General features: G+C 42.1%; 1 protein-coding gene across 1 annotated transcript; it reads right to left on the bottom strand.

Moving 5' to 3' along the window:
• Window positions 1-25735: 25735 nt before the first annotated feature.
• On the bottom strand, window positions 25736-111043 carry large1 (LARGE xylosyl- and glucuronyltransferase 1). Its single transcript, XM_070853662.1, has 15 exons — window positions 110469-111043; window positions 89906-90092; window positions 77635-77933; window positions 73477-73559; window positions 70017-70140; window positions 69529-69700; window positions 51034-51138; window positions 49380-49492; window positions 46013-46138; window positions 43692-43847; window positions 37728-37891; window positions 33728-34006; window positions 33410-33556; window positions 30486-30681; window positions 25736-26493 (listed from the first exon to the last, which is right to left on the bottom strand). Exons 2-15 carry the CDS (start codon window positions 90009-90011, stop codon window positions 26296-26298), a joined length of 2268 nt encoding a protein of 755 aa, XP_070709763.1. The 5' UTR covers window positions 90012-90092; window positions 110469-111043; the 3' UTR covers window positions 25736-26295.
• Between the last annotated feature and the right edge of the window lie 28121 nt (window positions 111044-139164).

The raw sequence follows: 139164 nt of genomic DNA, 5'->3' as shown, positions 1-139164 counted from the left end.
AGTTGCAAATTCCCAGCTGTAAACAGCTACACTGGTTAGAATTTGAAATATGAACTCTCAATAATTTGTGAAATGCCTCTTTTGGTCCAAATCTGCCCTGTGCTCATTCATTGGTCGGTTTCGGATCCTGGACCTACCAAACTGCTGTCTAACGATGGCCATAACAGAGGGACACCAGTAGATTTGTCTGATTAAATATTTAGATATATTTAGAGATTGTTAGGTAGAAATCTGAGAATTTACTTAACAGGAAGAGGAAGATCGAGACTATTCTGACTCATCATCTTGGCTGACCTCAGAGTTATACCGATAAACTCACAATATGCCGCACCCTCTTGTGCCTCTGAGGCCATCTGCAGAGGTTAGTCCAGGAACACGTAGTGAATGGCTTCAGGTCATGCGAAGGCTTGTTCATTGCACTTGCACCAAACTCAGGGAACATGATGCACCTCATTCAGCCTGAAAAGAGTAAACAACCAAAATAGAGAGAGACTGATTCATATCATATCGTTTTGACTGAGAGAAAGGATCTCACATATTAGATCAAAGGTTAGAGTTAAAGGGATTCTTCAATTCTAAGAAATGAGGTGGTGTTACATTTAACTCAGCGTCACATGAGAAGATACATATCAATTCCTTCTGGGTATCCAGTACAGAGATTAGACTGGGGTTAGTGTAAGCCTATCTCAGCACAAAGACTGGAAGCAGGGGGGAGAGTACTAACGTATGTTGGCAGAATGGACCATTCCATCATACTTCTGTGTTCCTCCTTTGTACTGACAACAGATCACTCTGGTTTAATTTGCTGACTCAACTTAGTTAAAGGATAACTGATATTCTAACTTGACATATTTTGGGTTTGAAATGACTAATAGGTAAAAAAAATCTTTCTTTGAATTGGTCCAGTAGATCTCCTCTGCCAGCAGCTGCAAAACGGGTAGCAACGGTTGTAACATGGTAGAAGTACACCGGATCACAGCAGGTCCACTAAGAGTGCTCGTTTCAGCCACTGACAGGCTCAGAGTGGCTCAGACTGAAGCGTCTGACGGCGTTATGGAGCGGATCCCCACAGAGAGAGACCTGTCAGATCATTTTTGAAAGAATATTGATCTCTTTTAAGCCACCAGACTGCATTGAAAAAAAACATTCTATCATTTGAGCTAGGAGAACACGGGAGTTGCGGGTCTAACGCTGCATCCATCGATTCGTTTCTTTGTGTTATTTCATTTTACGTTTAACTGTCGTGTTGGATCCAACTGATCCTTTAAACACGACAGTCACACAGTAGCACAGGTGATGTACTGGACCAGTTCAAAACCCTTTTGTACCTACTAGTAACTAAATTAAAAACCCAGGATTAAACACTGAAGTCAACCTTTAGTGATTGATTTTTTGAGATTAAACTTTCAGTGATAGGAGCAGCCATCTTTGCCCCTGTGTTCACCCCTTATTTAGGTCTTTCTGCCAAATGGGAAACGTAGTAGCTGTGAGAAAAACCTGATATTTTTGATTCAGAAATGAAACAACAGAAGATGGCTGTCGTGAATGGTTTCTATTTGAACAATACAGATTAGTATTATCCACAATCCTGCATATACACCTTCCAGGATCCGTTTTGTTCACCCATCATATGTGGTTAGCAAGCAAACTGGCCACCAGCACTTACCCCCCTCACACCTGTACTAGACTCACCCTCGATGCTGATCTTCTCGTCTGACCTGAGTTGACAGCCAACTATTTTCTTGAAATGTTTTTGATGTACTTCTATCAGCTGGCTGACATGATATCTGAGATCCTACCAGTTCAGCACACATGATGCCGTACTCCCTGTGTCTGTGTGTGCCTTACAAAGCGTATTATACACAGTGTAGCCTAATAACAAATGCCTGGAAAACAAAACCTTTTTTTAATGTGCTTCCTGTTTTGTTTTTCTGTTTTTTTCATTTCCACACTTGTACCTCGGGCTAAAATGCTGGGTTTTGTATGTAATTGTGTTTTTGGTTTCGATTGCTTTCAGAAGGGTGGATAATGACTGGGTGAAGTTAGAGAATACTTGTAGCTGTCGGTAGATACTTTTGTCCAGAATGCAGACTTGGCCGATACTTGCCCGTGTCCCCTTTTCCCCTTTTCTACAATATATACCCCTCCCACCCCCCACCCCAACCTTTAACCACCACTTTTCTTCTTTCTTTCCCATCTAGTAATTCAGACTATCACTCTTCTCTGTTGTCTCTTTACTTTTGTCTAATACTGTAAATGTAAACGACAATACACAAGTTTTTCAATATGCAACATGGGGCAAAAACTCATTTGACAGGCGTCTTTATGTTCCAGCTCTTTGATTTGGCTCCCTTTTTCCACGACGGGCCCTCATCTTACCTGTATTTTCTTCTACCTTAAACAACTGAAGCACTACGTCTATTATCTGATTTGTAAGGAGCAAACGGCATTTCAATCAATCAATCAATCAATCTTTATTTATATAGCGCCAAATCACAACAGCGTTATCTCAAGACGCTTTCCATGAAGAGCAGGTCTAGACCAAACTCTTTAATTAGAGAGAGACCCAACGAAAGCATCAGATGTTACATTGAGCATCAGTGGCAGGAAGAACTCCCCTTTAACGGGAAGAAACCTCGAACAGACCCAGGCTCAATGTGGGCGGCTTCTGTAGGGGTCAGCGTTGGTTTGAGAAGGCGCCTCTTTACTTTTTCTGTATGTTAGCACTCAATCAATGATTTCATTGTGAAGAATATTTAGACACGCGGCGTTGGGTTGGATGTTCACATTGCACACTAAAGCTGATCCGTGTCTTTGAAGCCTGGCCTCTATGTCTAATTGTAATCAGATAGTTAGCAGCAAATTTACTTTCTTCACTGTGTTTTTTTAGTACAGATCATGTACTGCCTATCATTTTCTTAAGAACGCTGTATGAGTTCAGATTTTTTTGTGTTTCCTTCCTCTCAACTGCTGGTTTCCATTTATCTCCGTGGTGTGAAAGTCAAACATGCAGTTACTTGAAACCCACTGCAGAACTGTCACACCAGATAAAATGGTTCTGCATCTCCGTCTGCCAGAACTTGGCCATCTCAGCCACTGAACGGCTCAATATAAACCCCGTAGAATCACGTGTGACTTTACACTCCCTTTTATGTATCACAAAGAGTGGCTCAATGGTGAATTCATCCTCCCGTTACAAATGTTGTGGAGCTGCTCAGTGGCTGAAATGACTACGATCCAGGAAGTGGTGATACAAAACACAGTCAGCAACGCTCTTACTTTGTAGTAAAGCGAAGCAATTGGAGGTGATTATAACACGTGAATGAACAGAAACATAATGGCCACTTGGGAAGTAGGAAAAACATCTAAAACAACCAATATGTGAAACAACACAGAGAAATCTTGAAAATTGCCCCCACTAATGTTGATGCCTTTTAAAAATGCCCCCCATAATGACCACTAATAACACCCGCTCAGCCATGTGGAATTGGTTTAGGGGTCAGTGCTTTATAAAAAGGCGTATCCGATGTTAGCTTGAGATATTTTCGATCCGATTGAAATTACTTTCAGTACATATGTTAGCGTAGTGTTGTCACTGTGTCAGCGGCACTGCAGGATTATCATTCGGGTAATATTTGCTCATTTATTCCATTATGGTCACATGGGCATCCAAGATTTGATTCGCTGAAGAAAAGTTGAGGTGATTCAAAAGTGGACTCCAATCGAATGTACTCGTAGCATCTTGTAGCATCTTGTGTGGGTGTAGCCTGTTTCTTGGCTGAGGTAAAAGAAGGAAACCAGTGTGCTCTCCTCTCTGTGATACCCTTGCTCGTCACACACACACACACACACACACATGCACACACACACCTCCCTACTCTCCAATTTGACCAGTGAGAGACAACCTGGAGTCTGTCAAATGTTGTTTTCTGCCCCATGGTACACGTACCGGTACACCAGCTGTGTACTGTTATGTTATAATCTCTTAGATGGGACCCAAAGGAAAAGATTTCATGCAACAAACATGTAAAGCTGATAGCTTTGCCAGCCTGGATGCAGCTTGAAAAAAAAAAAAGGGTCGGAGAGAAATATTACAGTGTAAAAAAAGTATTTGTTCAGTCTGATATTGAAGCACTTTCTCTACAATATTACATTAGTGCTTTTAAGCAACCTCTCACTTCTTAGGAGTTATGGCTTTGTTACAGTCACATGGAAGTGGAGTTTTTGCATACAGACATTTCATTAAGCAACAGAGCCGACCTTCACATATTACCGATTGGTTGGACCTTAGTGGTGCAGAGTCAAAGATCTGCAGAGTGAAACATAACGGGTGGTACTCAGTAGTCAAGGTGAAGGCCTGATGAAAACGTGCGACGAATTTCTCTTCCTTAGTTCGTGACAGGTAAGTATCTCAGAGGAGCTTCAGGCTGCAATCTTTGAAAGCCATCTAGACTAACTAGTTAAGAAAAAAACCTTTGGACATCAAGGTTGTCGTACGCAGGGGGAATCAAATGTGTTCACGCTACCGTACGTATTTGCATCCTCTCAAAGTTGGTCGGTCGACAGAAGAAACGGAGGCGGCCATTGCTCGAGAAAGGTCTAGACATTAACAAATCTTGCAAATATGTATGAATGCAGTGGAAATAAGTACGGCCAAGATTGTTCCCACCATTGACAGTGGATCTCTTAAGCAGCAAAGTGACACTGACGGTCTGCAAAAATTGCAGAAACTAGCCAGAGTAACTGGATTTTTAAAATATCCCATCCATGTAACCACACATCACGTTTTATGAATGTCCAGGTCACCATCAGCGTGTTTATTTAACAGATAGCCTGTCTTGCAATGCCTGGAGCACAGCACAGCTTCGGGAACCCTTACACTCCCTATCTGGAGGCACCAGCCAACCACAAACAACCAGACAGCCAAACTGTGCTTCCAAGACAGATTCAGGCCTTTTCAACCTTCAGGTCACAGTTCGGTCTGAAGGTGACCCCCCCCCCTGACCCGACTGTGCCCCAGGGAAGTTCACGTGACCAGATTCCAAAAATTCCTATAGACAAATCAATTTTCTAATCAGCATAGCAGCCGGACCAGCAGGAATAAACCCGATCCACTGAGCCGTCATCATCCTGTCAGTGCTGAGATCATCTGCAGTGGAACATTTGTCAGTGTGTGTAATATTAGAGGTTTTCTGCATCACCAGCTAGAGATTATGTCACTGTAACTGCATGACTTCACATGGTGACAGTGCTGTAGTGTATGGCTCACACAGTAGGCTGTAACGTGGTTCTTCAGCTGAGAATCGTTGCTTTTACAATATTTTAGCTTTTTACGGCCAATTTCACTCTGAACGTACTTTGGTCTGGACCAGGTTGGGTTTGCAGCACAAGTTACCACACTAACCGACTAATCTTGCTTCGTAGTACACCCCTAAGGGGGCCTAAGTTGTACTAAAAAAGTTAAGTAGAAGCACATTAATCAAATAGAGCTGCAAACAGAGATCCCTGTCATATTCACTGAATTCAAACTATACATTTTTCCAAACTAACATCAAGAGAACTTACTAATTGACTCCACGGTTGTTTAGTTTGTGGGGACATATCACATTACCATGATTGCTCTTGCAGAGTAAAGTCAAGTATAATCAGAAACAAGTAAGTTTCTGTTAAAACAGCTCCATAAAGTTGACAGTTGTTTACCATTTTTTTCTAATGCTCTGGCCTTTGTTCAGTGTCATAACACAATGGAACTGCTAATTTTGGGTAATTCCCTCAGGCAAAGTCAGCAGAAATGCAGACGAAAGGAAAGTGTGTGCTCAGGGCTCCAAATATCTATGGAACACCCTAATGCCCTCGAGGGTTTAACAGTGGGACAGTCCACAGTCCAAACTGTGGGACTCAGCGGGAACGCACCTCAAACTGTGGGACTTTGTGAGTGTGAACATTGGGATCGGTAAATCTGTATTTGTACAGCTCCTTTCTAGTCATTTCCACTACTCTTAGCACTTTTACATCACATCCTCATTCAAAAGTCATTCATTCAGGAGGAATCTAAGCTGGAGGAGATTGTTCTTTCACACACTGAAGCTGCTTCAGGAGCAGGTTGGGGTTCGGCGTCTTGCCCAAAGATACTTCGACGTGCTGACTTAGAGGAGCCGAGGATCAAACCGCCGACTTTCTGATTAATGGATGACCCACTCGGTTGGGCCGGTAGTCAGGGGCTGAGGCAGTGCCTCCTGGCTTTCTGTTGCAGATGTAAGAAAAGCTCTATGAAAATCCCACAATTGACTGATTTCAAAATCCAGCCCTTCAACTTGCTGTAACCTTGCTCAACAATACAGACTGTAGACAATAGTGTCCACCTCTTTAAAATACAGTGTAGAATTATTGTTTCATCATTCCCTTCAAGCCCTTTTCGTCTGAGTGCTGGTCTTGGATGATGACACAGTTTATAGTTATACCTGCCGTGTGGGTCAAATGTTATTGCAGTCACATACGTTAACTTGCGACTACACATGTTAAACTTATTCAAAAGGGCCCATGAAGCTTGTAGCTGCAATAAAAGGTTGTACTGAGCAACAGAAGTGAAGCTCTCTGTTGATACAGGTAGTCACTATAACTATAATTCACTCTCACCCAGCAACAGGAACAGCAGGGTTGGAGAAGCTCCAAATGTAAGTTGTTTGAAATGTGAAGACTTAAGCCTTGACTGGAATACGTCGGGAATCATTAAATACACGATTCATGATGATAACATGATAATGATGACATTATTGGAGCAACACTGAGTCCCACCTACCAAAGGAAAATAAACCAAACTGGGGTTCCTCCTCTTTCCATTGCCTCTTCAGACCTGCTAAGTCAGACAAAAGCGTTTTTTTGGCTCCAAACCCTGTAAAAAAAAAAAAAAAAAAATGTCTGTCTAGCTAAAACTCCTCTTCCTGTCACAGCATCATCTTATTACAGAATTTATTTTACTGTGAGCAAACCCTTCTTGGTGGGCAGACTGTAAGCAGCACCTCTGAGCTAGCGTTAGTCCAAACATCCAGACTGTTAAATATCATCCCACTAAATGTGTCCGATGCCTGTTTGCTTTCTGACCACTTTCTGCGCGTGTGTATATACCAAGTATTTTCAAGCTTTAACTGTACAGTGTTATGTTAATACATACTGTAAACGTCTATGAATGAATACTTTGTGTTTCGCATTTTTGTGATTGGGTGATTGCTCATCATTCTGCTCTATTATTCCTCACGTGGGATAATTTATTTCCATCATTTCCATTTGAAGAGTTCCTTTGCAAACACCACTTTCAGAATAATCCCCCCTGGAGTGCGCGCACAAAAAGCAAAAAAAGGATTTGGGATGATAATAATAATAAAAGGAACCTCTAATTTATATAAGCTCAAGTTCATACGGTCGCACAACAGAAGTGAAAAGAAAGAAGAGCTTAACGTCACTTTCCGTGAAAAGTACTAAATCTAATCTACCCATAACTTCACTGATGTGGGTAAGTGCCGAGGCCCTTGCTTTGGACAAGCCTTTTATCACCCTTCGTGTCTAAATCTGAAAAACATACGGTGCATATTGGTGTTGTGTGTCTATCTAACAGTGTTAGTCTCTTGCAGATCGTCAGTAGCCTTCTGCCACAGTGCCGTTCCTCGTACCCTCCCCACAGCTGAGGCCTCAACCCTCACAGGTAAAAGCAACATCACAGTCACACCAGCTACCAGCAGACTCTAGCCAAAGTCTTTCACTGACCCCCCCACCCCCACCCCCTTACTAAGGGAATGATATTTGGGCACCATGGCAGCAATCATCCATTATTTGTTACTCTAGTTATACCAATGCTTGAGGCATGGCAGTCTGTCGGTCGGTCTGTCCACCACTATTGGATGGATTGCCATAAACGTTTCGTACAAGCATGCATGATCTCCAGAGGATGTGTCCTGCTGACTTTGGTGACTCTCTGACTTTTCCTTAAGCGCCGCCGTGAGGTTCACATGTGTCTTCTTCACCACTTTTCTGTACGCATCCATCCTTTATGATTAAGTTGCTGACTAGTCAAAGATGAAGGCAGCGAGTGGGCGGAACTTTAGATACTATGAACAGCACATGGAATGAATGGTGTACCTATATAGCTATTATTGCAATAAAGCTATAAAGAGTTTGTGTGAGGTAATTACTTCAAAAGAACACGTCTTACATGTATCTACACCCATTAGTGGAAGTACAGTGTTGACTATTGAGTAACATTTTAAATGTACTTGTAATGGAGTATTATTTAGACTGTTCTTTATTTAAGTAAAGGATTTAAGTACTTTGTCTACATGAAACCTGGCCTGTTACCGGGCGGGTGGCTACGAGGCATTATGGTCTACGTTAAAAACCACGTGGACAGCTATGTTTCACCTTGTCGCCCAACAATGACCTCTTCTCATTCTCAGCAGCAGCGTGTCGACCCTCTTGGATCACTCGGCAGACATCCACCACGTGTGCCTCCTGCCTGGCCTCCTCTGGGTCCTCTACCTTTGTAGACCACCACACCTGGCCCCTCACCTGTTTGCCCAGAAGACTCACCCACAACACTTTGTCCTGAAAAGGGAGCGGCTGGCTCACACTCACGTTGCTTCGGAGAGGCAGAGGCACAGCGCTCGCCAGAACTGCATTACCTATTTACTCATGTATCTAGCCACTCAAGCCATCTCATTTTTGTGTCGCCCACAGTCGTTATGGTGTGTGTTAGCATTAACATTTGGTTGAAAAGTGTATATCTCTGTATCGCCACAACAACACGGCACCATACAAGTACGTTAACCCCTGTGTGTGCTTCGTGACGCATGTCCAGCTGCTTCTTTTGAGTCCATATGTAAAAGCACTACACCGCGTTTCTTCTTTTACTCATACAAACATGAAAAGTCTGCCTCTTCATTAAGAAATAATGTAGGATAAGCACAAACCGAAGTAATGCATTCCAAAAATGTGTCGTGCGTGACTGTTGGCACCACATGGGGAGCTCCAAAAGGCTGACAGTGCATCAGTATTCAACGTGTCCTCTTCGTTTTAGTTGACAGAGTGATAACGGTCCGTCTGACTTTATCTGATCCACTTGCAGCTCCCACTCCACTTTGCGGCACTCATTCCACTGCCAAACGCTGAAGCCAGCAGGACCCAACTTCACACGAGCTGGAGTGCGGCAACAGAAATGACGTGTATCATTTGGAACTATTTTATCTCGCAAAAAAGGCGGACGACGAGTTGGACGCAGTTTACTCACTTTGTGACGGCTGAAACGTCAAAGTATCACATCCTGCAAGTTTAGCTGCATTCAGCCAGCCTGAATACTGCGACACTTCACAAAGAAACGGGATTAATTTGTATGAATTAATCACGGATTATGTTTTTATAGGACTGTGCTGTGCTGTCAGGATATTACTGTGATGTACTTAACACAACATGGGCCTGTGAGGAAGAGATTAATCAGTATTGATAAGCAATATTGTTGCAATATGTTTGTCTCCCACCTAAAAGCAGCAAATCAGAAATAAATAACTTTCTTTTTCCTCTCTACCTGCAGAACAACATGTACATTGGTAATTCATCAATGGCTTTTTTGAATGGACATGTAAAAGACTTGGTTTGCTTGTTGATGATGATCCAATTTTTTGGCAAAGGTGAGAAAGGAAGTATTAGCAGGCAGCAGATGTAATGCCTGAATGATGACTGACACAACCGTCCATCTGCTAAACTCCCCAAAGGATGGGTGTGTTTGAGTTCCAACATCTCCTTAAAGGAAGAGAGATCCTCAAAGCTACGACTAGTACACTAATTAGAAGATGAGATTTTAGTTATCTTGGCCCGAATCTATGGAAACAAGACTAAAAGTCTCTAGTCTGACCATGCATCCCCCATGGCGCTGTCCGTGGTGCTGAAGGGACAAAGCCCCACCTCTCTGTCAGCTTTGATGCATATGTTATTCCCATAATATAACCCCTTGTTAAAGATTAAGATACCACACTGACTCAGCCCGTCACCTAAGAAGCTTTAAAATGCAACTTCAGATTTCATGGCCTTCCAGCACAATAGCATGATTCTGATCAGTGCAATGATTTCTGTCAGTTGGATGGTGGAAGATGCCAGAACTGTTCTGTAATTATTACAATGTGTTTCTTTGTGCAACACACATACGTGTTTCTTACACTTGTGTTTTATTTACATGCCGCCTTTTTTTTCCTCTAAATTTGATGCATGTGTCAAAGTGATGGTGATTTCCTCGTGTGTATGAGATGATTTGCTGCGTGTGGTGGGTTTGCAAGTTACATTTCCTGGAATTTCTAAATAGTTCTGATTCGGAGAGGTTCTTATAAATGAAGGATATTCTGGTGATTAGGTACAGTAATGTGTCAGCTGATACGTTTGCCACTCTGTGATATGATATGTGGATATCTTAGAGCCAGAGCCAGAGAAGGTGAGGTGATGTGAGGAATAAACAAAATGAATTGACTGACTCACACTCGAGGCTCATCTAGATGTTTCCCCGTCATGCACTTCTCTGGGGGGGTGTCCAAGAGCCTGAGTTTCAATCTGTCAGTGGGTTTAATCTTTTAACCACTAGAGGACGCAAATGCACAAGGATCAGTGACTCACTGCTTGTAGATGTGAAGTCCAAACCTCTTTCCAGAGGACTTTCCAGTGTCTCTATTAATTCCCTGACTTTAACCCAGTAACCATTGCAAATGAAGCCAGCAGCATTGTATCTTTGTATCGCTTATCTAGATAATGAACTTTCATACTTCCCACTTTGTGCAGCCTCTTGAGGGGCACAGCTGCTCAGGCTTTAGCTGGAAAGAATATAATAGGACGAAACTTGAGATGTGAACCATCTCACTTCTACTTCTCGACACATATGGACAGATATACGGGCTGTTAGTGGGAGGAATCAAGTGGTATTTGGTGATCTTGTATTACTTTGGTCTGGAGCATGTGTCCCACACTTCACATTGTTTTCTTGTAAATTTGACGCCGTTATCTTATATTTAAAGGTGCAATGTGTACAATTTAGTGGCATTTAATGGTAAAGTTGCAGATTGCGACCAACTGAATATCCCCAGGTTCAACGCTCCCTTTCCTTGTTCTAAATACTAAATACAATCCTCCATTTGTCCAAATTTGGGTTCTCGGCCTTTTCACAACACAAAATGGTATTCCCCTAATTGGTCTTTCAACCGATACGCTCGTGCCACCAAATTCAAACTGCCACTTCAGTGTAAATATGCAAAAAAAACCCTGTTTGTCCGCTTTGGACTGCTGTAGAAACATGGAAGAGGACCGCTTCCCGTGTGGACATAAAGAGCTCATTCTAAGCTTTATTTCAGGTGATATACTACTGAAATATGAATATACTGAACATTATAGCCCATTTCTGCCCCTAAATCCTACATCATATCCTCCCTGGAATGTTCAAGGGTCCCTGTCTGTCCTCATCAGTACTACTGCTGCCTGTGATTCTGCAATCGGGAAGGATCATTTCTATTTGTGACAAAGAGAAGGCTTGTGCTAACAGGAAGTGACTCCGTCTTCAGAAAGCTTTGGCTTACGTTGTCTAAGGAGTGACATTTTCCTACCATTTTTATTTTTTGTGAATTATTGCAACCTGTTACTTCATTGTTTTGTCTAAACCCAACATAAAGCGATCACGCAGACCCAGTCACATCTGCCACATTCTTATTGTTATTTCCTCATGTCGGGATGGATGTGAGGGTGTGAAGCGATTGGTGGTGCAGTGCTGCTCTCCATCCCCGTTGTTTGAGGCTCTGTGGAGTCTGAAGCTGGTTGTCAAGACAAGCAGCAGGGTTATTACTTGTCACCCAAGGGGAGAACTTTGAAGAAACTCTGTAATGAATGATATTGTAAATAAAATGAGTGAGTAACTGTATCGTGGCCCTGTGAATGATTTAAACGAGCTGAGAGTGGCTTTTTGAAATGTCTGTAGAATATGTGGAACATGACCTGCAGAGTTGACCGATCATGATTGCAACAAGCAAAAGCTGTTTAAATCTAAATGAGGAATCAGCAAAGCAGCTTTTGTGGGAATCTAAGGAGAGATAAAGCAACTACAATGGTCAGTATTGATTCCTCCCTGAGTTGCAGAGGTGTGTTCTATGTGTGTGTTTGCATGCAATCAAGTCACTATAAATCCTTTAGTGTGTGTGTGTGTGTGTGTGTGTGCTGTGCAGCCCAGTTAAAAGGACGTGTGTCTGCAGGAGCAACAGCCTCAGGAGCAACAGCCTCAGGTCGGGTAGCACCACTTCCTGGCAATTTTGATGAAGTTTGTTTTTCAAAAATAAAAAGACATCATTAATAATCATATGTAACACATATATAATATTATATGTATAGTCCACTTCTTTAAAACAGAAGAAAAGAGCCAATTTAACTCATTCAGTCTCAGCACATTTAAAAAAACAAGACTGTCAATGTGCAAACTAGGATTGCAAATAATTTAGTCATTTAAAAAAAACTTGACAGTTGAGACCATTTTGGGAGAAATTTGAATTCCTCTTGTAAACAGTCTAACGTCGACTCTACCGTCCTTCCAATCTTTTCTATGTAAGATACTGGAAAAGCAGTGTTCAACCAACTAGATGCATTCTTAATTAATAATGAATCAACGGCCTTTTTAGTGAGTGTAAATTAAAAAAAATTAACTTCTTCCCTTTTAAGGACTGGTAACAAACTAACTGGACATATATAGCACAGCATCACTGTATACATGGCTAAACAATGGTTTAACCTTGTTAATGTGTTGGTTCTGATTTGCTTTAATGATCATAGAGTTTGATTATTGTGATGTGTTGTAGTTTACTGTGCAGCCATAAAGTTAAGCTGATGTTAGTTTGCTCACACAGACACAGAGTCTACAGACTAACCATCCTCTCCTAACCTGGTACCTTTATCCTACACACTCACACACACAGGTTTACAAATAGGCCTCGACTGAGAGACAAAGCTAACAGCTACAGCACGCAGCTTTCCTTTGTCTGCTTCTCCCACCTTTTTGTAGTCCTCCATGCTACATTCCTTTGCATATTCACATGCACACACACCTCTACTCTGTCAAGAACTCCTTCAACTAGCTGTCAATATGGTCATTTTGGTTGTTAATTGTTGAGTTAATTATTTAACATAATACCAAGTTTATAGTATTTTATGAGACTGAATCAGTTAAATTGGCTCTTTTTCCTCGTTTATCGAGGTGGTGCCCCAATCGAGATGGACCCACTAATCAATATAATTATTAATTATCTTTAATAATTATTGATTATTTCTGCCAAATTGCCTCAGAAATGGTGCACACCCAGCACTTATTGGTGCCCCAGAGCACTGAGCACGACACTTCCTAACCACCGTGAATATTGGACTGGCCGTTCAGGAGCACCTTTGAACTGCTTTGATACTTACGTCTCTGGCAGAAGATCTTTTGTTAACCTTTTGTGACTATATTTCACCAAAGCGAACGACTTTTTGGTATTCCTCTGGGTTCTATTGTGTATTGTTCTGATTACACATGCCAGCACTGGCACTCAAATTATTAGTGATTTCAACTCAGTTACATTCCACATAAGCGCTAGATGATACTGATGCACTAAATCCTATGATAACTTTCCTCTTCAGCATTGAACCATGGATGAGCAAGAATTGTATTAAGCTAAATGAAGCGAAAACAGAAATTCCAGTAACTGGACAAATAAACAAAGAGAAAAACATTAACTTGAAAAATATACGACTGTAGTAAAAACTTGTGATTCTTGACTCTGGGTTCGATTTTAACTTGCACATAAACGGCCTTTTATCATTTCAGAAATGTTTGTGAAATGCTTTCGTGTTTTCTCACCTGGATTATTATAATGCACTGAGCACTGGATTGCTGATTGCTAGGTTGCCGTGTGTGAAGAACCAGGAACAGAGAACCACATCACACCAGTTGTAGCATTATTACACTGGCTGCCTCTGAGGATTGATTTCACTTGTCTTTAAGGCCCTCAAGTTTCAGCACATTCACACCTCTCTGATTAGTTATCCGAGTGTGTTCCAAACCTTTCCGTTCGGTCGTGTGGTGCTGGCCTGCTAAATGTAATCAAAATGAACTACAAAAAGCTGAAGCAGTCTTCTGTTAATAGTTTTCTGAAGCAGCTCAAGACTTATTTTGAAAACATAATTGTATATATTATATTTTTTCTTATATATTGGCACATTTTGCTTCTTATGTCTTTATTTCTTTTTCTATTATTATCATTATTATTATCATTGACAATTGTTATATACTAATAATGATTAATGTTAATGTATTAATATAAATGTATAAGCACATACTACTACTACTACTAATAATACATAGTAATCTATGCAGGATGTGCTGGTATCTGTCGGCATGGTGATGCATGAAATGCCTCAAGTATGTTTCTAGTAAAGACTTCCTGAGATTTTTTTCTCCCCAGGCAGGTAAATGATTTTGTAGTCTGGAGGTGAACATGGCACAACAGTATTTACAAATCTGTTCTAGCAGAACCATTTAACATGGTCATGTGGCATGGCGATGTGAATGCTAATGGTGTCTGGTTGAATTATTTCGCGAGGCCAACAAATTCATGGAAGCAGAATACTGGATCGCTGTAGTCATCTTTTACCCATCTAGACCGTCCTTCCAAGATGACCAATGGAGAGAAAACAAATCATACAGTTAAAACAACCCATATTTATCTTCACGATCAGAAAGAGGAAGTTGGGTGACGTCACAGTACAAATCATCAGCCATTAACACCAGAGCCTGCTGGTCATTTCCCATTTCCACGTTCTTTAAAGCGTGACCATGACCATTAGCTGGTGGGCTGATGAGCTTCAGAGCTCTAAACTAACACAAAGCTGTATCTAAGTCTTTAAAAGTGTAGTGGATTGTGCGTATAAGGTTCTTTGATAAGGCTCTTAACTGACTGACTGATTTGAATTTCAGGTCTGAGCCTTTAAGTGATGTTGCTTCCAGGCGATAATATTTATCCATATATCTCTGATTTTAATGACTTGCTCCTGAGCTCCATGAACGGCAGAAATTGAGAATTTTCCCTTGTTTTGTGAATCAGGTTCCAAAATCAACAACCAAAAAAAAGCCTCTGAACACTGAACGCTGTCCATAAAATGCCAAAGCAGTTTCTCAGTCTCATTTCAACAGTTGGCCCTGTGATTGACGGGCGACCACTCCAGGGCCTCTCACCCAATGTCAGCTGGGATTGGCTCCAGCTCCCCCCCCTGCAACCCTTAAGGATAAGCAGCATAGACGATGGGTGGGTGGATGGATTTCTCTTAATATGTTCTGATGAATGTCTGCAAATGTCTGCAAGCTGATTTTCTTTGTTCAAACTTTGCCAACTGTAAAAACCTAGCCTGACATCACCGGACGAATTCGCGAAACCAAATAGTCCGGAACATCTCACTTAATTCTTGAATGCCAAGGGGTGAGATCAAATGGTGCGGACCAAAATTCAAAAGTTGGAAATATGGCAAAGACATCTTTATCAACAAAAGCTTCAGGTGCAGTTGTTTGAGAAAATATACCACACAGCTCATTACCACTGGTGTGACAGCAGATTCAACACATTACACATTAACAGCACCCACATTGGTTAGTCGATGAAATTGCCTCAATAGCGTATTAAATCAAACCTGCCCCATGTTAGATAAACGGCCGTGACTGGCTCGGGTACCGGACCCATCTGCCGGAGCAAATGAAACATGAATTCACGGTTTTGCATGGTTCCAAGGCTAGTAAAAACCCATATGGAATTAAAATCACACGTAGTCTCAGTTATTTCAAAGTAGTGCATCAGGAAGAAATGGTGATCAGTATTCAGTAGTGATTTGGTAATAAACTGTACGCATGTGACTGGTACCTGTGCTGTCCACGAGGGGAAAGCCTGCCGACGGTGATTGATAGCCTCAATCGACCCACTCCAGACAGTCTCCATCATGGTTCTACGTGAGAAGACTGCACTCAGCGCTCTGGGAGACGGCGCTCGCAGTCATGCTGCCATCGCCCTACCTACCTCTCATGGCCATCTGTAAACATTCATCAAGTGAGGGGCGGAGAGGGTGGTGGTGGTGGAGCCCGCTGGTGCTGAACCCTCAGCTGCTGTTAGCAGAACGGCTGGATGTCTGCTGTTCATCATGTTCTCTGCTCTCCTTCAGCGGCTCTTTCTCGCTCCGAAGCAGCTTCCTCCCTCTTAAAACAGATGTTAAATTCCAAGTCCCCTGAAATATTTTGTTTCCTCACCTCCTCCTTTCCTCACGCCGACTCCATTCGTGCATTCTTACCAGACTAAGAAGCACATCCCATCATTTAAGTAGAATAAATCTACATGTTCTCTCCCAATCATTGCTTCTAGATCTCGTAACTATGACCTTGAACCTCACATGGGTCATTGCACACATGCTTAAAAGAATCTTAGACAAAATAATTTGACAAATTTTCAATGTGGAAGTAGTTTGCCGAATAAATCAGGTTTACTAAGTCTGTCATGTCGTCTCTATGAGAACTTGGCAAACTGGGAGAACTTCTGTTCAAAGATGGTTTCTGCTGTGAGAGGCTTTGGTCTGGTGTTTGCAGACAGCTGCTGTCTGTTCATGGTGTTTGCTCACTCACTTGTCCAGGGTCCTTGCTGTTTGAATAGAGACGGGGTTTCCGTTGCACCCCCCGCCATGACCAATTGTTATCATGAGACTGCAATTCCATACTGATGTCACATGGAGATATCTGGGCCACCCTCTGCACACTGATGAAGACCATGAGCTGTGGATGAAAGTGGAGAAAGTAGTAATTTGACCTTGACTCATGGCTGTTTGGTCAAACTACTGCTCACAAGAATGCATTTTTACGCTCAAACTTGAAACTTTCATTGCTCTGCCCATCATTCAGGGCAGCACAGAGGTGCGATGGCTAGCACTGTTGCCGCACAGCAATAAAGTTTGTGATTCGTGATCTGTCTGCGCATCAGCCCTGTGATTGACTGGCCACCAGACCAGAGTGCAGCCAGCCTCTCACCCAATGTCATCTGGGTTTCTGTTAAGGTCTTATGATGTGCTTTTGTTGACTGTGTGAAGAGTTTTCAGACATGCTTTTGCTGTTTTGCAAGGATTTGTGTTGGTCTGTTTAATAAAACCGATTCTGCTACCGCGCTAGAACTGTGGTTTGTAATGTAAGTTCAACTTCAGAAATATGATGAAAGAATGCACTAAAAAAACCCACTAGATGTCAGTATGGAATCATGATTCACCATAAGACCAAACAGCCTCTGGAGAGCTTAGAGGCAGTCCGCCATTTTCCAATTGAAGACTTAAAAGACATTAATTGCAACATATAAAGCATATTATCAATCAGACCACCTTTCTGAGAGAAGGTGATGGAGAGTGTCTAAGTGAGAAACGTCCTGCTGTGGATCTTTAAGTCACAGTATCGTACGACTCTCCACAGCTGAGTGTCCCTGTTGCAGAGCTGGCCTGGCAGCCACCTGAGAGACCACCGCCTCAGACATTTCATGTCCTTTCAGATTGTGGATTTAAGTATTAACAGCAGCTACAATGAGTTTTTAAGTGATTAATGAAACAGTCTCAATTTAATCTGAAGGCCCCTACATAACGTTACGTAAGCAAACAAGACCATCAGTCCCTGGCTATTTCCTTTTTGTTATTCTAAATGCCTGTCCTCAAAATGACTTATGGTAGGCAGACTGGACAGGTGGAGAACTTTCTCTTTGACATGATATTTTGTGATGGGCAAGATCAGCAAAAACAAAAAGAAAATAATTTCCTGAAGAAAAAAAGAATGAATAAAAGGAACAGTGGTGGAGCACAGGCAGACCACCTTGTCACCTTGGTTGGTCATCGGAGAATCATCTTTCCAACAACTGGAGAGAATTGCAGGATTTGAAAAGATCCTAAACTGAACCTGAATTGACCTTCTTCCTCCTAGATAGGTATGTAATATGTAAATGTTATGTTTGAAATGCAATGCAAGACATGGTGTTACGTCAAAATACACTGCTCACAGAAAGTTAGGGATATTCGACTTTCAGGTGAAATATATGGAAAATGTAAAAAGTGAATGCTACAGTGATATTATATCATCAAAGTAGGGCATTTAAGTAGAAGCATGCAATGGTAGTTTCTTCATCTTAAACAATTTATTTGAAGAAAATCTACCAACAGTGGTAGGTATACCACAACAAAACATTTTCAGTGTCTCAATAAATTGGGATGTGGCCAAAGGACGTCCACTCCTCTCCTTTCTGTGACTCTTCCAGTCTCTGTATCACTGTTCCAACCTCCTGATGACACTCTGTGACCCTCTAAGCTCAGTGAACACCTCCGTCTGAGGACTTCCTGTTTGAAGCCTCCAGTGTTGAGGTGCTGCTGATCAACTGTTAGGTGTCGTCTTGGTCTCATGATGTCAGAATGTGAACAGCAGGATGAGGAGGACTGTTTAAATACCAATTCTAACTGAAGCAGGAAATGTATTGGTGGATTCATGGATCAAACCTGTTGTGAATGTTGCTGTTAAGCTTCTTGTTAGAGAACAGCAGCTGGTGCAGAAAGTACTGAGACACTGAACAGTTGGACATGTGGATTCAAAGGTTTAGAGAAGGTCACATTAAGTTCACCTGGAAAGGTTACAATGCATTTTAGGTTCATCCTGAAATTTCACCTGAAAGCTGAATATCCCTAACTTTTAGTGAGTAGTGTATGAATTTATGTTAGTACCAAAACACAGCAAGCTAACACTCTGGCTAACACCACAATCGATGCCATGCCATCGTCCCAACTGGCCATTTTCCTGAAACCACAATATTCCAAAAATGTGCTAATGCTTCAGATGCTGTGAACCCAGGACCACAGCGGACTAAGCAAGACAACATGGAGACTCTATGTTTATGTGGCAGAGGCCCGCCACACAAGCAGATCCGGGAACCTGCAACCCCGCAATGGACTCCATGGTGGGACGTCCAGGGCAGATGGGGTGTCGCGGTTTTGCTACCAAGCAGTCAGCCAGGTAGGAGCATGGGAGAAAGGTCCAATGGGGCCTTTTTTGTACTATTAGGATTTCAAATTAATGGGCTATCCGAACTCCTCGTAGTTGCTTTAAGTAACATTACATGATTTGTACTATTGTGTAAGACATTAGTTTTATGAAGGGGGAAATACTGATCCAGAACCTGTGCTGATTGTATCTGACAACTTACACTGTAGCCAAAGATGCTGCAGAGAAATGCTGGAGAATGGATGACTGTTGTCTGACCAGAAACACTTGTGTGTAATGATGTGTAATGATGTGTAACTGCCCCTAAAAACACAAATTGGGGTTCTACATTTCTCTTTGTATACAGATTAAACAAATGAGCCACGGCATGCTGGTCAGTGAGCATTAGTGGTGCTGGTAGATGTATTATTTTTTTATAAGGCTTGCTGTTTCCCCCTGCCTCCAAGTCTTTCTGCCAACCCAGGCTCCTCCTGATTGACAAGCACAAGACTGATATCAATCTTCTCATGTAACTCTCAGTAAGGAAGCGAATAACTCATTTCCAAAATTCAAGTATTCCTTTGACTTTGGAACGAAATGAAAAATTGATTTGAATTGATGTGAGCGCTTGCGAGACATTTGTTTAAAAGAGCACGGACACATCTTCACTGCTATGTTTAAATCTTTGTGTGAAAGGTTTACATTAGTACAGAAGGACCCTTGGCCTTCTTTCAATGCTCCAATCCAATCAATAGCTTGCAGTGTTCCACTAAACAATCAGCTGTAGGTGAAGCTACACCCAATCTCCCCTTGTGGCATCAGTGCTCAGAGCACATCAGTGCAAGGCTGACTTTCTCCAGTCCTCTGAATTTATTATCTAAAATTCAGCTGAAATTCATGCATTAAATTTTAAATTTAATTAATGAGCTGGTTCACTAAAACTTTTAATAGCCTGTCCGATAAGAGAAATGGTGCCGTGGGACCTTTATTAAAAGGAAGTTAAGGGATGGCTCCAACGGGGACAGTCAGACTCCAGGGAGCTGATAAACTGGGTGCTCCATTCTCCCTGCTTTCATTGCATTCAGAGTGGGGTCAGCCCACCGTCCATTCAGCCTCAATTATCCCATCAATAGGACTACAGGCTGAAAGCAATAGTGGAGCCCCATAAACTTTGCATCGGAGAAAACGTTCAGTGGTTATCAAAGGTAAATGAAATTGGATCAGAAGGTAGTGCACAGGTTCACTTGAGGAGACCACCATGAGGAGAATCAGTTCAAACTCTTAAAGGTGCAACACGTAGAAAATGGCCTCCTGCTCCAAAATGAAACAGGGGGCAGATTTTCACTTGCTCCTCCCCTTGAGCAATATCCTCAAAAATGTATAGTCATTGCCTCATCTCTCATTTGTCATTAATTTGCACTACAAAAATACATTTGAGGCCCCTTTATGCTGCACATAGAACATACTGTATATACAGATAATTACATTTAAACAGCATCAAATATAGAATATAAACAATATATATATATGTGGAGTTTCTTTGAGGCCATCAGTTGTGTTGTGCACAGGTAGAGCTGGTACACAGCTCTATACAGTGAACAGCCCTATTAGACCAATGTTCTAATCTACAGTATAGCAAGAACCACTCAACTAAGTAAAGAGAAACCACAGTCCATCATTACTTTAACACATGAGGGCCAATTTCAAGATTTCTTAAACTTTAAATGTTTCCTCAAGTGCAGTCGCAAAAAACCATCAAACGCTCCGATGAAACTGGCTCTCATGAGGACCGCCCAGGAAAGGAAGATCAAGAGTTACCTCTGCTGCAGAGGATAAGCTCATTAGAGTTTCCAGCCTCAGAGACCACAAATTAGCAGCACCTCATATTAGAGCCACATAAGTGCTTCACAGTTCAAGTCGCAGACACATCTCAACATCAAATGTTCAGAGCAGACTGAGGGAATCAGGGCGTCACGGTGGAGTTGCTGGAATTGAAGCCACCACTGGTGAAGAAGAAGAAGAGAAGTGCTTGGGCCAAGAAACACAAGGAATGGACATTAGACCAGTGGAGATCTGTAATCTGGTCTGAAGGGTCCAAATCTCAGATTTTTTGATGACTTCAATATTAACCTACAATGTAGATAATAATGAAAATAAAGACCCAAACTTGACAGGTACCAGGAGATATTTCTGTAGTACATTTTTTGAATTTACATCAGGACAGGAGCAACACAATAGTGATGATACTGCTGTCTTTGTCTTCACATTTAAAATCTGACAGCTGTGACTGTGTTTGAGCACCAAGTATCATTGCTGGAAAACAAAATCTGTCCTTACCAGAGTATTCCACTCCTTCTGCTCAGAGTGCAGTCCACCTGTCCAGAGCAGTAGCTTGATCTGGGTGATCTGGGTTAAAAAAACATGTAGCAACATTTGAAGGGGCTACAGCCACTGCATCTTGATCTTCATCTTGTTTTTCAGTACAGTTTGTGTCATTAGCTGCCCTAAATATTCAACATTATCTGAGGTAGCGCTATTTCTTCTTCGTCTTGTATAACATCTGATGCTGCTCATGTGGGGGTTCTTGAATCCTTAATTTTGAATTCCTGAATCGTTGGCTCTCTCTCTAATTAAAGAGTTTGGTCTAGACCTGCTCTTCATGGAAAGAGTCTTGAGATAACGCTGTTATGAATTAGATTTGACTTAAAGTTGCACTCAAAATGATTCAACCTCCACTGCAAATTAAGTGTACTGGAAAAATGTACAAACTTTCAGTTGTGTTCAATTAACAACTAAAACGAGAAAAATTGAATAGCTGAACACAACTAATATCACAGGCTTGTTTCTCCAAATTCAACACAGAATGTCACATTTAATGACGACTGCAGTCTCCAGATGATTCAACCCCCCCTGAACAGAATCCCTCATAAGAGCACTCATTTGTAAATCAGGTGTTGTCTCAAGTTCACCTGATGCAGCTAATCAAGGGTGTCATTAGTTTCATCAGGTGTGTGTGAGATAGAATATACCCAGACTGGTCAGGGGTTTGGTTGCATGCTATAAATATTGGAAAGTCAAGAGAATTGTCCAAAATGTTAAGAAAGGAGATCATTGCCTGCACAAACAAGGAAAAGGATACAGAAAGACAGCAAAGGCACTGAATGTTCCTAAAGATGCTGTTGGAAGCACAGTTCACAAGTTCAAAGCTAAAGGAGCACTGGCACCAGATTTCTGAGGAGGCAGGAGGCTGCAAAAGACCTGCAGCAAGACTTGGTGGCAGCAGACACTGAGGCTTCAGCTTCTACAGGAAGACATAGACCACTACTGACCCAAAAGCACAAGACAAGTCGGCTCTAATAAACGTGAAACCAGATAAATAAGCCACAGAAGGTTTGGGATTCTGTTCTGTGGAGCGATGAAACAAAACTGGATCAGCAGTATGTCTGGAGGAGGAAGAATGAGGCAGACACTGAAAAGAACACCCTGCCTACAGTGAAGCATGGTGGTACCTCGATGATGCTCTGGGGCTGCTTTGCTTCTTCTGGCTCTGGAAACCTGCAGCGTTTGGAGGACAACATGGATTCAATCAGTATCAAGAAATCTGAGGAGAAAACATCATGCTGTCTGTGAGGAAGCTGAAGTTTGGGTGTTATTGGACCTTCCAACAGGACAATGATCCCAAACATACCTCAAAGTCCACCAAGGTTTGGCTTCAGAAAAAGTCCTGGAAGATACCAGAGTGGCCGTCACAGTCACCTGACTAGAAAATCTCTGGTGGGATGTGAAGAATGCAGTTGCAGCCACTATTGCAAACCCAAGAACATCAGAGAGCTGGAGACTGTTGGCCATGAGGAATGGGTTAACATTCCTCAGGAACGCTGTCAGAACCTGGTCATAACAGCAAAGGGTGCTCTGCTGAGTACTGAAGATGGTTCTCAAGAAGGAGTTGAATAATTTTGAGACGGCAGTAGTGTTTATTGTGTTTATTTAGGAGAAACCACTTGTAATATCAGCTGTGTTGAGCTACATCAATTGCTCTGTTTAAATTCTTCATTGAACGTGAATTTTTGCCAATACACCTCATTTGCACTGCGGGTTCAATCATTCTGAGTGCAATATACATGTTTTTATTGGCTGAGCAGTACAGTCTTTGATGGATGTGTAAAAATGGCAGAGTGCCCCTTTAACTCAGAGACAAAAGGTAAATTCTTGGGAATTCCTACAAGTATAAATACATACAGGTGTGTGTGTGTGTGTGTGAGATGTAACAGTGAGTCCCTCTTTACTTTGAGTTCACAGGGCTAAATTGATATTCATGAAAACAGAAATGATGAAACACAGTATCAGAAGAGTGTTTGACTCTTTGCTTTTATTCAGGTAGCAGCATCAGTCAGACCTGTCCTACTTACACACTGCAGCTCCTCCCAGCCCTGCAAAGCCACGAACACATTCAGAGCAGAGTCAAACTTCACACACACACACACGCACACACACACACACACACACACACACACACACACACACGAACATACATGTTCAATCACACACTGTGCATTCACACGCCTGCATAACTGCACTGAGCTCTTCTGCAGCTTTCCTGTATACATATATATATATAGAGAGAGAGAGAGTGAGAGAGAGAGTGAGAGAGAGAGACAGATACAGAGAGAGAAACAAAGAAAAAGAGTGAGATATTGAGAGAGAGAGAGAGAGAGAGAGAAGGAGAAAAAGGGAGAAGCTCCTTGTTTAACAACAGTATATATTGGCGGAACGACCAGACTGAAATGTCAGCTGCTGGTATCATTACATGATGAAGTGTCACATTTCATCAGCCTCCACACAAACTACATCAACTGTCTCTGAGGTTCTTGTCAGAAATCACACGCTACAATAACAAAGAAACACCCCCTACACTCTCAAAGTGCTACACTTAACTAATAAAAAAAAAAAAAAAAACAATTCACGTGAAATGTCTTGACAAAAGAATTCGGAGTAGTGTTGCCATCATAACATCTGATCTGTATCAGCAGTTTGCTCCTCGGTTGTCACGGAGGAGAGTTTGTTGACATGCAAGCTTTTAGGACTCCTCATCCATGCTGGCTTCAGGGACGAAAGCTCGTACTTAACCTTGGAAACAGAACTTCGGCAAAGCAATCGCAACTCAAGGTCTACTTGTTTGGTTTTTTTTTTTTCTCCAGAGTTTTCCATTGTATCACCCTGCTTGCGTGTGAAATGTTTTCTCGGCCACGAAAGTGAGAGGAGACGTGCCTGAACTGACGTCTGAACGTTCGAACCACTTCTGGAAAAAGGTCGTTGAGATGCACTATAGCCACACTGTCTGTCCCTCTGGTTTTTTTTTTTTTTCCTCCTCCCCAGTGTAACTACGTCAGGAAGCAATCTGTGGAAGTGGACTTCACCTGGGATAACAGCGTCTCAAGATACGCAGCCATCTCTCCCTCCCAGCACATTAAAGCGAAAGGAAAGAAAGTGATTCCAGCCCCTGAATAAGACTCCTTGATCTCTTCCTTGTAATCCATAAATGCAATTATCCATGAGTTTGTGTTTGTTTAATTCGGAGAGTTTCTCCTGAATTCCATCTTTTTTTCCCCCCCTTCTCTCTGTTCTACATTGTGAACTACTCCATCCAGAGTTATAGATCACACTGAAGTCGTTACAGCACCGTTTAATTTGGTTTGTAAACTTGTACTATTTCAGTTTGCTGCTTCCTTGCTGTATCTTTATTTTATCTATTTATAGATTTTCTTATTTTGGGAGGGGGTGTGTTCTGTTTCATCACATGCACATCAGGATTGCCACAACCGGCGACGATGTGCGGCAACGCAAACAGAAGGCACACAGCTGCACCATTATAATGTTGTTAAACTTAGAGGCCAGAGTGAGAAAGAAAGACTGAGAGATAGATAGAGTGTCTGCTACTCGCTTCCTACCGCAAGTGGTTGATTTTCACAGACTTTCAGAGTGGAAGCTCCTCTTCCTGCCCTCCTCAGATCCCTCCTGAGCCCTCCCTGCTCCACACACCAGGACTGTAAGCCCGCCGATAAATAATACTGATTGTTGGGAGGAAAAGCAAACAGTGAGCTCGGTGATTGGGGCTTGGCCTCACGCTGCTCAGTCTGGTGGGGCGGCAGCTTCACAAACCGACAGCGAGACTTCCCCAGGTGTTTGCGCAGACCGCACTGACCTCAATTTAACATACAGACGCACACACGAAAAAAAAAAAAAAACCCACATTGCTCTGGCTGCCGTTAAGATTATGGAGTTGTAACAAAACACTGGAAACAATCTCTAGCAGCACGCTCAGGCTGATATGGAGATACCCTGAATATCAACAGCTCGGACGACCTCCATCCTTGCACTTAACTTCCCTCGTCATAGGAGGAGGAGGAGGATTTATTCTGATCTGTATCAGCTATCAAACAAATTAAGCAGCAGCAGATGGTTGGCTGGCTCTCTGCTCGCCTCAGTATCGGAGTGTGTGTGTCACTCGTCACAATGAGATGTTCGAAATCTGTGTGGACATGTTTACTGCTTTGTCTTATCTTGCCGCCGGGTGATGATTTGCATTTCAGTTGGGGAATACCGTCAGTCAAACTGCTGCTGCTTTTTGTTGGCACTTGGAAGGCGTGCAAACACAATGCAAGCCCACGACGTTTCACATTTTCAACTCTCCTTAAGCTTTTCGCTAAGCGCCATCCTGGAGAAACACACACACACACACACACACACACCATCATCCTTTTGATCTACCTGCATGTACACACACACACACATATAGACACCCACACACACACACACAAATGTTACACGCAGCCCACAATTCTGTCACTGGTCTTACGAATACAGTAAGTCTTGAATGTCTGCTTTTCTGTGCCTGCTGTCTGTTAGATTTCAGGGCCAGAGCTGAGGGCCCACATAGCTGGGGCCGGGCCCTCACAGTCACTCATGTCTTCTTTCACAGCTTTTACATCCTGGCAGAAGTGATCTCCTTTCGGATTATCTCCTCCGTCCACAGTAGAGGACAAAATATGGATATACAGACCCTTGTAGCGCCACACTGAGGGTCAGTCATTCTAACAAGGTCTGAGGGACTTGAGTCTCAAAGTATCCAAATGGCCCCGCATGGACTGTCTGTTTCCCGTGCCCCCCTCCTCCCTGGGCCCCAGAGTGTGTCAGTAGTTCGGAGCTGCAGGTGTGAGGGTCAGCAGTGGTGGCTAGCTGTTATTCTCAGCTGTCATGTATTTTAGGGCGGCGAAGCCGTAGCGTCGCGACATGTTCTGCTGGAACTCCTCCTTCAGCGTCTTGAGGCAGACCCGGTACTGCTTGTTGGAGCGGAACTTTGTGATGTCGAAGCTGGGTGCGTGAGGCATGTGGATCATGTAGGCGTTGGGCAGTACCACAAACTCATACTCCTGTAGAGAGAGGACAGAAAGAAGTTTGAGTCTGGGCAGCTCACTACTAAACCACCTCACAACACCTCATAAAAAGTTGCTTTGGTTGTTTTTGTAGCTAAAAAAAAAATCTGTTAACACATGTGATATATTATCCACACATCCAGCGGACACAGAGTAGCTACTTTTATGTCTGCCAACTCCTGAGAAAAACATCAGCAGCCGGTTGAGGCCGGCTGTTTTATTTGACTGTAAAGCTAACTTTAACTTCTATATTATAACCACTTTGTTTCAAATGAAACTATGTACTTATCAAGAGACCTGGGAGCAGTGCCACATTCATTCCTATGAAAGTGGCACATAAAGCAAAAAAGTAATAAAATTCCCTGGATCTTCTGCATATGTGGGGCCCACAGAGCTAGCACACTAGCATCCTAGCATTTCTGTTAACCCCACCTACCAACCCTTTGGTCTTGGGCTCGTTCACATGAGCAGCACTCCATTACGCCTAAGAAAATAACTCTAGATTTGGCTATGAGGGAATTTTACAAACACTTGTGGGATATTTGAGTCGTTGTACTGGGAAGTTGATGTACCTCAAAAAAAAAAACATATACACTGTTTTAAAGACATTTCTCTCACAATGCAAGTCTAGGGAAGGAAGTCTTTTTGGGCCCAATGGCGTCACATGGTGGCGCTTGAAGTTGTAAGTCCATAGTTTGGACACATGTTTGCTCCAAAGCTCAGCAAAGTTCCTGTATCCAGTTCTCCTTATACATGCATACAACTCACCATTTTGTTTAGTTGCACTGCTTGTGTTTATGCCACATCGACACGTTGTAAAAGAGTGATGTTTCATTCAGTTAAAACGTGACACTAATACTAATAGCAGAAACTGAGACCTTCCATAGACCGCTTTAATAAAAAGAGAACAGAATGCTATCATGTATGAACATACGACAAAACACAGTTTTCCATTCAAACATCGCCATATTACTAAATACTGCAACAATCATTGAACAGTTGCTTCCATGGTACCCTTCTTTTTTTTTTCTCTATGGCAAACGGCAAGCAAAGATGGCTGCAGCACACAAACTATGGTCATGTGAAATGTGACAGAACTTTTATGCTCTCATCATTTGCAAACAATGGCAATTATACAACAAGGAACTGACTGTCAGTGTAATCAGAAATGTGCTAAAACAGTTCATACTGATATTTTACTGCTACACTGTAACTATCCTGAAGGGTACAACCCGTTTCTACAAATGTTCTAGAAATGGCAATGTTGGTTGGGCCACTTGGTCCAATACTGAAACATCTGAGCTGTAATGGGGTGTTCGCAGGACCCAAGAGCAGCACAGGTGATGAAAGAGCAGATGACTTTCTGATGGCTGGGTAGATGGGAGGAAACAGAACCAACCTACTGCTGAACCTTAAATAGGCAGGTGATTGCAAGTGAGTGCGGCTGGGGAACCAGGTGAGGGTGACTGCCACTGATTGGAAGGCGTGGCCAGGTAAGTAGGTCAGAGAGTGGAAGATTACCAGCAGCAGCAGACTGTGACATGAGCAACTATTAGATGGCTGGCCTTCTTAATGTGTTTCAGACCATCAGTTGTGGTGTGCAGAAGTAAGGTTGGTAAACAGCCCTATTCAACATTGTTCTAATCCTTATTATGGCAAGAACCACTCAACTAAGTAAAGAGAAATGACAGTCCATCATTATCTTAAGACACGAAGGCCAGTCAATCCGGAAAATCTCAAGAACTTTGAATGTTTCCTTAAGTGCAGTCACGAAAACCATCAAACGCTCTGATGAAACTGGCTCTCATAGAGCTTCACAGAGTTCAAGTAGCAGACACATGTCAGCGTCAGCTGTTCAGAGGAGACTGTGGGAATCAGGCCTTCATGGTCGAAAGAAGCAACAAGAAGAAGAGAATTGCTTGAAACCATCTGGTTTGCACTTAGTGGGACCATCATTTGTTCTTCAACAGGACAATGAGCCCAAACACTCCTCCAGACTGTGAAGGACTATTTAACAAAGAGGGAGAGTGATGGAGGGCTGCGTCAGATGACCTGGCCTCCACTATCACCTGACCTAAACCCAATTAAGATGGAATGAGTTGGACAGCAGAGTGAACGAAAAGCAGCCAACAAGTGCTCAGCACCTCTGAGGACTCCTTCAAGACTGCTGGAAAACCATCCAGGTGACGACCTCATGACGCTGACTGAGAGAACGCCAAGAGTGAGCGAAGCTGTTGCTACTGTGAAGAATCTACAATATAAAATATATTCTGATTTGTTTAAAGAGCAACTTGCAGGTTGATTTTTTTCTTTACCTTCATACTTTAACCTTGTCTTTGGATTTAATATGCTTTACAAGATATAAAGGCAGAAATTCAGAAGCTTCCGCGAAGCTCCTAAAACACTCTTTTTTCCAACAACGCTTCATATGACCGCTGGTAGTCGTGGTAGTGAGTCTGAGCGGTTGTGTTACAGTGAGTTGCTGTGTTTTCAGTAGGTCTTTATTGCATTTCACCATATATAACATTATGGTAAATGATTGTGGAGTCCATACTTTTCCTATAGCAGGAAAAAGAAAACTGCCAGCTTTCTTGCCTGGGTGCGTTCTGTGCAGGAGATAATTTGTGGCGCTCATTCAGGACCGGAGAATTACCCTCTCGACGACATAACGGAGTTTAGGAGGAGATTTGGAAACAGAGATCATGTAAGACTGAAAGCTGCTGCTTCAGCACACACAGCAGCTTCTCCGGGAGCAGCAGCTTCTGGTTCTGCCGCCGCACCAGGAGGTGATCACGGAACCGTCAGAGACTCAGTTCAGCCAAAATGTGCACTGTTCACTGAAAGTCTGGTTTTCTAACTTTTGCTTACTTCCAAATTTGTCAGCACAATGATTCAGTAATGAGAAGCAACACGTGACTAACTGTAGGAACTGTGGTCAGGCAGCGATCTCTCCCTTCTCTCCCTCCCCTCTGGAGTTATAGCACGCAGAGGATATATATAGATAGACATATCCAGGCTGCGTTATTGATCTATAATCTAATTCTGATCATCATCCAGACGCCTGTCCAGTCCCCCACTGGATCTCCTCATACCACAACTCAGTGTCTCCTCTCTGAGCGTCAGTCCTTCTAACCCTCATCTGTTCCTGATCTCTTGGACGCCCCACAGGCTCAGAATTACACAGCTTTTGTTCATCGTAGTTATATGAATAAACACTCAGATCTATCTGTCAGAATTAGCTTCAGATCTATTGTTTGAATCTACTGTTTTTTCAGACGCAGAAGTAAAATTCTCTCACAACGACGACTCCAAGAGTCACTTTAGGGACTATGAATATATTCTTGTGAAAATCTAGTTCCTAGATCATTTCCCTACACAGTGATTGGATGGAGTCTCTAACCTGCGAGCTGCTCTTAAACACTTTTTGTTTACTCCATAATTCCATATGTGCTCCTTCATAGTTTCGATGTCTTCAATATTAATCTACAACGTCAAAGAGTAATAAAAACAAAGAAAAAACCATTGAATGAGAAGGTGTGTCCAAACTTTTGACTGGTACATTTGATTATACGAAACATTTTCCATCAGTCATCTTTATTGTAGAACCAACAGAAATCAGGAGCCAAGGCTGCCAGCAATAACAATTTACTTTGACATGATTAGTGAGGCTGTTTCTATCGAGGGCTTTTTCATTATAAGTTGGCATTTCATTGAATAGGTTCTTGCAAAGATAGACACTGTGTGCTTCATCCAAACCTGACCTAAGACAGCTTAATTAAGCCTTAATAATAAAGCCTAATCATAGCTAGATTAGATGGATTGCCGTATAGCTGTACAACAGCAATACAAGTGTGATGCACAGAACTGATTTCTTGATTTCAAAAATGCGGCCACGATGAAGTACTATACAGAGCACTAAGATATTAAGGAGACAGTGTAGACGGGGAGAGAGAAAGTCAAATTAGAGCAAGTACATGTGGATACGTTACCTGTGCGTCTAGCTCCATGATGTGGGCAACCTTGTTCCAACCGAAGCCCACAAAGCGGCGGTCATACTCAGGACTGTCTCTTCGCACCATGACGTAGGGCTCAAAGTCAGCTTCCCACTGCACCCTGTAGGGCGTGGTGGCTGTCCGCCATTTGGCAAAGTTAGTTGGCGCATGGCCTTTAGTCCATACATGGTACCTGGCAGGAGAGAACGAAAGGTTTTATCAGACTGTTGTAGACAGGAGTGTGAACTATGTTCCTACATCCAGTCTGTCTGAAAGGAAAGGCGATTTATAGTTTCTAAAATACTGGGAGGCGTTTTGATTGCGACCTCTGTCTGTATAGTAGAAGGTCTTAAAAGTCTAGACTTTATTTATAGAGTGTTTGTTTACCTCACACTGTAGACCAAATCATCATTTTCTTTCTGTGCCATCTTCTTTTCCCCACCAACCGCCAAGATAAAAGAGGTATTTACTGACTGCAAATTCTAAGCAGGCGAAGCAAAGTCAATGTGACTGAAGGAAGCAGGACTGCTGCAAGGGCTGCACACAGGAGGAAAATAAACATCTCTGCTCTCCAGCCGTACAGAACAATGTTACCGGCATGTTGCTGCCTCAACTCCACAGTGGGTGGTATGAGTGGGCCTGTCTGTTATCTGCCACTGTGATACTGACGCCAATAAAAAACCACAGCTTTTAATTGAGATATGTAGCTAGAATGGGTATTGATTCCCCCTATTTGTATTGAGATACAGTAAAACTCATATTAAAGGGTCATTTCACCAAAAAAAACAACATTTTTTTTACTTCATTCAATAGGTGGTGCCCGTGGCAGCTCTGAATCACTACTGCTAATTATGCGTGACGTGTGTCGACTAAACCCTGTTCCTTTGTGCATAGGAACTAGTGGTGTGACGGATTGTAGTTGATAAGTAATCCATATCTTTCCCTAAACAACAATTCCCTAAATCTCTCTGCAGAGTTGCAGTGTGAAAAGATACTGAGAAGACACATGCATGCTATGTTTTACTCTAAAGTGCAATTGCGTGATTTGACTGAGAAAAACACACATTAGTGAATTCATGAGAAACACAGTCAGCCCAGTCACAATCACACCTCTACTGATCAGCCAAACGGGACAGCACTGAGTGCACGGCTGCGCTGTGCAATGAGGAAACGGTGAGTCCGTCCGATAGGAGCAAAAAAATTGGCGTCAGTTTTCTTTGTTCCACGTTCCAAGTTTGCCTTTCACACAGTGACGGTATCGGGTAGCTCTCCTGCTGTAAACGCCAGGCAGATTATCATATGATGGAGGTTCCTGCCTCAGCGCTGTAGGCAGACTCTGTCCAGACTGGACTCTGGTAAAAATCTGTGAGAAACATATTTCAGTTTCCTTATTTGTTTCTTTCACTTCCTTCAGTTTTTCTTTTTGAATTGAACTGCTTTGGTTTTGCAAATATACTGAACTCATTGATTCTCTGCCTTCAACTGAAGTGAAAAGAAGATTTTTCTTTTTGTTTTTTGTTTTATTTTGCTTTGGGAAGGAAAAACCTGACTGGACTTTTGAAGTTCATGGGGAGGAACTGTCTTTTTATGTCTTGTGTTCGCCTTGAATGAATCAAATCACATTTGATTGCATTGAAAATACTGCTGTAGTGGTGTTCAAAGTTCAAGTTAATGAGCTGGGGTTTTTTTTTATGGTGCACTTCTTGAGTCCTGTGTAGCGTTTGACCATCTAAACTAAAAAATACTGACTCACAAACCTTGACGAAGTATTGTTAGTGTAACAGGGTTGAAATTGTACAGGTTTACAGGTTTTGTGACCTGTTAATACCTGTACTGTCACTTTAATAGGTCGCTCTCTCTTTGACGCCAATGCAGCGACACTCAGTCTGCGCTGCCCTAACTGAGAGGAGGTTTGGATTCTTTTTCTTGTCACAGTTGTAACATTTATATTGTTGTGGGACGACGCAAATGAAGCAGTATGCAATTATGAATGTTAGTCTTAAGATTCACTGTGAGCATGCGGCTGTGTCATTTGAATATAACCCTTGGACACGTTTCCCAGTGTGCTACAGGGTTTCCCGTATGGATGACCCCACGTGTATGGAAGAGACTGTTCTATTCTGTCTGTTCACTGTTCACCTAAATATTTATGCTTTTTACATTTAGCTTGTGTAATGTGTAATCGAATGCATTGAGAATTTATGCACGATTTAAAACATTTTCATGCTGTTATACTAAACACTCTCTCTTAATATGAGCTACAGTATACTAGTCATGTACTGTATGCAAAAAGTAAATGAATACACGTTACATGAGGCTCTGCCCTAACTGGCAGCCCAAGCTTCTGGTCACACCGTTACAAACGGATCAATCCAGGATGATCAAATTGCAAATGGCAACTTATCTATGGTTTAGCTCAGGTCTGCTTTGCTTTCTTTCTTCTTTCACTTTTATTGGTGACGTGGAAACAGGCATTTTCCTTTTAAAATTGTATTTAAACACTGGATATCTTGAATGTTGTTTTCATTTAAGACCACAGTTGAGAAGTAATTACGACGATGATTTAGTGTTTCACTAAAAAATGATAAAATGGCAATTCAGTCAGATTATAGCATGAGTTCCTTTTGCGCTGTTTAAAATATAGCTTTGTTTTAATTAGTGATAACAACATTATTTTAAATGCTGATTGTCTTTTAGTGTTTTATCCTTTGCAAGTGAGCCTCTCTCAGTGAGCCTCTCTGTGGAATAAGTAAAGATCTGGGCTAATGAATACAAAAATAGATGAATCGATATAATTGCTTTAGTTTAGACAACTTCTGTCACGGACAAGGAAATTGAAAGAGCTGCTGTCGCGTTTTGCTGAAGGAAAATCTAAAGACTTTTGGAACATTGCTCGTTATAGAAACCTAAAGGTTGTTTACCTGAAAGTGAAGAGAGTGCCCATGTCTAGCTGAGAGAGCAGCTCAGCCTTGGACTTTGGGTAAGACAGACGATACCTCAGTGTCTCAAAGGCTGGAACCACAAGAGCTTTCTTGGTGTTGGCCATGTCCAGCTGCACCACTGACTTTCTACAAACAAATACAGATTATATCTGATTACATACTGCATATTACTACATGCATGCATGTACGATAGTTTATATAAGAAAAGAAATTCTGATATAAAGATACAAGTAGCCTAAGATACCAGAAACACTGCCAACTTAGCAGGTTTCCATCAGAATTTTTTTCTCCTCTTACCTGAGGTACTCATAGAGGCCGTACATGGGCAGGAAGTCGATGTCTGATAGGAACATGTAGGGTGTGTTGACATGTCGCATGGCCACATTTCGTAGCAGGTTGACAGGATAAAACTGCCCCTCTTTGTAGACTATGTGGTAACCGACGTTCCCACGGCTCATCAGCACCTCGGAGCCCTGAGCGTAGCGCAGGAACTGCTGGGCCTCGGCATCGGACAGGTAAAGGGCCAGGCTGATGGGGCCTTCCCAGTGCTTACAGATGGCCTCCAACATCTGGAGCCTGCAGAGAGCGGGACGCAGGGTTGGGTGACATAAGAAAAATGTATTACTGCACGACGCTATACATTGGAACAAAGGCCCCCCAAGATGCGAGATAAGTTTAAAAATTAATAACTTTGTTGAACATGATAACAACTACATGACAGTTACCATTATCGTAATATGTGCAAACAAAATGGTAACTTCAGTGAACAAGATAATTTGTGTGAATAAGATAATAACTCCTGGGGAAAAGATAATGATTGTGGGACCATGATGATAACTTAGATTCCATGCCAACGTTAGTTAACTTAAAATTTTTGGATACACAAAAATATAGATATGTCAGTTAGCATTAAAAAAAAAAGGTATTGAGGTTCAACAACAGTCCAACCAATAGCTGTCCAGAAACATTCGAATATTAAATATCCCATGCAGTGTGGGTTTGCCACATTATGAAGCAGGGTGTCCTTCTAAGACGTGATGGTTATGTTCTAGTAACTGCTATCTAATTCATCTTGCAGAATCTGGACGATTTTTAGCAAAGTATTGAGCCCCTGCAGCTGTTTGCAACCGATTTGGTTTGTCTGTGACTTTAAAAAGTGAGACATGATGCAACATAACTATTACAATTAGCCACTGTTGTCCAGAATTTAAATAGCTTTTTGTGAAGATATGGAATAATGAGTTACTCAACCTTGGACTTGAGATGCACATGGTGTACTGATGTTTTATATTTGTTACATTAAGAAAAGATTGAGACAGACAGCCTTAGCAGGAGACTTGGCTTTGCTTTGAGGAGTTGAACTTAGAAATCATGTTGGTCAGGCTGGCCTCTGCTCAGTGTCACTTACTCTGAATATACAGCAGACATGTGCTTTAAAGTGGTGTCTTTCACTTTACTGTGCTTGATATCTTTCAGTTTATTTCAAGTACTGAGTTCAATTCTTGATTTGTAACACCAAGGTTTGTCAGTCTCCCCCTTCCAGTTCCTCTGCACTTCCCACTACGGTAATTCTATAATTCATATCGCATTCTATCTGAAGGTGAGGTTGTGCTATTTGCTGCATGTCTGACACAATTTTTGGACCTGGAATACGCCTACACTTCCCTCCACAGAGCCACCATGGGCCTCATTAAAACAAGCCAAATTCTGAAGCAAACTAGCAGCCCTAAGAGAGGGCGATGTTTTTTCCACACATGCTCCACACTAATAATATATTGCTGAACATAAGACATAACATACTGACAGTGTTAAAACAGGACTAGAATGTTGTTTGTCCTGAGGGTGATGACTTCAAAAACGGCTGTGTACAACCCCTTTAAAAAAGAAAGAAACCTTGGCTGGATCCTACCCTCCCTCATAGTTACAGAACTATTTTTAAGCTACCTTTTATCTCTTAAGTTTTTAGAAAAATACACGGCCAAGAAATTCCTTTCAACAGCGGGAAACAACATTTCTGAAAAATTTCTATCCGGCTTTCAAAAGCATCACAACACCGTCCTACTCAGGGTTACTAATGACCTTTGACACAATCAGTCACAGCATTCTGTTAGACAGGTTGAAGCACTAGGTAGAAATATCTGGCTCAGCTTATATATAGTTCTCTTCACACCTGTTAAACAAGAAGTTCTGTGTCCCCGTATAGCTATATTTCATCTTTTGTTATTGTCAAGTATGGCGTCCCTCTCGTCAGTTTTGGGACCACTCTTATTTTCACTACATGTTCCCCTGGGGACGCATTATGCTATACGAATGGTGTTTCCTTTTGTTGTTATGCTGATGACAAGCAGCTCTACCTGCCCATTAGAGGCAGTGATCCTGGCACGCTGAGTTCACTAGATGACTGCCTAGAGTATGTGATGTAAAAAACTTGTCACAAATTTTTCTGCAGCTTAAGTCAAGCAAAACAGAAATCGTTGTAATTAGCTCCTGGCACATAAGAAAACAAATCCTGCCATCTGTTGGCTCCCTGAGCCTGTTGAAGAAGAATCTTGGCATTTAATTTGACAGTGATTTAAGCTTTGAGCAGCACACAACAAAACTTGTTTTCATCTTAACAGAGATATTTTTAAAATACGATCTATTTTATGTTTCAAGAACAAGCAGACCATTTTACATGCCTTCATCTCATCGCACCTCGATATTGCAGCAGCCGCTTCACCTGCCTCAACCAAACTCTATTAATCACCTCCAGACTTACAGAACTCAGCCGCCAAGATTTTAAAAGGATCCAAGATAGCTGACAACATCACGCCTCTGTCAGACTCCTTGCATTGGCTCCTGGCATGTTTTAGAACTTATTTTAAGATTTTACACTGTTGACTTTTAAGGCTCTTAATGGGCTCTCTCCATACTATATATCTGACCTCTCAGTCACATCTGAGCCTGTCCCCTCTCCACTGCACCACTTTCATTTGCACCAAAACAGGTGAAATTGATTCACAATCGCTTATGCTTCCTAACTGGACAGATTGATATCCCTGAAGTTTAATTGACTTGGTGTTACTGTGCACTGTGATCACTAAGTGTTCCCTTCATCCAATGTTAAGGTTGGGGTATGTTTGAAAGTAGTTAATATAAAATGTTGTCTAGCTGTTTCAAACAGGAACCACAGTTAAGTAGAATATTGAACAGGACTTGTACAGTAGCACCTTACTCAAGTGAAGGTGCTACTGGTTAAAGCAACAAAATAAAGAAAACAAGCATATTTGAAAATAAATTGGAACTTGTTCTTAGCAGTGAGAACATTAAATAAAAGTATCCCATTGAGGAGTAGAGGATACATAAAACTACTGACTACATGTAATGTTTAAATCTAGGAGGAAATGGATGTTGAATTTGCTTATAATCACCTTGCTCACTATTAATAATCAAACAAAACACCCACATTAGCATATAAATGGCAGATTAATTGTTTGAAGGTAAAATCCTTGAATAATATTTGTATCCGTCAATATTCCCCATTGTGTCTCAGCAGGGTGTTGACAGAACACCGACAACCATTCATTCTGCTTCGTATCTTCTAAATAACCCTTGTCACATGAAATATAAACCTGATTAGTTGTCCATGTACACTCCAGCATTCACGTGTGTGCTTGTATGAAAAAGACCTTGGATAGGAACAGTGTCTGCGCAGAGAAATTCAACATAAGTAACAGCAGCACCATGAAGAGCATTTTGGTTCCAATTGAACTACACCACTTCCTCTCTGCGCTCCATACGCTCCCCAGTAATAGCAATATGATGAGGCTTACTATTGGGGATGAAAACATGCACAGTTTCTCCTCAAAACTATTTATGGTGAGCGGCTCATCTACTTCAAAGGTCGTGAGGTATTTATGTCATGAATGACAGAAAACAAACACAGGAGTCTCCTGCGTAACTATCATTATATCAGTATAATAATTCAATCATTTCGTCAGTTAGAATTATCCATTAGCTATGATAGATGGATCTAAATGAGACAATACCAATGTGCAAATTTGTAAACAACTGTGACCAAATCCTGCACCATAGTTGCTAAATTCACCCAAAAGTGACCAAAACTGTTTTTGGCTTCAGCTCACTTCAGCAGTGGAAAGGCTCTGAGACTGGATGTTTCTTAATAAAAAGTTCCTTGGGAGTCATAGGTAAGTTCATTACGTTGTTTTTATCTCCACATGCATGTGCCTTTTGATGTTTTCTCAAGAACCAGGCGTGCCGCAGACTGAGCTTTGTTGATCTGGGTGTGGACCAGTACCTGTCCATTGAGAGCTGGGCCACTAGAGTGACGTCAGTGTTGTCAGAGCTGGGTTCGTGCTCGTAATGGAGGAAGTAGAGGTGTGTTCGGTGGACGGTGAATCGCTCTCGACGAAACTCGTAGCAAGGATCATCTTCATCTAGCTCAGACAAAGTCTTCTGCAGCTGCAGGGAGAGAGGAGATGGAAACCAACAGTAAGACATTTTATGGACCAGAAAGTTAAGCACTGAAAGTTATGCTGCATCAGAGTCTGCAAGTGACTTTCTGTCTGGAAGACTTCCCTCTGCACCTTGATCAAAAAAGGTTTGAAACAAACATATTGCAAATGATTAAGATATACCAGTGTACCAAGTAAATGGTCTGGATCTGTGCAGAGCTTTTATCCAAAGCACTTTTCTGGCTCATACCGGCTTAACCATCAGGAGCAATTTGGTGTCCTCAAGGACACATGTTGGAAGATCTAAGTGTAAATGCAAAAATGCCAAAATCCATCCATCTTCGCTCATCTGGGGCTGGGTTCCAGTGGCAGCGGGCTAAACGAGGAATCGCAAACTTCCCTCTCCCTAGCAACATTTTCCAGCTTCTCCTGTGGGATCCTGAGGCATTCGAAGTTCTAAGCCAGGATCTCCTCCCGGTTGGACGTGCCCAGGAAACAAACCGCATGGCCTATAAACTAAATGACAAAATATGTTTTCTAATACTGTGCCACTACACTATTACATAAGTGATTAACTGCTCCTGGCTGATCTACGGTCAGAGGAAAATGGAATGGACAAAATGTGACGGTGGCCGGCCAAGCAAAATTAGAGACTGTTGTGCCCAAATCTTTACAGAGATCTGCTTCCATCACAACATTCCAGATCAAGCAATTGCTTTGGACCGGTGGACCATGTTTTGAGCCAACGCAATGCAAGGCGCAGGTGGGACGAGTGGAGGAGGACTCTGTAATTAACTCAATGAGGCTTGGTGTTTAAATGCAGTTAATGTTGATGGACAATATTTTGACCGTGGGCAGTGTTTCCCAAACTTTTAATATGAAGATGAAGACCAAATTATCAACACTGTCTTGTAGCTGCCGTTTACATTCTTCCAGGTGCAAATAAAAAAAAAATGCACTACAGACTTACTCCCTGAGTGCATACGTCTATATGTGTGCATGTACATAAATAACTGTATGCTTTATGTTTTATTTAATTTCTTATTTTAGCACTACATACCACACACCTAGGCCTCTAATCCTATATAAGTTAATGTAGCCCCAAGCTGTTACAATTTCATGCAAATAAAAAGCACTTTTCCAGTTAATTCTCCCTGATAAATTCTAGTCAGCTTTGTAGTGAGATGTCACACGCAAACGGTTATACTGGATTTGCTTAGTGCAAAACTGGAGCCTTCTGCACTGTGTGTGCATACTGTAAAAGTGATGTGTAAGTAAATAGAGCAACACAACAATGAAAGTATGAATGGATGTCAGCATTCTATCCTCAGGTCTCTGTAATTTGATTTTCTATTCAAGTGAAGATGGAAATGCTGAAGTTTAACAAAGCAATCATTTTGCTTTGGGGAGCAGCAGAAAGACGTAGCAGAAGGGCTGTCAGCACAGGAATGTGCTGTTTGTGGTGCCGGTTTGCTTCAAACCGTGTGATTAGTAGAGCTGCAGTGAGTGACTGGGCTGCAGTGGCACTGTGGCCCTGAAGTAGCTCGATCTGCAATGTGCCGCTGGAGCCGATCCCTCAGTGACTTCATTAGTCTAATCATCACTTTAATGGGATTAAAATCGCTGCTCAAACTCTGAAAAATTGAGTGAGCAAACTATTTCCTGAGTTAAGGACACATTAGAATTGAGTGCTGGAGAAAAGGTCTGGCACACCATGATGGAAAATTATGATGTGATTGACTGACCACAGAGCTGACACTTAAGTAATTCCACAGGCACATAGTGGCTGGTCCTGTAAAAAACTCCTGACTGTGATGACCTTCAGCAGGTTGAAGGCTCAGGGGATGCGAAGCATCAGCCGTCTGAATGATACAACACCAAAAGTGGGTCTATGCAGTGTGCTGGAGACGTACAGTTGTGTGTCACAACCTTGCTAAACTTCAAATGAACGAGGTGATACAACACATGACCCGAGCAAGTCTTAAGTCAGAGTGTTTCCACCTGTTCTGAATGGACACACTGGAGGGCAGACTGGAGTAAGTAAGTTAAGTCGTAGCCTTCCACTGACTCCATTCCAGTGCATACCCAATCCCTCTCTAGAAATGTGTGATTAGTTTTCATGGTGTTACACTTAGTTGTACATTGGAGTGTGTGTCTCTAATATGGGTATATTTGAACTAACCCTAAATTTGCCTCAAGTGCACATGTGCTACTGAAGCATCCATCCATTCAGTCCACAATTGTCTGACTGACACTAATTATGCTGTTACTGTCCTCAGAACCAGATATTCTTTCAGCTGCTCAGCTCCTGAGCTAAAAAACTGTGGCCAGACAAACTGTTACAATGTCGATGGGGAAAAAAGTTTTTCAAGCAGACTCGAAGGGGAAAAGAAGCAAACAGAAAGCTTTTTAGTCACGCTAGTACAGCAGCTCTAGGGAAGGCAGTGGTGGTCTATTGGTTGGTTGACTACTTATGTCGAGAGTGAAATACTGTGACAATTATTGAATGATTTTCCATGAAATTTTGAATCACAATTATGATCCTAAGAGAACGAATCCTTCAAATTTTTAAGGCGCAAGATAAAAGCCAGAGTATTGCCAAATTCTGAATTTCTTTAATACTTTGACCAATTATCTGCAGAACTAATGACATTCTTATTAGCATCAGCTGCACCTTGTTTTTAGTGTTAATTAGCAAATATCATTATGGCTGTAGGTGACAAAAGAAAATCTTGGTCGACTGAAATTCTACCTATGTTTCAACCGACTGATTGTTCAATGAGGAGGATTATTCCACTGCTTTGCTAATTCACTCATCGCACTGTCAATACACACGTTTTCTTCTTCTACTTCATGTTCCTTTTCTTGAGCTGGCTTCGTTGGGGTACAAACGGACAAGTGGACAATTATTCCACCACTATGTTAATTCATTCACTGCACAGAGAAGACAGAATGTGTATTTTGACAGTGCAGTAAATGAAGAAGTGTATCAGTGGAATAATCGTCTGTCCGTCTCTAGCAAGACAATGAACACAGGAAGACATGCAGAAGATTTATTCTACAGCTAGGCTAAGAAATCATTTGTGTGTTTTCTTCTTCTGGTGTGTGTTCCTCTAACGAAAGCTTGCCAGCCAATGAGAATTTTATTCAGACAGGGGCATGTTGACTAACTAAGTGACCAACCTACCAGAACACATAGGCCCTAATCATCATGCTGACATGCTAAACTAAAATTGGGTTTATGCTTCTTACCAGGGGCAAACAGCAGCCTGGTCCTCGATATCAATGGCTTAAGTTCTGAGTTGTAGTTCAGCACTGGTTTTCAATAGTCTTCAGAAACAATCTACACTAACATTGGAAGGCAACCGCAGGTCATTTCTCCCATCAGCCATCAGACTCTTCAACAGCAGCATCACTGGCTGATGTTAATACACTGAGGAACAGTCCATAGTCACTACATGGTTGCTAATTGGCACTGTTTTTCGCTCATCATCTCATACACCCCTCCATACTGAACAGTTATGTTCATAGTGTAAATATTTATTTATTCTCATTACAATATATATTTATTTACTGTTGCTTATTTTCTACGGTTGTTTTCTTTATTTCTTTTTTCTATTACTGCTTGTCTTGCCCCTGCCTGTGTTGCTGCTGTAACATGTAAATTTCCCCCTATGGGGGATCAATAAAGTAAAAGTCTAAGTCAATGTCCGCATTAAATACATACATTAAAATGAGTAAGGGATAAGTGGATGTCTAGAAATGCTTCAAAAAACCACTGGTGGAATGGATTAGTGCTTTCAACCACTGGAGTGTACTATCCATACTGGAACACAAAATAGGCAATCACAGGTAGACCCAAAGGTGACAAAACAGAGCAGTACCCACTAAGATCGAAAAAAGGCTGTTTTCATCAAAAATTGTTAACCCAACTGCATTTCTCATAGATAATGGCAGCAAAGAACAATTGTTGTTGTTTGACAATTGCCCTACAAGGAAACAACAAAGCCATTTTTCTGCTGCTTTGGGATTTCCCTGTGCATGGTAAACTACAAGGTCATGCTTTTGTGAGATCAGGTGTCGTCTTAAAGGTCTATGGTGGGCAGGCAGTGTGCGTATATTGTTCCCCTTGTTATCTAGGTCCCTTCAAAGTGTTGTTTCCACCAAGATGGAAAACGAAGCATCATACTCACAGACAGACACTCGCAGACTTGGACGTGGAGTCTAAATTTACTGCAGTACCCGCAACTAATCATGACAGTTTTACACATTTAAGTTCTTTGTAAAGAGAATGGTAGAGTTGTTAAAACACACACAACATGTGAAGCAGCAGTTTAAGTACAGTTAAAAACAGGTCCATACTCTAGACTCAGTTGGCTTTTGTTTGGGACAAATGTCATTCCAAGTAGGATGTACAAGAAAGAATTGACAGTTCTCTCCTCAGAAAACATGGACTCATTCTACATCTAACGAGACAAACAATCCAAACCTACCAAAATCTTTGTCTTGGTAATTCACAGAGATACACAGTGAAGCTGTAGATTCATGCTTAATTTTATAGCTGTGATGCCTGCTTTAAACAGTTATGGGGACTGGGGGGATTCATTAAGCTGTGAGTGTCTGCCATGATTTGCTGACTGGTTCTGCTTCCAGCTGCATTCTCAGTTGATAACTGATTTTGTAAGAAAACACCAACAACAGAGTGCATACTAGTATACAGAGATTTCCCTGATCTCAGAATCAGGTCAAATCTCATGTGCTTCACCGAGATGTAGTTGAACAAACTTTTCCCGGACTCGCGCGCAACCCTGGATTGTTTTCATTTTATCCGGGCCGACAGGAAAACTAGACAATAAAACTTTGGATTTACTGTATGCTAACATCGAGGATGCATGCACCTCACTAACCCTCCCCCCGCTCGGTCAATCAGATCACAACCTCGTCCACCTTCTTCCAGACTACACCCCCTTGGTGAATAAACAACAACCTGTGACGGCACTGAGTTGGTTGGATTGGATACAGATACAACTGATACAATAACAGGTCTAGACAGAGAAGGAGACAGTTAAAGATGGAAACTAATGACATTGGTTGCCAGTGGTTACAGCCAAAGTTAGCTAAACTCCTAGTTTAACTCATGTGCTATTGACAGGACGGCCAGACTGACAACACGCATTGTTGCCGACCCGCTCCACCTGTACTGCTGCTCGGTGCCCACGCCATGTCGGCTCAAAAGCATCAGTCTAACCCATTTTTATGAAGCTGATAATTTATTTAGTGTTTAGATTTGGGGGGGGTTATTTTACTGGAAAAATACTGAGGAAGAGTGTGTGAGTTGCAATAAAAGGTGGGAGATTGGTTTAGAGGAAGGTCAGTTCCATGTTTTTATTTTATAACTTGCAGAAGTTTAGGCACGCACAAAAGCCCTCGGCAACAGAAGCAATCTGACTTATCGCGGTTTCAAGAGGTTGTTCACCAGCGCAAGAAGGCAATGACGTCACCCCAAAACTGGTGGCTCGCTAGTAAGATAGCGTGGTAGAAGTCCCGAAAATCAATTTGTCATATCTGTTGTTTTAAAATCGAGGTGGTTCTGCTAATATGTACGGACGCTACCGGTGCCAAAACACACGCATTTCATTTCCTCTTTAAAACATCATATAGTGTACGTTGTGTATACTATTAACTAACCTAGAGTATGGTTTTATTGCAGATATCAAACTTTTCAAATACCCAGCCCATTTCATTTTTCCAACACATTTCATGTCTTCAGACACCACAACCAGATAAATGGCAGCAGCTCCACTTACGTTCTCACTGTTGTGGTCGGCCTCACTGGGACAGCCGAATAGCTCTCGTCGGAGCAGGTTGCCATCGTACTCCAGAAAGGTGAGATAGAGGTTCCGAAAAAACTCCACGTGCTTGTTCTTTACTCGCAGCTTCTTGGGGGAATTCCAGTGGATCACCTGTGCAGATCAGCCACAGAGAGAGGAGCAGTGCAAGTTTTTATCAGGTCACTGCTGTTATTGTTCTTCTTTCAGCTCTTACAGTGACGGTGCCTGCTACCCTACTGCCACTGAAACGCCTCTCAGTACTTCACCTTCAGCATTTCAAACGTTTCTTTCGTACATGTTCTTCAGCAAAATCGGCCATTTCTGGTTTATTTAAATTGACCTTGGGTTTGACGAGCTCTTATCAACAAAAAAAGGTTCTCGTCAAAACAGATCAGTTTTCACTGAAAGAAAGTTTCTGTTGGCGGAAAAACCTTCCTGTGGCAACCTGACACAGAATAAAAGTCAATATTTGGAGTCTTTGATTTGATTACTTGATATTGTAGCTTCTATAGCCTATAATCTACATTTTATAGTCAGATCAGAGGGTCTGGGGAAATGACTGGCATGCTGCCCCTATTGTCTATCTAGGAGATATTTGAAATGACAGTGAAGAGAGAGGGCTTTAAAACCACCAGTGTCCTGAAACACATCCTTCACACAGAGTATTAGCTGACGGAAGTACATCTTAACAAACGTTAAGTTGAACAGATATGAATTCTCTTTAGGTCCTCTATCAATCAAACTACTAAACAGTAACAGGCAAAGTGTGTGTGTGTGTGTGTGTGTGTGTTCTTGTGCATGCTTTTGTTTGTTGTGGTGCGACTGGTTGAATAGTATTGCTCCTTTTAGGTGCAGTTTTTTTTTTAAGTGCAGTATCTTAGTGTAGGGGTATCTGTGCAATCCTTTGGTGTAGCTGGGGTAAAGGCATCGATGCAATATTTTGCATTTTGTGTGTGTGTGTGTGTGGGGGGGGGGGGGGGGGGGGGGGCATTATGGCTTTTATAGAAGGGCATGCTGACTGTAGTTTGATTGTATGAGTATATGTTCATGTATATAATATTTATACATGAGAAGCCGTTTGCTGCTATGTTCTGTAAAATGCCGAAGACAAATGTCTCAATGGAGACAATAAAGTAATCTGGTCAAATCCTGGACTGAAGGCCTGATCTGATCTAGTTATTGTAACACAGGAAAACAAAAAGGAAATAGCTCGATGTGACCTGTCAAACATCAGATTCAGCCGTTGAAGCTGAACCTATTCGACCCGTTGAGCTGAAACGAACAAAACTAAACTAAACGCTCATATGCTTTTCTAATCAGCTTCAGAGCGCCTAAAGTGCATTTAGTGCTGTGTGCTGTGCGTATCGTCAAGTGAGATAATTTATTTGTTCTTTAGAAGACGTCTTCCTGCATTAAATGTGCACTGTTTAATTTGGCTGTTGGTTTGCTCTCACTGTGAGTCATGTCTGCTTGGGCAGAGGATTATCCATCCATAACCACTTAGCTGTTAATATTTTCACATCAACTCATTTGAAAGATATCGTAATTTATCTCGGAGCAATAATATTAAATGAGTTATGACACTGACAGAGCCGTGAGAATACATCTACAGACATTATTGATCATTAGGGGTGTTGGAGCTTTGAGGTGCAGAAAGACTAAACTAAATCTGTACAGATGGCTGCCTGTCGTGGAGCCGAATCACTTGCCTTGCTGGAAAAGCAGCGGAAATTGTAATAAAAAGGAAAAGCCTTGTGTCACCCAATAATGTAATAATTCCTGGAAAATGTAATAACAGCTGAAAATGTAATAAGATTCACACTTAATTTGACCAAAAATGTAATAAAACCCAATAATGTAATAACTTCACCAATCTGGGTTCTTTTTTTTTTTTTACATCTTTAGTATTGAAAAGAAAGGCAAAAATGTTATTACAGTATATTATCATCTGATATTTTATTATACTGTTGGTCAAGTTATTAGAAATATTATGTTTAATCAAGTTGCAAATGCAAATTTTATTAAATTTTACTGCATTTTCAGGAAATTCCCACATTACTGGGCACTACAAGCCTGACGACAACACATGCTGTTTCATTGTCCGACTACTGCGAGGCACGGACAGCTCTGCCCGTCTCTTGAAACCTGGAAGATGTGGCACTTTTTCATGGTTTACAAAATCCATAATTCTTTTACTCTGCCTACAGTAGAACCAAATGTGTGTCACTTTGAGCGTGGGGCTGCCTGGAGACTCTTGATTAGTGCAGGTCGGGTCTGGTGCGTCTGATGTGACTCACCTTGAGGTCTGACACGTCTTTGTAGCACTTCTCAGAGCGGGTGTGGTCAGACAGCTGGACGTTCCAGAAGCAAGGCAGCTGGTGAACCAGGAACGGGTTCTGTTTGATCACAGCGTTAAAAATGTCCTGTTGACACACACACACACACACACACACACACACAAGCACACAGAGCGTTATGCTTTGCTTTACGCTCCATCACAGTGCTAGTGGTTTAAGTGACTAATCCATATCAAACCTTATCCTACTTATTGCATGGGTTTTAACCTAAAGACCAATTTAACGAGCACAATAAAACAATTGAACACATAACACAATTAAAAACATTCTAACACACGCATTCTCAAATGTACACAGTATGTCAACATACATCCTTCATACATTACTGTCATTTTTTAATCATTGTGATCATTAAATGATTGTTTTGATATGGTGTTGTGCTCTCGCTTATTCAGCAGAAGTAGCAGGGTCTGACTCCACTGATGTGAACACGCCTGGGAGTCACCAGGAAAGCAACCATGGAGATTTGGGTTCCTTCCCAATTCCCCTTGATTATATCCGCATGTCCCCTAACTTGTAACGCTCCACTGACTGATGGTTTGAACAGGGAAACCAGTTCCTTTTAAAGGGTGAAGGAAAGGAATGTGATGCACTGTTGGTGTTTTCAATTTTAAGACATGTTCATGATTTGAAAGGCCTTAATTTTATATTTTGATACTTCAACATTGAGATTTCCCTTTCATTTAACTCTTAGTAGTAGTAGGCGTGGAAATATTCGGTCTCGTGCAAAGTGAAACCTGACAGATCTGGTAAACTTTGAGATCTTTACCAGCACATGAAAATACATTTCTAGAGACGGCTACACAGTACAAATTTGTTCTGTGAGGTTTAAGAGACCATTAAAAGAACTTTGAAAACATGAATAATGAATAATAATCACCACTCGCAGTAGAGGCGGGAAGAATTACTGTAACACATTCTCTCCAGATGTTACTGCCATGGGGCCGGTGTGCTGACTCGTCTGTCTTGTTCGTGTTTTGTTCTTCTCCAGATGTTCGCCCTTTAATTCCTGATGTAAATGCGCAATCGGACTCATAAAAGCTGAATACTCCAAATTGCTTTCAGGAAATGTACTTTGGTTACATCTGGGAGACTTTTTTTGACTGAGATCTTTGGGGGTCCACAAGAGTCTCAGTGACAGACTCTAGCATCCTAATGGGAGCCATAAAAACTCTATAGCCACATAATAAATGCTGCGATAAAGAGGGCTGACAGTCGACTGGAGGAGCTTATACAGCAAGAGGCAGATGGAATGCTCAAATGATTTCCGCAGCCCCATTCATTTTCTTAACTGCATACCTTGCAGGAATTTACTTAATGAAGGTTTAATTAAAACCTCATAAATGCACCTCTCATCTAGATGAGCTCGGAATAGCTCTGAGATAACGGAGAGACCTTTCACCAAGGTCTTGTCTCTGCCCTAGAACACTACACCACTCAAGATAACACCTACCTATGACCTTCGGGGTACACGTATGATCACGCGGGATGAAAGAGGTGCCCGAAATGAAACCTTTGTACGACTTTGTATCCTGAGAATCCTGTATTCTCATTATCCTGGTAATCAGGCCTATATTGGATGGCGCCGTAGATTTATGCCCATTGCCAACGTTCATTGTCAATGCACCCCTACGTAGGGTGTGGAGGTAAGAGTGGTGGATGGGCGCCAAGTGTGTCACATCACAAAAAAGCATTAATAGCTGTTCCAAATGGTCATACTTGAAGGTGGGTGATCATCATAGGGAGATGATAACAGAGGCAAATATGAGGTTAACAGTCAGGCGGTCGTTCAAGCTCAGAAAAAGTTACAGAAAAAGTTGTGAATGAGTTGTGAAGAACGAAAAAGGAGAGCTTGAGGGAGAAGTTCAACCACGCTCACTATCTCAGCCCTGCACAATTGGACAATTAAGTGGGTGTGAATGTTGGATTGTCGGTGTGGGGTGAGAAGGTTTCCGAGGCTATTGGACTACACAGAAAGCAGCTTACTGGCAGCTTAAGTGTAGCCGTGGCCTTTTCCATAACCTTACCATAGCTTAACCAATATTTATTTACCATAACTACACTACTGCTTCTACTACAACCAATACTACTACTACTACTACTACTAATAATAATAATCCTTTCCTTTATTTACGATATCATAGCTGCCATGCCCAGCTGTTGCTCAAAGTTAGAACTAAAAACCTTGGTCACTGACTGCAATCAGTCACGGTGTGAAATAACTTTGCTACACACCATGTTCAAACAGCACTGTTAGACACTCATTTGATTTGGACAAGGTAACATTAAGCAGTCTGCATGCTTCCATCAAAGTGCTTGCCACATTGTTGGACACTGTGGGAAACCTCCTGTCCCCATTCAGGTTGGGGGGCTGCTTCTGTGATTTTCCAAAATTGCCAATCCGGCAAGCACACCCACTTCTACACAGTGATTGATCAGGTGCATGGGGGTCAGAACATATTCAGGGTTTTGAATTGGTCTCTAAAACTCTATTTTTTTTTATTCTTCACACAGTTTTCATGTGTACACGTGCAACAACAGGAATCCCTTTGAGGAGAGAATGCGCCGTTATCCCGATTTATGTGATTTCAAAGACAACAAAGACACACAAAAGATAGAGTTCTCAGAGAGAGATAAGGCAGACAGCGGGATGCAGGCTGAAGGTTTTCACCCAGCCTCCAAGTATGGCCATTCAGAAGTGCCTGAAACACCCTACTTCAGATGTAGTCACATGGCACACTGGATGGGAGACATTTGTTCACTTCTTTGGTTGAAAAAAATAAAAATAAAAAAATCGGACATTTTATTAGGTGGCCCTGCCAATACATGGGGTCCATTCTTCCAGTTTGTACTATACTTGTTGTAGCTTCAGTGATATTCTGTACTGAAAATAACTGGTTTAACTGAACTGAACTGGTTTACAAGGTCATGCAATTTTAGTTTTCTTAATCTTTGTAAATTGTTCCTTTTTTATGTTGTCCTTTTATAGAGGACTAATGTATACCTTTTTACTTTTTATAAATACCCTGATGACAATTGTATACTCTTGCAAAACCCAATAACAACAAAAGACGTGGCCAGGTGACATGTTTGTTTGACGCATACAGAACCATTTACTGCAGCAACATTTCAGATAGCAGTGATGGCAAACTGCAGGGCTTGCCACAGTTTCTAAAATGTGTGGTCAAGCTGGCTCCCGCAGCCAGCAAAAGTGTTTTTGTGATTAGTCCAAGGGAAATGGCAAATTTGAACAGAGGTTCTGATGTATGATGTCGTGTACGTGTATGTTTGTGTGTGTGTGTTTTACCTGGTCTGCCAGGGAGGTGGACAGCATACTCATTAGTTCCCTCTCTGCAGTCAACCTCCACATCTGCTCCCATCTCAACTTTCGGAGACGATCCAGAAGAAGCAAAATCACCCCTGGAAAGCACACACACACACACGTACAGAGATATGGTAGCTTTAGAAACAGAGAGATTAGTATCTAGCTGCCTGGTAAAGGTGATAAAGTCCCATCATGACGCTCTAAATCACAACCGTGTGTTTTTAGAGATAAAGCGGTAGACTTTAAGCTGAAAGACAGACCGGTGCTGGATGGAGAAAACATGCTAAAATCCTCCTGGAACTACAAATCATTCCGAGAAGCTCGTCATTTTTTTCTCCTGCTAACGTTCTTCCCCAACAAACGTGGAAATTCAAAAACAAAGACATTCTTCTCAGTTCCCCGCTAATAAAAGAAATATTGCTGGCTGCTACAAATAAAATCAAGCAGCCAATTTTCAGAGGGAGACATGGTGAATACTTTTTTTTGGACTGGAACAAACAAACCATCTTTCACACCCCGCTGTGCTCCATCTGTTGCCACGGCCACCGCCACAAAGCCGACCAGCCAGGGCTGAACTGGAGACTTTCTGTCAAATTGCTGTTCTGTGTAAGTGCAACACATGCCTTTTATTTCTCAGATCTGCTGTTCAGTCACACGGACAGGACGTTTAAGAGCAGAACGCTGAACCTTTACAACGTGGACGTGTTTCGGTGAGCTTTACGCCGTTCCCGGTGAAATGCGCCCGCTGTGAAATTCACAGAGCTGCAGCGGGTCGTTCTGTTTGTGTTGGGCTGTAGTCAACAGAATGATTATCCACCAAACAGCACAGAGAGAGAGAGCTATAAGTCTCCTGAAGGAAAACACCTGCTAATTTGATGAAGAGAATAAAATATAGGCAGTGAAAAATAATAACAAGGTGTAATGGAATCAAATGAATTCCACTATCAGCTGCTCTGAGGCTCTGTGACATTATAGCCCACGCCTTTTGAGAAAATATTTTTCAATTCAGTTTTTAACAAGCCAGGTGAATGCCAGCACATTCCATCTATGCCTGGGCAAATGCACTAGATTCTTGTGAGGAAAAAAAGAAAAAAAAAAAACAACTTCCTCTTTTCACTGGCTTTTAATTGTGAAGTTCTTCAGAAGAAAAAAGCAAACCATAAAATAAAAATATCTGGACAGCAATCAAATGTTTTGATTGGTGGTGGTAAAAGTTTTGCTTTGTGCATTCAAAGTCACAGTCAATAACAAATAAAAGGTATCATTAAATATTAATTACACATCAGTTGTCAATAACTAACAGCATTTCTATGAATTGCCAAGTGAATTTTAAACAAACTGATCTGGCAAAAATAGATCTAGCGAGTAAAGATCCATTTGTACGCTGGTGTGTATAGTGGACAATAACATAGAGTGTTATGGCAGTAAAGTGACTTCGGGACATAGCCAGACGCAACGAAACCACATTGGAGGTTTCCTGTGACCTTCCTAGTCTACTTCCATCCAGATATGTATTTCCCACAACGAGCACCCTCACAAATCAAGTGCATGCATATAGAATTCATTCACATGATGCATTGTTTTGATCGTAGCCCCACCATGCTGACGTGCTATGATCGCGTCTTCCTGCACTCACCGGTGTTGAAGCCTCTGCCCAGAGCGGGCCAGGGACGATGGTTCTTCCACAGGTTCCCTAGGTACCAGTCACTCTGGTTCTCCACCAGACCCAGGACCTGCTGACCTGAAGACAGCAAACACAACGTCATTACAGCTTCTCACACTTTCGCTTCATCCATGCACACACTTTCATTTATTTGACTGTAATTCATTTTGGCATTATCATTATCCACTACCTCGTATTTATTGTTTTGTAGTGGTGTATTTATTGTGTCCTTGTGTCACTGGCTTACTGTTGTTGGAATTATCTGTGCTACGCTGGCTTACGTGGTACATTTAGGATAATGTACATCTCCACAGCACTAATTCCATCAACAACAAAGTCACGTCTACTCTGAGTTTGTTCTCTTTTAAGGGAAATACTATTTGCTAGACCTAGACCTCCGTGTAATATGGAAATATTATAATTTGTTCAAGACCACTAACGAGCACAACGTTTTTTTCCTCAACTGTTAAATGTCATGCTAATGCAATACCTTGGTTACTTTAAAAAAAAACAAACAAACACAAAGTTAAAAAGTTATGTTATATGTTTATATGTGAGCAACAAATATTGGCTGATATCATCTGAAAGAACAGATATTACTGTTGGTATCAGCCTCCAAAATCTAGCTTTGCTGAACGTTGCAGAAAACGGGAAATAATAAACCTTTTGAGCCACTGGAAGGTTTTCAATGTAAAATGCTTTGCAGGAAGTGTTGAGTTTGAGCCTCATCTATTTCATCTCCTTCATCTCTAGATAAGGAGATAACCGAGTCACTATCTCTAGCTAACTTGGCCGTTCTTGGCTTCTGTACGGTTTGGATTGTGTGCAGACAGAAATAGAGGTTGGCGGGGATCAGCGGCAGACACTTCAGGGTCAACTGCTTCAAGACAGAGCCGGCGGAAACATAATCCCTTCATAAAGTGGGCTTTCGTGTCTGAGTCAACGACAAACTGGGAGGGAACTTTAACTGCCCACTCACAAACGACACACTGCTGTCAATTCAATACTCGGCTCACATGAATTTGAAGTTTCTGGGCAACTAGACAGAAGGTATAAAGACGACGGGAAGGGAGGCGGAATAAAATAAAGAGGAGAGATCCGGGAGATGAAGGGCCGAGAGGGGTAGTGAATATATACGGGCCTTAGGGTGAGCGATTATGAAAGGCAAGCTGGGCAGAGATAAAGGTCGAGGAGATAGGCGTTAGGGAGGAGATAGGAGTGTGGAGAGCGGGTATGGGTGTAGCAGTGGCAGCTTTAATGAAGGCTGTAAGGAAGATTAATGAGAGCTTATTGGAGCAGGCAGCAGAGAGCAGGCAGCCACTTCAGAAAGGGCTGCAAAACAAAGAACACAGATCTGCCACCAAGGTGACGACTGAGCGGAACAATTAGAGCTCGGGAACAAAGCGCTGCTTCTCTTACTGGGACAGACTTCACAGGTGATTCTGCTTTGCTCTGGGTTCATCAAATAGTGCCTGTTTAGCTTAATGTCATCGTCAGCGGTCGTAAGAACAAAATTCTTTTTGCAAATCCCTTCTGTTTATATTCCACTGCATAGTGTTATTAAGGTTAAACAACTTTGTTTGCAATCAGGCAACAACCCTGTGCGATTGCGTAACATTTTAATTATGTTGAATGTCCTTGAAAAACACACACTGGCACTGTATTTAACACCAGCCCTATGAGCTCAGAATCATTATTTCTTAATTACTCAATTACTGCTCTTCCCATGTTGAATATTTTAGAAAACTACTCATTTTTCCGCACAGTTTATATTTCTATTATATTTCTTTTTTCACATGCTGCCTTCTAAATTGCCTTTTATTTATTTTTATCTTTTTACTATTTACACTTAAATTGTTTGGCATTCATTGCGGACAGCAATGAAAGAATTCCATAGTACACGGAAACCTGTTTCCTTACTTACTGTGCATATGATAATAAACACTTTGAATCTTGAATATTAAAAAAAATCAACTCGTGTTGATTGCTGCCAATCTGGGAAAATGGTGACAGTGCTACAACATGTGGTCAACACATATTCAAACAAACCAACAGATCTAAACTTGTTTCATTTAGGAAGGAAGTACAGTGGGTCACAGCTGCTTGAAAGCCAGTCGATAACTTTATCTGTCTGCTGTTTGGTGCTGGGCAGGTAGCATTAAGTGGGTTTAGCAGAGATTCTTTCAGAAATAATCACCAGTTGCGATAGGTGGTCTCTGCATTTGTTTTATATGTCTGCCCACGAGACTGTGTTACAAATCAATCACTCAATCTTTATTTGTACAGCGCCAATTCATAACAGTGTTATCTCCAGACTCTTTCCATAAAGAGCAGGTCTAGACCAAACTCTTTAATTAGAGAGAGACCCAACGATTCAGGAATTCAACATTAAGGATTCAAGAATCCCCACATGAGCAGCATCAGATATTATATTATGTGCAAGATGCAGTCATGAAACTTTACAGGTGTGTAGTTGAGATCAAAATGAAGGTGGAGTTTGAAAATGGGTGTGGTCCAAGTGAGGAAGTCAGGAAGGAGCCATTGCCCCCCTACACTTTATGCCCCTGGCCCACATTTGTTTTAAGCTGCAGATCACACTTTCAACCATTTCCACCCAACCGATCCAGCACAATCTAGATGACATTCAACCTTCATTATCAACGGTTTAGTTCAACAACTAACAGCAGCAACTATAACATGATGCATCTTACACTGGGGAGGCGGAGGCATAGCAAAGCCCCAAGAGGCTCGACCCACTCACTTTCAACTCTGATGTCAACCCACTGGGCCGGTCACATGAAGCATGCTCCGCAGCCAGCTCACACATCAGCCCATCCACTACATTTATCAGAAATAGAATCACTGCCTTTGTGATTTAGATTTTTGATTTAGACACTTACAGCACATATTTGTCAGTTGTGTCCAAGCAGAGAGCGAGAGAGAAGGACGAAGGGTAAACACACAAATTCTATATAAAGACTTATTAGGTCGTGGTGAGCCAAGGAACTTGTACACCTGAATGACAGGATCTCACTCGCCTTACCTCACAAAAGAAGAAGGGAAGGAATGTCTCTGGTTTAGAATATCATCCCAGTAAAACAAGGGAATTCTTCATTCTGCTCTCTACATTCAAACAAAGCTATCAGCCACAGTCACTGCATCAGCTTTTTATTTTTTTTTTATCTCCACAACAGATTAATTCACATTACACTGTTTAGCTACTATTGATCTTGTGATATACTGACTGGCTATCTGGTCTGTGAGCCCCTGAGGGATTAAAGCCAATGCTTGCTATTTAGTGGTTTACAGTCTGGTTCGGAGGTATTACTGAGCGGGACATAATTCCATGTATACATGTCCCACAAAGACACACCTAGCAAACCCCAGACCGTCCATAATCTGTATCCCAGCATGCAGACGGCTAAGTGAGGTTGCGAGTGAGCAGTTCTTAAATTAGCTGTGGAGAGGTACCAGGAGATCAGTGGGAGTTTTTACTGCTGACTCAGTGGTGCTGATACAAGTAACGATGAATGCCAAGGTCAGCCGGCCCAACCTACTCTCCTCACTCCACCATTTCATCCCCCAGATTCCTGCACCTCACATGGAGTATTGATTATAAAAAAAAAAGTAAGGAGATACATTCAACCAATGAGAACTCTCTTAAAGTGATTATGTAACGACTCGTTCGTGTTGAGGCTGGCCATGAGTGGAGTTGTATTGTGATGATATCGTGTTCTTGTTTATCAAGTGATACATAACGGTGGGATGTAGCTCACTGTCGGAAACATTCTTTTGATTATTCTATATGTGACTTTGCATACAGTGATATACTGTATACACTGCATGGAGCCTAATACAATACAATCATTTATCTGGAATTACCAAATTTCCAAAAATAAGGCTTGTACTGTATTTAAGAACAGTATATATGTATAACATCAACAACCTTACTATTGCTAAGCAAGCAAGTTTCTTCAAGTGTGTTTATAGTGTCTTTTAGTCATCTTTTCGTTCGCTTTAGTCAAGTATTAGTCTACAGTTTCTGGTGGCTTGTATAACGTGTTTTGCTGTCAAAGGTGTCTTCCAACATCTTAACTGCAGAAACAGGCTGAAGATTGAGTTACCACAGTTTTATCCTTGACCCAATAGTATTTAAGCAGAGATTTCTCAACACAACTAGTCTGAAAGCATACTTTTTCCAAAGAAAAGGAGCAGTACAAGTGATTATTTTATAACCAGGCTCATCTTATATTCAGGGCAATACAGTATATCGATGTCAGACAAATATGTTATTAATATGGTGATATTGAATGCGAAATTGATCCAGCATTCAATAAAAATGTTGTTTAACCTTCACTGACATGGTTTTTTCTTTCGATCTTTTTTATTTATTACTTCTCTCTACTGTACATATTACACTGCTCGAAGGACACACCACTTCATGTAATAGCACTGGATGTGAAGCAAGCATTGAAGATTGGCAAACATGAATGGACATGAAGGGACCCTGAACATACGGGGTAAATCAAGTTGACAAGGTCATTTACTTGTTAACACAGTGTTCGTTCATCCTACACACACAATATACAGACAAGGCAAGTTGTCATTTGCAATTTTAGGCTCTATAAGAAATAGACTTGACTGTACTTGAATTACTGTGTGTGAGGTTTTGTGTAATGGGAGGGTAGATGGGCGTGAGTGCCAATGGTAGTGTTGGGCTACATGTTTCATTGTGTTTTGACCAAAGGGCTCCCTCTCTGAACTCAATTTCCCAGAGTCCTTTAGTTTCACACGTGTGCTAAACAGCCCTTGACCCAGCTATCCAGCCACCATCGGTCAAAGTGTGGCACATGACCCTACAATCTTAGGTCAACAAAACCAGAGCTCCCCCACAGCTTTTTCTCTCTCTCACTTCTCGTCTGGCCCCCTGAGGGTCTAGCTCCCCAGTCCCACCTCAGCTCTCTTCCCCCTGGGTTCTGGAGCACACTGACGCTGGTGACGAACTCTAACTGGGCATATACAACCCCAATTCACAATGATTTGCAGAGTTCATACACCCATATTCTATTCACAATAGAACATAGCAGATGTTGAAAGTGAGACATTTTACCATTTGATGAAAAATATTAGCTCATTTTGAATTTGATGGCAGCAAGGCATCTTGCAAAATGCTGGAAAAGTAAGTGGTGCTAATAAAAAAAACAGCTGGAGAAGTATTTTGCAACTAATTAGGTTAAATGGCAACAGGTCAGTAACACGAGAGTCTTTCAGAAGAAAAGATGGGCAGAGGTTCACCAATCCCCAGCAAATGGTCTCCTCACTTCCCAGACATTTACACATTGTGCTTTCTGGCTTCTAACATGAGCAAACCAAGGACGGGCTGATTTGTTAGCAGTGATGTGCATTTGCATTTTTCTTTTCTTTATTTGATAGTTGATGGTGTAGGTGTAGTATTTGCACATGCCAAATGGAAGTCAACCATCATCTATTTAATAATGTGTTTTTCATGCAGCATTATATTGTGACGTGTCAAAATGTCTGCTGTGGGAAAGGGTGAATTAAGTTTTGTCAACACACAAATAAAGAACTCCAACAGCCCCAAAAAAAAGGCTAGTTAGGGAGAGTTAGGGAGAGGTAAGTCCCTGTGTCTGTCACTGTGTCCTTGAACGCCAAGTGATCAGCTAAAAAGCATTTCTGTCAAATGAGGTTTGAACTGTTGAAAAATGGAGAAATGATGTTGCATGCATTTAGAAAACTGCAATACACTTAAGTGTTCCTAATTCAAGGACAGGTAGTTGGTAGGTTACACTGCCAGAGCATAATCTGCTGTCAGTTCTGTTGATTGCAGAAGGTGGGGGACTGAGGGAAGGTATGATGTCATAATGTAGTGCAGGGCGTTGTCAGGGCGACCCACTTCTGTCATTTTGAACGCATTCTGAACGCATTTTGCATACTAAGGAGCAGGACGGGTTTGACTTGAGTTCATTTTCTAATTCTTTTTTTTTTTTAAATGGAAATTCTCCCAGCAGATTTGGCCAATTTAGGGAGTAAACATCTGAAAGATCTAAAAGATGTATGATTTGTTTTTAATATCCACAGAATTGAAGGATAGGTTTCACCGGGGAAGCAGCTGAGGAGACAATATTTATAATTCAACATTTCTTAGATTCCTAAGGCCCTGCTGATACCCCAGAGACAATCTACAGAGCTAACTCTCATCTGCAAAGCCTCCCATCATCAATCACCAGCGCAATCACACACGGTTTTTTCCCCTCTTTCCACAGTCTTGGAGCTCACCTGTTTGTAACATTTAAAAAAGCCAACATCAACCAGAGGACTAAGACATGGCCAACAGGCTACTGACTAAATGAGTAAATACGCTATGTATGCCATGGTTTGAATAGAAAGTGGGTTTTTGGAAAAGCCATGGAAGCAGAGATACTTCAGTGCTGCAGCACCACACAGCTGTTACTTAACGGTACCTTTGTGCCAATAGTCTTTAGTGGCATTTTCACTGAACAGCCCAGTGGTTGGCTTGTGGTTAATCAACCATGTCTGTGCAAGCAGAGTAAAGAAAAGGGAGCCTGCAGGGGTGCTAACTCTGTCTCAATAAACCCTTGCAACGTTACCTGGAAACTGGTCAGAACACCGTCTAAAGGACTAGTACAAACACAGATATCAGCACTTTCATTTTTATATTCATTGATTTATCAATACTAATTGAAAATAAAACTATTTCTTAATCCTACAGAGGCTGCAGTGTTCATCACACTACACGATATGAAAGTATTGGACAATCATACTGACAATGTATAGTTTATAGTTTGGGTTCGGAGGGCAGACACCCTCTCTACATTTAAGAGTAGACTAAAAACCTTCCTTTGTGATAAAGCCTATAGTTTAGGGCTGGATCAGGCCTTAGACCAGCCCCTAGTTATGCTGCTATAGGCTCAGACTGCCGGGGGACTCCCATGATGCACTGAGCTCCTCTATTCTCTCTCCTCCTCTTCCTCTCCATCATTATGTCTCATGTCCGCCTAATGTCTGCCACTAACTTGCTATCTTCCCTGGAGCCTTTCTGTGCTTTCTCATCTCTCTGGTTCCTGTGGATCCTGGTCCTGGTCCTGGTCCTGCTGATGTGGTTCTCTGGCTTCATGAATCACTGCTGTGGATCGTCGGCCACTCGTCATGTTTTTCAATAATATCATACTGCTAATCTGTTAGTCACACTCCTATTGTTAGTGCTATAGTCACTGCTAGTACGTTGGTTGCTGTTTGTGTTGTCTGTCTCTCTCTCCAACCTCCACCCAACGCTGACCCCTACAGAAGCCGCCCACATTGAGCCTGGTTCTGTTCGAGCTTTCTTCCCGTTAAAGGGGAGTTCTTCCTGCCACTGTTGCTCAATATAATATCTGATGCTGCTCATGTGGGGATTCTTGAATCCTTCATGTTGAATTCCTGAATCGTTGGGTCTCTCTCTAATTAAAGAGTTTGGTCTAGACCTGCTCTTTATGGAAAGAGTCTTGAGATAACGCTGTTATGAATTGACGCCCTAACCCTAACCCTAAGGTCATGGAGTGTCTGAAATGGAAAGGGATCACATTTTGTGGAGAATGACAATCTTGCCATCACATTTGAATATCTCTCCACAGCGTAGGTGACAGAAAAAGTTCTTTGTAATTGCTTATGGTGCATATGTCGTGGCAAAGTGTGGAGAGCTGTAAAACTATCTCAGTCCGTAAATCACATGCACACGTATGAATGTGTGCAAGAAACTGCAAATGTGGACAAAGATTTATAATTTACCAGAATCTGTAAATTATTCAGCTCTACCTCAAACACACCTCTCAACTGGCTTTCTTTTTACGTGCTACTCTCCTGAAATGCCTTGGATATGTATATTAGTGGGTGTTCTGTTTGCTGCTCAAGTTTCACTTTGGCCGAAAAAGGGTTCTGAATTTCCAAGACAAACTCAACTCAACAACAACTCAACTTGCTACACGAACTCCAAAAGTGTGAAAATGTAAAATCTAAAAACACTATCCAGCTCCACGGAACAAGGATGGTTTAATGGCTAATTCAACAATTTCATCAGATCCAAACTTAAATTTGTGTTTGGCTCTTGCTTTGATATATATATTTATCCTTTAAATTGAGGCTCAGACATTTGATTTTATTATCTCTTCACTTTCATCACTACCTCTCAATTCCAAACTTTCCATCTCAGTTTTATGCTGTTCTTTACACTACAAGATTTACTACTGATTTACTGCTGATCATCTAAGACAGTACCTAGTTTAACAAATGCTATACTCTAGTTGCAGTATGTATGACTTCTGCTTGAACAAGGAGTAGGTCCTCAGTTAAAGCTATGCAGGGGCACTGACAGCTTATTTAGTAGATGGCAGGATACAGCACTATATCTAGGTGACCACTCTCGAATGAGTTTTGCCACCAGGGAAAGATAAGTGAAGGAAAAGGTCCTGTTTGCGGGAGCGTTAGGCCCGTGGCTGCAGGATGCTAGATGGGTTACAATCCCAGTGTCAGTGTACAGGGCTCGTTCCAGCTCACCAGGTTTGTGGAAAGACTCCATCACACCAGTGATGGGCAATTACTGCTTACGTCAATCAAAATGATATCAAGCCAAGGCCCTCTTCACTGATAACGTTCTGTTTCCCTTTGCCCGACTACAACTCTACTCTCCCTGCCTCCAATTCTGCTGTCTCTCACATCAAAACAGATTTTTAGGGGTAAATGGTAGACAACAAAGATAAAACAAGGAAAGTAGAATCTGTAAGATAAGCTGCAAAATGGGTTTCTTTGACGCCATTGTCAAAGCGTCATTATGTCTTTAAGAATTATTTTAACTGTGTGATCACACCAGAAGATTTGAGGAAAAGCAGTGGCAAGCAGCCTTTCAGTTCAATGAGCCTTGGTGACAAGAACCAGAGGCAGTCGCCATGGCAGCAGGAAGGACTGAATTGCCACTACCCAGACTGATGACTTGACTGAGGTTTTATTTAATTATCCACAACATACTGATGCGGCAACCAATTTCACTTGTGGATTACACTCTCTGATAAGACGACAACTGTCTGTGACACAATCTGAAGCAACATGAAATGGATTAAAAGCTGGATCTTCCGGATAGTTCTTGTGAATTGACCTTTGAAAATGACATCCTGGCTTAACCCGGTGCAGCTCATACAAAAGCCTCTTCTCAACGTGACGGTAATTGCAGGGAATCAACCACTTGGTGACGACTGATTACTTTCATTTTGATTCACTAAGAAAACAAAAGCACAGAGTTCTTCTCGACTCAACTGCGTAACAGTTCTTTAAACAAAATGGATGAAAAACCGATCGTAGAGTCAACACCTTCCCGGCTCTCTATGACAGAACTTTAACAAGCTGCCTGAACTTTAATAAGAGAAACCATGCGTGAAATCACGTTGCTTGAAAATGAACAACTTCAGCAGCAGGTAGTAGACTGGCAGAAAGTAATTGCCCTATCAGAGTTAAGTTGGTAAATTACGTGCTCAACTGTCACATCATTTATCACAACCCACAAGCTTCAAGCTTGTGAGAAAGCAGGAGACAGACTGCCACTTTGCATCCAAAATGACACAGAGTGTAAACTCAGTCCGTGCCATTTTTGTGTATAGCTATTGTAACCCCCAGTAGTTTCCATCTTATTAAAACGCACATACCATCCTAGCATAGCAGTATAAAGGAATTGCCAACAAATTGTATTTCCTGCTCCTTACACTACCACATCAGTCTAGTACTAAGGTAAAATGCCAAAGAGAGACTGTAATCTCCAGACTTTCCTAGTGTGGGTAAAGGTGCTACATGTTTGCATGATGCTTTGGGTGGTAAAAGACTTCTCTGGTGCTGTGGTGCTGAGTGAAGGTGACAGCAAATTCATGATTCATTCATTCACGGCGGCAGCAGGCGTGGTGTTGTCCCCCACCAATGATTTATAAAACAAAGAAAAGAATGTGTCTTTATGTCTAATTTATGTCTTTGTCGTGAGAGGGTTGGGCTGAACAAACAGATTTCCAGGACTGCCTTTTTCCATCTACGTAATGTTGCTAAAATCAGATTTGATACATTTTAACTATGAATGATGCAGAAAAATTAGTCCACTCATTTGGTGGACACTAGGTTGGACTATTGTAACTCCTTATCATCAGGCTGCTCCAATAAGTCCTTAAAGACTCTCCAGCTGGTCCAGAACGCTGCTGCTCGTGTTCTGACGAGAACTAAGAGAAGAGACCACATTTCTCCTGTACTGGCTTCTCTTCACTGGCTTCCAGTAAAATCTAGAATAGAGTTTAAAATCCTTCTCCTTACCTACAAGGTTCTTAATGTTCAGGCTCCTTCATATCTTAAAGAGCTCATAGTACCGTACTACCCCACTAGAGCACTGTGCTCCCAGACTGCAGGTCTACTGGTGGTTCCTAAAGTCCTCTAAAGTAGTGATGGAGCCAGAGCTTTCAGCTATCAGGCTCCTCTCCTGTGGAATCTCCTTCCAGTTTGGGTTCCCATGATGCACTGGGCTCCCCTCTCCTCCTCTTCCTCTCCATCCTTCTGCTTCATGTCTCAATGTCTTTAATGTCTGTTACTAACTTGCTATCTTCCCCGGAGCCTTTCTGTGCTTTTCTCATCCCTCAGGTTCCTGTGGATCCTGGTCCTGGTTCTCCTGCTGTGGTTCTCTGGTTCCTGTGGATCCTGGTCCTGGTTCTCCTGCTGTGGTTCTCTGGTTCCTGTGGATCCTGGTCCTGGTTCTCCTGCTGTGGTTCTCTGGCTTCATGAATCACTGCTGAGGATCATCAGCTACCGACACTTTTTACTGATATTAGTCCTGTTATTATTATTCAGATATTAACTATTGTCAGGTTTTTCACTGTTACCATATTGCTCATTATTGGTCATATTCCTACTTCTTGAATTCTTAATGTTGAATTCCTGAATCGTTGGGTCTCTCTCCTAATTAAAGAGTTTGGTCTAGACCTGCTCTTTATGGAAAGCGTCTTGAGATAACACTGTTATGAACTGACCCTATATAAATAAAGATTGATTGATTGACTGATTAAAATGTATTCATTAGTCTGTCAGAGTAGTTGTACAAAGATATTGACAAAAACACAGAGGGAGTGAATGCATGGTAAATCCTATCCACGAGTGTTTGGCTCTCACTCAGTAGTGGCGCACCCCCACTGCAGAATTATCAGCACCACTGCTAAATCCTCCCTCACCCCATTCTTCAAACGACATCTACGTAGTGTGGCGAGTGAAAGGTTAAGCGAGAGCAAGAAAAGTGACAGTGAATGTGAGTGAAGCAGAGGAAAAAAGATTAGCAGTAAGCATTTAATCAGGCTACAGCGTGTCAGCTAATGAATGCTGCCGCTTCTCAAGACCAAGAGAAGTCTGCAGTTTCGATAACTGCTGGAAAAAGAGAAGAGGTTTATCCTTGCAGACATCTCCCCTGTGCTTCCAACCTGTTGGTCTGTTGTCTGAGCAGATGCAGCCAGTTTCGTTGGTGGAAGAGTTGCAGCAGCCAACAGCCAACGGCCAATTTACACTACATGTTCAGTGTAGCCTGCCTGTAACAGTAAAGTTAAGTTTTTTTTTAGCTGCAATGTAATGTCAGCTAATTTTATTGGAAGGAATGATAATAAATCCCCTTAGATACATGGTATTACTACCTTCTTGTTCAGCGTACAGAAGAGATGCAAACTACACACTTTGTAAGCTTTTTGTGTGTGTGAGAGTCACAAAAAGACCAATACCAACAATTAATTGATCAGAATAAGTATAGTGTTGCCTGTGGAACTAAAGCGCAGATCTGCCCTGCTCATTACTGTGCACAAATCAACTGCGTGTACATCAATCTGCCCCCACAAGGGAAGATTTTTAAATGTATTTTTTGTTTATTTCTATTTCTAGTTCTAATTGTGAAAGATGGATTTTACTGTGAGTGGCCCCTTCCTATTCCCTTCTGAAGCAGGCAAGCAACTTTCAACCACATCTCAGTGTTCACCAGTGAATAGTGTTTGCTCAGTTTTCATGGAAATACCTCAGATGTGTCAGTCGGTCTTGGGTTTGGATTTTAACTTAAAGAGCAGTGTTTCATTCATAATGGCATCTGAGGTGCTCCCATGCAAAATCCTTAACTTCTTAACATCCACCATTTTCCTGGAATTTTCTCACCCTTATTTTGTTAAGCATGTGGCTAAGACAGAACCCAAACTAGTCGGTTAAAACATGGCTCAAAAAAGGTATTTCTGGTTCTCACCTGCAAGGCATATTTGAAAAACAGAAAATACAAAATTCCAGACACCCAGGCCTAGATGTCTGGTGGTGGATTTTAAGAGGTTAAGGCCTTGGGATGCTCCATGCTTGTTTACTACCCAGTGCAACACAATGAATGTTTTCAAGTAAAGACGTAGTTATTTTTCACCATGCTGAGACTACAAACACACACTCACATGAGAAAAGAGAAATACAAGAAATAAGTGGCCTCAAGCTGCATGCTGTATTGTACTTGGTGCACACTGCACACTGGCCTCAAATTTGTCAATGTGGCAAAGGTCATGGACTGTACTCTGCCAAGGGCATGGTATATGGGAATGAGGCTCAAATGAAATATGAGGTCTTGGGTGAAGCTCTAATTTCCCAGGGGCTCCACACCTAACCCCAGAATTTCTGCTGATTAGAATTGGAGGGTTAAGTCTAATTCCAGACGGGCACCAGTGATTTCTGAAAATGGATAGATAAATCGCATACATCATCATTACTGGGTGGCCACGGAGCCCATCAGAAAAACATATGATCAGCAGTGAGGGAGTAGAAGTGGCAGACATTCGACATTTCACTTTGCCGAGTGCTGCCAGGGTCGGACGGAGAACACAGGAGAGAAGCTGAAAGAAAGGGCCTGCGGGCAAGCAAGGAAAATAATCCATAAAATAGACATAACAATTAATTGACAATGTGACCAAACCAGCTGTGAAATATGGGTCCACTCTGCCAACGATTACACTAGATTGGACAAACATGTCCTGCATGCAAAGTTCTGTGGGACCAAATCTCCTGAGAACAAAGCCAAACAATTCGTACATGTTAAGATTGATGTACACTGAAAATCCACATCCAAAGACTTAATTCATGGAAGTGTCGAAGTGTCTTAGAGACGCACTAAGATGTGAGGCTCTTTAAACCTGGACTTTCACTGTGAGAATGTTTGTTATAGTGCAAACCCAAGTTCACCTTGCCAGAGAGACAGATGACAAAAAAACATACAGGAAAGTTCAAAAATGATTTACAAATACAAAACAAATTCCTATCAGAGTTAAAGTAAAAATACAAAATACTGGCATTTATTTGCTTCAACTACAGTGAGATCCAGGTTTTAAAAGCTCATCTTATAATAATAAGCCTCCCTTTTTTCTAGTCCTGTTTTGCTATTAATGCAAACTCAAGACTTCCTCCACGTTTGCCTATTGTCATGATAAAGTCAGTATTTGCACAGCACTGACTTCATCAGTACAACAACAGTGTCATGTCATACCCACCATTCTGCTGCTCCCATTTCTTTCAACACACATACTGATTACTATACTAATTTTTTCCTTTTGCTTCATTGGTTCTCTTTTCTGATTGCTGTTAAGCTACTAAAAATAGCAAATGTAATGAAATAAGCAATAAGCAAATTAAATAAAAAAATGTCATCGCGAATTAGAACGGCATTTCTCACAAAAGAAAGTCCGAGAGCAGCACAGTGGTGGGTATGACATCCCTACTGATGTGCTGTCTAGATGTACATTTTAATCAATTTACCATACATACAATGACATTTTGAATCATTGTATACACACAGATAAGGACAATAAATTGCCAAATTGGATTTAAAAAGGACTCCAGACCCGCTTTCACACTGATGTTCAATAACGGCTGGTGGGGTGGTAATGGTGTGACCAGTGAGTGAACCAGCCCCAAGATACTTAACGTAGCACTGACTGAGAGAACGCTGATGGTTCAGAGGCCCGGCTACCTACGGTTATGAAATCTTGGAATGCTTCATTACTCTTGATTTGTGTTGATGCTAGTTAGAGAATGAGAAAGGTGAAAAGGTAAAGGGCAAATTATACTTTCCTCACCTGCAATCATAAAAAGTCCACGTGATAAAAAAGCTGTGAACGATTGTACACAAGACAAACTTTTGGCAGTGTGGGCTGCCATAAATGCAACACCTGTGCTCCACCAACGGCACATGTGCTGGATAAGCATAATGGAAAATTGTAAATTTACTGTAAATTTGTGGAAAGCCTCTGAAAAGAACTGCATGTGCGGATACCCCTGCTGTCTGTTTGGGAGCTAATTAGTTCATTATCAGTCAACTAAAAAATGTACACAAGGTAAAAAGGAGAGACTGTTTGGGAATTACAACAAGAACTGGAGTTTCTGGTCTCAGATCAGTCAACGGGCCTTTACAGCTCTGTTGAATAAGAACATTGACTATATTTACTATGAGTGGATGATGAGAATCCCACCCCAATTGGCTGCTGGACTGTCAGAACGTCTAAATCAGAATCTTCAAGTCACAAGGAGGGAGCACTTACTACAAACCATTCAACACCTTAACGTCTCTGCCGGTTCACCCTAAAGACGGGACTCCCCCCTGAGAAGAGGACACGTCGTCATGACGTCACATGTGACGGCTGTAGGGAACACTATCTGTGATACAACATGGACCCTGGACAGACATCAGCTGGTCAAAGGTCACTGCGCAGGAGTCGGTGGAAAGACCAAGGAGGAAGAAAGATGAAGGGCATTCAGAGACAGGTGTTACCTTCCTCGCCCATATACAGCATAACCATTTACTACAGAATGTAAAGAACCATCTTCATGACAAGACCCCATGGATGAAGACTGTGAGCTGTAGTGGGAGGCTCCAGAAAAACCTAGGTTTAAACCTAGCAGAGTTTGAATAGAATCAAAGCAAAAAGTTTGAGTGGGACGACGCAGCCAATAGATGATGAGAAGTTGAGGGAGCAGTGTTGGTACATAAAAGACAAAGCGAGCGAGGAAAAGCGAGATTAGGTTCCTGTAGGAGACTGCTACAGTAGCACAATTACCTGAGCAGGAGAGATCAACACAGACTGCTGACTGGAGACAATGCCAATATTTGACTGATAAAGAATCCCACTGCCACTCAGACATACACAGCAGCGTGTTAAATAAAGATAATATATAATGGAACTTCATCCTTATTTACAGGGAGCTGATAGAAGTAACAGTGTGCTAGAGGTATCTGAGCTGTTGCAGGGACCACACCCTACAAAAGACACGTGGGAATCTGTCACTGTGTTGATTTGGAAGTAAATGTCGGCCAAATCCACTGTTGATACACCTCCTTCACCTCCTTCACCTCCATCACCTCCTGCTGCGACTCTGTTGTAGCTTCTTTTCTTAACCACTGCACCTGCATTACCTATCAGACACTACTCAAAGTGCTTTCCCCCCCCTTATTCACCCTTTCACACCCCATTCATACAGGAGCAAGTGTCTTGCCCGAGGAAACTTCAACATGCAGACTTGGAGGCGCTGGGGTGCCGAACCGCCGATCTTCAGAGTGACAGACAACCCACACTACTTCTGAGCCACAGCCACCGCCACTCCACTTCTAAGTGATCGGAATTGATGAACAGAGAAGACAAAAGACAGTGGGAGTAGCTAAGTTGTATGACGTGACTGCTGTACTGATGGAATGAGCGCTGTGGAAATATACACAATGCTGAATTTACCATGCGTGCCATTACAGGTAAGGACCCAATGGTTGCTCTGGCCTTTACTCAGAGCTGACTGTTAATATTGGCCACTATTATTTGAGAGTAGGTGACCATTTATATACTGTGGATCCTGGTCCTGGTCCTGGCCCTGCTGATGTGGTTCTCTGGCTTCATGAATCACTGCTGCGGATCGTCGGCCACTCGTCATGTTTTTCAATGCTACCATACTGCTAATTTATTAGTCACACTCCTATTGTTAGTGCTATAGTCACTGCTAGTACGTTGGTTGCTGTTTGTGTTTGTCTCTCTCTCTCTCTCGCTCTGTCCAACCTCCACCCAACACAGACCCCTACAGAAGCTGCCCACATTGAGCCTGGTTCTGTTTGAGGTTTCTTCCTGTTAAAGGGGAGTTCTTCCTCCACTGTTTCCTAATCTAATATCTGATGCTGCTCATGTGGGGATTCTTGAATCCTTAATGTTGAATTCCTGAATCGTTGGGTCTCTCTCTAACTAAAGAGTTTGGTCTAGACCTGCTTTTTATGGAAAGAGTCTTGAGATAACGCTGTTATGAATTGGCGCTGTATAAATAAAGATTGATTGATTGATTGATATACCAGCTTTTATTTCAGAACTTACAATCATTTCTACCAAAGACAGTACCCCTTGATCAAACTGACAAAGATGCTGAAATGTATCAATAAACGCCCTCTTTAAATAATTCAACGTCTTATCATTACTTGTATGCTACATACATACATACATGAACTTGTTTCAGTCAATGACTGGATAAAATAAGAGCTGAGTGACTAAATCATGCTACTGCATCATGCCTTTATAAGCTTGCGTATTGGAGAGTACCCGAGAGTAACTTTTATTGAGTGCGTCTTAGTGGACTGCCGTAATGCCTTAAACATTATAGGGGTTTAACAGTGCAGCCAGACTGGACAGCAAAGAGAGTGGGTGGCAGAGTTGCTGCATTGAAGTCAACTGCTAATTAAGATTGATCCAAACCCATGCTGGCTGTGCTGCACTATAGGACAGCACTACCCATAAATCTTTGAAGTGACTCACCACTGCCTGCTTCCCTCCTCCTGCCTGCCTGCCTGCCTGCCTTACTCAATCTTTACACTCCCTACCGCCCAGGATTATACTCACAAGACCGTGTGTCCTTTCACGTTCACACTTCCTGTCTGTCCTCTCTCGGACTATTAAGGTCCGTCTATGCTCAAAAGGAGTGCGTGTCTGATTGTCTGAACAGCGTCTGAAACCCCTTTGTCATTGGCAGGATTGGGCAGAGATGTGCCCGGCAATATCTGTGTGAGTCAGGTAATGCTAGAGCAGAAGTAGTTGGCACTTGTCGCGCTGTGTTTGAAGTGTTTAAAGACGTTTAAATCAGCCACTCCGGAAGAAGGAATGAACAGGCATCTGTCATATTGTTTAAACCACAGTTTACGTATGATCTGACAAGAAGTTCTAATGACGCATACTGGCATCTTAATCTACCAATCATGTCCGCTTTATGCACTGAACTGTGACTGTCCTTCAATTTTCACCGCGAGCCCCTCGTGCATGCGTCATGTTCGCTCATCACGACAAGGAGACATGAAACGACATGTCATAGAGGCCTTTGGAGGGACCTCCACATCGCTGCGACAGCGCTCTCTACCGTACCCTGTGACTCCACGGCACTTTCTAGGCCGTCTGTGAACGGATCGTAAATATTGAACATTCACGCACAGACACAGAGTGAATTAAAGGGAAAACCTGAATGAAAGAGTGGAGAAACACATCAAAGGCAGATGCTTCCGTGCTACTGTGCTCACTGAATGGTTTGGTGAGTGTAAAAAACGATGTGAATAAAATGTTAGTCACCAGATCTCAATCCAGCTATGGATGGTTCCCATCTCCATAATATCCCCTTTAAATCTAGTTAGTGATGTCTATGTCTTATTGTATCTGATGCAATATGTTCTTTTGTTATGTCTTGCTATGTTTTTTTTCTTATTGTCTGTTATAGTCAGGACTCTCCTACAAAAGAGAGCTTTATCTCCTCCTTGTTAAGGAATAGAGGAACGGTGTTCGTCCCTCCAACAGAGTTCAACAGACTTGACAAGGAGCTCTGAAGCTATTCAGGAGGCTCGTTGTGCTCCGACTCCACGCTAAGACACCTCCTTTAGTGTGTCATGATTCTTGGGAGCATTCGTCAGCGCAGTAACTTTAAAAGAAGGTACAGATTGAAAAAGAAACTCGCTAACTTTTTAAGAGCTAGAAGATTGGTAACATTTCACTTTAGTGCTGTTACCTTGGCACATGGCACCTTTTTGGCAGTTTCAAACACATTTGTACAGCACACACACACACTGTAGTTCATGAAAAGATGGAGAGCCTCCAGGCACCTCCTGTAAAATACATTGCTTCTATCCAGATGATCCCAACCACATACTGACTCAACAGTACGGACGTTCCTATGTGGTAATTCAAGACACAGAGTGGTAATCAGCTATTGTGAATCAGCTAATCAGCTAAAACGTGTAAGGGGATGAGAAAAGATATGCAGGCCTGCCTCTGGACAAATGTCTAATACGAACGATCTTTAGCGTAACTTCAGCTATCACTGGGCAACGATGGGAGAGTAAATATTCACATGCATGATTTAAAATAGGAACTTCGTTACCTTTGAACTTGTGGAAGACGGCCCAGAGTTCAGCAATGTCGGTGGCGAACGTGATGTCCGTGTCCAAAACGATGACTCTCTGCAGGTCGGACGGCAGCGTCTTAGTGAGCACCAGCTTCATCAAGCCGTAGATCCCGGAGTAATGTTTGTTGGGGATCCATGATACTTCAGACTGAAACATCACACCAAAGCAGAGTTTGGATCAGCATTTGATTCTATCAATCATCCACTTATCCTCAAGGGACCTTAAGGGGCGGGATACACCCTGGACAGTCAATCACAGGGCCAACACACAGAGACAGACAGCCATTTAGAGGTAATTTAGAGTCAACATGTATGTCTCTAAAACAGCATCTTTAAAGATGGTTTACAGAGAATTCAAAAAGGTGGGTCACTAAGCACTACAAGATAGTGAGTGAAGTTAAATGCAGCTTTGAGTATTTCTAAGGAAAGCTGGGAGTTAGTGGAGAGGAGTCTGCGTTATTCACCTTCAGCTCATCTGCATCGTAGAAGTCGACCCTGACGGCAGGAACCATCCAGGTATGGAACAGAGAGGACAGGATCTGCTGAGCAATGGAATCTGTGATGAAATGGAAATGTAGAGGGTTCCGCCTGTGGACACACACACACACACTTGAATAAGTTCAATGCTCTTTCACAGTGACCTAAGTTCACACTAGGAGTTCTTTACTACAACCTGCCCAGGACTCGTACAATTTATCTGATGTTAATTGATCTAGGATTCAAGGATTCAAAGTGCTTATTATCATATGCACAGTAAGGAAACAGGTTTCTATGTACAATGAAATTCTTTCATCGTTGTCCACAATGAATTTCCACGACAATATCACAGATCGGACTGGCATTAAATACCTGGTTAGACTTGTCATCCAATAATAAAACCCAAAATATTGCCAGTTTTATATGGTAAATGGACTCAGATTAAACCATTCACACAGCATTCATACACTGATGGGTTGCCAGTCAGGAGCTTCAGGAGCAACTGGGGGTTCAGTCTTGCCCAAGGTCAACCCGCTCTACCTCTGAGCCACAGTCGCCGCTATGCTGACTTAGCCGTGTTCAAGACAAAGTTTAACTTCAGCTTCTTTAAAAGAGAAGGGTAGCAAAAAAATCATTTACATTCCCCAAAGTATGGGTATCAATAATGTGCATCACTTCTGAACCTCAGGTATCTTATTGGCCATAACAATGAAAATGTTTGACTGAAAAAACTGGTGGACATCTACACTTCTATCTGCTTATAAAGTGCCTTTTATGTGAGGACTCGGTCTTGAGTAGAAACTGTTTAGTCAACAAGTATATCGTTTTAAGACTCTGGGTCTGTATGGGACCGGTTAAAGCAGACACACTAAATTAAGGAGCCGATTCATCAGACTGGATGACCAAAGCTTCATCCACTCTGTCTCTTACATCAACTCATGCACATAGAAGAGGAGTGTGGCAAAATAGGTGCTTCCAAATGAGGTTAAGAGACAGCGATACTGAGCTGAGGATGTGAGCACCACGGGGTATTGTGGTGAATGACTTTAGGAATGAATGTGTCAGCTGCACTTGCTCAATCAGAACTGGGGGGCTGGAAGCTGTCAAAATGTATCGGAACTCCACACGAGCTGTCAGCAGCAGCAGCAGAAAGGGTCTTTGCATCCTCTGGACAAATGGCGATAGGCCTTTCTCTTGGCTGCTTGGGATCACGCCAATAAGGAAGCAAATGTGTCAAGTGCATCCTGATCATCAGAGCCGTGCCTGTGATAATTGAATCATCTAATATAATATCAATATCTTGTTCCAGTACAGACGTTCAGAGGGGATGCAGACTCTAAACTCTGTATCGCCGTCTGCTCACAAATGAGTGAAACGTACATTTTTAGTAGTATTGATTACCTCTGAATAGTGATGCCAACATATTCAGTTGGACGGATTTCCTGAGAAGCACATGCAGGAATTGATGAGTTATTACCAGCGGTAGCTTCACAGACAAACCTCAGACAAACAAAAACAATACCAATACCATCTGTGGCACTAAAATTTGAGTCGGCAGCCCAAATTGACTAAATGAATGTGGCCAAAAGTGACAGCAAAATTGTCTATTTTTTTTTAATTTTTAAAAAGATGCACAAAATCCCCAGACGTTCCACGACCTTGTGTTCTGTCTCACATTATAGTGCAGAAAGGGAAAACAGCACTTGGATATTTACGTATGACTGTCAGAGAAACGGTCAGGTAATTCCCCATAGCAGCAACACTGAGAAGCAGCTCTTCCTGTAAAGACTTATGCAGCATGTCCCTGATCGCGTGCAACGTCTCCAACTTCTGACAGAGAACGGTTATCATTCGCTTTTAAAAACCGACAATAAGTGCTGCAGTTTTTCTGGATCATCCTGACAGGAAACGCACAGGTGCTGTTGGCCACTTCACAATGATAAGAACTCCCTGTGTCTGACTGACACAGGTGGGGGCAGCATCGGTCACACGGTGACAGCGATTCTGCGGCGGCTCTCCATCACTAAGGCGAGAGCGAACTGGTGGCAAAGATTTGATTTACAGCGTAGGCTAAACAACATGCTGCTGCTGAAATCGAACTGACAACACAGTACAGTAACTACGGCATATATCACTTAAATCTAGTTTGACAGGGAATTTATAGCATATTCAATATTTCATCACACATGGACAATACAGGGAAGAAGAACAGCTGGAGAGAGCATTTGATAAAAGCTGCACATCAGCTTATCTCAGGATCAGGCAGTGTTTGACAATCAATTCAATGTCCCATCCCATCCTCTCAGTCACTCAGCAGAATTCCCCACACTATCAAATGACAGTCCAGCAGGCTGACTTCTCAGAAGTCTGTCCGCTCACATATCTGCGGCTCAACGGCAAACAGAAGCGATTGAAACAGCCCCTCTGGTTTAACAGGGCCTGCATGCAGCAAGCGTATCAGAAATGCTACTGTATTAGCAATGCTTAACGAAAAAGACCTTTTCTGTCGTCTGATCAGTTAGGGAGGAATGTGAGCTGCAACCTACTTTACTTTACCTCCTGTACTTACAGTCTTACGGCTTAGTGACTCCATGCCTTGTTTTTTAGAATTAAAGAGAAAACATAGTGACAACAGCACATACTATACATGTTCTATCAATTTGTCAGGTTGATTTGACATTATCTGAAGGCTTCCAAACATTTACCACAAATATCTGCATATGAAAGGATGGTGGTGGTTCCTTAAGTCCTCTAAAGTAGTGATGGAGCCAGAGCTTTCAGCTATCAGGCTCCTCTCCTGTGGAACCTCCTTCCAGTTTGGGTTCAGGGGGCAGACACCCTCTCTACATTTAAGAGTAGACTAAAAACCTTACTTTGTGATAAAGCCTATAGTTTAGGGCTGGATCAGGCCTTGGAGCAGCCCCTAGTTATGCTGCTATAGGCTCAGACTGCCGGGGGAAGTATGTCATCGTATGTGCTGCTTCTATTTAACTACTGTGGTTTTTATATACTTCCTTTTATACTTTTGTACAACTTCAAATGCAATGCAGAAAACTGGGATTTCAGCAGCCAAAATGTGACAATAAATCAGCGTGGAGCCGTTAGGATAATTAGAAAAACTAGAAAAGGACATTTTTGGAGTGTGCTGGCAGTCAGGCTCCAGTTCAAGGAGCACGGACACATCGAAATCATGCTGAGTCGGTAATTTGCCACAAATTCAAAAACAACCAATGAATAAGAATGAAGTCCGTCCAGAGATGTCACACACTGTCTGTCGATTCGCCTTCATGAACATTGAGAAGAAATCTATCTATACAAATGAAATACACTGCCTGTGAACATTTAATAACCGGGGAAGCCTTATTAACAACATTTCCTCACTAGAAAGCTTAAGTTGAAAAACATAAAGCTGAATATAAATAAGTAAGAGAAAGAGCATTACTGTACCTGTGGAAAAGAACAGATTTAACTAGAGTCACCACGTCTCGACTGGCGTTGTAGCCTGCACACACGATGGCCACGTGGATGGTCTGTGGAGAGATCAGGAGGCAAAAGGCACATTAAAATACAAAACAGAAGACTAGAATCACAGGAGGTGTTGATTGTGCATGTCATAGGTTAGTACAACATTTACAGATTTGAATTTGCTGAGCAGATATAACAGATAATAAATAAATGATTATTATCATCATTATTGGTGTTATACAGTGGAACATACATCGACGTATCAAAGGAGGAATTCTGATCAGCCGTTGCAAATACCAAGCCAAATGCTTCTGGTCTGTTCATTAACACCAAGGGAAAAATCCTCCTTTGGTTTAAAAGGGCACTTGGATGTCTTCTTCACAGCCTAAATCTTATTTTGACAGCTTTTGTGCGACTGCGGCGCTAAGTACCATTAAACTGTAATTGTACAGTGCAGAGTAAGATACGTAGCTCTGCGAGATCCAGCAAGCCTTTACAGAGGAACAACTTGGCTCCTACTTTTAAAGTTCAACCTATTTCTTTTTTTAAGATTTCAGAGTAATAGGTTTAGACACCGTGGCCCCACCCAGACACAACACAGGGCGAGCATCAGAGCATACGAGCACTACAACATTCCCTTATGTTTCCTCACATAATCTTGGTTCTATTGATTCTAACAGTTCTATTTTCAATTCACTTGGCAGCGTCTAAAGTTGCCCACTACGGTCTGTGCTCATGACTCCTGTTTTCTCCTCAGTGAAGCTGTGATGTCACTATGTACGACCGTCGGATATCAGTTGAAATGATGGTTATAGCGAGACCCCCCCTTCCCTGTAGCTGATTTTTAACAGTATGTGCACATTATGCTGGATTTCTCCCACAAGGCTCTGGGCTATGGCTCCGATCTTAGCTCTCAAAGTATCTCCCTAACGCCAGCTTGACATGTCAGAACTCCGTGTGCATTTTCGTTTCCCCTCTCAGAGCTTCTACATTAATCTCCCTGCAGGAGGTCAGGGCAGCCAGGCGAACCCTCCAAATGAGAAGGGGTCATGTTCAAGCGCTGCTGGAAGGATGTTACAGTCAGACCGCCTCCTCTTGATTTCGCCTCTTTTCCGACCCAAAGGAACTGCTCTCCCTGCAGCCGGCTGGCTTTTGAACGGAGGCCAGGTTGCAGCCGAGAACAGCCTGTGAGTGACGGCTGATGTGGGAGGAAAGTAGAAGGCGGTGATTAGAAACCATCTGAGGGCATATCCTTTCTCCAAGCAGCGCACGCAAATCACACACCTGCCAGTGAGAGAGCACATACTGTGTGTCTGTGTGTTGGAGCATTCTCGGTCCGAGCCACAGGAATAAAGAAATGTATCTCTTCCCAACAATATCTAGGAATATGTTGGGTTTTTTCAATGCTTGATATCAGAATCAGAATCAGAATCAGAATTCCTTTAATAATCCTCAGGGGGAAATTGCTTTTGTTACACACAGCTCCGAAAGAATAAGAATAAACTTCAAACACAGAAGTAAAAATATGAATATATAAAAGTATGTATAAAAATCATTATTACAAATTATTACACAGAGGTAAATTACTGCACCAGGTGAGTCCAGAGTCTTATTATACTAATAAGATATGATTTGATATGCAAACGAAATTATTTCGTTTTGCTTGTTGTATCTTTCTTCCAGTACGGCACGACGTCGGGAGCTTCCATCGACCTTGTTTCACTTAGTGGGAACAAACTTCTATCTTAAATATTTGATAACATCTTTAACATATGGAGCCAGACCCAAGGCCTGCTGCAAACACGAACCGACAACAAGTGATCATAATAAATGTCGACGTTGTAGAGCAGACGCAAATGTACGAACAAATAAGTAGCCTAAATAAGTAAGTCTAAGTAGTCTAAACTGTACATAGTGGTCCACATGATGAAATATCCAAATTGGCATCATGTACTGTATGTACATAGTTTTATGTACATAATTTTTAATTGTCTGTTTGTCTGTCTGGAGTTCAAACGATGCTGTATATCTGATGCTGAAGCCTAAGTAGCCATATACTTTCTTTCCTAAAAAGCAAACAATACACAAATTAAAAAGAACTTTTACTCCTACCAGGCTAATTCACTGACTGTGACTTCCACACTGAAGACGGTGCTTTCTACAATATCAAAGCACGGTTGTGCACCGATCGGACATTTTCCATTTTTACTTTAAAAAAAATAAATAAATGACCGCCTGCAATTTACTTAGGCTCCATCCAGCAGTTACAAACCAAACTCCCAGTTTTCTGTATACTGTATGTACATCACTGGGAAGACCTACAAATTTAAAATGTATCCTAGCAACAGAGATACAAGCGCTGTGTCTGCACAAGTTATATAATTCACCAAGGTCTTATAGTGGAGGAGACATCTCTCACTTGAAATAAAGAAAACCACGGCTAAAATCTGAAGATTTTCATGTTGTAACTACATCGATAGTGAGATCAGACGCGTCAGACTCTGATTCAGCTCCGCTGGTGATGGACTGATTGATTACACTGAACATTCACGTTGTGCTAATTCATCATAATAGCGTCTTTGCAACAGTGGGGGAAGAGAGCGCCTTCTGAAAAGTTTGGACAAATTGAGAAAAACGACCCCGTCTCATTATGAGCTGCCGATGTGTGATGTGTGAGACTAACCGCTGCTGTGGTCTGAACTTTCGATTACCGCCCCGCTAACCATTTTCTCGGGAGACACTGTGCGGACTGTATTTACCAAGAGCTGGAAAAAAGCTCCGTTTCTCCTACAGAAACAAATACTGTTTTTCTAATTTTTTTTTTAAAAGAGTTAGTCGTTTCCAACATTACTCAAACAAGAGGGACATAGTGCATTTGTTGAAGACTATTTTAAGCAGCAGATGAATTCACATTTGGTGCTGTAGTCGGTGTTTATGGTGGGATTGAGCCAAAACAAACTACAGTGAGGGTGTGTGTTCATGGTAATAAAGGAACGTGTCATCAAATGAAACAGTGAGGCTCACTGATGTGTTCTTAATGGTTTTTGGACAACAATGGAGCTCTGTGGCACGATGGAAGAAGATATATCAGGCTGCAGTGCACACAGTACCGTTAGCGCATTCATTCATTCGTCGTCGGTTTGATTTTTGCACATGGGATTTGTCGACCCAATGAAAAACACTGAAGAACACCGGACATATCATTCCACCTCACAGCTACACACAGTTATTGCTACGCACTTCTGGTTCCACCTCTTAATGAACTTCTACGAATATGTTGGTTGATTTAAAGAAAGCTAATTTATACTTAATTCATATTCATCTGGTGTGATAATGGCAGCTGAATAATACTCGTATGCTCCCAAGTCTACTGCCAGCATGGTGTCGACGCATCATTGGAGATCTACAGCGCTGGTGTTAGAGCCAATCAAGTCACCAATTCAAAAACCATCCATTGTAAATACCCAGTAGGTCTTGCAGAGATACTTCCAGGTTCAACTTTCAGTTATTAATAATGATCCATACTAATAATGCTTATTAATGTTATGTGTTTATGTAAAACATGAATCTCAGCTATATAAATATATAGCTATATTCACTCATTTATATGTATCTATCTTTTATTAGTTCAGACTGACCAACACCGCCACACCCAGATCCACGTTGCTGCTGTGGCTAAACGAGGCCCGAGTTTGAAATATATCAGCAAATGATTTTAATGTAGATACTAACAAGTGTTAGTAAATCCACTATTGAGGCAGCATCCTCAATGAGTGTCCTCGACCGGCTTCTTAGCAGCATAGCAGCATCTTTTAGTCATCCAGACAAACTCCAACAGAGCTAAAAGGTGATGTGCTGTGGCGCCGTGAGGTGCTATCAAGGCGGGGAACAGAGCAACGGTGGAGTTAAAGCTCTCACATCATTCAGCCTTCTGAGAGTGAGCCACAGCCAGACAGCAAACTAACAGCACCACTGCAGAGGATTAGGCTAATAGGAAGCTAAAGCCAAGCTATAATGTGATCTTGCAATGTTCCTGGAAAACATCTTGCAGGTCATACTGCATCACTAAATGAAAAAAGGCTTTGGGTTGTGTGTTGTTTGTGAAAGCTTCCGGCCAAATGTACATTAAACACATCTCACCTCACACTTATCCACCGCTGGCTGCTGAACACAGTCAGAGCTGTTTGCCACCGCAGCAGCTTTCTGGCCTTCATTGTCGCCAGTGCCCTCCTCTGAATGGGTTCGACTTTGGTTGCCACGGTGACCGCCGCTTGGAAGGCGCGCAGATGGGCTCCTGGGTGGGCGACTGAGCTCCCGGCGCAGTGCCCGGTTCTCTTCCTCCACCGCCCGGACCCGCAGCTCTAAGGCCTGCCGCTCGCCGGCTCCACCCACCGGTGTTGATGACTGGGCTTCCAACGGAGACAGGGGGAGGGGCTTCACTGTGGGGGTAAGGACGGGGACAAAAGTGGTGAAGTACGGGTCATTTTATGTTACAATATCAATATGATGGGTCACACTCAGTGGACGTTTTCTGGAAACTCAACTAAGAATCACACGTTACTCACATTCAAGCCAACAAGACAAAATCCTGTGAATAGACTTTAGAAATACTTAAGTTATGAACTCAAATGATCCTGACATGACTAACCCACGGCGAACACTCTGAGCAGACATTAACAAGAATGTCTACAAAACTGTAGAATTTCCCCTTTAGTAATTATGAAGCATTCAATCGACAATCTAGATGCTTATTTTCTTTGTGCCCCTTTTTATCTCTGGCAGCATTAACCCATATGTTCAAATTCTAACACTGATAAGTTACCTGCAGTTTGTTAGGTAGCTCAGATCATCCACTGATAACATGAATGATCATCCAGGATCTAAAATCTCCACGCTTGCAATGATCTCCGAAACTGTCCTGCATAAAGTGAGTCAGTATATCACATCTCTTCTCAAAATTAATCTTACTGCCCCCCCCCCATACCAATTCATTATGTGAATAATGAATCAGAGAGGACTGTCTTCCACTACTCTGCACCTTTTATAAACGGAATTCATTGCACAGGATTTCAAACCTTGACTGTATCGTCCCACAAGCTGATTAGATATCTATTTAGATATCAGTTTAATGAATGCATATATGATATGTGGTTGATTTTCCTTCAATAGAGAAACCCTATGAGTGTCTCTCTCTCTCTTGTACATGAGCTACTGCAGGAGAGGGGGAGGCCTTAGTTGAAGATCATTATAGATTACAACAGGTTCTCTAATCTGAATCTGACTCGTCTATTGATTGTTGTTGGGAAATAGATGTCTCTCTAGATGTCATCCTAGTCGGCGACCAATTGCTCCCCACCAACTGGGAGAGTTTTGGTTCCCCTTTCGACGCAGGCCGTCAAATAGTCATCCCTGTACTAAAGTTTACGTGTTTCTTTATAAAGTTTTCTTATAATGACCTCTAAATGCTGTTTGGAATTAATTGAAGCAATGTTCCTATTCATCTTTTCAAGTGTGGTAATGAAGGGACGCCATTTTGCTTCACATTCATTGTCCCCTGCGGCCATAAGATATAAAGGCAGTCGGTATACACATGCGTCCCTTCAGCCATGGAGGGCCACTAAGCTTTGTCCTGCACAACCAAAGCACCTTCTGGACTCAATTTGGTCCAAGCTGTAATTAATTTGCAGAGTGGATTTGCTGGGCCTAATCCCACTGAACTGGACTCAAGGACCATTTGTTTGCGCTGCTCAGAGATTGCATATGGCATTTTCAGGGCAGCAGATGCACCTGGTCTTTTCTGCAGCCAAGCCAATTCATTTGGCCATTGAGTAGGTATTTGTCGTGAAAGCTCATCATCCACATGCAAGCAAAAGGCTCAGTGAAACGCATGAATGAAATGTTCCCGGCACTGGTTGAAAAATAACAATGCGTTTGCAGAGCGCGCCGTAATTTACATGGAAGAGCCACATTGTTTTAACAATGAGCTCGTTAATAATGTATGCTCAGCCTGCATGTGCTGTGATTTTAAAAATCATATATCGGATAACATATCTTTTTATAGTGTGGGCTTCTTCTGTTCAACGTCAGAGCTAAAGGGTCCACATATGTTGGTGGAATAATACTGACAGCAATCCACATTTAAAACTCCTTCACCTTCTGATTGGACTCTGCTGAGGAAAAGAATGTAAACTTTAGATTTCTGAACGGGATGCTTTTATCTAAACAACACAGAGAACCAGGGGTTTCAAGCTTGCATCAGAGAGAGATGTGTGTGTGTTCTGACTTTGTGAATGTATTTAACAATGTTGCAGTCGGATTCCTCCCTCTTTTCTGTTCTGTTGTTATCTTAATTTGCTAGTGCAGCTTCCCCCCCCCATGTTATCTTACATCCATGTCATGCTCACCACCCACTGCCACATGGGTGAAGTAAAGTGAAGTAAAAACAACAAAGCCCTTCAAAACTGTAGATGAGCACTTGACTAAATAGTTTCATGTTCTTATGACTCCTCCAGATGATGATCAGCTGACCTCTTATCCGGTTAACAAAGACACCTGTAGCACGTACTAAGTGACGCCGTGCCCCCCAGTGCATTCGTGTATGTCCAATTTAATTGTCGTCAGGATAAGGCTCCATCCTCTCCCTCCCGCTCTCAGGCAGATATCTGCTCGGCGGTGACAACACATCTATCGTATGACGGCATCTCTTCCCCTGGCAGAGAGCTTCACAGACCTCCACACAAGAACAACATCCACATCATGTCTGATCACTTGGATAAGGAGATAGGATTCTCAGTTAACCCTTACGGTGTCCCAACCCTCGCACTAAGCAAAAGGAGATAACCGTTTGAAAAATAAATCATCGTTCGGGACAAAAAGTTCAGAGAAAATGAATTCAAGGAAGTCAGTCCTTTAAACATGAATGCTATTCAGTGCAGCTTTAAACTATTTTCAGCCAGTTAAGACTTGCCATCTGGTTAAAGGAATATAGACACAGCAGAAAAGTGAATTTATCAACACACACTCACATTTTTTTTTTTTTAATCCTTTCATGCAAGGGCTGTTCCTTACACTGGCAAGGAGACTTTCAGGAATCTACTCAGCAGAATGACACATATTACTATTTATTCACATTAAAGCATGCTGAACGTCAGCACATACATTAGATATGGAATGCATAGTATGCAATTATGGACGCAGTGAAGACGGCGGGCCAAAGTTAAACCCTACAGCCCTACTATGATCAAAGAAATACACTGGAAGACACAATCTGCTACTGCCGGACAACAGGTGAGTAATGTTTGGATATTCTCCCAAGACTTCTGTAGGAAAATCACCAAATCATGAGTAGCATACTATACTGAGATCATAAATTGGGGCTAAGCTGAAACAGGAAATGGGTTTTAAAACATAGCGTTTCTGAAAGCTTGATAAATCTGCAAGTTTTTTTTTACTAATCTACCAACCCATGTGAGGTCTGACGAGCCTCGTGGCAGCCTTCCTGATGCACATGCTAACGGGGTGTGCATGTGTCGGGACAGACGGATTGTGTCAGCTGCCTGATCTTGACATTGGCAGTGATGGTATGATCCGGATGTTATCACGCTGGGACTATCCACAGCATGCTAATAAAAGCTGATGTGTGTGTGATTTGGACGAGTAACCTTGAGCGTTGCTGGGTGGTTAGATGGATGGTATGACAGCTGCTAACAGGTGTGAATACTTTCACCGTTATGGATTTCTGCTACATCAAAACACGACAGACAATGTACCATGTGTGCATCGGTCAATTATTACTTAACTGTACTACGTGTGGATGCCGGGGCAGTGGCAGTTGTAGCTGTAATGGTTCATGGCGATAAGTCATTTTGGTTTGCTTGTAATGTCTGAGCTAGATTTGGCCCTAGAAAGCGGGGCTGTCGTGGTGCACATTTGTTGCCATGTGCTGAGACTCTCTTTTTTAAATCAAGCAAGAGCGCCACAAGATCATGTGGCGAGAATTAACCAATCGGCTCAAAGAACTTGCTTTCCCCCTTTCCATTTGAGGCGAACTGATGATGGAAGAGTGACCGATTATGCCTGTTAACCAAAAGCTGTCCGAGTCTGTCAAGTTCTTATTATTCTGACGCCGACGGAAGACACAACGCCTGGAGATACATCAGCTCATAACTCAGGATAACTGGTGAGTACGCTGATGTGGTGTTTTTTACGGTGCTAGTTGTAATGGTTAGCAGTTAATTTAGCCTGCTCTAATGTTTGCTCTAACATTTTCTTGCTAGGTTAAACCCAGCGATTGCTTGGTGACTGCAGGCAGAACAGTAGTACAATCTGCCAAGCACACTGGATCAAAAGAAGAAAGTGCAACGGCTGGCCACTCTAGGCCTCTAGGGCTTGGTACTGAACTCCTAGACTTTTAACCCTAACCCTAACCCTAACCCAGCTAAATTGCTTCGATACAAGAGGTGTATGGAAAAATGCCTTGACAACCCATACCAAATTTTAATATGAAAGAAGTAAATCCCATCAACAGCCAATGAGCATGCAGCACGCTTGTACCGTGATCTAATAATGCTGCGGACTGACTGTCCAACGCTGCACCCTGTATGCAGGAAAAACATGCACTATTCATATCACTACGCACTACCCTGACTGGGTAGTACTGCTGGTAATGTCAACTTAAGTTAAACCACTCCACAGCTAGACTGTGGGGACCCTCAGCAGCTCCTTCAGCAACAGGCTGAGGCTGATGGGGTCATTCCCCCCATCAGCCATCAGACTCTTCAACAGCAGCATCGCTGGCTGATGTTAATACACTGAGAAACAGTCCATAGTCACTACATGGTTGCTAATTGGCACTGTTTTTCACTCCTATCATTCCATTCATTTCTTCTTCCTGTCCATACTTGTACATTTATATGTCCATAGTGTAATTATTTATTTATTCATCATTACAACATATATTTATTTACTATTGCTTATTTTCTACTGTTGTTTTCTTTATTCTTGCTGCTGTAACATGTTGAATTTCCCCCTATGGGGGATCAATAAAGAAAAGTCTAAGTCTAAGCTGCGCACGCCTTGTGGGTAAGAGTAATGAGTAATACAGTAGACATAGCTTAATTCACAACTAAACTTAAAGAATTAGGAGAGTAAGAAAAAAAAAAACCAATGTGCACTACTTGCATATCATGCATATGAGAAATATCCAGTTTTCCAGAGCAGACTTTTTGATGGTTCTGAACTCTCTCCTGCTTTGATCGAGGTTGGGGTGTAAATTTGCAGCAAAGCATAACAGGTTTCCAGAAACACAAACATCATCATTGCTAAAAAAAAAAAAAAAAAAGAAAGACATCAACTCCCTGCATATTCACGAGAAGAATGTAAATAAATGATGTGCTGGAGTTTTAAATTTGACGGGTCACCTCCTTCGTAAGTGTATTTCGTCTAGACTGCTTTATTTTCTCCTCAGATTCTTTGCATACTAGCTAAAACTTACCTCCTCAATTCCAGCGTCTCATACCTCTCAAAACAACAGCTAATATCTGTTGTTTCAAGTGTTTCATTGACTCTGTCGCGCTCGATTTCAAATGGGGTTCGGGTTACGACTTTCAGCTTTAGGATGTTCAAATAAAGCAGCGTTCATTCATAAAGAAAAGCGACCAAGAGACCCAACGGGACCCGGGTGTAGGGAGACAAATCCTAAACAGACCGGACGACAGTTAGACCTGATCCAAATTGTGGCTGACTGGAACAGACCCAAATAGAGGGAGAACACCAACACAGGCTGAAGCATGATCTGCGATCATTTTACTAGCAGTCACAGTGGAGAAGATGAGCAGTAGGATATGATGTCACAGAAACAACTGTAAAGCTACATTCTGTTGCTATGCTCCTAGGACTAATTCAGAGAAATAATCCTCTTCACTTAAAATCATACTGTATGCAAATGGGCTGTAAATAGATAAGAGATGAATACCCATTTAATGTTATCTTTAAAAATAATTGTCAGCCTTTGGAATAATCTTTTACATAGGTCACTCACTGCCTACAATACTTTCTCTATTATTTTCTATATTATGCCATAACACACCATCAAAGCTGACACTGAGCACACGCAGATGTATTCAGATCCACTTAGGTACGACACGTATTAACACAAGACCCTGCCTCAGCACATTAAAACCGAGTGTGGTTTAGACTGACTCAGAAGAAATGGACCTGTAAAACCCTCCTTTACAGCTGAGGTGCATCACTTCGTGTGTTGGTTTAAATTAAAAAAGAGAAAATGCACAAACTGCCATTCTGTGATCATTTTTCCTCAACTCGCTTATTGAGGAGAAGAAAAAAACTATATATATATATGGACAATGAAGCTGCACAGTGAGGCGGAGGGCTGCACGTCTTCTCTGAGCCTGCTGATGCAGAGCTAAATCAAGTTACAGACCTGAAACTGTCATGTTCTGTGTGACTCAAATTACAGTGTTGTTGGGCGCACTACACCTTCAAAGATGGTGATTTAATTATGGGAGAAGCAGAACAAGCACTGTACAAGGTCTGATGGTGTTAGGTAGCGACTGAAATAAAAAAAAAAACAAGAGAAGTTCACATTTTCATGGTTCCTTCTAAAGCTATGTTGAAAGAAATGTCATTCCCGTAAGACGAGGACACAAACAACCGTCGAATCGCCCACACACACACACACACACAAAAACCACAAACCATTCAGAGGCATACATCGAATTCCGGCCTGTTTGTGGACACATGGCTTGTTGACACTGGTTATGAAGGTTACCTCTGAGCTGCAAAGCTTTTTTTGTTACTGTGCGTTTTCTCCACAGGGCCTTCGAAAGACACCTGCTGCACAAATACGCCAAGCGAGTGGCTCAAGGAACAGCACTAACGCCGAGACGTTATTTGTTTGATTGTTTCATGTAGTTGTTCTCCGTGGCGCAGATAGACGCGTGGTCCTTATAAGGTCCCAAGTCATGCCGAGGACACGGATACATTCATTTCCACTTCTGAGCTACCAAAGAGGATGCTGTCATAAATGGAATCCCTGGAGCGGGCATCTCTTTTCTTCTGAATATAAAAGGCCAGCCGTTTGCGAAAGCAGGACCCACAAGGTTCAGCTAAGCCTTGAAGGACGAATGAATTCAGCAGGAATGTCAAAGCAATGAAGTAATGATCAGGCAAAGTGATTAATGGAGACAGACAATATTTGCATACTGGGCTTTGGGGGGGAAAAATGACAGGGTTACCTAATTTCACTAAGAAATCTGAAATGAATTCTGCATTTTTCAGACCCCATTACTGCCAATATGAATGAAATATGGGACTCAATAATTTGGTTTTCTGGGGCTAGCTGTGATTTGTTTTCTAAGATGCACAAGAGTAATTCAAGATAATACTCATATATTCATTCATTCGATTATTCATTCACTAATGCATTCCTTGTTACACTGTCAGCCCCGGAGTGGTCATTAAGAGGCTCAGCAATATCTAAAGACCACACAGTATTCAAATTTAAATGGAAAGCCAAAAATCCCAGTGTCACAGCATTTGTTCATTGTAACCTAAGGAAAGTCATTTAAAAGTTGGCAACGTCTGCATTTGGCAGTGTTCTAAAAGAAAATTGTTTAACTGCGACAAGCCAAACAAGAATCCAGACATGATGAGATGCAAGCATGGATAACCCTTTCCTCACAGGAGGTCTTAACATTGATTTTAGCTCCTGGGTTGAAGAAAATTGGCCTTCACAACATAGCTTGTGAATGTATCAATTTTTAGGAAGAAGATGAAAAACTAAATTTTGGCACGTGCCTCAGTCTCGGAGGTGTGGGGGGGGGTATCTGGCAACCTATCAGCGATGGGGCCAAATTCAATAACCTGCTCTTGTTTCTATTGTGCTTCAGTAAACACTACTGAAACACTGGGGTGTATGTGAAAATGAGCTGCCTGTCACTTGGCAAGTGTAAAAGTAACTGACTGAACAGCATATAAATATCATATAAATGTGATAGTAAAACCAGATTAATTTGCACCAAACAAAGACCCAACATATCTTATATCTCAATATAGTATCACACCTTATAGTCCATTTCCTTGGTTCACATCAAATGGTGTTTTTTTATATATATACACTGAAAGATCCAGACAAACCTATTAAGTGGACATTGAGTAAAGGTTGTTTTTTTTAAATCGAATAACTACTCACAAGATCAGTAATCAAGCTCCCCTGAGTGGTTGTTGAGCTCCTATCAAAATGTGGCACCATGTTTGGTTAGTTTAGGCAACTAGAACTAGAATTACTGTGTCATGGTTATATGCCTCTGCCAACCAGTCAAACTGCAATTTACATCCACGTCTGTCCACATCCAAAATTAGTGGTGCCAATTTAGCATCAAACCAAATATGAAATAGGCTCTCAATCTCCCTTCTGCTCCTGAGTTATAGCATTAAAAACTGACCAGAAAAGTGTTTTTGAAGAACATTATGGTGTCACAGTTCTTCTGACCTTTTGGATATAAAATCATCATTGTATTAGACATTTGTATGAAATGTTGTCATATTAGCATATAAACTCGTGAGTTATGGCTGAAAACCTGGTTTTTTGAGGTCACAGTGACCTTGAAATTTGATCGTATTGTAATTAATTCATTGCCAAGTCTGAGTGGACGTTTGTGCCAGGTGTAATGGGATTCCCTCCAGCTTTCCTTCACTAGAATGGGATGGACAGACAGACGAACTACCTAGAACAGGATGCCTCCAGCCACAGTGGTCGCCGGTACATAGAATAAAATCATTTTGACTGGATCAGATGAGAACCACACTGAGTATTCGGCCTGGACTCTAAGATTATATATTTCTGTGACACTTCCAGTTTTCTGCAGCTTGTAGCCTCGTGTATTCAGCTGTCTCACTTTAAATTAGCGTTGCTTGACACTAAACGGCACCACTGAAAAAAAACAAGCCTCACTGCTAAATTTTAAAATCTTAAGTGTTTTTTTTTTTCACAAACAAACCATGAACAACACTAAAAATCTAAAAAACAGAATATTCAGTTTGTTCATCTCTCTTTGTATATTTGGTGTTTTATTCAGCCTATATGGCCGGTGACTGTCCAAGTCAATAGTCTCAAATTTGTATTTTGATGGAACTATTATTATAAATCTATATGTATTATAAAGTTTTTTTTAATATTTTTTATATATTTATTTTGTCATACTTTGGATGCTGGCAAGGATGACGTGAATCAGCCACGTCCGCTCATGTTCACTGACAGCTAGGCAACACAGAGACTTTCACTGTTAGCTTTCTAGTGCGAGCTAAAACTGAGGTGGAACGTTAACCACCTCGGTCTGCTCCTCTTTATGACATCAATAGTCTGCCCAATGGTCTGTGGTGGTTTGTGACTGCATCGGCATACCGCAGTAACTGTAGTCAACAGAAAGACCACTGATAAATAACATTATATACCACGGCACCCAGACATTCATTCACTTCTGGAAAAAAAGAGTTAACTGCATTAGGCAACGTTAACTAAGCAGTAAAGTGAATGCACCTGCAACGAGACAGGGATCATTTCATTGGTCGACACTACACTAGACATTCTATTGGTTGGATAATTTTGACTGGGTTATAGCACAAAAAAATCCACGAGCACAGGAGAAATCCAAGAGGAGACATTTCACAAACGTACCAGCAACAAAATACCTGAGTGCAATCAAAAAATGTGGGCAGAAGCAGAGCGACACTTCAAGCAAGGGCTATGTCGTGCTCTCAGTTTTGAAGACAAAGCTCTTGCTGGCTAAAGATCTTTTGTGAAGGAAAAATCACTCTATGACTGCAAGAGTGGTCAGTCTTCTCTAGAGGAAACATCTAGCTGTGTCATCTTAAATCAGTTTAATTGTTATGCATACGGAAGTTGCTGGTAAAAAAAAAAAAAAAAAAAATGGTTGTGAACATTTATTAGGATTCCAGTAAAAACTGTAGTGTCTCTTGCTGAGTTTGCTGCAGTTGTCTCTCTGTTAGTAACGCATTACTAATAAATACGTTCCGAAGGACTTGCACGTCCTTAGGTACTCAGCAATACAACCACCAAGTGTCAAGTGGACTGAGTGAACAGACAGACAGACATGCCTGTAGACAGATAGAGACCATCCATTTTAGTTAGATGCTGTCAAACCCCAACCCTAGCTACAAATGCTTCATTGGGTACCAATTCAGATTCAATACCCAACCCTAGCCCGAGTATGTGCTAAGCCTTAGTGTATTTTCTTATCGGTAAGACCTTGAAGACTCGTGTGATTTCTCCACATTTACTCCATGCAGTAAAGAGACCCAGAGACTCACCATCTCTCACTCTGTCAGACAGATAATCACAGCTGAGAGATGAGAAAGAGGAGAAAACAACAGCCAAGATGGAGACAGAGCATGAAAAGAGGTCAGACATGGGGGGGAGAGAGAGTGAGAGAGAGGGAGGGAGGAAGTGTGAAAGAGAGAGTCCGAGCCAGAGGAAGCACATTGTTCCTGTCTCACACATTCAGGCCTCACCTACAGTTGATGCTCCCTGCAGCCAGGTCCTTTCACAACTTATCACACTCCCAGAAAATACTTCCCACCGCCAGGAATTTACTGCCAAATCTAATAATTACTTTGCAGACCTATGTGACTATTGCATTATGGGAGAGTATTCACATATACGGTCTCCAATGACTGTGACCCCGAGTCAAAATTGTCAATTTAATCATAATTAATAATAGCACTACTGCAGCATTTCACTCCTGCAAGTCAAAGTCATTAAAATGGCTCAAAGAACTCCTCGACTATATTGTCTGGAAGAAGTAATCAACTCTGGACAGGCCTCAGTAATTCATTAATATACCAAATCTGGAAGAGAAAGAGGAAGGAAGGGTGACTTTGTCCACAGGAAATTTGTTTCTTTAGACAGTTTTGGATGTTTGATATTTAGGCTTGGTAGAGGCATGGTAAAAAAAGTGAAAAAGCACAACTTGCTGTTGCAACATTTTATAATTCCAACACTTAAAAGTCATTTGTTCCTTCTTGTAGTCTAATGATTTAATTATTACCAACACGTGACTTCTTACATGAATTAAATAACTGGTGGAGGACAAATACTTGAACAATTTACAAACTGATTATTTTAAATGAATTATATGAATGAGTTAATAGATTGGGAATCAACCTAATATTAGTAGTTTGTTGAAGAGGTGGACATACATGGATGGACATATTTAGTGTTTTAATAACATGTAGGCCATAAACAGTACATCTGGCTTGCCCAACAACTTGATATGTGAAATGGGTTACCACGATGAAAATGTTGTCATCAGTAATAGAAACCATTAAAAGGTGTATGAGTTGTATTTGAACCATCCTGGCATTGATGTAGGAGTAGAGAAGGCTGCACCAGGGAACGGTCGTGGACGCAAGTCTCAGTTTCTGTGCTCTCGGATTGTTACTGGTGTTATTGGGTTTTACATTCTGTTCTCCTGTTTGTGCTCAAAATAGAGACTCCGTAGTGGGGCTTTGGGACTTAATAAAAGAAGAACTCTATTATTTTAAAACCTGGGCCCTGTTTGTACATATTTGGAGTCCAAATGACTTGTAGGGTCACACGGCCTCAGCCAGCAGCCCTTGAAGTGGGCTGCAATGGCGGCAACGTAATCCAAAAGAGCCGAATCAAAGCAAAGTGTTTGGCACAGACAGGCTAAGATTGTTATTCTAAGCATTTGAGAACTTTATGGAAAGGATTTCTACGGAGACAGACCTTTTTGTTGAAGCTGAAGATCCTATTTGTTTAAGCAGAAACAGCTGTTATATCGCAAACAATAATTTTACCTTGCACAGGACTTCGGTTAGTTACCCTTTAAAAACAACAAAGTCACACAATAACGCGATCACAATAACCAGGCAGCAGTAGACCAGCAACTCCCCTGTTCTGCGAGGTCAAATTCCAGTTTTTCTCCATTTTAATTTGAGTTTAATTTGATTTGACAATGATGTGAATTACCTCCATTTTCAATTGAATCAACAATAATTTTCTGAGCAATAGAAAACAACTATTGTATCATTCTACCCCACTGGCATCAGCATGTCCGTGTGGCGTTATACAGCTGGCTTTATGTTATTCAAAAAAAGGAACCAAGCACTTGGAGGACACCTCAAGTCAAGAATCCTCTATACATGCCACCGTCTGCACGAGTTGGGGAACACACAAAACATCCAGAACACAAAGTAATAACCATTGTGCTGCCGAGTGATGAGGAGGGTGTTTTAACTCCAACACAAGTTCAGTTAAAAATCAACAACAGGCTCAGTTTTCCAAAGGCAAATGAAACCCAGACCTTAGGTGTCGATGTGTTTCCATTGTGTGTTACAAATCAGTTCTTACCTTGGAAGCTCCCGACTGACAAGTAAAGCCAGGTGACCGCTGGGATGAAGAGCAGGGCGAGGGAGGCCGCCAGGAACTTCCTGCGCCCACGACACATTCCCAGCATCCTCTGGACCAAAGCAAATGGAAAGAGAGGTAAAATGACCTCTATGTGGGTAGCAGCTGTTGTCCAGGCTGATTCATGGCACTGGAAGAGAGAGAAGGAAAAAAAAGTAGGTTAGAAAAGGAGCAGACATTTCAGTGACGCATGTGGCTTCTGTAAGCACCCTGAATAACTGACTTAAGACTCGGTCTTCCATCTTTAACTCTGGGCTTTCGAATAGTTTTTATACCATCTTAACCAATAAATACTTGATAAGAAAGCAGGAACAGTTGGGTCCAAGCACCCGATGAAACTCAGAACCAAACACGCACAAAGCACAATGGAGAGGCCAAGAGCATCCCTACATAGGGCTTGAATGGTTATTGATATAGTTCTATAATTTGCAAAGCATGTTTCGGGCCATGTTCATCAAATATTCATGATGTCAGAATGGTTGACACAGCAATTGTGTATACCAACATGAACCCGAAAACATGAGCAGCTATACTCCGTTTGGTGATATTTGAAATAATGATAGGAAAAATATATCACAACCTCTAGATTTGCGTCCAATCTGCCATTACAGGTCTTTGGTGTCATTTGCATCAGACTGACACATTACCAACACAGACAAAGTCATGCAGCTAACGTGCGAAGTACAATAATAAAAACCTAGAACTGATTTTTATTAATCAAGTTCCATTTCATTTCATTTTTATCTTATTCGATAGGGACAATGCAACTACCACTACACAAAGCGTAGGGGCACAGCAGTGGGTCTGTGTATAGCACTACTGCCACTATCCAGCCATCCATCGTCTGTACTGCTTTTCCTCAAAGGCTAGAGCCAATCCCAGCTGATAGTGGGCGAGAAGCGCAGTACACCCTAGACTGGTCACCAGTTAATCACTACTGCCACAAACAATAGCTATTTTCATTATTTTTCTTCAGGATATTTTTTGCCGAAGAACTCGTCAAAGGCACAGACTCGTCAAAAGTTACAGCTTGATCGGGAACGGTGTCCTCTGTCTCTTGTCAACAAATAGATTGGCCCGACTGTTTTCATGCAATCTTCATCTTTCATCGACAATTTTAATTCTTCTCCACTAGTGTGTGTGGGGCGGAATGTTCAGAGCTACTGTGGGTGGGACATCACAGGAGAAAATCTGCTCTGGTCAGACACATGTAACTACAGAAGCAAACAGACTCCCAGTTTTGGAAATTTCAGCCTCCAAGTACCAAGAGATCCCTTCGAATGTTTCATTCATTCCTTATTTTGCACAAATAAATGTGGGACTTCTTAAACTGCGATATCGAAGTCTATCCACTCAAATTACACATCTACATCCATTCAGCAACACGACCTGTGGTTTTTGAGCCATCACGTCTTGGTCGTGTTGTGCCTCGGCAGGTTATGTGTTATTGACAGTTCAGTCCACATCCAGTTACACACAGCTGACCTCTGCTCTGATTGGTGTGACTGGCGGGTGGAAAGATCACCGGGTCACTCCAGTGATCAGCTGGACCACTAAGGCCGACGCTGTGGAGGCAGGGAGGCGATAGAGTGCCTCCATGTGCCATGAGTAATGCTACTGAAGCGGTGTCTTGAATATGCCGAGTTCACACTGCAGGATTGTAGCCATCTTCAGCCCCGACCATTCATCATTCACAGCATCCACACTCCTTCGACATCCCGGCACACACAACAATTCCGAGGGATATTCTCTAGTTTTATTGCCTTTCAGTGTGCTCCTAGTTGATTTTACTGTGCTGTCTTTGAGCATGGAAAGAGGCTCTGCTGTTGATATACCGGACAATTAATTTGAGAAAACAAAGATGAGTAAAGCTCTTAAAGCTAAGTAGATCGTATCTTTTTAGTAGAGGACGGTGATGCCACCACACAGGCTTTTTGTCCATTATTTTTAGTGCCTGGTTGTATAAGGATACGAGGTTTGTGACTGTAGATGGTCGCGCCTGAGCTCATACAATATGAGAAATGAGAGAAAAACATTGAATGCACGAATGACTGAGCTGCCTGAGTATAGGTATGTAGTGCCTGATTAATTTGAAACAATTAAAGTTAAGAAAGATTTGACATCTCACAGTCGGGGAACAATGCAGAAAATATCTTGCGATAGTGAGTTTCACGTACATCTGGGCCTCCACCAGTGGACGCAGCTCTACGGCATGTAGCGGATTCATGAACGTGCATCTCGCTTTGCAAGGGACTAGCAAGATATGAATCAAAATGTGTTTGGCTTAAAATCCTTTAACCTTCTGCTCAACCATATGGTAGAGCACATTTTGACTCACTATATCTTATTGAAAACATGTTTTACTTACAACATCTCAACCGTTTGGTAGAGGCCAATATTTCAAAAAATGTGGGGTCTGTTCATAAAAAAAAACATAGATTTTTGTAATTAGTGCCCCAAGGAAATAAAATATGTAAAGAATACATTTCTTCATTGCTTTTTTCTCTATAGCACTCCTTAACGGTGCACAGGGGTCCTTTTGTTTGCTCTGCTCCCTTCTTCTAGTGCCGTCAAACCTGCGGGATGCAGTGACTTTAAGCTGAAATTGAATGGAGAAAAAAATAAAATTGAAAAAAAATATTCCATAATCACTGATGTCGTGCCCCTATATTACACAGAAGAATAGAAAACGCATCCAGCTCCTTATATAATTCACACAGCTGACTTTGACACTGACACTGATAGACGCTGGGAATGACAACCGCAAGCATGAAGCAGCTCAAGCTTTCTAACCCTCCAACCAAGTTTAAAGAGCTTCCCGTCAATAAACGCCGAATAAATCAAGCACAAATCAATCCGGCTTTGATGACGCGAACTAATTTGTCAATATCTAGCGTGATGCAGGGCAGAGAATATAGAAGTCTCATTATATGATATTAGTTCAAAATCCTCTTTCTGTTACGACCACATTTGTCCAATTACCCAGTTGACCTCAGTCGATTTTTAATCTTCACCAGAGACTGCCCACGGATGAAACATAATACCTCTGCCTGACACTGTGGAGGCTGGCACGTCCACAAGCCAGGATGCCAATTATCGCTGGTGTCACCCAGTAAAAATCCAGTACAGGGAGCGGACCTCAAAAATGTGGAAGGATTTTCAGCACTCTTCCGAGCACTTACTGATCCCCCTGGGTATTTTATTGTGGCCTGGGCAACGTGAAGAGCGCAGAGTGAGACAGGGTTAAATGAGGTTAAGGAAGATTAAACAACTCTCTCAAGTCCAACAACCGCCGCTTTGATAGGCCGACTATGAATCATTTCAGCGAATCCTTAACCTTTGACCCATGATATCAGTTCTCCACTGGATACTGTGATTTACATTGCAAATGCTACACTGAACACATTCATTAGCATATTCAAGTGAGGTGTCAGACCACCAAGTAAGCAGAAGCAGTCACGCAGGGAGGAAAAGGATAATGAAGCAAGCATGTAGCAGAAGCTCAGACTGAAGAGCCTCGGCAGATTAAAGGATATTCTTGGCCTCTGTTAGCGGCTATGAGCTTCATCGCTAAGATGCGGCAGGGCACCATCACCTTTGTCACAGCTTTGCATCAGAGTCTGGTTGGGCAGTAACACAGGAGACAGACAGTGAGACACTATTACATTTAACCCATTTTTAAGGGGTTAAATAAATTTGCAGTCCTTACTGAGCCACATAGCATAGTTCAAGTGGTCCAATTTCACGAAGTGCTGCAGTGAAAGCAGGGATGTTTGGGTTCATCGGGGTCGAAAAGTGGTCATGATGAGGAATGTGAAAAAGCATTTTGTCCGACCACATCATTTCTTGCACTATAATTGAACTATTAGATGCAATTTAACAGAAGAAGAAAAAAAAAATCAGATACATGTGAAATTGTATTGTCAGTACGCAGCACTCAGCATGCAAGTGTGGTTTCACAGTCAACCCGAGGATTTAATGGAGATTTATTTAAGTGAAATTACATTTATGCAGCTGAAGCTGGTGAGTTCTGTTTTTTGCCTTTTTTTTTATTTTCCCCAAAGCTGAAGATGGTTGTTAGGGGTTACGGTGAAGGAATGAGAAGTCTGGCCATCCATTCTAAACTTTTTGAAGAATCTAAACTTTATTTAAATGGCTTTATTAAAAACATTTAACAGAGTTTATAGGATCTCAAGGACAGCTTTCTGGCGAAAGTAGTAAAAAAAAAAAAAGTGAGATCCTATCAAACATCAGAGTTATTGCATGGGTTTAGAAGTGAGAGGCCACTTCTTCTTCCTCCAACCACCCCTCCAAATAATCAGGCCACTGCATCTGCCGCTTTACTTTACTTTTACACTTTACTCACTTAAACAACTGACGACCAATTCAGGCATCCACATGAGGCCTATATGATTACATGGTCGAATCTAACTTGAACCATAAAAGCCCCCGGCCCTCCCTAAAACTCAAGTCATTTCAAATCTGAGAGGGAGTTGACCTGTGAATCACATTCAATCTTTTCAAATCTTGTCCGGCACAAAACATAATGTGACATCCATAGCCTGGCTTCAAATATATAGTCATTGCTTGCAATGTCAATGGTGAGATTTCCCTCATGGCTCAACAGTAAATTAATAGAAAATGGAATTTTATATCCACAGCTCAATAGTAAATTGCTGTGTGTTGACACTAAAGGTGATGAGCAATGATTACAGGAGCAGTTGTTTATGGGTTGAAAAAGGCAATGGGGAAACATGCTGAGAGTCTGATTGAATTGTTCTCGGAGCATTTCTCAGCCCCACTGCAGTGCTTTGACTTCACAAAATCTGGAGTTACAGAGGTCAGAGATAAAAAAAAAGAGTCTGATAAATCTGATGAAATGAAAACATCTCACAGACTTGTACTGGGCAAAAGGTGCCTGAAATAAACACAACTCAAATTCAAGCGTGTATACAAGCGTTTCTTTCACGGCTGCAATTGTTCCCTAACTCTTAAGTGGGTGTTTTAACCCAAACCACGACCTCATTCTTGCGCTAAAATGTTAGTTTTGGTAGCCTTGATCTGACAAACCTTAAATGAAGCTTTTTTCAAAAACTCAATAGAGAAGCTCTTTTCTCACAGATTCCATCTATCCCACCACCATCGCCTCATCAGTGCCCGTGGAGAGTCAACAAAAAGTTTCCTACTGGCTGTAATCCACCACCACTAGCATCTAGACTGTGGGAAGCTGCATCAAATTGTCGGTTTTGTTTGATGATCACGCTCACGAGCACGTAGCTGAGATTTTGCAGCTTTACACACTGGCTCCTTAGCGAGCCTCTCGGACCTGCGCTTGTCCTCATCCAGAGACATTTACATCTATGTAACTGCAGCCTTAAGCAGCCTTTTAAGCCTGGAGATTTAGCTTTGAATACTTGTCACGTATGTGACACAGAATTCAGCTTCCAGGTTCGCTAGTCCATGTGAAAAAGTTTTCCGAGCCTCGTCTTGCAGAATGAGAGGTGAGTACTAGAGGCTTCTCTGTGTTATTAGGAAAGTAATCTTCTGTCAAAAAAAAAAAAAAAAAAGGACTTCCAGCAAGGAAATTAAAAAGGAGAAAGTTTCTATATTACAATGTACAATAAACCACTCCAGAGACAGCCAGCAACTAAAAGTCAGTTATTGCTTATTGAGCATGATATAGCTGGGAATAACCTTTAACCTCTAGATATCCATTTAGAAAGTACTAACTGGACGGTGTTTGAGTGATTAAGTAGGGTGATTGCTGGATAAATAACTTCAGACAATCAATAATTATTGTTAGCCTCACAACACAGCCGACAGTCCGATCCTTTCTCTGAAAGTAGATGTAATATCTGGATGGGGAGAAATACTGACAGTGCCAGAGAACCAAGACAATTGTGTTTTTAGCACAGACGGCATTGTTTTAATGAATGTTTAATGTCTCTCTGACTCACTGGATCACAGATTTCCTAATTAAAATCATCATTTTCTCACCTGACATGAGTGAAATACAGAAGCGAGCACATAAAGTTAGGGAGCAACAGAGTGGACCTTTACCCTGCAGAGTATTCTGCTCAAAACAGTCGATCCATTCAAGTCAGCTGGTCAACTAACAGTTACTGTAATGATGTTCATCATTATCATTATTCGTGATTACTTTTTTGATTGATTAATTCATCTTTTTGTCTATAAACAGTGCAAACGATAAGCTGAATTTTTAATGAATTGAACTTATCTACATATGTCTTTATTTGTGGACAGTAACTCCGCAGAATGGAAGTGGATTCTTCGCCTTGGGATCACAGGCACTGTCAAAACAATCTTAACTTTGAAGAGATCCATAACGAGGCCTTTCAGGATGTGTTGGCCAAGGAGTTTCCTGAAGGACAAGGACAAGAAGTGCTTCAGCTTTGGTGATCACCAAAGCAAAAAAAAAAAAAAAAACATAGTTCGGGGAGACTTTCGGGGTGATTAGAAAACACCGGGTGTGGCCGAGCATGTATATTACTGCCACAGAAGTGCAAAGATGAAGAGCGGCCTCTTCTCTGTCGAGGCCAGCAGGGAGACTCCTGACGTGTGAATCAAGGGCGGCCACAGGTCAAAACAATCCACATTATCTTGACAGGCGTATAGAGTGTATTGCGGACTAGTTGCTCCCGCCTCACCCACAGAGAAGAGTAAAAACATATTGATTGTGAAGAGTGGAGTTGCCTTCCAATTCATTATGTTACCTTAGCTGTACACTCATTGGTATTCTGTTATAGTGCGGGGGGACATGTGCACTGCCGTGCAGAGGAGGCTCGACGGTAAGTATGTCATTGGAGCTTTAGAACCACATAAAAGGCATTTAGAGGTGAAAATTCGCACAAATCCTCGGCAGCGAGGTGTCGAGCATGATGGTGCTTGTGGTGTAAATCAGCTTACTGTGCTGAGGAGGTCTACCTGGGAGCTGTTACTGATTTAGCAATATGATTTCACGTTACCTCAGACCTAACACAAATAGACACCTTAAGTAAGGATGATCAGCTGGATCATTTTTAGAAGAAGCTGAGTCAGGGATCCACATTTAACCAGTTTTTAGGCAATAAATGATCATTCAGGACTGTTAGACCTTGGGTCTTTCCTGTCAGTAATATTAAGGTGGTAGGAATGTAGTGTAAGCCATTCCCCGGAAAAGAATATAGATGTTTCACGACTCTGCAGCACCCCCAATTTTCTTTACTCTTATCCTATGCCAATGCCATTTTTGCACAGTATCCGCCTATTGCACATATAGTGTTGTTGAGGTTAAGGAAAGATTGGTTGTGCGCTCTATTAAAACAGCATTAACTACAGGTCTGTGACATCCATCGCATGCTCATCCACCACCCTGACCCCCACACCCTTCCATGCAGCTCACCTCCTTGTCACCGGTTGTCATTTGTCCGATCGGTCAGTAATAATTGTTGGTTCACCGACAGCATTTGACCGACAGCATTTAAGTCATTATTTTATTCTTAAATTTTATTTACGCAAATCGGACAAACAACAGGTTTATTATTCCAACAACTATATCAAGGAAATGTGAGGAGTAGATACACAAAAAAATAAAGAAATAAAATAAAGAGCAATTGCTGTTTGTCATGAAAGACATTACTACCAGTGTTCCAGCGCAGGAATGCTGCCAAAGATAAAAAAAAAAACTCCTATATGATGTGAAATACAGAGAGATTAGACTGGACAGTGATCAACATAGCGTTCATTTGACTTGAACGTCTATTCCACACTCCAGATTTAAGAGAATCATTTGGTTCGTCACCACCTTTCAAGGCTCAGCTTGGTGTATGTGGAGCTTTTGTTACCATGGAGACCAACAATCCATTCTTCAAGTGTGAACTCTAAGAGAAATTGTTTGTGAGCACTTTGAACTCTGCATCTGCAATGAATCTCTGAAACTTTTTTCTTTTTTTTCCTTTTACCACACTCATAGTAGGGACAGGCAGTCCTCTGAGTCCGGTGGCGGATATCATACACACAGCTGCACTTCTTATGCATTTTAGCTCCTTTCTTTTCAGACAAAGCAGCACGATACATTTTATAACAACTCTATGATGAACTGCTGCTTAGCTGGGAGGGGCACAGATCTTTAGTGGCCCAAAAGAAGTAATTAATCATGGCCAACTCTGACCTGGAGGCTAAGCAGAAGGAAAAAAAAAAATGCACGTTACTGAAACATTTATCTTCATGGTGATTTTTTTTTTCCTGCCTCGTCTCTCTCTGGCTGCAAATTCTCTGCTGTTGTCAAAAGCCAAGAAGAACCGTTAATACAGAGAAAGTTATAAATCCAACACTTTCATGTTGTTGGTTGGTTTGTTGGATGCCCATTTTTACAGAATGGTGTTAAGAATCAAAAGGAAAAACTGTGATTTAAGAAAAAACAAACAAAACATAATCCAGGCCAAAATCCCTCCCTTGTTCCCTGCAATAAGGACACTTCAGTAGTTTGTTCTTCAGTGAGGGCAGCATGGTGGTTAGCAGTGTTGCCTGTCAGCAAGAAAAAAGAATGACCAATGTCAGCTGGGTGTGGCTCCAACCCCCCCCCTGCGACCCTTACGGACAATGGGTGGACACTTTGGTCACATATGAATGGCTATTATTGATGATTAGAAATGGCTGACCAAATGGCTGGACTCTGGTTTCTTAGGTCATCAATTTGTGAAAAGGACTTTAATAACAATATCGCCGCAAACAGAACGTGACTCACTGATGATTTTTTGTACTGCTTTCCCAGTCCGTCTCAAAGCATACAACCCTAGGCAGAAAAGTAGGGCACGGGACTAAAAACAGAAACGGTGTCAGTGTCTTCACTGTGGAAGATGAGGACTGTCAGAGTGGAAGGTGACACTTAAACACAGGGTACAACGGCATAAAGGTCTCGGCCTACAAGGTCCAACGTTGTCTGGGTTACATTCTGAGCAACATTCTGACAAATCACATTCAAGTTATTTAAGTGGACCATTTCAGAATATTGGTCTAATTTTCCTGGTTTGGACATTCATTCTTATCGGTAGTAGCAGTAGTGGTAGTAACAGTAGTAACGTTTCACTCCACTAGACACAGCCTGCCTTCAGACAGCTTTTAGTTCACGGTTTAATCATTGTAATTACCCCACTACACAAACTAGAAACATCACAATCCAGTCCCAAGCACTGCAGATGAAAATTAATGTACGAAAATACATCATACTAACAAATCTGTTATCATCTAACGAGCTAACGAGCCTACGGCCAGAGCGCCCGTCATGTCTAACCGCTCTTGCTCACAGACGGTGTCTCTCTAAAACAAGACATCCTGCCCGCAACAGCAAGGAAGTCAACAAAAGCCATCCGAAACACTGGTTATCAAGGTTGGGTTGACTGTGGTGAGAGAGGCTAAACTGGCAATGCCCCCCCCAACATCAAGATGGTCAAGTCTAGACTCCCAAGTGAGCACCGGCGAAGTGCCAATGGAACCGTGAACCGTGAAAAATCCAAGCAGTGATAGATTACTAACAGGCAAAAGAGGAGGGCACAGAGTAAACTGAGGCTATTGATCGCAGAGATCATGGTGGATCTGTTTTCAAGACAGTGGCATGACAAACTCAGAACACATACTGATTATTGCTTTACATGGAGTTTAAACTTTCACTTGGGTCAGATCCAATAATTTTAAGACTTCTTAGTATTGAACCAACCAACCACTACTAAAAAAATATTAAGAAGCTACACCTTTTAGATTTAGTTATCAAAATTCATCCTGTGCAGAGTAATTGAGAGGGAAATCGGTGGGGGGGGGGTGGCCTGAATATGTGTATCAAATGTTATGAACGTCCATCCAACAGTTAATGACATATTTCATTCAAAACCACAAACATCAGCCTCTTTGTAGTGCTGAAGGAAATTTCAGGTTTTTCACAGATTTCAGCTAAAGTTAAACTTCATAACAAAAAAAGGTGTGATGTTTGAGAAGATTATACAACAGAGTGATGGGACTGAAATACTCCTCTGCTCTGCTTTTATATTACACTCATTCAAATGTTGGCGTATTGAATAACCTTGTCAAATAAAATGTTTTTTAAGGGATTAAAAAAAAAGCATCATTAGTGTCCCTGATCTCTTCAGTCAGATACTATCAAGCTATGCATTACAAAGCAACATAAGCAAACACAGATGGGTCCATCCTGTGTGTTTGTACAGCCTCCCTTCTGCCTCCTCCACTAACGGCAAACGGTTTCATCAAGGCAAACACGTCCTGTTGGCTTCCCTGTTCCCTGGAGATGTACCCACGCTTTGTGGTTTGGGACAAACATTAATAACAAAGATAACACGCAGCAAGGCCAAACAACCTTTGTTCAATTATAATATCGGTGATTGCTACTTTTCTGGTGTAATTTTCCCGCCATGTTGTCCACTCTTGGCGCAGCATATCATGATGCAATCCAATCATTGTCCTACAGAACAATGCACCACTGCCTCCAAACCGCCATGAGCTGAATCGACACCTCAGAGAGTCTCAACAATAAACACCAGGCACTTTGCCAGATATAAAGCAGTTTGTTGGGTTTTTTTGTTTTAGATCTCTGAGATTTCTGCCATCATTCAAATACAACAGAGGTGAATGGTAAGTCGTTCCCACCCTTAAATAATATAGCCCTACAATTCGTGTTTTAATCAGTTGAGTTTCTTTGTATGAAATGTCTGGGCTATTCTTGCCGCCTATAGGTGGAAAGGCAGCACCAGCATGTTCGATCTCACCTCCTTTGTCAGGTTCTCGTGCTGAAAGAGCAACTGCCATTGGAGAAATACCAACAACCCGACCAACCAATAGTGTAACTTCACTCAGTCGCTAAGTTGAAGACAGACTTTCCTGTTTACAGGACTGGCCCTGCTTATCTGGGTGTCAGCTGTGCCTTGTGGTTTTCTTTTGACGTCCCACTGGGTCAATATCTGGCCTCTTCTGAACAAATCAATAGCACATGCCCTTGGCGGTGACACCCTTCACGCCGAAGCAGTAGCAGGATCTGTGGAAGACACCTGACATGAAAAGGAAATGTCTTGGACGTGACATGTCGCTGCACAAGGCTTTGATGTCCAGATAATAACTTCTCACTGGATGGCATCTGTTGATATGAGCTCTATCGGATACACAAAAAGTTCATCGCCAGCATATCTACGCCGCTACACCATCGATAATGTGTTTAAGGAGCAGCAACTCTTTTGGGGTGGGGGGTAAACAACCAGCAGCCATATTTACAATTTTCATAGCTGCAGCTTGTCGGTAGATGGATGTTACGGCCTTCATCGTACATCAACTGATGAGAACTACACAGGGAAATTGAAAAGCAGCACAGCAGCAACATGGCACGCTCACATTGAAATGCTTAGAGAATTAGAATGAATCAAAGTCAATCAATGGGAAATAATGAATAACCGATTATTCCTCCAGTCAGTGTGTGAGCCACTAAAACATTCTTTGCTTGCACAATGGTAAATCACACTTATGATGAAGAAATATTACAGTTTAGTGACATTTTAGGGGCAGATTCTGAGCTAGTTACTAGCCATGAGGAAAACTACTTCTGGAAACATCTCACTCTGTGGACATAAAGCATTCAAATTGTTTTATTTTGCCAATATATCGGGTAAATAGTGGGATACAACCAAACATCACAAGGAGGTGTCTGCATGCTGCTGTTGTATTTGCTTTGTATTTCTGAATGTACACACTTATATTTGAACATATAAATACCACAGGACAGAATATGTGGGTTTGCCGTGTCCACAGAAAAGACTGTCGCTTTCAAATTAAATTACGCAGACACGCAGCTCTTATTGCTCGATGCAACAGAAGCAAGTGATTTTCACGTCATTTATCGCCCGTGCGGTCAAGTCCATTTCATTTGTACAGTATCTTATTGTGCTGTTATACTAAACGGTAAATGCTCTGTAGTTGCGTGGCGCCTTTCAAGCCGTTTCTGCCACTCAAAGCGCTTTTACATCCTCATTCAACCGTCATTCATACAGGAGGAATCTCAGTTGGAGGAAACTATTCTTTCACACACATAGAGAATACATTAGAGTTCTAAAGAATTCTTTTTTACTTTAATATCAGCAGGTGATGAACAATGTTGGATGTGTATATTGTGGTACTGTTGTGTATATCGGTGTGATGAAAGCGTATATTACATTGGAACGATTTGCATTCGGTGTCACTGCAGGATGTGACCTTCCTGAGTAACTCAATGCCAAGTACACTCCCACTGCTATCCCAACGCTGCAGCTTTTGAGGCACATTCACATCCTCTCTTCACATTTCCTGTCCTGTCACCCTCTTCTGCAGCTCAAGACGTGCATAGTCCCACTGTGGTAAACTTGAAAAGAGAAAAAAAAAAAAAGAAAAAGATCTGATGCTCATGTTGTCATGAGCAGCAACACAAATTGCATTTCTATGAAACTGTACCCTACGACAACCTGAACTGGTTGTGTGTGCTGTACAGTGGTTCATGTTTTTCCTGAGTTTCAATACTCATTGAAACACAGGAAAATACACATTTCAAACCCCCTTTTAAAAAGAAAAGAGAAGGAGAAATCAGTTGCTCCTCAGCTGGTAACATGTTTACCATTCGTACTCATGTTAAAAGAACAGGCAGAACAACAACAGGACACGCACCTTGGCTGGTGTTCAGGGTTAGCCGTGTTAACTGGGCTGTAGCTGCCCGACAGCTGACCTGGCGCCATAAGTACTGTCAGCGGAGCTTTCCGTTTCCCTTCTGTCTAAATTCAAAAAGAGCTCATTTGGTTATCCAACATTTGGCTTGCCAATTCTCTAACGCAGGTGCGTCTGGTAGCCCGACGGGCCTCACTTCACACATTTGTATTCAAACGACGTTCCTTTTAATCACATTCATCGCCACTCATTGCTATTAAAATGTCTGTCTTTATCAGTTAAATCCAGCAGACAACACTCGGCCACCCGGGAGTCAACTTCTGCCACGGGCTGTTTCAACATTTCCATTAGTCGTCTGACGTTGCGACATTTAATGAGGTTCCTTTAACCTGGTGCTGAGCAGTCTGAGCGCCAGGACGTACTGGAGGGTCACAGTGCATCTAAGAGAGAGGATTACAGTGACGTTTCTTTCAGGCACAGACAAACAGATGACTCAAGGCAAATACGCAGTTTGAGATTTTTTAAAATGAAATGCGATTCTTCATTGTCAAAAAAAAAAAAAAAAAGGTACACGTTTGGCCGCATTCTAAACTCAAAAACTCAATCAGCTTAGCAAGGCGGAGGTGAAGTGTTATGTGAACAGCAGCGGAGAGTTGATTGTAGTCGATACACTGAGATGATCCCCCCCTCCCAACCTCGCACACATCCCAGAGTCCCAGGGTGACACCCCACGAGCACCAGGCTCACTAATGCATACAATGCACGCATTCACAGAAGATTGAGGGCATTCACAAAAGACTGGGTATGTGTTATGAGAAACCTCCTGAAACTAACTTATTGTGAGTGACACGTGACGGTTTTCGGTCCTTCGCCACACCATACTGATAATGTGTGTTTACATTGTTACTATCTGGACGTGCTTCGTGTCTTTTTGTTTCTTAAAAGCCCGACTCAGAAACGATAGGGCTGAGATGACAGGAAAAAGGCACAATGCTTGCACAATATTTGGCATTTGGCGCTCAAGAGGGATTATTGGCGCCGCTGGAGAACAGCTGTGAGCTAAACAGTAACAATATCAAATGGGGCCGTGGAGGATTAAAATTTTTAGCTAAAGGAGCCCCCCAATCAAAGCACGCGTCGTCAGTTGAATCATCAGCTTCCGCTTTGTTTCAGCTGTGTTACATGGTACATGGAAGTCTAATTCAGTGCCAATCTTGTTTCACTCTCACCTAACTGAGGATCTGTAATGAGAAGCATCACGGAGCTCTGGGCAATTTGACTTGTGGCCCGTTTCTTTGCCCTCGTTTCTGTGCTGAACGCCGGTGAAGTCCACTCAGGTGCTCATGAACCAGACCCAGGCATGGCCTCCTTTACAGCTGGGCGGCGTGAGCGACATTTGGGCTGACACCAAGCAGTCACCAACCCAACAGGAGAGCTAAGGCGGACAGTGCTGGAACTGAGCGGAGACGACGAATCGTGGAGAAGTCCTCAATGTTCTGGTTTGGCTTTGGTGTCTCATACATTGCATCAACTTTTGGCATTAAACCTTATTCAGCTGTTGATGCTGTGAAATTGGTATCATCCCGTTACTGCGTGTTCACATGCTGAATTCATGACTACTGCAGTCTCCGAATTATTTAACCCCTTCTTGACAAGTATCTTTAGTACTTAGTTGAGCACCTTTTTGCTGTCATGACCTGCTGCTTCACTTACAAGGTTTTTACATGTTTTGGTTGTTAATATGGTGGATATATACTACAGGAGGAGACAAAAAGGTCAGGACAATACCTATGGTGAAGTCAACCTCTGCTGCTACCTGCACTGCTTTCTAAAATGAATAATATACATATATGACCATTTCATACTGTAACAGGTTTGGTTCTGGTTGGTTACATCTCATGGGTGTGTCATATTTAGAGAGGAAAGGATCCTGTAATTTAGCAGCAACAGTGGTTGGTGCCGGCTGGAGGAGAGGAGGCTTGTACAGTACAGTGCTCATTAAATGACACTAACAACACACCGAATACACAGAAGCTGAAGAGAAACGTTAACTTCAGATGACTGGGCTACATGTTCGAGAAAGAACTTTTTCTTCACTGTGTCTGTCCGTCTTTTTATAGTGCACATTATCATAGAAGGGTCTAAGCTCAGCCTCTCTATTTCCAACTGTCAGCTCGTGGCCGATGGGCAGTCAACTTGCCGTTGCATGAAGCAGATAAATGCCAGCGATAAGCAGCCATGTAACCAGCCGCTGAATCATTCCCACATGACCGTCCACTGCAGAGTGTGGATGGAAAGGAAAAAAAAGGTCCATTCCATTCAGCCTGCAAGTCAGAGGTTATTTCAGCAGCATCTATTCGGGGCAGCGAACAAGTCACCCCGCTGCCTCTGGACGTCTGAGACAGTGAACTGCACAACAGTCACACACTTCCATTTCACCGGTTTCCTTCTGACTAACATCCACTCTTTACAGCATCAGCCAGACACAGCTAGAGGCTAAATGTAGGCCAGTAACATAGTAATGAATTAGTATGGCGTTGTGGTGCTGCCTCATCTGACATCCAGGAGCAACTTAATACCTCCTTAATGCCTCCATGGACGTGAAGATGAAATAGACACTGAGACAATAGATGTGAGAAACTACTCGATGTGTGTTTCTTCACCATATGCTGCCGCTCAACGCTTTAAAGTCTTTGGGATAATCTGAACCAGAGGATACAGCAGCATGTGCCATTTCCCACCAATATCCAAAAACCTCCCCCAAAAAAAAAAAAAGATTTGTATACCAGAGCATGTGAATGAACCTTTAAACTTATGTATATCATATCATATCATATCATCTTTGAGAAAGTAAAAGCGTAAATCATCACCTGGAAAAAATTGGGGACACTTTTTTTTTTTTTTTTAAACTCTCACATGGCTTGTGGTGTGATATGTAGAGCAGAGGACAGATAATCCAAGAATCAAGGCTTACAGTCAAAGAGGAACAGAGGACTTGAAAAGCACATTGAAGGAAGAATTTCCAATGCTAATGATAATTAGAAGTGAGTCTCGTCTCTGTGACACTTCCTCCAACCACTGATCCTTTTTTTGTAGCTGCACTCGGTGCACTTGATATACTTTTACATCCCTGAAACTGCTAAATAAAAAAAACTTGATTGTCACCAGGTAACGTTCATAATGTACAACAAAGTCAGTACAAAGTAAAGATCTTACCGTGTTGGACAGTTGGTCGTACACAGCAGTTTAAAGTGAGAGAATTAAGAAGGTAATCTGATATTTGCTTGATAACGTTGAATAAAAAAGTAATGAATCACATACTAAATTACTATCTTACTATCTTACATTTCCATTTGGGCCCACCTGCATGCGTCCGTTGAAAACAACAATACAAAAGCGAGCCGAAATTCACATGACAAGTTAACAGCCTGAACTTGGAGGACCATTAAAATGAGCGACCACATGAATAAAGCTGCACAGTGAGGGTCTCAGCAGGTCACATAGTGGGGGAAAGGTGTCACGGAACTACTCCTGCCACACGTCAGAGGACGGTGCGCAAAACACAAAGTAGTCTGTGCCGTTTGACCCTGTTGGGAGGCAAAGGTGTTTATATGCAGGGTGAAAAGCCTGCTGGCACCCAGGGGTGAGATGCAACAACTGTACAAATGGGTGTAACACATTCTGTCAGCACTTGGTTGTTCACACACACACACACACACGTGATGGAAGTAGTTGTGTGACCAGTGAAGAATGAGGGCTTAAGAAGATCAACTAATCGTTTCTCTAATGAACATTTGCTCCTTTTCTTGGTTCTCCATTATTAAAAATGGAATATTTTTGGGTTTTTGACAATTTGTCAGAGAAACAAACATGTGATGAGGTCACCTGGGGCTTGTGATGGACATTTTCATTGTTTCCTGATGTTTCACAGACTAAACGATTATTTGGTTAGTTGAGACAATAACTCACAGCTTAAGCTGTAATAAAAATAATGATGAAATGCAGCCCTAAATCAATAATAATCATAGTGGCTGATTCATTTTCTGTCTGTTAATATCAAATACAGCACAATAACTTTGTCCTTTATCCTGATTAACTGATTAGTGTTGCTTAACAACACACTAACGCTGCAAGGTAATGACTAGACGTGTTCAGTGTGGGCTCGTCGAAATGAAATAAGTCTGCTAATAAGTGGACGGGGGTTTGTAGAGAGTGAAATTCAAGGGCTTTTCAAGCACTACTTAAACCAAATATTTCCAAACTATTGAAGCCTTTATCATCACGTCTAAATTGCTACTATAAATGCAACTGCAAAAAAAAAGTTTACAGAGTTCCTTTAAACCCACAGCAATTCATGTATGATGTCACACGCAAGTGATCGTTGTCAATTAAACATCAGATTAGGTTGAAAATCAAGCATTTTTCAACAAGTTTATTTGAGTTCAAGCATATTTCCTTACTCCGTAAGCATAACGGTTCAAACTGAGCATTTCCCAGTCTTGCAAGACTCTGAACAAACCCTGAGTGGATAAAGTCAGATTTGCGTCCACATCCTGTAGCGCCAGATGATGGTACGACACAAAATACACACAATACATTCCTAATGCTACACCGAGGCCTACACTGTGTTCATTTAATTATCCAGTTAGCATACATTTATTTCAAACCACTCACTTGAATTTTTGGATAATCGGAATGAAACATAACATGCATGGATTTTGTGCATGCCTCTCGTTTTAAATGAACTACCTCGGGTGCCCTGATGGGAATCTATTGGTGCAATAAATCCAGTGATGGACACACACTTCCAATTAACTCCAGTAAATGACTTGTTTATCATGTTTTCGTCTGTGTAACAGCACTGGATCAGCATGCAGCGTGAAAGACAACACGCAGTCTTGGAAGAGTATTAATTCTGAGCTTTTTATTAATCTTTTCTCCTCAATTTTTCACGAAGGGACCAAAGTCCAGAGAGAAAAGGATTCAAATGTTTAACATGTCGCACGCCATACTGCAAGAAGCCAGATCTCAAGTGCAAAATATGAATGAAGAGTCCAATCTGTCAACTCATTTACATTTTAAGGGCGTCCCTCAACTACCCTGAGCTTGTGAACAGGAGTTAAATGTCTTGTCGTCTGCCTCTCTCATCGCCCAGAGATGCGTCCTCCTACACTGGAAATTGCCAAAAGCTCCGGCAGAAAGCTCTTCGCAGACTGATTTGATGTCCTTAAGCTGGAAGACGTCCAGTTCTCTCTTAGAAGGGAAACTAATTAGTTGGCATAGCAACCTAGCTTCTCAAGTTTGTATACAGCATCCCGTCATTTTGTATCAAACGCTGCTCATGTACTTACATTCTTTAAGATGCTGAACATGTTGAATTATGTATATTAAGCTACAATACAATACATGCTAACCTGAGGGATGGGAGGGAGGGTGGGTGGGCTTTACTGTACTTCCAATTTGTATTTTCTTCCTGTCTTCCTTTGATCACTTTCTCTCTGAACACATAGAAAGCTGGATGTTAGTGTTTTCAGACGCCGTGTAAATATGATGTGATGTCTCAGTAAAACTAAATAAAAACAGCAGAAAATTGGAAAAAAAAAAAAAAAAATGGTACAACTGACCGGTGGATTTCACCTGACTGCCTGAAAGGATCCTCATCGCTCCGAGCTCACCTCCAATGGAGGGGCATTCACCTCCAGAGGATCTCCAGTGATTACACTGTGATGATAGCCTCACCTGAAATGTGGCTGTTTGACGGCGCCGGGCCTGAATAGGGGGAAATCAATGAAGCAATGAAGAGAACAGGCTTGTTTGCTGTTCCACCACACACATACCCCCCCCCCCAGAGAGCGGACCTCCACGCTCATTAATGATGACACACAGACAAAATACTGATACACTACTCATCCACCAGGGACAGACGGAGATATTGATTGTCTTCCGATTGTCTAAAGGGTATTGACTCGTTAGATGTAAATGTCTAAATCTGGATGCTTGGTTCTCCAAGGTGAGGTCGACCCGCTTCCTTCGCCGTGCCGCCGATATCTTTTACAGCCAAATTAAGTGACGTGTCAAAATCGGGTTTCACCTATACTTTGCTGGAAATGTGATGCTCATCAGAATCATAGGAATATCTTCTAATGTTTCTCTGTTCCTCAAGACTTGGCATTTCAGATATTTCATTCGACTTGAAACTGAGTCATTGTGGGTTTTTGGGACTGCTGGTCCAACTAAGAAGTTTGAAGACACGTACTCCACGATCTGTACGTCTGTGTTCAACAGAGAGGGGCCCATTAAAGTCAGCAAACATCCACTAGTTCCAGCTTCTCAAATTTCCTTTGTTTTACATCATAGCTGAATGGCTTTACGTTTTAAAGCAGTCAATCTGAAGACATCTCCTAGTGCTCTGTGTTTAATAAAACAAATTATACTCAATTCATTGACTAAATAACATCAATGATGGCAATAATGATTGGTGGGAACCCTACTCAGTTTGGCGCTAAAGGCTTAGTTGATTGGCTCACTTATTTGCTGCCTTTTAGTGGGAGCTTGTAATGTTTGCTGCGTATCCAGTCCCTCCCCAGCTCAGAGGCATCAGGTGGTGTTCAGATGAAGTATCCCATATTCCTCTCTCTTCCTCGTCGCGTCACGCACGCCACTTTAACACTCACTGGACTACACGATGAATGCAGGAACGGGGCCGGAACTTCTTAGCTCGGGGGAAGCGGACATTTCGAACACACAGGGCTTTTTCGCCGGGACAATAAGAAAATGTAAAAATGTTTTTCATTCTATAAAAAAAAAAGAAAAAAGAGAAAAAGTTTGACTTAAATTTGCTGAAATCATCTCATCATCGCACAACTGAAGCTGATTTGGTTCGTGGAAGTTCCTTGTAGTTGGAAAGACTGAACATGTCAAGATAAAGCAGAACTTACAACAACTATTCACAGGGGAAATATTCTCATAGGAATGTAATGTCATATTCTTATATTCTTCTATAACACGTTATGACACATACTTACTATTTTCAGGTGGCGGGAAGTAATCAGACCTTGTAAAAGTACTAAAATAAAATCCTCACATGTGAGAAATAAGAGTTCAACATAGAAATGGACCCAAAGAAAGAAGCAGTTCCCAGCTGCTGTCCTGTCCTCAGACTGACTCACTGATGGAGGCTGCAGCTCCTCATGTGTTCTGAGGGGACAAACGTTAACTCGTGTCTCTGGGCAACTGTTGAGCCGCGCACCGTCACATATGGCTGCTGGTGCACCCGCGGACTCACACAGAGCGCGCTCCGACTGAGGGGGGGGGGCAGGAATTAGCATACTTATAAAAGACAGTGAGGGAACTGTTCTCCCTGTCTCCCCCACATTCCTCACACACGAAGAGTCTGAATAAGACAGCAAGGGAAGTCGGAGGAGGTTCGACTGAACTCGTGTGCTGTTAATCCTGCCCCCCTCCATATTTAGCGTTGGAGGGAGGGAGGGAGGGCTGGAAGGAAGGGGGGGGGGGGGGGGGGGGATTAAAGGACCGTTTTTGCCCTGGTTTCTGTAGGTTTGGATGATGGAGAGACTAAATCTGCAGCGTTGCTGCCTCGACACACACACATACACGCGCGCGCGCACACATACACAACAAACATGGAGGCCTTAGTGGAAGTGTTAGTGGCACAAGGACTTCTAAAGGTTAGAAAGGATAAAAAAAAAGTGAAACCCGAACGAGTCGTGGCAAACGTACCGGCTGAGAGCGGACAGAGCGAGGCTGCTCGGTGAGCTCAGGTCGCCGTCAGACGTGAATAACTGAGGCTTCCACTCACCTGCTGCGGGGGCTTCAAACTGCTGCGTTCAGGGTGCCTTCATCAAATAAATCCTCCCGACAAAAGCCCGCGGTGCTGCTTCAGGGGGAGAGCCGTGCCGGCGGGTCAGTCATAACAGTTCTAGCGCAAAATAAGACGGCGGTCCGACTGCCGCCGACTTGTTCCATGTAGTTGGAGCTTTTATCGGGATGTTGAAGCGGTCCGACAGCCTCCGCCGTTAGCCCTGACAGGCGGCGCTAGCAACAGCTGAGCCGCTCCGCTTCCTCCGGCTCGGATAAAGATTTAAACCTCAGACAGGTCTGTGGCTGCGTCGCCACACAGCAGCGCCAGTCTCACTGACAGCTGCGGGTCTGGATTACCGAGAGCAGCGGGCAGCGACACACAGCCGAGAGGAGACACTTGAGCCGCGGCGGCCTCGGCAGGAGGAGCGCGGAGGTTCGCTCGGTGTTCCGCTGGACCTCGGCTGGGGAAAATGCTCCCCCCCCCCCTCCCCGCTGTCAGGTACAGTATATTTCCCTTGTGCTGTAGTCCAGCGTCGTTCGGGTCCTGCTAGTGTCTGAGTTTTTCGGCCCCAACATAGCAGTTCTTTCTTCCTGACAAGCAACCCGCGTCCAATCACAGCGCTGCTCTCGGAGAGGGGGCGGGGGGGTAACAAGGAGCGGATCGTCCCCTCCCGGACTGGAGTCTGGACGCTTCCCAGCACTCTGAGCTGGGCTGTATTAACCCACTAGATTGCCCTGGGGCTAAAAAAAACAGCTGTGGCCCCCCCACTGGGCCCCTCTGCTCCCCAACTCAGTTTCATTATAAGTTGATTAAAGTCACATTTGTTATATTTAAGGCTAAAATTAAGTCCAGTTAATTCATTATTATACAACTGTGTTTACAACGATGTAAATGAACACTTATGATATTCTCTTAACGTGTCAACAAAAAGGACAAAAGAACCTTCTGTTCCCCACAAACACTCTTACATCCTAACTCTGACCAGTTGGTGTGATAGTTCTGAAATGTAATTAGTATGTTAAAGAGTTAAAAGGCCAAACTGGTGCTCATAAGTGATGTGCTTTTGTTAGTTCTTTCATCTGTTAAGGCCAAATGTGATGGTAAGTAATGGGCTCATGTTCAGTGAGGAAGAAGATGTGTGTTTGGAAGAATGGAAACGAAGCAGTTTGTTCATATCTAACGGCCTCTTCTGATATTTTTGTTCTCTACTTCAGTTGTGCTACAATAATGGGATGTTTCTGGAAAATAGTGGAAATATCTTCATTCGGGGGCTTTTCCAAGCAAATATTGATACTGTATATGTGATTAATTTCAATTGATTTGATTAACGATCAATTGAGAATTGATGATGATGATTGTTGTTGTTGTTGTTATTTGCTTCTATTAAAGGTCCTCCATCCAAACATGTTTGGGACCCATCAGTGTTCACTTGCAGCAGTATCAGCCAATAACAATCATTGATCACTGGGTCTATTTGAAACATTCTATTGCAAATTGTGAAGTGGGGTAAAAAAAGAGTGACGTTGTTCTGAATAAATATATTACACTCTTGTCTCTCTCTCTATCAGCTTCATGAGGTCGTCACCTGGAATAGAACGCTGTGGTAGCCATGCTGGTTAAGTGTGCTTTTAATGCCCCCCCCCCCATGCACACCATCACACCTCCACACCTCCTCCATGCTTCACAGTGGGAACCACACATGTAGAAACAATATGCTCACTTTTTCTGCACCCCACAAAGACGTGGGGGTGGAACCAAAAAACACATTATTATTATCAATCAATCAATCACTCTTTATTTATAGAGCGCCAATTCATCTCTAGACTCTTTCCATAAAGGCTTTCTGTCAGGGTCTGTGTTGGGTGGAGGTTGGACAGAGAGGGGGGGGGGCAACTATAGTACTGACAATATGAATATGACTAATAATTAGCAATATGGTAACAGTCATAAACATGATAATAGTTAATATCTGAATAATAATAACAGGACTAATATCAGTAAAAAGTGTCGGTAGCTGATGATCCTCAGCAGTGATTCATGAAGCCAGAGAACCACAGCAGGAGAACCAGGACCAGGATCCACAGGAACCTGAGAACCACAGCAGGAGAACCAGGACCAGGATCCACAGGAACCAGAGAACCACAGCAGGAGAACCAGGACCAGGATCCACAGGAACCAGAGAACCACAGCAGGAGAACCAGCACCAGGATCCACAGGAACCAGAGAACCACAGCAGGAGAACCAGCACCAGGATCCACAGGAACCAGAGAACCACAGCAGGAGAACCAGGACCAGGATCCACAGGAACCAGAGAACCACAGCAGGAGAACCAGGACCAGGATCCACAGGAACCTGAGAACCACAGCAGGAGAACCAGGACCAGGATCCACAGGAATCTGAGGGATGAGCAAAGCACAGAAAGGCTCCGGGGAAGATATAAAGTTAGTAACAGACATTAAAGAGACATGAAGCAGAAGGATGGAGAGGAAGAGGAGGAGAGAGGAGCCCAGTGCATCATGGGGAGTCCCCTGGCAGTCTGAGCCTATAGCAGCATAACTAGGGGCTGGTCCAAGGCCTGATCCAGCCCTAAACTATAGGCTTTATCACTAAGGAAGGTTTTTAGAATTCTTAGAACTCAATCGTTTTCTTCTATTTGAATGAGACACCATGTTTTGTTGGTGTTACTTTGAAGAAAACTTGAAGCGTCTTCTGTATTCTATTCTTTATAGCCTAGAGCAAACTTCACAGATGCACAAGCATGTCCCCGAAGAGCCAAATGCGACTGTAAATCATTACCCTATGACAGCAGTTACAGTCAAACGTACTTTAAAGAGATGAGCATTTATTCCGCCCCCTCCACCCCCTCCCCCCCTGCTCATTTCATCACTAACGACGCTTTAAATGAATTTCTATTATGTGTCAATAAGCCATGCCGACGATAATGCATTTACACCTCTCCTGACTCCGAAATAAGCATGAATTTATCAGTAAGCGATTCAAGTGATTTCGCCGGCTGTTAAAGTGTGACAAAATTGAACTTGATCCTTCGCTTGTCCTTGCGTCCTCCACTGTGCACGGCATTATTCAGTCCTGATAGCACAGCAACCTCCAGAAATACTTCACAGCGAGGAGAGTTCGGTTAATGCAGCAGGAACACACGCTGCTGTTGCCCGACGCTCCACGAGGTAACTCATTAATTATCTCGACTGCAGACTGATGAAGTCATTCATTACAGTCTGCGTAAGTGTGTATATACCATATACATGGCATTAATGGTCTTTGAGACCGTCGGTGCTGTTGACTTAAAAAGATGAATTTGTGTGCATGACAGGTTCACTCAGTACCAGAGCAACTCAACTAACTTCAAGCAGGGTGCCGCGTCGCGTTGTGTTGGAGAATCGTGTTGGAATAGCCGAGGTCACACAGCTCTCCGGGTACAGAAGTCATTTTCAAAGCTTTCTGTTGCATCTTACATTTCATTCCATTGCTTTATTTCATTCGTTTTAGTCCATTTTCTGATTTTTGTTCTGCATTTTCGTGTCCATTCTCCAAGTCTCCTCTTGTTCAAGGGCAGTGGAGATCAAACATATTGGTTACATATTTATACTTTGCACAAATTTTGACAATTAATGTTACACATTTTTCCTTGGTTAAAATACAATGTGCCTTTTTGGAGGTCATTTGGAGCTCTATCACCATTCATGGGCTTTTCTGAATGAGAAGCCCTGCTTTCTTTTCTGCAAGTAACAAACGTTTTACGCGCACACAAACACATTCAGGCCTTTGGCTGGGTGGGATCCAGCTGGGGGCACTGATATTATTCCCATGCTAACAGATATAGTCAGTAGGATGTAGGCGCACAATGTGACAGCACTTCTCATTGTTTACATCCACCGGCAGGGGTGTATGAACGCTCTTTAGGCTACGCTGCTTTTAAATATGAAAACACCCAAACTATCAGTGTGTCCCTCAGTACCGACTCCCCCACCCTGTCTGTGGCTCTTCCAAGGCCATTCTTTCCTACTGAAGACCTAAATAAAACACACAACACAAACTAATGTGCAGTTTCTTTCCTAAAAAAAACTGCTGCTGAGGTTTTTTTTTTATCAAACACTACTCACACAGGAGGAAATAGTGTATTTGTCGGGACCTATTTTAATCCACATTTGGAACACTGCAGTATGTGTGGCTACAGCTCATTGATGTGTTTTTAATGTGTTTTTGGACACCAGTGGAGCTCTATGACACAGAGGAAGAAGATGTATCAGGCTCTGATACACACACACACACACACACACACACACACACGGTATTGATATCGTGCTGGCAATAGTATCAACACCAGACCTATGATCTGTGAATGAATTTAGAGGATTCAACATTTTGACAATCATATACAAATAAACAGTGGAGGTAATTACAGTGTAGATAAATGCAAAATAATTTGTTTAATTTCTGAGACCAGCTAAAACTTAGATTTTAGAGATTTGTGGGTTGTCGTACGTGTCAGTTAATTGATCTGAGACACCCTCAGAACCAGCTAATTGTCTCTGTCTAAAGGGCACTGTTTTGAATCATTGGTACAGCAGTTCAAACGAACTCGACAGTCAGGCAATGCCTGTTAATTAGTATTTCCCCTCTTGGTGCTGTCTGTGCCTTGAAGGGCTAGTTCAACTGTTTTAAGCAACCAATTAGATTTGTCAAATTAAATCTGAATACAAACAAAATCCCTGTTCCCTTGAGTTTGTACCCAGTGGGTCTTTACGCCGCACTCACCCCACCCCAGCTTCATTTGAACCACATTCAGTTTTTTGAACCTCTTTCTAATGCACCATGCTTTCACGTTGCTCCAGTTTTACTAGGTGAAATCAACATTTATAGGGCATTCAGGAGTGTGAGAGTGTTTGTGCCGGCTCTGGGTTGTGTGGTGATGATCTTTAAGCCCTGGCGGTGGGATCACTGGTGGCAGGTTACTTTAAAGCCGAGGTGCACACCTTCAAAGCCCCCAGCGGGGAGCCAGTCTCTGAGCTGCACTGCTGGCTGGCAGGGGCTCAGGACTCTCTAAGAACGGGAATCCTCACAGAGATCTAGCTATGCTTTATCCTGCTTAGCCCCGCTCGGGCCAAGTGATGAGCCTTTTGGATACATTAAAATATGATTCTACTCTAGCTTTGAAAGACACATCAAAGGTTGGTTTTGGGTGAGCTTTGGAAAAGCTAATCATCCCATTCATCCTGAGAAAAAGTGGGAAGAAAAAGGTGGCAATTACACTCGGTTTTCCTTGTGGTAGATCACTACTAATTTACAGATCTTTATTATTGTGCATTGGGAAAATTATGGCCAGCATGAACTCACTGAATGGCATATGACAACCAATCACATTTGCATTCTTCCTCAAGTCACCACTGATTTCCTCAGAGACAACTGCAAAATGGTTGGTGACCAAACATGAACTCCATTAAAATCTTTACGAAGGATATAATATAAAACACGCACAAAATACATTTGAAGCGGCACATGTTTCCACTATATGGTACAGCTCAGCTTGCTTTTGGTACGTACATCATTTCACATTGCAGATAGCATCCCCTCAATGTAGGCGGCAGTTTTTGCTGGTCACCGCAGCAATGCCGCATGAAAGCGCTGTGACATCATCTTCAGTGCATCACAAACGCACAGGATGTTAACCGTCCTGCCTTTGGTTGGTGACAAACTGTGACCTACACTTGTATATGTACCGCTAACCTTACCCTCTGCTCCACACACACTCACTGTCACTCTCTCTCTTTCGCTTAACCATACACTCGCTATACATACACCACCCTTTCCCTTAAAGGTGCCGTCCTACTCTTGTAGCAGAGCATATCGAAGGGATTATGTTCTTGATACGTCTGCACTTCATCAGTTGACCACGGTACAGTTTTGCTGCTGTTATTTTTTAGTATTTGAATCTTGTTAATGATAAAATCGTGCTTGCTATTGAGGTGGTTTGCACTGTTGCCTCAAAGCAAGAAGGTTCCTGGTTTGAATCCGCTGGCCGGCAGGTTTGCGGTTTGAACATTTCCGGGTGGAGTTTGCAAGGGGAGGAACATGCAACCTACAGTCCAAAGACATGCAGGTGAGGTTAGTTGGTGACTCTAAGTTGCTCGTGGTTGTCTGTCTCTTGGTTGTGTGTCGGCCCTGTGATTGACTGGTGACCAGTCCAGGGTGTACGCCGCCTCTCACCCTCAGCTGGGATTGGCTCCAGCCCCCCCCCTGCGACCCTTAACCCTTTAACCTTCCGCTCAACCATATGGTAGAGCACATTTTGACTCACTATATCTTATTGAAAACATGTTTTACTTACGACATCTCAACCGTTTGGTAGAGGGCAATATTTCAAAAAATGTGGGGTCTGTTCATAAAAAAACATTGATTTTTGTAATTAGTGCCCCATGGAAAGAATAAATTTTTTTCATTGCTTTTTTTCTTGGTGAGGAGATTAAAGGGTTAAGGGGTAAGCGGTACAGATAATGGATGGATAGACGGTTGCCAGCAGCTAGTAGCTTGGCTAGCCTTGTGAAGGATGTCCTATGTCAAGCCAGGAACAATTCCAGGGATCAGTCCCTCGGACCAATCAGCGGTCTGCAGTGCTTTCATGTCATCTTTTGTTATCTGCTCAGCTTGGTTTGAACCTTGAAGGAGCATAGTCAATATCACAACAGAGATTTTGACATCTGACAGTAGGAAAACCATAGGTGTTAACAGCAATATCTACCTGAAGTTTGCCAAGTTTGCCAACCCTGAAGGATGTTCTAATCTTGTTTCAAATCCTTTTCAAGTATTTGTCCATAATATGAAATATGTATGACGACGTGAGCTAAGATCATAAAATCATAATCCTAAAATCTGCTTTCAGGACTGAGTGGGTGTGGTTTGATCAGATGTTATTTATAGTGGCCTGACGATAAGCAAACAAGCACACAATTGGTCATCACGTTTTGATGAAATCACATTTATAATGCTTGGTACATGTGAGATCACTTCTTTTCAAAATGAGCCCAGACCCCCTCAAACCAGTGAGAAGAGCCCTGACAAAAACACAAATAACATTTCGTGTCAATGAAAGTTGCTTTGGTAAAAAGATGTATCTTCATGTATGGACGACCAAATCACTCAAAGGAGCTGGGTGAGAAAATAAATGTATAGGGCCTTCGGCTCTGTTCTGACCAGCTTAGTCTCTCACTGTGTCTGTCTGTTGTTTGCTGCTGAGCAGTTAGTGTACAATGGGTTTATCAGAGCTTTTTCTCTGAAAATAGCTTCCTACTACAGCTAAAAATGACTATGAGAGCGGTGAGAGTGAACCACACCAGTAAAGTTGCAGCTGTTTAAAAGTGTTACAAAATTGCTTTTGCATATTTAATGAATTATTTTGTAAGAGAGACACCAAATTTCTCTTTTGGGGTCTGGAGTTGGAAAAAGTTTGGGAAGCCCCGAGATACATGCACTGAGCTGAAACTGTTAAAGCTCCGTACAGCTGGATGGAAAAGTTGGAATCACGAATATCCAAATCCCAAATCTAATGTCAGTTTACGCAGTTGTACGCGCAATTTTTTGTTCAGGACCTGAGTGTTAGAAGAAAATACTGACCAGTGCTGCTACTGGGCCAAGAAGAGATGAGGTGCGGAGGAGGAAAGAGAGGCAGAATGGAGTCAGTAGAGTGGCTGGCACTGAGTCAGCATTATAGGTGGAGGTGCTCCTGCTGATTTACTGCGGGACTTCACAGGCTGCAGCCTCATTAGCCCACAAAACCCCCACGGTCAGGATCAAATGGGGCTAATACATGTTAAAACTGTTTGATTACTTTGTTATACATCATTTGACTCATTCGGAGGGCTTTCATTTATCACTCACCAATGGCAGATCGGTGTCAAGTTCCCACGTGATGCCTGCATCAGGTTTAACAGACCTGCGTCTTGCACAATGGTGTTTCCTGATAATATAAGAAGCATTCAGAGCTTTCACATAAAAATACTAACTCAGTCACTGCTGCTGTAATCTGTAGAGAACAAGGCCTCACAGCACCTAATGAGATGCATTAGTGAAAGCTAACTCTATTAGTGTCTATTAGCCGGGAACGCAATGGATGTAGGTGGTAAATCATGTGTTTATTATTGTTACCTTGATGATGACTGTTGCTGGTACTGGTCCAATGCTCATATATGTTGTATGAATATGCACCGTCCGACCTACTGTAAGGTGCAGTTTGATGTTTTAATGTTGGTGATAACAACTGATTATGGCCATTTAATAGGCTGATAACAGTAGACCAGGTTTACTTTTCATTAAAAATACTTAAGGGTTCATTTTCATCTATTTTCTGATACTATGTTTTTACAGATGTTTCACACTAAAAGAAAAAAAACAAGAGCTTTATCAATTGGGGAAATAGGCCTGATGATGCTATAGTGATGCAATCTGGGTTATTTCAGTTTACAAATAATAAATTTAAAAAAATGTTTTCTGAGTTGGACCCATAACAAGGACTCAGGGAATTTGCTTTAATTTTAAAAATCTGCTTAACGAATGTTCTTCAACTTCATGGAAGTACAATACGTTTTTACAGTGCACTGTAAAAAAAGAACCTATAGGATCTACAAAGTGCACACTATGTTTTGAGTAAACATAACCTAAACTTAATATGCATGAAACACTTAAAGAAATTAGATACGGTCTACCTAACATCAGCTGACTTATGCTAAAATATACGTATAATAAGTATCTAATCTGATTCAAGGACTTCCTTCAATTATTGATTAAGTCCAATAGAGTAAAAGCCACTATATTATGCACTGGAGGATGTCGGTTTTGAGTACGCTTGAGGGCAAAAAGACATTTGGTTGAGTTGTCTTTGATGGGGCACTTAGCATTACTGGGCCCCCCCCCCAGAGGTCTGCAGACTTGTGCACGTGCACATCCTTTAATGCCGATAGCTATATCACATCATATTCATTCAGCGCTGCAGTGATTGAGTCCTGCTTTGAGTGCTGATCCACTCAGGTCAACAGGGACAGATGTGCTGATGATACTGTGCACTTCAGTCTCTCCAGTGTCACTCTATAGCGCTCAGCATGCAGTGACTCTGAATCCTCTCTGCAAGACAAGCCTACTAAAGAGGTGTGGGTTTGTTAAGTGTGCTAACGGAACGTCGTGCCACAGAGAATTGCGAGGGGAGAGGAAGCCGTTGCATCAGTCACAGAGCTTTAACTCAGAGTGGCAGTTCGTGACAGAAGAGTGTCACTGAGGCAGGAGTCTGCAGGAAACGCCTGAACAGCAGCAGAGTAACCAACCTTAAAACTGTCAGTGACAGCAGCAGACAGGACTGATCCTCCAATGATGAAAGACGATCACCGCTGAAATGATTGCCGTGATAGTGGAGAAACCCAGTGGCCTGCTGTGTATGGAAGACATTCATGAATGAGCTGGCGTGCTCTTTTTCATCATGGTCCATCTATTTACAATACGAGTTGCTCAGTCCAACTGCAATGTTCTGTTTATGCCCTTGCTCGATGTCGAGCTCGAGTATTAACAATAGTAAATGCACCCTACAATGCGGGGCTGTTAGCGGTAATTCATACTGTTGGTAGGGTTGAATTAACCTTTGTATGTACTGCATTTTGTAGAACTAAAGGAACAACATCAGACCGGTGAAACACTGATGGACATGACTTGTATTTTTCATTTATTTCAATTCTTTTTTTATTTGGGGGCATCCCATGGCTCTGTTGGACGGCTGACGGCTGAGAGGAGACAGGAAATGAGGGGAGAGATATCCATCCATTGTCTCTATACCGCTTCAGGGTTGCAGGGGGGCTGGAGCCAATCCCAGCTGACTTTGGGCGAGAGGCGGGCTACACCCCGGACTGGTCGCTTGTCAATCACAGAGCTGGGGAGAGATATGAGGATCAAAATGCCACAGTAGCACCCATGCTGGTGCCCACTCTCTGCCGGCCTACGGTCACAATGTGATTCTCCTGCAGGGCAATCACACTTGGAAGTAGGTTCCTAAAGCTGCTCAGCATTTGCATCTATGGTCACTGCTGGAAAACATTGACAGCATAGAGTAAGACAAAGAATATTTGATATTGGAGCCTTATGAATAGGTGCTGGTGATATCATGGACAACACTGATCAGTATACTGGAGAATGGCAAGAGACAGATGGTAGAGAACATGCGACGAGAAGATAATGTTGTCATCACAATAGCATCTGCTCCATCATCTTTGCTGTTATTTGGATGGAAGGCTATGGAAGGCAGCGCCGCACCAGCACAGTTAGTTATCTGTTTAGCTGTAACACGTTACCACCTACAGTGAAGGCAGTGAATCAGAGGAGAGACCTTTGAGCAACAGAGCTCTAGTTGTGGATCAAACAAATGCGGGACGCTTTATTTCGACACTCTAGTTTTATTAAAAACTTTTGTTTTTACACTCATATCAGACACAGATAGTAGCACATTTAATATGGTGAAGATTGGCATTTCATGTAATTTAGATGGAATTCATGGTTGTCTCTGTTTTTCTACCGAGGCAAATATCTCTGGGGGATCAGAGCTCCCACAGGGAGTAATTACCAACTGTATGACATACTCTCGCTCACACACACATGCACGCTCCTCTGTTCCTCATACGATATTAAATCAAACAGCCAAAATGAAAACTCCCCACAGAGCAAGAAGCAAAGAGAGGGAGGGTTTCGCTGATGTAAACAGGCACTAGTTTTCTCTCCCACTGCTGCGCACTGCCGGGGAGAGCAGGGATTCAGGGGGTTGAGCTGAGCAGCCCCCCCTGGACCACAGAGGCGAAGTGGGCTGTACCTACTGTTATGTTAGCTCTGCTCTGTCCTTTGGTCTCTGTTCCTAGATGAATAAAAGACTTGCTGGCTTGAGGCTGAAAAATCCTGTATGAAAAGCGAAGATTCTTTCTGCATAGATACTGCTTGAGATTGGCGTGCTCGTTGTCAGTGTGAAAATTATTCTGCAATAAATCAATTAGTCTTAATGAGACCTCAGGGGAGTGAGACTAATGTGCAATTCATATTTGGTTTGGGGCCTCACACTGACTGTTATACATTTTGCTGACCTTTTAAAGAATTCAAAAACATTTCGTGCAAACTCGTAACATCAGCATTTCAGATACAAATTATGCAGATGAATTGAGAATGAGTTCAGAGGGATCAGCAAGTACCGGTCATCACTGTATTGGTGTGAAATCATGGTAACCTCCTATCACAGGTTAGGACAGGAGACCCACAGCTAACCCAAAGACCGAAGGGAAAATACAGACTAATTGAGCATGAGCCCATTTTGTTACCCTGAAAAAACTCTGTCCCCACAAGTCTTAAGCTATGTGACTGAATCTGTGAAGCTGTTGTACGCATTATAAAAACAAAAGCATCAGATGCTTCAGCAGGTGGCCCAACATAACATGTGTTTATGACCAAATGACAAAGCCGTCCAGTGACCAAAGCCATTTTAAGTCTTTTCCATGGAAGTGGTGATCCACAGTCTGCAGAGAGGAATGAGGACGAGGTGAATGGGCCAACAAAGTAAAGGACTTATAACATAAGAAGCCGCTGCTCCATATGAATATATATATAATCTTTTAGTCACATTCCTATTGCTAGTGCTATAGTCACTGTTAGTACGTTGGTTGCTGTTTGTGTTGTCTGTCTCTCTCTCTCTCTCTCTATCCAACCTCCACCCAACGCTGACCCCTACAGAAGCCGCCCACATTGAGCCTGGGTCTGTCCGAGGTTTCTTCCTGTTAAAGGGGAGTTCTTCCTCCACTGTTGCTCAATATAATATCTGATGGTTGCTCATGTGGGAATTTTTGAATCGTTAATGTTGAATTCCTGAATCGTTGGGTCTCTCTAATTAAAGAGTTTGGTCTAGACCTGCTCTTTGTGGAAAGCGCCTTGAGATAATGCTGTTGTGATTTGGCGCTATATAAATAAAGATTGATTGATTGATATGACAGCAAGCATTGGTTTCTTCTAACCATGCTCACCATCCTTTCAGAATCTTAATCGAGCCTTGTAACCATGACAACAAAGGTCCCCTAAGCTTAACCAAGTTAAATTTAACTCCAACTATCATCTTTTCCCCATACTTAAGTCGCATTTGTGCCTAAGCCAAACAAATCCTTCGCCATAGTACGGTCACATGATAAAAGCAGGTCACATAACGAGCAGCTAACAAATGATGCTGTCTCACTAATGAGTGTCGGATTAGAAAATGTGTCATTCTAGAGGGCCGTGACAAAGATGTATCTTTTAAATTTGGAGGACCTGTTGTCCATTTGGGTGTGCGGTGAGTTTGTCCTCATGTCTCCACTTGAGTGTGATCGATTGAGCCATTTGTCTCTAGTTTTCACAAACTTCTGCCACTGCAATGTGCTGCTCTGATTACTGCTGAGCAAATATAAAATGGAAATAATCAATCATTAATTATCAGTACTCTGTATGTGTATGTAAACATTTAGGTCAATTTGTGATATTTGCTGTGTGATGTTTACCTCTGCCTCATTCATTGTCAGTAACTTCAGCAGGGCCAGTTATTATTTCTGACAATGTGTCACAGATATATGGTGCGGGCATGCCCTGACAGTACAATCATTTTTTACTAAATGTGTAAGACAACTAACCCGTGTGCAGCGTAGCTAAACATCATTAGTTCCCCAAGTATTCTGTCAGACACCAAATGTTACGTCTCGTCAGCATTGTTAAGTTTAGTTCATTGGTTATGTATTTCCTGTTTCATTGTGGCGTTCAATGTCCCCCTCTCGTTCCAAGTGATCCAGCATCCTAGTCAGCGTTTGCATCTTGTTGCGAGTGTTAGAGTCTAGTCGGGTTCATATTTTTCAGTAAGCATCTTTTGGATCGTGTCTGTTTCTTGGTGCCTTTGTCTTCAACAATAACCTGCGTCTTTTTGCCTCACGTTGAGCATTTGAGCTTCTAGCTGTAACACCAAGTTATTGAACAAATGAAAATGTTGACCTGATGGCAGTGGCAGAGCAAGTTTCCATTTAGTGTACCTTTTTTTATATCTGGAGTGTGTCATTCAGAAGTGCTTATTTACCACAAAAGAAGAGGAGATGCTGCTCTTTACAGAAGTCTCTTGGGTGTGCCTTCAGACATTCCAGATCTTCAACCTAACTTAGCAGTGGAAGCTAATAGTTTTGCTGACTAGGAATGAGGCGCTGTCGGAGAAGCTGAGTGTGGATGCCTTTCTTCTCCACCTGCAGCTGACCCCATCAACATGGTCCGGAACCCCCAATAACATGGCTCCACATTCGTTCATCTAGGAAGACCTCCACTCTGTGTCCAAGGACACATGATGTTAGAAAGGCTCTTATCTTATTATCCAATAACTGACTCATTCTGTATACTGTCAGCACACCCGAATGATATCTGAGGCATTTCTGCAATATTGAATTATTGAATGTATAAGCATCTCTCACCGATTAGCTCTTCCGCTTAAATGTCCTTAGGGGGCGTTAGGGTGCTTAGGGGCCTTACTAGAATAGGTTTACATGGTTTACTGTTCAAAAAATTGTTTGAAAATGCGGCTTTATGGGCTGAGGAGTTTAGCTGCCGGTTGCAGTAGTACATTTACATAATGTTACAGCAGCAACACACACACACACACACACACACACACACACCTGCGAGCAAAATGAAGTAAAACAGGCTTCTGTATAAGAGCCAAGCCATCCGGCCGACTACCCTCATTATTTCAAATTAGTTAACATTCACACAGTTTCTCTTGACTGTCTCAATATTACATCAACGTTAACTGCTTAATCCAACGTTGCTTGAGCCGGTATAACACACGCTAGCCAAATTAGCCATGCAACACGCTAACCCCAAGTTCAATAGATCAACACATATCAGCATAAAACTTCCAGCTTTGATGTCCGAGGTCAGACAGCGAACAGTCTGTATACATCCATCCTTTTGTTGCTAGTCCTGCTTTATATTGGCCCTCATTCAGAAAAAAATCTGAAGTGAAATGGTTTTGCGCAAACATACAACAGTTTTCCCGTCCGTGTTGGGACATTTCTATCAAAAGTAAAGTCAATCCATTGTGTCTTGACTTCCTCAGACGATGGGAGAATGTAAAGACTGTTTCGCTCCTTCGATATCTTCTTCTCATTACCGGCGATCAGTGATAGCGGGGTAACATCGATGGCGGACAGCCAGCTCGTTTCAGGTTGTCAGTGGGTGGGGAGCGTCCCCTTTCTTGGGGCTTAGGTTTAGCGGCTCCCCACCTGACATCAGGAGGGGAGCAAAATCTAAATAAAGCGTTTTTGCTGAATTTAAAGATTTAGCAAAAATAGAAGAGAAAGGATGGGTTTTTTTTTCATATTTTGGGGAACTGTAGACACACTGCTGTAAATGTCTCTTTTATACTTTGAGATTTTTCTATATTTATTATATTTATGTTTCTTGATTATGCACCAATATACCAAGCCAAATTCATTGCAATGTGAAAACTTACTTGGTGAGAAACCCAATACTGATTCTGACTCTGAGGGGAAGTTACTCAGCTAATACTTATAAAGTATTGTGTTTTGATTTTATTAGATTTGTGCTTGCAATAGGTCAAGTTAATATAATTCATAAAGCCCGATATCACACTCAAACCACAGATTTGCCTCAATGGACTTTACACTCAGGACATGACACCCTTCCTCTGTGCTTAGACCCTCGGTTCAGAAATGAAGAGCCCCCCCCCCAAAAAAAAATAAAGTACAAATGGTCAAGAAGAGCAAGAGAGAAAGGATCCCTCTGGAGGACAGAGGGCAGGGGTCACCAAACAGACGCAAGTCATACAACCTCCTCTCCACTGTGGAGACGTGGAAAGAGGTCAAAGCTCAAGCGCTATCACACAGGTAGGAGAAAATAACAAACATGTGGGGGAAAGGAGGGATGGAAACAGCATGTGCACAAGGGAGAGAGAGAGAGAGAGAGAGAGACAAGAGGAGAGGCTGAGTCTTCTGGAGGATGAGGATCCACATTTAAAATATTTGGAATGAGGCACTGACAGCCAGGAGAGATAAAAACAAAGTTACGCATTTGGAGGGCCTCAACAGAATCAGACCCATGTCAGCAGGGAGGTTATTGCAGAGGAGGCACCATCACGATAGTGGAGGGCCCTGTATCCTGGAAATGGAGCACATGGGGTGAAATGTAACATGAGGTGGTGGTGTACACATTTAGAATTTATTAAGCAATCAAGAAACACCTTAATGTATGATCTGACCGGGAGAGGGAGTCGATGAAGTGAAGCTAAAACTGGTGTGATAGCTGCAGCATTCTGAACCGTGACCGATTCTTGGCTGTTTCACACAGCTTCTGTTACTTGATCAAACTGGTGTCTTTGTCAGGACCACGACCAGCATCTCAGTTTTATCTGAATTTAGGAGCAGAAAATGATGTGACTTGCACCTTTTCAGACTAATAATTTAGGAGTCCTCATCTGCCCGTACAGGCACGGCCTTAACCACCACTGAGGGCACCAAGATCCAGAGGTTGGTATTATTTCCAAGGTATATATCATACAAATTAGGAAGTAATTGCCCAAAAAGATATTGTAATAACGCGAAGATGACGGACTTTCTCATCTGATCACCATAATTGCTTGTGTGTGTGTGTGTGTGTGTGTGTCTGTGTGTGTGTGTGTGTGTATTTTTATTGTTATTGCAAACTGTTCCCATAAAATTCACATACAGATATCACTTGATCCTGTATTTACTTTTGTCACGGAGACAGATGAAAATTAAAGAACTCCATCAATCAAAGTTCGGCTTTGGGAAAGGAAGAGATGCGAAACACGACTGAGAGGCGTAACAACACAAACACCTAGTACGATCCAAGTCCTGTCAGCCAGGAGAGGTTTGGTAAAAGTGCACTGCCGTTCAGATTTTTAGAAACATTTCAGTCCCCTGATGGGAGTTGTAACAAATTTTGCATCTCCCGCATATTAAAAAAAAAAAGAATTCCCATCAGAGAAAGATGCAGCAGTCACTCATTCACTCAGGCCCTTAGCGGGCTTGATAATCTTGATAAACTGGATTTCCGTTATTTGGCTCCTCGTTCACTGGGGGACGGCAGTGTTTGAGCTGAGATCAGCGCTGACACGTCTTGAGTAATGGCACCTTGCTTTGGACAGGAAACTCATAAAGCCTCCATATCGCACCTTTTATCTCTGTAACAACCCCATCGCCCTCTGTGGAATACAAACGAAGACTCCTTGTGCCGTGGATCGTCCTAGGGAGCTGCTGCCTGTCTCTACGTTACACACACCAAAAAAAAAAAAAAAGGCAAAAAGACACACTTCTGTTTTCGTCCTATTCTCGGCTGCTGTCTCAGCATAACGCTTTTTATTCCACATGTTGTCGTTACATGTGAGCACGGGACATTTTCAGCTAGAGGTTCATTCAACACGTTCACGCCTGAGTAGAGCAGCTTTACATCTGTTGGGACTTCTCTGATGCCGATGGTGTGCAGATGATGGGAGGAAAAACGTCCGCTGACAACGACTTGTTGCATAAAAATAGGTTTATTACAAAAAGATCAGTTGTCTAACAGGCTCCATGGTTGCCTGGAAAGACATGAAACCAATTATTTGTCTCTTACAGACAGAGTATCCCCTAGCCAAATTAACGTCTTCCCCGAACTTCTCTGAATGTCATCTTTTATACCTTTTACCTCACCATATGGTTTTCCTCAGTAGCAAGGCCCAAAGAGGTCTTGCCCTAATATGGAGGGATGTATAGAAATTGTCTCTCTTGAGAAGTCACCGCATCCTTATATGGTACTATTCCTCTTGAGAAGTCACCACCACTGATGGGCAGTAACGCGTTAGAAGTAACGCATTACTGTAATCTAATTACTTTTTTCAAGTAACGAGTAAAGTAAGGGATTACAATTGCAAAAACAGTAATTAGATTACTGTTACTTTCAGGCTGCGTTACTGCGCTACTGCGTTACTAAATCATGATTTGTGACAATAACGTATTAGCGGCGCAACGTCAGTGATAAACAACAGACAGGTGAAGTGAAGAACAAGAGACAACATGGAGCGTGGGGAGAGAGCAGGAACATACAGCGTTTAATGGTTGGAAGTACCGGCATTACTTTGAGTTTGACTCGGTAAAAGGTGACAAAAATATTAGCGTCCTCTGTACACTGTGCGTGGGAAGAAAACTTTTATCCACATCAAAAAATTCCACCTCAAATTTAACCAAGCACCTAGCTAGCCGGCACGGGAATGTCAAACTCGCTGAGAAACCCCCGGTTCCCCCCACCGACATGCCCGCTGCGGCTACCACATCCAGTTCCACCGGGCGAAACTTCGAGGGCCCCTCTCCTGCTAAACAGGTGAAAACAGACTTGAGAGCGACAGGACTTAGTGATGCAATGTGCATAAGTTTATGTGCATAAAGTTAAAAGACTGAAACTGATAAAACAAGTTTTAAAAAAGTTTCATTTGATTCAATTTTCTATAATGGAATATGCAGAAAGAATAGAATTCGGCTGAAAGGTCTATTGCTTTATAGTGTATTCAGGTTGTGCATCAAGTTTTTGAAAAGTAGCAAAGTAAAGTAATTAAAGTACCTAATTACTTTTAAAAGTAAGTAATCAGTAAAGTAACTGGATTACTTTCTTGGAGAAGTAATCAGTAACTTATTACTATTTCCAAGTAACTTGACCAACACTGGTCACCACATCCTTATATGTTCCTATTCCTCTTGGGAGGTCATCCTGCAGCACCCTGACCGTATCTGTTAACACGTACCATGCATCCTCTCTGACTCTCTTACCTAAACATTCACAGAGAAGACACACACACATACATATGACATAGCAGATGCACATGACATATCAGATACCACACATCCCCGCTGCTGTAAGTGAGCGTCTCGTGCGTTTGTCAGACAGACGAGAGACTGACGAGAGCGAAGGCTTTCAAAACTTCACCTGAATTGATAACACGATCACGGAGGAGACAAAAATCACTCCACCTCAAATGGATCTTTCGTTGATGTTACATTTGATACATGGCAGAGGATTCAGACACCTAATGTATAGTTGGCATGGAGAGGGGGGGGCATGCTTTATTTCTGGATATGACATTAAAGCGTAGTGATTTGTTTTAAATGCTGTCCCTGTAGGGGAATGGTGAATTATTATCTCCTCCAATGAAACAGACTCACTGCTGCTGCAATAACAATCTTCCAATGTCACCTTGCCTCTGCGAGCTATAAATATACAATAGCACGTTGCCGTCGTCTCCGCGCTCTGTAGCCAGGTAGCTCAAACTGCATGTGGCTTCGTTGACGACGATAATCGAATGAGGGGCGTCATGAAAAATTGCACACTTTCATCTGCATCACTATAATGGTAAAGCTTCATCAGTGGAATGTTGCTGCTATGCAACCCCGTCCTCTGAGTAATTACAGTCATATACAACCAATGTGAAGTGGTAAATATGCTGCAGGAATCAGTGCCATCTAGATTATGTTTTCTAGATCAACTATACTATACATTGCCACCCAAATATGTGAGGGGGCTGTTACAGGTAAAGGTGGGGTTATTACCTTTCCTATTAACACAACGAGGAAATGTTATTATGAGGAAAGAAAATGATATTAAATCAGTAAAATGTTCACCGACTACATATTTAATTTGCTTTCATCGCTGAATGGTTTTGCTGTGCCAGGCTCCGGTTCGTGGATCTTTTCTCTATCTAGAAGCACAAAAAGTGCTTTGGTTGCCTTAACTTCTTTGTGCACAGTCCTGCACTTTGTGTTTCATTTCATAAAACAGCGGATGTCTGTCAACATAATCCAGGTAGATATCACGTTTTTGTCAGCACAACGTAATTATGAAAGCAATTTAGTAGTATAAAAATGGAATTCCTACCACACAGGATTGACAAACCACTGATTTCTTTTGATGGCATGATCAATTTTACTCAAACAGAAATGGTGCATTTGTTGAGGAATATATAGTTAGTGATGGATGAATCTATAAATCAATATCAATATTCATATTTGGGGCAGCAAGACGGCGTATGAGGGATTCAATCAAAAATACAACAGACAAACACAGTTCATGGTATTGAAGGAACATGCCGGTGCAACAGTGTGACTCATTATGTGCTTTAATAGTTTTTGGTCAACAATGAAGGTCCATGAGGAAGATGGTTTATCAGGATTACACACACACACACACACAATATTTGTAGTAGGTAGTAGTAGATACACTAGATACATACTCTGTTGGTTTGGGTCTGCACATGGGATTCTTTTGGATCAAGACAATAAAAATAGGATATGCCAAGGATATATCCCCAGACTTTTTGGTCAGGGTAATAATCAATCATTAATTATCAATACTCTGTATGTGTATGTAAATATTTAGGTAAATTTGTGATATTTGCTGTGTGATGTTTACCTCTGCCTCATTCATTGTCAGTAACTTCAGCAGGGCCAGTTATTATTTCTGACGATGTGTCACAGATATATGGTGCAGGCATGCCCTGACAGTAAAATCATTTTTTACTAAATGTGTAAGACAACTAACCCGTGTGCAGCGTAGCTAAACATTATTATTTCCCCAAGTATTCTGTCATCCACCAAATGTTTGTCACCAAATTGTTAAGTTTAGTTCATTGGTTATGTATTTCCTGTTTCATTGTGGCGTTCAATTTCCCCCTCTCGTTCCAGTGCCTTTGTGTCAAGCGTTCCAGCATCCTAGTCAGTGTTTGCATCTTGTTGCGAGTGTTAGAGTCTAGTCGGGTTCATATTTTTCAGTAAGCATCTTTTGGATCGTGTCTGTTTCTTGGTGCCTTTGTCTTCAACAATAACCTGCGTCTTTTTGCCTCACGTTGAGCATTTGAGCTTCTAGCAGTTATTGAACAAATGAAAATGTTGACCTGATGGCAGTGGCAGAGCAAGTTTACATTTAGTGTACCTTTTTTAGATCTGGTGTCGTTCAGAAGTGCTTATTTACCACAAAAGAAGAGCAGATGCTGCTCTTTACAGAAGTCTCTTAGGTGTGCCTTCAGACATTCCAGATCGGGGGTACGTTGGCAGCCTTGGTTATAAAAAAAAAAGATGCAACTTGAAGCAGAAGAAAGGATCCAATGACATTTTCATGATTTAAAAAAAAAAAAAAGAAATCTTTGCCATCATCTTATGGTTTTAACCTGAGCTTAACTACCCATGGGGTTCAGGATATGAACTCTGTCAGAGTCCTCTATTTTCACCATCCATCCACATCGCATCACCTCCCTCTGACTTGTGACTGTGTGTTATGAAGTTGGTTCAGTTCAGCCCTTCGCCCCCCTCAATCATTTCAGTGACATAGTCATAGCACCATTAATAACTAATGAGTAATGAGGACGTCACATGAGCCAAAGGTAGACTACGAGAAGCAGATCTGGGGGACGCCACGTCTCGGACGTTTCCAAAATTTTCAAAAGAGATTAAATCTGTGTGATAAATGGATTTAGCTTTTCTTAAGGAGGACGTGCACTTATTTCTTAGTTGTCTAAAGGTCAGCCAATGTGCTGCCTCACTAACACGCCTCGCTAGAGCCCAGGCTTTGTCCTGTGTCTTAGACATCATTGATAATTCAGTGGATAAACAGGGGCTCGATCTATCTTTAACTCAATCGATGATAGTGGGTAGTATCTTTTCATAATAATCCTAGAGCCCAATCTTTGCATTCCAGCACTCCTAACGCAGGCCAGAGGACAATGGTCACTACTACACTACCAAGTGGAAAAACTGCTGTGACAGATTGAGATTGTCACACATTACCTTTATATGATTTGAATCATCATTCAGGCTAGTTTAGGTTCAAATCTCTTAAAACCAGCATCAAACCAGCTTGTGCAGTGCACTGGGGACAGCTGAGGATGGTCTGTATATACCCTGTATACTGTATATAGCTACTGAATTATTACTAGACAAGTTGACTTTAAGAGCCATAAATCCAAAGCAGTGTGGTGCAGTGATAGTGTATAACACTGTAACAGCTCTAACAGAGTCATGTTTAGAGCCAGACCACCTACAAGTCGTAGTTATGTAATGAAACCTCAGAGCTTTGCATGCTCTGTTTAAACCAGGTTTGTGTCAGAACCAGGATATCGGGGTCAGTCTGTGATATAGTCAGGGTATCTACTTTAAAGTCATTACACAGACTTCTGATACTTACTGTATATGCACTGACCCAAGGCCATTTCTAGATTTAAAAGCATGTGTGCTGAATAACGCTTGCCCTGAGAGCTTGCTCACAATCGATAACCCGGAGCTTGTTTGGGGTTTGGGTTTATGATTATTAAGTTATCAGGGTAGTAACAACTTTTACAGGAAATAGGCTGGTGGTGTTTATGAGGTCCATTATTGATCAGTATAGGGACGTTACACATAGGAGCTGTATGCCGGGGGAATTGATTGATTGGCGAGTGGTGACTGAAAACAATGTGTTTTCAGAGGAGTGTGTGTCTCTCTCTCTCTCTCTCTCTCTCTCTCTCTCTCTCTCACACACACACACACACACACACACACACACAGACAGCAGCCTCCATGAAATGATCACAACATCAGACATGAGCTCTCCCTTCCCTCTCACATAATCTCTTGTTCTCTCATAGTCCAACAACTAACCACTATGTAGCCTATTTATCGTCATTTAAAAACGGCATTATGCCCACCAGTAATATTCGCCTGGCTGCTCACACAACTCCATGTATGAGTTTGTTGATGTGTGTTAGAATAATGGGTTGACCTTGAATTATACAGCTCATCGTAATTAGATATAATAATATCAACCATCAAGTCTGCATTTGCCAGCGTCCCACTGGTCCTATCACGTCTACTGGCATCAAAACAAGTACTGCAGTGGTAAAGACTGCCTCTTACCTGATTGACTCGGCTGTCTTAGCCAAGTCCAACATCGCTAACCAATGCAAGAAACGAGATATGTGGCACAAAAGATATAAAAGAAGTAAAATCACTGAATCAGTAAATAAGAACAGACTTCCTGTGTACTCCTCCTGGAGCTGACACAAGGACATTTCTGCTGTCAGTCAGCTTAGTGAAGACAGTGTGTCCCTCTGCTTCTGACAGCTGGTTCTGATGACAGAGACAAACAGAGTCGCTGTGAATTGAACAGAACGAACGCTTCAATAGCGTTTTGCGCCGCTCACGTGCCGATGACATCTTTCTCTTGATGTTAATTCCCACCAACTACCCAACAATACATTGTATAGTTGTTAGAATGTCTTTGTCATGTAACATGCTGCAGGGACATGTGTCCTAGATAACATGCACGTTCCCCTCAAGTCAGCATTCTATCTTCCTGACTCCACTTTGTCTGGACGATGGTCAGCTCATGTAAAGGTTAAGTCCATCTTTGGGGTACCCCCTCACATACCTGAAACCAGATCTTGCTTGTGGAATCCTATATATATAAATGTGAAAGCTTTGCTCTGTATTCTTTAGTCTCATCTATGCCTGTGATGTTAGACTCCGAGCTCGTAAACCTACATAAACTTCTTGAATGAATCTTGGACTACTCTCTTCATTGCTACAACCACAGAAAAGCATCCTTACAATAGTATATTGTTAAAATTATCTCCAACTAAAACATGCTAGAGAATCATTATTGTATCATTAAAATTTTACTTGAAATAGAAATTTTTAGTACTTTCTCTAGCTCTAGTTAGAGCAGTGCAACAGTGGAAATGAACGATCATGTCAGAACATGAAAGGCACTGGCTGGCAGGTGCTGTAAACAGACAAACGGGAACAGACGAAGAGGGGTCGAGCCTCAGCGTCACCTCATTACTCTGATAGCTTTCACATTATTCCAGTGTCACAACCATGCTGGAATATCAGATGTATTGCATTACTCGCCTCACACTCTGTGATCGTGTGTCCATTTCTGAACGCTACAGGGACTGAGAACATGCAGCGGAAGCATTGTCATTCATCGCACGGCACTGTCAGTGACATACAGTAACATTCGCATGAACCCATAAAAAGCGAACAAAGCAATAATCCGCCTCTGGCAGGATTTTCCCGCGACGGAATTGTCGACACATAGCGATGCCATGAAGCGTGCAAACAATATCTCAACACAAACCCAGGCTTCATGTCTGAAACCTCCAGATGGATCAGTGTATTTGATCAGCATCCACGTCTCCAAATGCTCTTAACTTCAGTTTATGCAGAAGGATAAACCCCCTGAACTCCAGGGCCGTGCAGCATTATACAGAATGCAAACTTTGGTTCATTAGTTGTTCAACATGTCCTCATTGACTTCCTTTCAGCAATTGTCCTTGGGGAGTCCCTGCCTCCACGATATCCAGGTAATCAGAGTAGTCATGTTGAAATTCAATTTTTGTCATACTATGGAATTAGCTTTATGCAATTACTTCACTTCAAGTGGAAGCGGGACAGATATTGAAATGCAGCTTCAGCCTCATTCTCAAAGTCAGACATACCAACAATGGTTGTGCATTCACTTTGATCTAGGCGAGTCATATTGAACAGGAGTCTACTCTGAGCGGTGTGTTGAATGTAATATCATTCTCCTATGACTGTGTGTGACCTGTGTGTACAGATAAATACCAAATTCAAACTACCCTACATCAGACCAATAATTAGATTTTCTTATAATCAACATGAACTGCAATTTTGTTAATTTCTTTCATCCAGTCTGACATTGCATTCATGCTAGGTGATCCCTTGTTTGGGTGGAGCATTACTGTGTTTTGTTTAGCCTTAACCAGCCAGTAGCAATGACTATCTCACATCAATGTCATTTTCACTTTCTACAGAAGCTGTTGAAGCTGTTGCTAGGAGCAATTAACTTTTTCAAACTGATCAAAAATGTAGATTCGCTATATTTTTGTAGAGCTGTGTCCATCTTAGCAACGCCTCTATGACAGTGTTTCATAAATAGTGTCACAATGGGTGAACGGAACAGAATGAGCGACAGAACAAGTGCACAGGTGCAGTTCAATACAGGTAGGCACACAGTCAGATAGAGCCAGTACACAAAGACCAGGCAGCTAGAGAACAGACGACGGACGTTGGTATGTAGATGAGTGGGTCAGTCAGGTGGTGTGGAGAGGAGAGATCATTTGAGGGCATCTGGTGGATGGATGAAAAATGGCAATGAAAGGCCAAGGGAATGGGGAATGTGGCTGGGGAGGACGGACCGACTGTGTCACAGAGGTCTGGAACCAAGCTAAAACGACTTCTGCATATACAGCATGTATATAGTGTATACAGGGGTGGCTGTGGCCCAGAGGTAGAGCGGGTCCTCCAGTCCGCATGTCCAAGGGCGAGACACCGAACCCCAACTTGCTCCTAACCCTCCTGACTTAAATCTGTTGCGGTAGAGGGGATACATTTCCCACCAAAGTGGGCCATCTTCTATTTTAAACTCCTGTATCTGTAGCCAGATGAAAGTAATGTCAACAGTGGATTGAGGGATTTTATCAGTGTCATTTGTTAATGTGAGTGCTGTACGTGTGAAGGAGAGATGTCTGATAATTATAGCCTCAGTGTGATACTTGAATAAACTGCAAAAAAAAACCTGCAGCCAGAATAAACACTTGCTATGACTTAAGTTGTCTCTTATTCTCTGCTAAAGTCTTTTCAGCCCGTCTCTGCTGGTCATCCAGGGCTCATAGAACCACAATAACGTAAATAATAAGTCTCATTTGGAGTTGTAGTTTGAAAAACCATCGATTTGCATGACTGTTTTATTGTTCTTGGCTCTCCCATGATGGCAAATGAAAGGAAAACAACCACGATTTAAAAAATCGCTCACACTTTGCCACCGGTGAAGTGGAATGGGCTGGGGAAAGCAAAAGGTGCCCAGCTTGCTGAATTGTATCTAATTGAGTACCCTTCCATCATCTTCCAGCTCCACCTGCTCTTTACCTGCATAATTCCTTAGTGGGGCTCATTCAAACAAAGTTTGCGATGCTGTGGCTGCTATGAATACATTTATGTCCTCCCTGCCGCAGCCAGAAGGCTGTGATGTAAGAGGAGGGAGCCCGAGGAAAGCCTCCTCCTCCATAATAGAGGCACTGGGAAGTGAGAGTCTCTGCCTTCATCAGCTCTCCGCACAATCAGCGCTTTGACCCACCAGCACAGAGCGCTCAGAATGGAAATGAACTCGCCGATGAAGTGATAGTGTGGTTGAAAGGGAGTGTGTGTAAGAGAGAGTGACTGTGTGTATTGGAGGTTTGGGCACAGAGGGCCTCGAAGGTGTCTAGACGATGAGGAAGCACTTTTGGATTCTCTGTGGTCTCATTACTTTTGAACTTCCTGTCTGTTATTGTCCTTAAGTATTTGCAGTTACTCCCCGTCTGGATGAAGGCATCTGGCGTACCTGACGGTAGCCGAGGGTCACAGCATCAAGACAGGACTTTCACCTACTCAGCATCCATACTAATGCAGCAGCCAGCAGCCGGCAGGGAATTCTTAATCATGCTGCAGGGCATCCTCCTCATCCCTGCAGAGGAGTTACAGCACAAACACTGAAGGTCGCCAAACTCATATGTGCCTGACATCAAGCCTCTCAATGACAGTCACCTCCATAAAACGACCAGCTCTCAATAGTTTTATTATTTGAAGGTCCCCTACAGGGAGTTAGGGTTAGTGTGTTGTGTGAGCTGAGTGGTTAAGATTTGATGGTTGGACCTTGGGGAACAGAGGCTAATAAACACATAGTAGTATTAGGGCTAAGCATGAGCTGTGCATTTTGAGAATAATGTCTCAGTATTACTGCCAGACACAAGAAAGATAGATAGATTTTATTTATTTATTAAGTTGAGCTTCTGAGAATAAATCAAACTGCTAGCTTTAGTGCATATAAGTTCAACTGGTGTCTTCAAAAGAAAAAAAAATTGAATACTGAAACTTTGACTTTATTCTGATTCTCAAATGCCTTAAATGTCTTAAAGGCAGCGTCTCTAACACTGGAGAAATTAGCAGGAGTAACTAGATTTTTAAAGCATCCAACCAAAAGTTCCCCTGAAGCCACACCCCCAGCACACACTGCCTGACGACTGCTGAAAGACAAGTCCACGGTGTGATCTCTTGTTTGTTTCTGTACATAACCACTAACTAATAGCTTCTCTTAGCTTGTAATCTGAAAATTAAACAGCTCAATTGAATGCCACAATCATATAAAAGCAAACAAAATAACCGTCAGAGTCACTGCTCGCTCTCCGACCGACAGTCTGTTGTGGTACACAAATTTAAGGGTTGTGGCCCTCTCTCTCGTTCTTCTTCGGCTCACAGTAGGTGTGTGCTTTACGCCGGGCAACCAAACATGTGGAAGACTCCACTCATGCACAATGAGTTCAGCAGCAGGTAGGCGGGTCTGTGGATAAACACGCATATTGTCCACTAAGATGATTGTACAGGCTTATTACTGGCTTTTTTTTTTGTCAGGTTGTTGCAAAATAATATTTATATTTCACAAAGAAGCAAGGAGAAAATGCCTGGAAATAGATATAAATGTGCATACCAGAACGGGTTTTCTTCTTTCCTCTCTCCTCAGACTTATCTGGTGACCCTTTGGAGGGGCCCAATCCCTAGGCTGGGAACCAGTGTACTAAACTATCTAACCGTAATTCAAACTGTTGCGCAGGTGAAGGATCTACAACATTAAAATGCTGTTTCCACATTGATGCATCAGTATTACCAACCTAATAATGTCACATGGAATCAGACATCAGTCACAGGGGGCATTCTTCTGCAGAACAACTACATTTACTTTTGAAACTCTTCTTACATTTTTGATAATATATATGAACTTTTACTTAAAGTTCTCAGTACTCTGTGTTACACAGTGGCACCAAAATATGCTGATCCCCGGGTGTATGTCTTGTGAGAAAGTTGTGGTTCTTTGTCCTTGCTGTCTTACTGGTTACAGGCTGGAGGAATCCGGTCGCTCCTTTGTTCCTCACTAGTTAGCAGCTCGGTGCTAACTTGCTGATCAGACTTCGGGTCATACCTGCTGGCACTGAGAAACTTGGTTCAGGCAGGGCTTCAGGCGAGACGAGGTGCACGGCTTGAGCTGAGATCCAGCAGAGCCCAGGGCGAGGAGAGCTGAGGTGGGACTGGACCCTGCAGTGGTGGAGACGGGGGAAAGAGCCAGATGAAGCTTAGGGGTCCAGACGAGAAGGGAGAGAGGAGGTTGGCAGTGATAAAGCGCAGTGCAGTGCAGGTGCAGTGCGATGCACATATGTGTGAAACTAAAGGACTAGTGTCCATAGTGCGCCCAACAATGTCCAGTCTGTGTTTATGGTAAATATAGTGTACTGAAGCAATAAAAACTTGTATGGGCTATGTTGATTGAAGAAAGCTTATGCAATGTATTTACTATGATGCATTGTGCACAACTTATATTTACATTTATGATTACGCAGCAGTGCCTAGTAGAGTAATTATGACTTGCGCATGAAAGATAACTTACTTTAACTTGCATAACATCCAGTGCTTAACAAATGTATCAGACCTCCTGTCATACAAACAAGAAAACTGTAAAAAAAACTTGTTTCAAATTAAACATTGTATTATTATTTATTAGGCAAATAACAAACTGGAACAACTAAATAGTCCTTATTCTCATATTTGAACCAAAAATCTTAGGGTTAGGGTTGTTTGACCTCCTTTGGCCCTGATTGTTTTCATGGACTTTTCGACCGTCTCTTTTGTTATTGAGTTCCAAATAGTTCCTAGCTGTTCCCAGAGACTTGCTTTGGATTAAATCTCTGTGTGATCTATTTTTTAATCCAATAAATCCCAGATCTGTTCAATAGGATTCAAGTCTGGACTTTGACTTGTCCAGTCCATCAGTTCCTCTCCTCCAGATTCCTTTTATATCATTTCAGATACATCATTGTGATTAAAGAGCTTGCACATACTGGTGGATTAACCATTACAGAAACTAAAAAAATATTTTGGTAATCAGCAATACTGTTAATTTAGGGCAGCGGAGGCAAACACCTCACACTGGGTGGTGCTCTAATACATTTGTTAAGCACTGTACATAACATAACTTAACTTGTGAAACTACCAAACTTATTTTAACCCAAAAGCACTTTTTCCTAAACCTAACCATGGCATTTTGGTGCGTAAATCCAACCAAACTCTGCTCTAATCCCCACTTACTTTTGAAAGTATTATAAATTCCCCAGTCTGACAGACAGCGTTCCATTCTTTCCAATCAATCCTTATTTATATAGCGCCAATTCATACCAGTGTTATCTCAAGAGGCTCCATAGAGAGCAGGTTTTATTATTTTGTTTTATTCATTGCAAGAATGCACTCTTTATGGATTGGTGGGCCTCCAAAGATATGTTTGCATAAATGGAGTGAGAGGGGGACTCAGAAGAACTTTGTTTACTCGACAAGTTTCAAGCGTGTCAGCTTTTATCAGTACTTAACTTATTTATAGAACTAACAAGGGCACAGCATTCAAAAACGAAACTGAACACATTGTGAAAATTGTACGAAATGAGTGAAGATTCATGAATCATTAATGGCGTGTTATCTCTGGGATGACATAGGAATGTGTGCCGTTTCATCGCAGGCGTCATCTACGT

The sequence above is a fragment of the Pempheris klunzingeri genome, chromosome 22, assembly GCF_042242105.1.
Source record: "Pempheris klunzingeri isolate RE-2024b chromosome 22, fPemKlu1.hap1, whole genome shotgun sequence".
In the NCBI taxonomy this organism is placed as follows: domain Eukaryota; kingdom Metazoa; phylum Chordata; class Actinopteri; order Acropomatiformes; family Pempheridae; genus Pempheris; species Pempheris klunzingeri.
The sequence above is the reverse complement of the archived record's forward strand: the minus strand, read 5'-3'. Positions and strand labels throughout refer to the sequence as shown.

Excerpts from the sequence above, each read along its gene's own strand:
- large1 (XM_070853662.1), bottom strand. The coding sequence starts at position 90,011 with ATGCTGGGAATGTGTCGTGGGCGCAGGAAGTTCCTGGCGGCCTCCCTC. Across the intron at positions 34,007-37,727 it reads GCCCAGCTCTCAATGGACAG|GCTCCAGATGTTGGAGGCCA; the intron begins GTACTGGTCCAC and ends CGCTCTCTGCAG. Across the intron at positions 33,557-33,727 it reads GGCCTCTATGAGTACCTCAG|AAAGTCAGTGGTGCAGCTGG; the intron begins GTAAGAGGAGAA and ends ATTTGTTTGTAG.